Source organism: Ambystoma mexicanum, chromosome 9, assembly GCF_040938575.1.
Source record: "Ambystoma mexicanum isolate Mex_15411 chromosome 9, UKY_AmexF1_1, whole genome shotgun sequence".
Taxonomy (NCBI): Eukaryota; Metazoa; Chordata; class Amphibia; order Caudata; family Ambystomatidae; genus Ambystoma; species Ambystoma mexicanum.
This window is the reverse complement of record NC_090931.1, coordinates 774,790,413-774,934,591: the sequence shown is the minus strand read 5'-3', so window position 1 is coordinate 774,934,591 and position 144,179 is coordinate 774,790,413. Positions and strand designations below refer to the sequence as shown.

The window sequence follows — 144,179 nt, the reverse complement described above, 5'->3', positions numbered from 1 at the left end:
AGTGCCATCAAACTCCCCGTGTAATACAGCAATCTTCCCAATCAAAAAGCAAAAGGAGGGGCGTGGAGGATGATCCAAGATCTCCGCCCACTCAATGACATCTAAAAAGAACTCACGTTAGTGCCTAACCCGTCATCAATACTGTGCAGTATACCCAAAGAATCGACACGTTTTAATGTGGTTGACTTGAAGAATGCTTTCTTCTCTATACCACTTGATCCAGGATCACAGTACCTCACAGCATTCACACTGGGAAACAGACTCCCACAGGGGTACTGCGAAAGCCCCAGCATTTTTAACAGGGTACTACGTGAAGATATTGGGAACATAAATGTAGAAAGCACCTTATACAATACGTAGATGATCTACTTGTCTGCAGCAAAACAGAGGAAAAGTGCAGGGAAGACTCCATAACACTACTAAACGTGTTTGCTACAAAGGGGTATGCAGCATACACACATCCATTACTGCAAGCACTAAAAGAAGCGCAGAAGAACATAGCCCCAATAAAATGGACACATGACATGATGACCCAGTACTTTAGACTAAAAGACCTCATTGCAGATGCTCCAGTCCTCACGAACTCAGATTATGAGAGGGATTTTTTCCTGTTCTCACACTGCAATGGAACACTGATGACAGCAGTACTGACACAAAAAACATCATTAGGCCACAAACCATTGGCCTATTACAGTGGACCACTAGACACAGTGATGCAAGGTCACTTCGCGTGCGAACAGGCCCTCACAGCTGCGGCCTTCGCCATTGAAAAGAGTGCCACAATTGTGATGGGATGTTCAGTAACACTATATGCCGAGCATTCATTATTTGCAATTCTCGAGCAGTCAAAGCAGACACTGGCAACACAGAGCAACAGCATATGAAATAATAATTTATAGCCCCAATGTACATGCAGTTAGGTGTAAAACGGTGAACCCAGCAACGTTCATAACAGAGCCATGCACAATGGAGGACATGCAGGAACATGACTGTGCAACAATTGAGGGGGAGGGTGATGATATTCCCAAAGCAGGTGAAAACGCCCTGAAGAAAGGAGAAGTATACTTCATCGATGGCTCAGCATCAATAAATCTGGAAACAGGGGAAAAACATGTAGGGATGGCAGTAGTACGAATGGAAGAAGATGGCTATGAAACAATCGTCCAAAAGCGCCTCCGGTCCTATTACTCCGCACAAGCAGCGGAACTAACTGCATTAATTGAAGCATTACGCACAGCCAAAGGATGCACAGTGACGACATATTCAGATTCAGCATATGCAACTACCAGTGTTCATTCAGGACTATCGCGCTGGCGTAGGAGGGGGTTCAGATGAGCAGATGGCTTGCCAGTACAGCATGCTGCACTATTGAATGAATTGATAGATGCATTAGCGGAGCCATCAGTAGTGGCAGTGGTGAAATGCCAGGCCCATACCAACAACACAGGTGTGATCTCATTGGGGAACGCGTTAGCCGACGCAGCAGTGAAGGAGGCCTCGTATTTCAATACAACACCAGCAACAGAATGCATTGTAAAAGCAGCTACTACAGAACCACTAGAAGGAGCTTATAGTAACATATCCATAGCACAGCTAATAGAGCTACAAAGGAGAGCACCATCGGAGGAGCAAGAGTTGTGGAGCAAGCGGGTGCAAACAATCAGCCACAGAGCTCATATGGAGACAGGAGACAACGGGAAAAGTAGTGATGCCGGTAGAATTAATAGCATTCCAACAGCTGCACTTCTCAGCTCATGTGGCGAAACAACACATCGCAGCAGACATTCAGGAACGTTGGTTTGTCCCCAACTTACAGGAGCATTTGTCAAAGTTCGTCAGAGTGTACGACATGTCAAACATACAATTCAGGGATGACACTGAGGACATTGCGAGGTACTTTGCCACGACCAGTAGGGCCATTTAGAGAACTCCATATTGACTATGCCGACATGGGAGAGAGAAGTAACGGAGCAAGATATCCAATTGTGGTGGTGTGTCCCTTCTCAAAGTGGGTGGAGGCGGGACCATGTCCCCACCCAGACCCAAAGTGTGCGGCAAAGTTTCTAGTACAAGAAGTGTTTTCCCGGTGGGGAATATGCGATGTGATACGGTCAGACAATGGCACGCACTTTGTGAATGACCTCTTCAAGGAAGTGACAACACTCTTGGGGGTGAAGCACATACTGTGTTCCATTTATCATCCGATGGCCAATGGGAGGTGGAGAAGATAAACGTCCTGCTCAAGAGAAAATTATCAAAGTTGTGCAACACACTAAAAAAGTGCCTACCCCTAGCACTGTTCCAACTCAGAACGCAACCAGGCAAGGACCACTATCTGAGCCCCCATGAAATTGTGACTGGGCGGCGAATACACACACCACTCTCCCCGATTAGGAGAGCGTCAGACGCACACAAGGCTGCCACAGTGCTCGGGGAAGAATTTAGGGAATATTTAACTCCGCTGACGCACGCAGTTCGCAGAATAGCGCACCAAATAGCACCACCACTCACTGGGAAAGTGGCAACCGATACTACCACTCTCTCACACACAGCTAAGAAATATACATATTATGGTGACTTAACTTTGTATCGCCCCTCCAGGTGACAAATGGCCCAACGAAGTGGGGGAGTGGGGCTAATATGATACGAGAGGGTTCCACCCTAATATGGGCTGGAGTAAAGACAATGTGGGGAGAAACTAACATTGGTATTAACGGTACAAATGTAACGCAACCTTCAGAACACGCCATTGCAGGTCCAACAATTGTCTCATTGTTACATCCTGGCATAAATATGAGTAATGATTATGAATCAAGTGAATATGATGGCAACTATTATTGGCCGAAAGACTTAGCTAATACAAGTGCATATACACAGGCAGCTATAGAACCTACCTCATATTACGCTGCTACCACTAGTGAATATACACATGCCATGTATAACAGCAATGACACGACCTGGGCTGGAATGTTTCCAATACAAGAGGGAGAAGCCACAAGGAGGGAAGGAGAAGGAAAAGGGGGGCAGGAGGGAAAAGATACAACATTTATCATGACCTGGGGTTAGATGAAATAGAAGGCCCCCGCCACCCTGACCAATCTAACAAATGGTACTCGGACATGAGTGCTACGGCAAAGCAAGCAACAAATGAAAGCTGCTATGTCTGCTCACTCATTCCTCATGCATCAGGGACACCAAACATGTTGATACTGCAGGAAGTGCCCTTGTTGGAGGCTCAGTGTTTAATTAATTTGGTTCTGTGTAGGATTAAAAGCACCTTCCAGGCACACCGTCAGCCTAGAAAGAATGGAGAGTGAGAGAACATGCACAAGTCTGCGCAAAGGAGTGATATGCCTCAAAGAGCCATTTCTTGTCATAAAGGGACGAGGTAAGCGGAGAACAAAGGGCACGATGAAACTATTGAGTGCAGAGCAGAAGCACTCCGAGGGCTGGCTGAAGACGCATTCCAATTGTTAAAAGGAGTGTGCACGCCTATCTGGTCACAGCATGTTGCTAAACTAACATGGATTACAGCGCGGACAAGCCCATAAAAACACAAAAAAGAAATACCGCACAAACTATGCTTCTGTGGAGAAGAAAAGGTGAACATGGGGGAAGCAAGAAAATGCAACAATACAGTAATAATACCAGAAAGCCATATCCAAGGGGCAGAAGAGGATTCTGTCGACAAATCGGCAGCAGGGCAATCGGCTGGTCCATCGGCAGCGCCCCAACGAGAAAACACAGAACTTCCAGCTTATGAACTATTGTCAGAATACAAGCTCAAAACAAAGTTGTCACGAAGCAAAAGATCATCCAACTACATTTCATCCAAATCATCAAAACTCCTTGCTGAGATCCCGCAAAAATACAAGCTGTTCTCATCTGCAGAGACATTTTTTGCATCGCTCCTAACAGGGCTCCAAGCGTGAGCAAATGCCAAATGGTTGCAAATAGTACGCTGGGAGCTCATTCAATTAGCCAACGACACTGAAGAAGGATTCAACATTATAAAAATAGAGCTCCGTGCCCTGCGCCTAATGACTATGCAAAACAGATATGTTCTAGATCTCCTCACGGAGATGGACGGTGGTGTTTGCCGAAAAATCGGGCGCAGGGGGGGCCTGTTGCACATTCATGCCATCCAAAGATGCAGATAACCGGACACTCTCACATGTGATAACAGCAGTCCACAATCTAGGAGAGAAGATGAGAACAGAGGGTGGAGCGGAAGAAAGTACATGGTTTGACAACTTGTTCAGCTGGATACCATCATGGGTAAATGTGATGATGAAAATACTAGTTCCTATCATCGTCTGTGTGTTACTATTCTTCTGCGTGTGCCAACTGGGACTCCGGTGTTGTGCAAAAAGTATGCCTACCTCGACTATGATGATAGTAACAATGGGCCGACCGACAACGGTAGCAACTATGATAGACGCCCAAATACAAAAAGGGGAACATAACCCTCCAAAGTACAGGATGACTGCCATCTACAGGCAATATGGGGACAGGGTCGATAATTCATACCACACCACACCACAATCAAGGAACCAACAGAATTACAATGGTATAACGAGATATGGGTAGACTTGGACAGGGATGGTGGGATATACTTAACATGCACTCCAGATGAATATGCAAGAAGAGGGAATAGCTTGAGAAGTGTATACAGAGCATGGATGCCAATAAAGGGTACCCCAGCCTGGGAAGAAGCAGTCGCTGAAGCGGAGTACTACCGAAGGGAGAATGAAAAGAATAAAGTGTCATAATTCATTACTTTAGATGTAATGAAAAGGGAGGAATGTGTGGGAGCGATGGGCCATCAGGACCCTCGCGTCCTCTACTTCCTAGTACAAAACTCAGCCCAAGTGCCTCCAGTAGTGGGTTCGCCCCTTGCCCTTATGCGATGTTAACTTTGATTGACTTTCGCGTAGATGGGACCACTGAGCAGGACACGGGGCATCCATTTTTGTACCCCCTTTCGACTCCATCTTGGTGACTAGGCCTCACTGCGATAGTACAAAAACGCTTCTCTTCCCTTCTCTCACAGCAGCCCGGCCAGGTGCACAGGGCCCCCACCCCCGTTCTCACTCTGACTGAAAACTTCACACCTCCATTCTCACGCTGAAGCTGGAGATGCTTGCAACACAATAATAAACGTAACGCATCATTCTTCCTTTGAGATCACTGTCCTGCATGTGAACCAACATGAGCTAAGCACATAGCTCTTCCATCTCCACAAACGTGTTGTTGCCCCTCCCGCACCCTCACCAGTGGACACTTACTGCCATTGTGACCCTGTGTCCCTGCAAGATATTCTTTCATGTGCCAGACCACTCACCATGCCATGATGCCCACCTAGCAGATCCCCAACTAACATTAGACCCCTGCTGCAATATATTGTTGCCTACTACTAACAAATGCCACATACCAGAGATTCTTATGTGTACGGATCTTAACTTCAACCCGTGTATTATAGCAGTCAAGACCCTTAACATAAGACTTGTATAATCCTATGTTATTGATAGTATAGATATATGTGTGACATTTAGAGACATGATAAACTACTGAAGGTCTTTTGAACAATCATTTAGTGCATGCATGTTTTGAGAATATATTATGTTAGCTTAGATAGTGACCATCCTGCCTCCCAGCGACCTGACCTTCACCCATAAAGAGCACAGATGACTGACGTCAATCCTCCCGCCAACCAAGCGACCAACCCGGATGAAGAGATGCCACCCCACCTGAGACATCGAGTGAACTGACCAATCTGGGACCAACGTAGTATCCTATGTTAGTTGCGTCATTTACCCTATAAAACTTAATGTAATGATAACTTGTGCGGAGCGCTCTCAGATATCTCTTGAATATTATTCAACAGATAAAAACGTTTCTTGAACTCTTGCAGCCTTCTCTCTTTGCCTTATTCCCCGTCAGGGGTGTGTTGGTTTTATTCTTTTGCACGTCAAAGAATGGAAGGGCACAAACAGGATTCACAGGAGGAATTGCATGTCAGGGTTTCGATGAGTGGGGCGGAGAAATTAGGTTTGTAGAGGATTGCCACTCCGCCACCTCTGGAGGATCTGTTGTGGGTGATTAGCGAGTAGCAAGAGGGGAGGCCTTGTGTGCCACTTGCGCAAAATCAGAGAACCAGGTTTTGGTGCTAAAAATGAGGTCAGGCTTGTCAGAGGAAAGGAGGTCAAAGATGCTGGGTCCGTTTCTTGCTAAAGGATGCATGCTAATTCATGAGGGGAGGTGGATTTTGTGCGCTTATCACAGGGGGTTTTTGGTGGACATGGGTGCCGGACGATGACGGGGCTGTGGGAGGGTCATTCTGGGTGGTGGAGACTGGGAGAGGGGGTTTGGAGGGGGGGGGGACTGGATGCATGTGTACTTTGGGTTATGTGGGAGGGGAAGAGCAGGCAAGGGATGGTAGGTATGTGAGACAAGGAGGGGAGGATCAGGGGGGAAATTTAAGGGAGGTGAGTGAAGCATGTGAGGTGGGGTTTAGGCAGATTGCTTGTGGTTAGAGTCTGGTGGGCACTGGTGGACTAGGAGTGCTGGATGAGAAGTTAATGGCTAGGGGGTGGAGAGTGGGAGAGGTATGTGGGGAGGGACTGAAGGTAGTGGCGGGAAGGCTGGTAGGATGGTCCGATGGAGAAGGTGCAGAGGGGAAGGACCAATCACACTTTCAGCATTTTGAGGGTTTTGGCACCATTGGAGTGTGAGAGAGGATAGAGGGTTCGTGGGGGGGGGCAGATGAAGCAGTTCTGGAAAGGGCGAGGCAAGCTACTTCCAGAGAATGGAAGGGATATGAAGCAGGGGGTTTGTTGGCGGGAGAAAAGTAGGGATTCAGGGGGAGGGCATTGGAGGTAGGGTCAGAGGGTGAGGAGTTTCTTGATGGGTACAACGATGGCGTGGTAGTGGAGTTGGGAGGAGGTAGACTGGGAGGGTGAGGAGTTTCACTGTGGGCAGTGGGATGGCGCGGTATTGGAGTGGGACTTGTGATGTTTGGAGCGCTAGAAAGAAGCTCTGGTTTGAAAGTTTGACGCTGCGCTGGGTGTATGGCCAGGGAGTGGGGGGGGTTATCACTGGATGCACGAGGGATCATGGGTGGTGGTGTGTCTGGGCGGGTTTGTTTATTTTTATAGCACACCAAAGCCTAAGGTATCTGCGCGACTAATGCAGGTAAGTCACAATATATCTGTTATACAAATTGTTGCAGACAGTAAATACATATTTTTCAGCAAGGTGGATATCAGTTTAATAAAGTGTTTTGGGTTACTGTTTTTCTTCTGCGCCCTTATGGAAAGAAAACATGTATACCAAACTTTTTTCTTGATTTTGTAATAAATAGATATCTTTTATTCAAACATATTGTTATGTTTGTTGAATTGCCCTCTATGATAACACGTGTTTCGGCGAAACCATCGCCTTTTTCAAATCAGGGCTAATGTTTTAATTTGGATATTCATAATACTTGAAACGTTCATTACTGTGGACTCGAATAAGTCATGGGTTAAATCCCTTCAGCCGCGAATACTGTTTCAAATGGTCCTGATATCAGTTTAGTTTGAGCACAGATATACAATAGGACAACAGGGGCCAACCAAGTAGTCCAAAGGAAGGGACATTAGGATAATATGCATTGCGGGTCAGCCTAATTCGGTGTAGGGTCATTGAGCTGGCATGCGGCCGGAGTCCCTTTTGACTAGCCATCTTTTGGTGTCTTTTCTGAAGCTGTAGAACGACTGGTCTGATCTAAGATCAGTGGGGAGGGAGTTCGAACACTGGGCTCCCAAAACGGGAAAGCTGCTGCCTCCCGCTTTTTTTAGTTTGAATCTGGGTACTGTAAGGCAGAAGGAGTTTGCGTTCTTCATTGGGCGGGTGAGTTATTTTTTTAGCAATTTTATCCATTCGGTATGGGTGGGTGGGGGCAGCGTTGCTTAGACATTTGTGGGCGAGGGAAACCGTTTTTAGCAGAATTCTGTCCTTGATGGAGCCATTTGCACTTTCACCTAGCCTCCGAGATGGGTTGTATTTTGGGTGTATTCTTTTGAAGGTTCTGCAGTTTATTGGCAATGTAGTTGCTAGCACCTAAATATAGGGCATTGCAATAATAGAGTTTTGACAGGATTAAGGCTCTCGCTAAGGTGGTACAGCTCTGAGTGGATAGAAAAGGCTTGCAGGCCTGTATCAACTTACATGTGTATACTATGGCCGAGGAGGTGGCGTTAACTCTCTTGCCAAAGTTAAGAGTTCAGTCAAGGTAGAAGCCAAGGGTTTTAACCTCCTTGGCTACTTTAATGATGGTGCCGTCTGTGTTGAAGGAAGGGTATTGCTGCCGAGTTTGTTGAGGTTGGCTGTAGCTCCTAGGATCAGGAGCTCTGTTTTGTCATCATTCAGGCACAATCTGTGAGAGGCCACCAAGGCCTGAATGATTAGATTTATTTTGTTCACTAGGTACAGGTCAGTATCATAGTCTCCTGTAAGAGGTATGATGATCTGGATGTCATAAGCATAAATGGTATATGTGATCATCAGGATCATCCAACAGTGGCTTTGAGAATATATTGTACATAGTGGGGGATACGCAAGAGTCTTGCAGTACTCCACAGGTTATGGGTGTGGGGTCTGCCTAGGCGAATTCGCTCATGGACCTGTTATTCAAAAATGACTATCCAGACTGAAGCTTCTTGGGAGAAGTGGGCTGAAATGGACAGGTGATTGCACAGCACTTTATGTCCACTAGGTTGAAGGCAGCTGATAGATCTAGAAGGAGCAAAAGGGCAAGTTTCCTATCGACTTTGAGTTAGTCTTTTTGATTCTTCAGATCCATCAGAGCCGTTTCGGTACCATTTTGTGGTCTGAAACCAGATTGCCGAAGCCCCAGAAGTTGGTTGGTTTCCAGAAATGGTATCTGGATGTAGGCTGCTTTGTCTAATATTTGTAATCAAAATGGCTGTGGTAATCGGTCTATAGGTCGTTGGGATGGTCGGGTCTAATGATTTTTTTTTTTGTGTGAGTGGAAGGACCCAAGTATGCTTGAAGTTGGTGGGGACACTGCAAGTTCGGAAAGAGGCATTCATAAGTTTTGTAATGAACAGGGCTAGGTCTTTGGCCGCTTCTTTGATTACTTGGGGTGGGCAGAAGTCATCCTGGCATTCGGAAGGCTTGAGCGAGGCAATGATGTTTTCCACCTTAAGCGTCGTGACTTGGGCAAATTTGAAGCTTTGGCGGTATGAGAATGGAGTCTGTGATGGTAGCTAGTATTAGGAAGGCTCAGCTGCTTTTCAGATATTTTGTTTTGTAGGAGGAAGATTTTCTTAGCCAGTGCATTTTGGATATTGAAGCACCACATTTTATCCTTGATGCATGTATCGCTGGGGGTATAGGGGCTTCCATTTCTCTTAGGATAACAAAGAGTTCCTTGGTGCTGGAACTGGCATTATTTATCCTGTTGTAGGTTTCGGGTTTAGTTAGAAGAATGTCGGCTGTGTATTTGGCTGACATTTTCTGTAGGTTCTTTTTGGTCTCCTCGGTCGGAAGGATTTTCCAGAGGGCTTCCATTTTCCTTTTTTCTGATCACAGGGTTTTAGTTGGGGTGTAAACCACGGGTTTAGGTGGGTTTTAGATTTACTTTTGCGCATTTTGAGAGGGGGGGGATATGTAGTGCTTGTGTGATGCTAGAGTTATACAACAACTAGCATGGCAGGGTCAGAGGTGGCAGCCGGGGGTTTAAGATCAGGAGGAGATGTGGCATTAGCTTGTCCACAGTGATGTTCTTTTTATTCCTGGTGAGGAGGAGAGGGGCTAGAAGGTTGGGTCTAGTAGTAACTTTGCTTGTATGCTGAAAGTTAAATGGTCGGTCCATGAGGTTCAATGGAGGAGATTGTGGTATCACAATTGAGGTCGGCCTCCCAGTCAAGGTTTCTGCCTTTGGCATGCGTAGACTGATTACTCTATTTCAGTAAGGGTGTTTGATAAGGCCAGGGCATGTTGGTCATTACGGTCATTGAGACCCAAGTTAAAGTCACCCAGTACTAGTATTTGCGATGATGGTTGGGTATTAGCAGAAAGAATGGAAGTGATATCTTCCCCGAAGGAGCCGATGGGGCCAGGAGGCCTGTAGATAAGGTGAGCCGTTATGGTTTGGGAGTTGTATATGGGTAGTTTCACTGAGAGAAGTTCACAGGATGGGGACATGAGGTTGAAGGGCCACCCTGAGACCCAGGCTGATCTAAGCAATGAAGGCAAAGCCCCCGCCTCTGGAGTTTTCTCTTTCGCTTCTCACAGTAGTTTAGTTATCCAGTATTGCCAGAAGGAGAAGGTCCCGCAGCAGCATGGAGCCAGGTCTCGGTTATGGCCAAAAAGTCAAGTTTTTGGTCAGTGATCAGGTCAGCTATGTCTGTAGCATGTGCTACCATAGATCCTGCGTTGATTAAGGCACCTTTGAAGAACGGGGTGGTCTTGGAGCGGAGGAGGGTTACTCTTGCTAGCTTTGTTATTGGAGTTGTACTTGGGTTTTCAGTCAATGAAGGAGGGGGCGGGGCTGAGTTTGGTGATGGATCCAGTCAGTCTGGAATGGAATTTTACAAATCTTGAGCCCAGTATCATTTCGAATGTCTGTAGGGCAGGGTTGGTTAGGTACAGGTTGGGTGGAAAAGCGTGTGATCCATTGAGCGGGCGTTAAGATGGGGCTAAGTTACATGATTCGGAATCATCAGTTTTACGATGGGGGATGCCCTCGTTAAGCTGTGGGAGGAATTTGGTGGGTCTAATGGTAATGGGCATGGGGATAAGCGGAGGGGTGGCAGGAATAAGGTGGGCTTGATCCAGGGTGGAGCAGAGGTAAATAAGGTCATGGTAGTGGGTTGGCACTGTGTGAGGTGAAGTTATATCTGTAGCACAGTGGTGGTACCAAGGAGGGCAAATAGTAATACCGTCAGTGCGGTGGTGGTGTACAGATTTATAGGTACAGCTGGTGACTTGAGTTGGGCGGCTTCCTATGGAGTCTCGAGATGGGTAGGTGAGGTGCAGTGGAGTACAGCTATGTAGTGTGCCTGTGTTGATTAGAATGCACCTAGGTCATAGTGAGGAGTGGCACACGCGTAGATTTGCTGACAACTAGGCCAAAAGAGCATATTAAAGCTATGCCCAACACAGTATGCGCAGTGGCATGGCAGGGAACTGGTGTACACTCGAGTGGTAGGAAATACAGTGCAGTTTGGTGTTTAAAAACAAAACAATTCGGTGTATAACATCGTCATGGGTTGCATAGCAAAGAGAGGCTGCCAGATCATGTAGGTAGGTTGTTGCATCAACAGTAGTGCATGACAGAGTGCATCTTAGAAAGTTAGATGAGAATCAGCTGCTCTGAAAAAGTGCACAACATTTGCATGTTTCCTCAGTAAAAAGCATATGGAAATGACACTCACTGGGAGAGATCCGCAATAGAGAGTGCTGCCTTGTGGGATTTTAGAATGCCATAAGAAGCGATGAGCGTGAATACAAAACAGCAAGTTGGTCTTACGTGTCCAAACCATGGCCGGAATGGATCTGCATTGCACCTAAGCGGGCTCCACTTAGTAGTGAGGGAAGTGAAGAGGGCGCGTGGGAGACTGCGGCTTACCTAGAGATATTTTTGCAGCAGGCTTGGGCATGGAGAGAGGGTACGGCGGCGTGGACAGAGCACAGACAGGGCCTTTTTCTTAGTCCTTCCGAGTGCCGGCAGTAGGGATTGGTTTAAAACGGGGCTCAGTTGCTTAGCAACATAAAAACTGCCTTGCTATGGGCACATACAGCGCCAGCCATTTTGAAATCAGGCGGGTGGTGCAACTCAAGAGGAAACACGCACATAGCATGCAACATCAGGTGGATATAGGTACTGCTAGAGGGGAAGGAATAAGTTACTGTAACTTTTGTTCTCTAGCCTGGGTCTGCTCATGAATATTCCCCGTTGTCAGGCCGGGAATCCTCGGTAAAGAAAAAATCAGTATCAGTTTTGTTTCTGATCTGTCTTTCTCAGTAGTAACCAATCACTGGTCTCTGGGTCATACTGCCCACAGCCAATGACTGCCCTCTACCTAAGCCCCGCCTCTGGCAGCCATCTTCAGATTTGGTAGCAGGCAAAGTGGCAGTATGACCAAGTAAAGAGCCGCAGAGGGGTAGGAGGGAGGGTTCGCATGTGAATCCATGCCAGACCCATGCTGGAAAACAACAGTTACAGGTAAGTAACTTGTTCCTTCTCCAGCATGGGGTCTGGCATGGATTCACATGCTCATGAATATAAGAATACATAGCAGTACACACATGCACAACCAACGAGAGGTGGAAAAGGTACAACATTCAACATTACATCAAAAACTCAACATTAAGCAATTCTTACCTCCTCACCAGGCTCACCTTAGGCGAACAGGTTGCACCGCTTGACTGACCCTGGACTCCTCCCTGGAATCCCGGTCGACGCAGTAGAATCTCGTGAAGGTGTGCGTCGACCTCCACATAGCAGCCCTGCAGATGTCCAGCAGGGGCACACCAGACTAGAACACTGTGGTAGCAGCGATAGCTCTGGTCGAATGGGCTCTCGGACGGCCAGGCAACGGTCGGTTTGCCAACCGGTGGCAGGGCGTGATGCAGCCGGACAGCCATCTGGAAATGGAAGCCTTCGAGAGAGCCTTCCCTTGGTTCACAGGTCCAAAAGTTCACAAATAGCTGTGATGTCTTCCGAAAACTCTTTGTGCGGTCCACATAGAACTTCAGCGCTCTAGCCACATCCAGCGAGTGCAGAGTCCTCTCGGCCGGTGACGAAGGCGACGGGAAGAAAACAGGTAACACCAAAGGCTCGTTGAGGTGCAAGTCGGCGATGGGGTTCTTTATCCCTCCAAGATGAAAGGGCACCAGAAACATCCCTCGGGCGACGGCCCAATTCCACAGATCCTGGGCTTCCTTGGAGAGGGCTGGGGATCTGGTTCCTCCCTGCTTCCGGATGTAGAACATCGTGGTGGTGTCATCGGTGAATATTCTCACCACCTTGCCCTTGAGGGACGGGAGAAAGGACCCGAGGGCCCAGAACACTGCACGGAGCTCCAGGATGTGGATGTGGAGCGTCTTCTCCTCCGAGAGCCAAAGGCCTCTCGCTTGAAGTTCTCCGGTGTGCGCTCCCCACCCTTCCAGGGAGGCATCTGTCGTCACTGTTATCTGGTGGGATGGGGTCTGAAAGTCTGTGCCTGCCGTCAGATGAGCGCGGGTGCCCTACCACCTCGCTTGTCGGAAGGTCTCGTTGAGCGGGATCCTGTCCTTGAAGCTGCCCGTCGCTTGGATCCAGCGGGCGTCGAGGAACTCTTGCAGAGGGCGCATCCGAAGCCTGCACAGGCGCACAAGATATATGCAGGAGGACATCATCCTGAGGAGGGACTTGATGGACCTCACCATGGCCAGCAGACGCTGCACCTTGCCCAGGATGGCCTTCATCCTTTCCTCCGACCGCGAGGCCAGACGCGCCACTGTCGAGCTTGGTGCAAGTGTGACTTGCGACGGGACCAGGTGGGATTTGGGAAAGTTGATGGAGAATCCCAGGTCCGTGAGCAGCTGGACGGTCTTTGCTATGTAATCTACGGCGAGCTCCCTTATCCTTCCTCGGATGAGCCAGTCGTCCAGGTAGGAGTAGATGTGGATTCCCTGCAGGCGCAGCCGCGCCACCACCGGTGCGAGGCACTTGGTGAACATCCTGGGTGCCGACTTCAATCCGAACGGGAGGGCCTTGAATTGGAGTGCCGTCCTTGGACCACGAACCTGAGGAACTTTCGGTGTCCTTTCAGAATGGGGATGTGAAAGTATGCATCCTCCAAATCAGACGACGACAGGAAATCGCCCTCCTCCAGCTGTCCGAGGAAGTACATTGCGTATACTCCGGAGCCTCTTCGGGACAAGCTCGATGGCACCTTTTTTGAGCATCGCCCTTACCTCCAATAGCAGTTGAGGGACTTGATTTTCCTTCCTGGCCACGGGTGGAATGCGGGGGCACTTTCTTAGAAATTAGAGGGCGTGCCCCTGGGCCAGGGCGTCCAGCACCCAACGGTCGGTGGAGATGACTCCCACATGCTGACGAACTTCGCCAGCCGGCCTCCCACCGGGGTGCTGTCGGTTCAATCTTGCTTGGAGGAACTTGCCTCATCCTCTATAGGCTTCCTGTGACGAGGAGCGGGCCGCTCGGCGGTACGTAGAGGAGCCACCGCCAAATCCCTTGAAGGCACCCTGCTTGCCTCCGAAAGGACGGCCTTCGTTGCCGGAGAACGCCTAGGGCCTTAGCGGTCTCCCTGTCTGCCTTGATGGCTTGGAGGGACTCATCCACTGTTTTCCCAAACAGATTGTTCCCGTCGTACGGCATGTCCAAAACCTTGGCTTGTACGTCCTGGCGGAAATCCGTTACCTAGAGCCACTCTCGTCGTCCAAGGCAAACGCCGTTGCCTAATGGCGTGGTCTGACACCACTTCACCTTCTTGCAAGATCTCCAGGGCCTCGGCCCTCTTGTCATCCGGTAGGAAGTCCAACAGGGGGGGGGGGGGGCGATCTTGTACCATAACTCCGTCGTAGTGGGCCACGATCGCGAGGGCGTTGGCTGCCTTAATCGTTGTTGCCGCCGACGACGACGAGATAACTCATCATCCCATTGCGTCCAGTTTCTTTCCTTTCGCCGTCCGGCGGGGAAGTTGACGTTGAGGCCGATGCTCCCCCCCCCCCCGCTTTCTTCTTGGCCGCCGCTGAGATGACTGAGTGAGGGGTCGGTTGTCCCCTAAGGCACAAAGGGGCTGCGTCAGGGACCCGGTACTACTTCTTGTACCGATCCCTCTTGGCAGGCCTCGTAGACAGTTTCTTGAGAAGGGTGAGACCCTCGTCCCAGATGTCATCTAGTAGAGGCACGGCGAGGACTGTCTTCCTCTTGGCCTCGCGCCGTTGGTAAAGGAAATCTTCATTCCTTCTCTTTGGGGCAGAGCTGAAAAAGCTCGGATGCCCTGGCGATCATTGCATGGAAAGATCCGGTCTCGTCGGGCGGGGAGGCCCCGGGCTGGCGATTGGAGCTCCGTCCCGTCGTCGTTGGTACACGTTGTGGCCGTGTCCGTTCCCGTGTCATCCCCAGGGACGGGGGACGTGGGTAAAGACTGAGCCGGCCGCGAGGGCTGAAAAGGCAGGGCTGGATGGATCCGTCTCATTTTGTTTGGGGGGCTTCCCGCCGGGCCTGGATCCGGCTCTGGCTCCTCCGTCGAGCCTGGTTCCGGATCCTCCGTCGGTGTTAAGGGCAATCTCGTCCTCATCTCCGAACAGAAGGATTGTATTGCCAACAAAATGGCCGCCGAGTTATCTTGCGGCTCCGGAAGCGGCGGGCGACTAGGACCCTCGCCTGTGCCGCCGTCACTCTCGTCGTCACCTTCGTCGGGATCCCTCCCGTGGGGACGGGCCTCTTTGACGCCCTCGTCGAGGCCCTCTAAGACTTCTACCAACTGCTCCTCGGAAGCTGTGTCCGTGTCCACAATGGCCACCGCCCCCCCCTCTTTTTCCGCCGGGGTCTTCGGGGGTCTTTTCGATGGGTCCGAAAGAGGCTTCACTCCGCGGAGGCAGGGAGACTCTGGGCCCCAAGGTCGCCTCCACTGGCGTAGCCTGCACAGGCTGCGCCAGGGCTGCCGTGACTTCCTCAATAGAGGCCTTGGCTGGGTGAATCAAGGCCTTCACCACCATGGGCGTGCTTGAGGCCTTTACCTTGGGGGGAGGGTCACCACCTCGCTCCCCCTCGGCTGAATCCTTCGAGATCGACCGGGGCCTCTCCAGAAGCTTACCCGGGTTCTCGGATTTCCTCTTCCCCGAACCAGAGCGTTGGCTTGTGGTTGATGGTGCCGGGGAAGGCGCGCCCTGCCTGGCAGCCGAAGAGCCCGACCGTTCGGGGCTCCCGGTGCCCACGGACTCGCAGTGCTTTTACCTCTGTTGGGCCCCGTCGCCGGGGCGCCCTCACAGGACTTAGAAGACCGCTTGGACTACTTCTTCTCACCCGACGGGCTCTTTCTTTCCAGCCAGTTGGAGAGACGAAGGTGTCGGTCCCTGATGGTCCGTTCCGACATGTTCCTGCAAAACACACAGTCCTTCTCCACGTGCGTTTTGTCCTCATGAAGGCAGTAGAGACATTTCGAGTGCTCGTCCTCCTTGAACACATTCTGCAGCTGGCATCCAGGGCAAACCCTGAACAGCTTTCCGGGCGTCGAGCTTCCTTTCTCCTGGGCCATGTTAACTTCTGGAATCCTCCAAAAAGCGTAACTCGACGAAATCTTCACCCTTGAGGGGCATAGAAAGATCCGACACGGATCCCCGTTAATCGGATGTAGACACGGCTTGAGGCTCTATTTGACCGAAAAATGATAAATTCTCTTTAAAAAGTGCGAAAACGCAGCAAAAGCTCGGGAGCTAAACATGAGGACTCCCAACACTTGAGCGTCCGGTAAAAATCTGAAGATGGCTGCCAGAGGCGGGGCTTAGGGAGAGGGCAGTCATTGGCTGGGGGCAGTACGAACCAGAGACCAGTGATTGGTTACTACTGAGAAAGACAGATCAGAAACAAAACTGATACCGATTTTTTCTTTACCGAGGATTCCCGGCCTGACGGGGAATAGTCAAGAGCATGTGAATCCATGCCAGACCCCATACTGGAGAAATCTGTAGATTCAGCAGTGTGGCCTCACCATTTCATCACAGAGGCAGGTAGAATTCGCTGTGATGAGCGCAGTGATCACGAGGGAGGATGCTGGTTGCAGTGGTCGCACAGCGATCAGCAGGCAGCTAAGGCTAGCTGCTCCTGCAGCAGATGGCAGAGGGAGAAGGGCTCCTGCCCTCTCCACTTCAAGGTGTAGAAGAGTTCTGGTTATCCAGAGCGCAGACCGGGCCTTTTTCTTAGGCCTTCTTCTGTTGGCCAGATTCCGCCTGCCGGAGGTAGGGATTGGTTTAAAACAGGGCTCAGTTGCTTAGCAACATACAGACTCACTATGGACCCGAACGGTGCCAGCCATTTTGAAATCAGGTGGCCGGTGCACATCAGAGGAAACATGCACGTAGCATGTGAAATCAGGGGTGGACAAGTGCTGCTACAGGGGAAATAAAGGTAGATTCAGCAGTGTGGCCTCACCATTTTATCACAGAGGCAGGTAGAATTCGTTGTGATGTGCACAGTGATCACGAGGGAGAATGTTGGTCACACGGCGATCAGCAGGCAGCTAAGGCTGGTTGCTCCTGCAGCAGATGGCGCTTGTGAAGTAGGAAAACATTTTAGGACCAAGGGCCAAGTTTTAACTCCCATTAATGATAAATGCACAAGGGCTGAAATGATGTACAAACTCTTAAAATCGGAATCAAAGTTGCTCTACTTCAAAAGAAATAGGGTGGGCAGAAAAATAATAGATGGATCTGTGACTCTCATTGTGGAAAAAAAGGGCAAAAGAAATGATCATGTTCAAGACTTCCATTTACCTACCACAGTGTTAGGCAGAATTGCATGCAGTACCCTTTGGGAACACTATACACAATTAAGACTACAGGTGTAAGCACAATCTACAAAGTGGTAGAAGGGCTGAGCAGCCAGGCTCATCCCAAGAGGGATGTGAGCAGTACAAGGTGTTACACAAAGGACTTGCAATCACAGTGGTTCAAACACTTAATCAAGGTTTCTTGGTAAAACAATTTACACAGTCATTTGGAAAATAAGCCAGCAATAAGAAGCTCAATATCACACTATTATACACTCCAGTACTAAACCAATGTGTTTCTGAACAAGTTAGGCTCCCAGAAGTGGGAGAAAAATGGCACTGCAGTAACTTTAAATGGGAGTAAAAGACACAAGTTAAAAGAATTAAAACAAATAATTTCTTAGGCAGGGCAAATAGTTTCAGTTCACTACAAGAGGCAGTTCAATACAATAGGCCTGGGCTAAAGTCAATGGATCAGTGTCTTGGATAGGATAGCACAGTTCTGGTAGTAAACGGTTAAGTCTTTGCCAATGTTCTTAGAAGTAGTTTGCACGAAAAAGAGTTATATGTCGGATTAGGAGCAAACAAGACTCCAAAGTTGGGAAAGTCGTTTGCACAGTACCTTGGTAATGAAGAAAAGCTGTAGCTGAGGCAATTGTTCCTGGCAGTTCCTGCAGATCTCGCCGTTCCTGGGCCTCAGTCCTGGGGACAAGAGGGAGGACATCGGGAGTTTCCTGCACTGCATGGGGAAGGATCCACAAGCTTGGAAAAATGTTGGTTTAAGGTGCAAGTGCCTTAAAGTCCACAAACTGGTATCCTTCTCACTGGCTATCCGGTTTTCAAGAGCACTCTTAAGAAAATTCGACCCGTATTGAGATGGTTTCCAGGTGGCTTGCAAGTTGGTTGTTCCCACCAGCTCATGGGAAGAAGTCGTCCTTGAAGGGCTTCTCTGTCGAGGGAGTTTCAGGCTATTCGGACCTGCAGCAAGGCTTCACCGGGCAAACCTTGTCTGAAAGACATCCCTGTGTCACTGCACTGAGGGTGCTGTGTGATACACAAGAAAAGATGATGACTGGAGTTGTCTAAAACTCCCTATCCAAAGAAAAACACATCAAAATACATGAAAGAGTCGGGGAAAAAAGGCTCACACTCTTTCCAGGTTAAAAAAAAATCAAGTCCTCAAAATCCATCAAAGTTGCGGGGGGTCTCTAAAGTAAGGGAAATTAGCACATGATGAGAATTCTTCCTAACAGAATTTGTGAGTAGAAGGTTAACATGTCTTGTTAAAAGCTACTGATCATTAACAGATAAAGATCAAATTAAAGAACCCGCAGGACCATTTACACATTAAAACTTCAAATCCACCAAATCAGACGATTTCATTAGTTCCCTATTTAAGTCAAAGTTGCTTAGATCAGTTCTCTTGCTAATGTGCGACTGTCTGTCTATGGGCTCTGGACAAACAACCCAATTTGTTCTTCACATTGGATAGCCATGGCATTTTCAGTGACTTGTGGCAAATGATGATATCTTGGCAAGCAAATGCACGGATTATCCCATGTGACAAGCCACAATAAAAGGTGCCAGGATACATTTATCCTCGAGACATTGAAGTAATAGTTCCTTAGAAACAGCAAAGATGTGAGCAATGCATGGCAAGTCACGTATTTTGGCTGCAACATTTGGTCCCCAACACTTGGGTTGGTTGGTTCAAACTCCCAAATATCTAATCCACATACTTCCAGAGGCAAGGCTTCTGATTTGTAAAGGCTACATAAAATAACTATTGGTTGATTTTTCTGGTAGGCCATACATTTTGATATACCCCATATTGTTTGTATAAGAGACCAGGTTTGTTATTAATATGCTGAAAGCCCTTTAAATGAAACAAAAAGCAAAATGAAAGTAGGACGCCTTGATCAAAAGCCTAGTTTTCAAAGTTCTACATTTCTTTCTGGAGCAACTCATTACCATGGAACAAGAGCATCAAATTCATTTTTTAATTATCCATCTGCCATGACATTCAATAGTGGTCAATTAGCAATGGTGAGAAACTGGGTTCTGGCTGTAAGACACATCATTAGCATAGGCTAAGAGCAGAATTAGTTTAGAGCATGGGTCTACACCTAGGACTCTCCAGATGTTTTGGACCACAGTTCCCATCAGCTGTAGCCAACATAGTCAACGGTGAGGTTGCATGGCGGTCTTAGTCCAAAACATCTTGATAGTTGCCAGTTGCAGATCCCTCATCTAGAGCCAATGTGTTGCAATAGGCGGACCCTCTCATGGGGTAGGCAGGAACCACTGCCGACATGGGACAGCAGGGTAACTGGCGACAAGCCAGATCCAGCCCTGTTCTGGGGGTCGGGTGTGAGAGTTGAGTAGGCACCCAGTCTCTGTACCCACCCACTCTTCTACATCACCGATTAGAACTGCAAAGTACCACTTAATCACACAAACCTAGGAAGCACGCTTTAAAAAGAGAAAGGATGGTGGCGTACCTAGAGACCAGGTGGAGGAAGGTCAGTGGTGATGGGCATGGAGGAGACTGAAGGAGCAAGGAGTTAATGGCCATTAGAAAAATGGATACTTGTGTGCAAGAGTGGGTGTATGGTGACTGGAAGGTGTACATGTTGGAGAAAGAGTTGGCGTACATGATTGTGGGTGAGCAGTGAGTGAAAGTGGTGTGTATTTAAGTAGGTGGGGTGGAGAGCAGAGTGTAGATAAGACAGAGCAGAGGAGACTACCGGAGGGAGAGTGCAAAAGTCAGAGATTGGGCAGTTCGGTGATCAAAAGGACAAGAGGAGAAGCGGCATAGAAGGAACAGAAGGGGCAAGCTAATAGGAGGGGAAGGAAAAGGAAGGGACAGACAAATATGTGCAACTGCGGATTTGAAGAGGCACCAGGCCCCATTGTGAAAACCAGACATCTCTGGGAGATATTAAAATAGGTTCTACCTAAAATCCCTGGAAAAAGTTGGGGCCTTTAGGCCATCACTTGTTCGATGGAGGCAGATTCTTGGCTCCTCAGCCTTTACCATCAACGATGCAGACCTTATCCCTTAACCCACTGTCTTAGCGGTCTAGGTTTTCTGTCTGTACTGTCATGTGAGCGCTTTGAGGCCTGTGGGCGAGTTAGCGCTTTACACAAATTCTATAGAATAGAATCACTCAGTCAGCATTCTAGCCAGCAGGGGTTACTGATGTCTTGTTACCAAACAAGGGGATAGGGAAGCCAGAGCGGACTAGAGTCGGTCAGCCTTGGGATTGACCCTCTTCCCTCGCACACCAAACTACAGCCTCATTAGTGTTCTGTAAAATGAAAACCCTTCAATCCTTTTTCAAAGTAGTGCTATTCTTACGTTAATCTAACAGCATGGGAAATCGAGTTATGTCCGCCAATTCTTGATTGTACATATTCAAGTATAGTGGTCAAGGGGCCACCTTCATGTAGAGATTTGTGAGTTTCAAAAGGGTACCTTACAGTTACCAAGTCCATAGAATCCCTCCAAGGTCTCTACAATTTAAGTCAAGCAATGCCTTTTTGTGTATATTTTTCCATATGTTACCTGTTCAGCAAACCTTAGGCCTAATGCCTTTGTTAGACTATAAGGACAGCCACCACCCAGAGTGTGAATGGTGATGGGTGCGAATTGGCTGGGTTCCTTCACAAAAGGCATAGATCCTGAGGCTGAAGACAAGCTCACCCCTGGAACAGAAGAACCAACCAGGAAAGATGTCCACAGCCACTTCCAGACAACCAGAGATGCCTTCTGTGTAATCGCTGCTGTTCGACCCCTTCTTCCAAGTGTCGGGAGAACTCTAAAGAGGACGGCTTTCCCCTGGAGGAACCAATCAATCTAGAGACTACCAGCATTTCAAGCCATCCCACAACCACCTGTGACCTTCACGGGTTACAAATCACCTATACGCTGAGACCTATGACCACTGTGCAGTGCACAGTCTTCCAAAGATAGAATCCTCTCAAAACATTGGTGGACTTGTTCTGGACTTCTAGAGGCAAGAATCTACTCCTTAAAGTCACCTCACGTGAATGCTGGACAAAGATAGTGGGATAAATCGATCGGACACTAGTCTTTATTCAAATGGTGCTTCCCAAAAGGTGCCAAAATCACATAACCGAGTAAGAGTACGTTGCTGAGAGTCTCTTCACTCGACTTCGTAGAGATCCACTCCAGGGTCCCTTCTTTCATCTACCAGACCAAGAATCTGGTGACTGAGTCTGCTGCATCATCAGCCTCATCATCATCATGGCACGTCATGCTGCATCCTCGTCTTCACTGCTAAGTGTTAGGGAGAATTCTCATTTTATGGCTAATTTCCCTCACCTAGTGAGTCCCAGCAGCTTTGCTGGATTTCTGGAGTTAATTTTTTCACTTGGTAAGAGTGTGAGCCTTTTTCCCCACTCTTACATATGTTTTGCCATGTGTATTTCGACTGTTTGTGTGATCTTTTATGTGCGTTACACAGCACCTTCAGTGCAGTGACACAGGGTTCTCTTTTAGACTTCCCACTAACTCCATTTTTCTGGGTCTGACTGTCCCCCAACAGGTAAAGTTGCCATTTACTTTATGTAGTCATTTAAAACTACAGACTTAGTACACCCCATCTTACATGGAGTACTGGAAAGGGTTAATTCCTATCCCTTTTTGTCTGTGCCTATCTGAGCTTTGTTTTGCTCTTTTAACCTTTAGGCTTGGCTGGTGGCAGTGGCATCTACCCTACATTTTCTACCGCGATTAGATTATATAAACATGGTATTGTTCAATGTTATTATAGTAGCCTCGAACATAAACCCGCTTGACCAAATACTTTCTTTTGGCTCCGGTCAGGTTTATTCGGCATTTCTTTTTGTTAAAGTCCTTCTTGTGTTTTACTTCGCGCGGCAAACCAGGTTTGCCTTCTTTGTTCACCGTCTTTTGGCAGGCTTCTGCCAAGAAGCACTCCCCTTGGCGCCTGGGGCTCTAGGTGGGCTGAATGTGAGGGAGGGGTGTAGTCACCCCCTGCACAGGCTATCCTAGGAAACCCAAGTCGCACTTTGCCATGATTGGCTGAGGTGGTTGTCCGGCCCGGACAACCCCCCCCGCTGCGTGATTGACAGCAAGGCTGTGCGAATGGGGGATTTTTGCATAAAAGGCAGGACTCTTGGGCTGGAAGTCAGAGTCACCACTGGAACTGCAAGGAACCGAAGAGAAGCAGATAAGAAGACGGCTGCTGCAACTACCGAGTCCCGGTGGAGCCCTGCTGCAGTCCTGAGCTATCTACCCTTCAACGACAAGAGAAGATCCAGCCCAGAGTCTTCTTCCCTTGAGCCTCGTGGGATCAACCAGCTCATCTTCCAAAGGCAGAGGATCCTCTTCTTGGTCGACATCGCTGCACACTGCTGTAGTGGTCCAGATAGCCATCTGAAGAGCCTCTGTTTTTAAGGAGTGCACCTTTTATTCACCGTCGCTGCTGCTGGCCACATCCCTGGGTAGTGCAGCTCACTCCAGACGTCGTCCTTGTCCCCACGACTGAAGCTCCAGCAACTCAATCTGCAGGAAACTACCAGGAACAACTGCCGTGGCATCAGCTTCTTCAAGGAATAAGGTACTGTGTCCAACCTCGAGGAACTAGGGTGAACCCATTTCTCCTCATCCAAGGCTTGTCATTGTCTTCCTTCCCTCTTATAACTTTTGCTTCCTCCGTTGACAATATCCAAGTACTCCTGGCAAGGTTGAATCTTGAGCTATCTGACTGTGTTATCCTTGACAACAGTAACCCGGTTCCACTTAACATTGGCGAAGGACTATTGACTTTTATCTTCCTGTCAGCAAGTGTTCTCTGATTCTGTCTGCATTGACAAAAGTATTGCCTATGATGTTTGCCCCCAACTCTCTTTTGTTAATTCAGGTGTGCAAAGAAACCACCAGTGGGGAGGTTGGGGGGGGTGGGTAGGGGAGGGGGTGCCTGTACTTCCGCTCTCTATATGGTAGAGGGGAGGCACAGAGGACCCCTGCCAAGAGTCTATTACTGGTACGTGGTCGAGCAATCAAGGCCTAGCTTCTCGGAAGGTGATGCAGGCTGGTTCTTAAGTGTAGTCCCCAAGCACCCACAAAGGAATGTCCACACACTGTTACCGGTTACAACAGTCTTTATATAATTAATGTTTCAAGGGTATATACAATATCACGATAACTCACTTTGCACTCCGAAAATCAACATTGGTAAATATGACAATGCATTACTTACCGTAAAAGCATTTCTGATGGTTGTATCTGCTTAGATTCACATGCTGTGCATAGGTCCGACATCCAGTGGTCACTGCGGAGTATTGCATTTTGTTTTTCGTAGTCGAAAAGGGGACGTCGACAAGGCGTGTCTGTAACACTATCCCTATAGTGACGTGCGTTGTACCCACAATCCCTCACGCGTCGAGGTCCCTCTGTTTGTATTTTTCTGCCCTGAGGGAGCCTTCTAGACGTGAGTGAGTACAGAAAAGAGAGAAATATAGAAAGATGTCTATGTTCCTTCCATCCGAGCGGGGAGGAAGGGTGGGCGCATGTGAATCTAAGCAGATACAACCATCAGAAATGCTTTTACGGTAAGTAATGCATTGTCTTCTGATGTTTGTTAATCTGCTTAGAATCACATGCTGTGCATAGACTAGCGATCAGTACCCGGAGTTGGCGGTGGGTTATGAGAAGGAACAGTAGAGAAAAGATGTCTTAATACTGCCTGCCCAACCTGGGAATCAGATCTAGAGTGTGCATCTAGACAGTAGTGTTTTGTAAATGTGTGCACAGAACTCCAGGTTGCCGCTTTGCAGATGGACTCAAGGGGAACATTTGCAATGAATGCTATGGAAGCCCCCGTGCCTCGAGTGGAATGTGCTCTTGGCTTGAAGGGTAGTTCTCTCTTAGCAAGAGTGTAACAGAGAGTGATGCATTGTACAATCCATCTAGATATAGTGGACTTAGAGACTGCATCTCCTTCTCTTCCTGCTGCCACCGAGACAAAGAACTGATTAGTCTTTCTCAGTGATCTGGTTCTTTCCATGTAGAACATGACAGCTCTGCGTTCATCTAGTGTATGCAGACTTTTTTCTCCCAAGCTGGAAGGGTTTTGAAAGAACGTTGGTAGTTCTATAGATTGGTTTACGTGAAATTTTGAGATGAATTTTGGTGCAAACCTTGGGTGTGTGCGAAGAACCACCTTATCTTTGTGAACTGATACGAAGGGGTCTAGTACAGAAAGAGCCTGTAGTTCACTTACTCTCCTAATGGATGTGATAGCTATTAGGAAAGCAGTCTTAAAAGTGAGGTATTTAAGAGTTGCCTTGTGCATGGGTTCGAAAGGAGTGCCCATGAGTCTAGCAAGTACCACGTTTAAGTGCCATCCGGGAGCTGGGTTAGCTATCGGGGGGGTGTATTCTTTTTACCCCTTCCATAAAGGCTTTGATAACTGGTATCTTCCACCTCGACATTTTAAGTTGGGAAGTGGTGTATGCAGAAAGTGCCGCTAGGTGGACTTTAATGGAATTAAACACTAGACCTGAATCCAGTAAATGGGTCAAGTACAGAATAATGTCAGTGGCAGAGCAGTCAACCGTGTTGATGTTCTTACTTCTACACCAGATGACAAATCTTTTCCACTTGCTAGAGTAGCAGTGGCGAGTATTAGGTTTTCTGGCTTCCCTGAGGATGTCCATACATCTCTGTGGGAGTTGTAAATGTCCAAATTCTATGATCTCAGGAGCCAGGCTGCTAAGTTCATGGTCTGAGGGCATGGATGCAGTGTTCTGCCCTTGTCTTGTGACAGCATGTTGTACGGGCAGGGAAGTTTCACTGGGGGAGATAGGGACATCTCCATCAAGTGAGCGAACCATGGCTGCCGGGCCCACATTGGGGCCACTAGTATCATGGTAACCTGCTCCTGGTGCATCTTGTGCACCACTTTGTTGAGAAGGGGAGTCGAGGGAAAGGCGTAAACAAATTTCCCTGACCATTGAATCAACAGACCGTTCCCCTTGGACTGGTTCTGGGGGTACCTGGAGGCGTAACTTTGGCATTGTGAGTTCTCCAGGGTTGCGAACAGGTCTATTTCCGGGAATCCCCATTGCGTGAAGACGTCTAAGACGATGTCTTCGTGCAATTGCCATTCGTACTCTTCGGGCAGTGGGAAGTCTCTGCTGAGTTTGTCTGCTAGCAGATTGAGTTCCCCTGGTACATGTTGTGATAGTAGGAACATGTTGTGTTTGAGAGCCCACTTCCATATATTCTGGGACAGCTTGGACAGTCCTGGAGAGTGAGTGCCCCCTTGCTTGTTGAGGTAGTACATGGCTGTGGTGCTGACTGTGAGGACCATCACTGTCTTTCCTTGTAAGTGTTCCTGAAAGGCTTTCAGTGCTTTGAACACCGCTAGTAGTTCCAGCAGGTTTATATGCTTGGATGCTAAACTCCGAGTCCGCCGTCTGATGGGATAGGTGAGCCCCCCATCCTGTAAGGGATGCGTCTGTGGTTAGAGTGGCTTCCACTGCGGGTGTGGCAAAAGTTTTCCCTAATAACAGGTTTTCTTTTGTCCACCACCGTAGCGAGAGAACCAAGGCCTGCGAGACCACCACTAGATCGTCCCATTGTCCGCTGGCCTGACACCACTGGCTGTAGAGCCACTCTTGCATTGGGCGCATGCGCAGGCGCGCGTGAGGTACCAAATAAATACATGACGCCATCATCCCTAGCAAGCGCATTGCTTTGCGTACCGTCACCTCTCGGCCTACTACATAATGGGGAATTTGAAACAGCATGTTTTGGACCCTCTCGTTGGAGGGGAATACGAGGCCGTCCTTTGTTCGAATTAGAGCCCCTAGGAATTGTTTGGTTTGGCTGGGGTCTAAGCTGGACTTCTTTTCGTTGATGGAGAAGCCCAGTTGGGACAAAAGGTCTACGGTCTTTTGGGTATTGGAGAAGCATGTTTCGTAAGAATCCCCTGTTATGAGCCAGTCGTCGAGGTAAGGGTATACCGGGATGGATAACCTGCGTAGGTGGGCCGCTGCCACTGCCAGTACTTTCGTGAATACCCTTGGTGCAGATGCTATCCCGAAGGGTAGTACTCTGAACTGGTAGTGCTTGTTCTCTATCTTGAACCTGAGGTATTTTCTGTGCGCTGGCAACATTAAAATATGAAAGTATGCATCTTTCATGTCTAGTGTTGTCATGTAATCCCTTTGTGATAAAAGTGGGATTACTTCCTGCAAGGTCACCATACGAAACTTTTGGGGTTTGACAAACCTGTTCGCTGGGCGCAGATCTAATACAGGGCGCATGGTTAAGTCCTTTTTGGGTGCAAGGAAGTACACTGAATAAATACCTTCTGTTACCTGTGATAGGGGGACGGGCTCTATAGCTTCTTTCTTCAGTAGTTCTTCCACCTCTTGAAGAAGAATGGAGAGGTGTTGCGGTGTCATGCGTCGGTTCCGTGGGGGTTTGTACTTCGGGGAACCGTTGAACTCTATGCAGTATCCGTGGGCTATGGTGGATAATACCCAACGGTCTGACGTGATTCCCTCCCATGCTGAAAGGAACGATGTTAGCCGGCCCCCGACCGGTGATGCATGGGAGGGGACCCGAATTTTCGGGTCATTTGCTGGTATTGGGCGTGGAACCTCTGGGGCTGGAGCCACGACCTCTTCCTTTGCCACGGCGTTGGCCTCTTTGACTGAACTGGGTGTTACCCTGGTTAGTGGGCCAGTTGGAGCCAGAGTAATATTGTTGTTGTTGGTTCTGCTGCTGTCTTTGGCCACGAAAGGAGCGTTTATTACCATAGCCTCGCCTGTTAGGGGGCCTAGAAATTTGATCAAGAGTCTTGATGGTATCAAACTCTTTTTTAGCATGTTCTAGGGCCTCGTCTACTGCTTTCCCAAACAGATGCGTCTGTTCAATGGGTTTATTTATGAGGGAGGCTTGGGTTTCGGGCTTAAAACCTGAATTGCGTAGCCAAACGTGGCGCTTGAGAAGTATTCCCTGCACTAAGGAGCGGCCAGCCGTCTCAGCGGCATCTAGGGAGTTCTTAACGATGCCCTGGTTTACCATTGTGCCCTCTGATATTATAGCTAGCAGGCGAGAACGCAGAGGTTCAGGTGCTTCCTCTGCTTCGCTGCGCAGCTTGTTCCACTGTGCATCTGCGTAGCTAGCTAAAAGTGAGTTGTTATTAGCAATTCTAGTAGAGAAGGCGGCGGAGGTCGTGATTCTCTTCCCTAGTGCGTAGAGTTTTTTGCCTTCTTTGTCTGGAGGTGCTTCACTAGTGGATAGTGGCACCCCTGCTCTTTTTCTTGTGTTGGTAACCACAAGGGAGTCCGGAATAGAGTGTCCTTTGATGTATAAAGGGTCAGAGGATGAAGGGCTGAAGAGCTTTTCTATTCTAGGGTTGACCCCTCTTACTAAAGCTGGGTTTGTAAGGGAAGGAGAAATTCTTCTTTTAATAGAAGCCAGGAGTGGAATAGATTGGCTAACAGGGGCTTTTTCTTTGATGACTTTTTCTACAAAGTCAATGTCTGGAAGAGTTTCCCCTGTATCAATCTCAAAATGCGCTGCTGCCTTGCGCAATAGTGCATTGAGGGAAGGTTGGTCATCTATGGGAGAGGAGTTCCCATGTGAATCCTTGAGAGGAGAAGGTAGAAAGGCATCAGGGTCTGAATGTACTGATGGGGATTGCCAAGGCTGCGCTGACGGTGAATGCCAGGGCTGCGAGGTAGCTGTATCCTCTTCAGACCCTGTAGCAGTGGTGTAAGGATCTTCTTCGAACCCCTCTTCCTCAAGTTCTACCTCTTCTTCTCCCCCCAAACACTCATCTTCTTGGAGGTATTGCTCCTCCTCAGTGAGGTCAACCAGCCTAGGATTCTTGACTCTAGGGTCATCCTGTGCCCATTCTGTTTGTCTTTTGTGAGTGGGTGGGTCTTGGTTTCCTAGAAACCTTTCCATTTTCTCCATGCAAGAATGGAGTCTTTCAAGGGTCTCATGGGGTACCCCTGAATAGTCTAGAGGGGGGAAATTAGTGTTTTCGCCTTCGAATCGTTTCGAACGCTCCCACAACGTCGACGAGAGGTTCCCGTCTCCTTCTGAAAAGCCTTCAGGTAGTTCGGGGTAGTTCCTGGCTACTTTTATGTTTTTTCGACGCGGTATTCGACGTTTGTTTCGTCGTCCGCGTACGCTTGTCTTCGGCGACAATTCTCGCTAGGCTCTCGACCATAATTTTGTCCGTCGAGGGCTCTGTTGTCGACGTTGTGTGCGTTGCGCGTTGTACCTCGACGGTCGCTCTATGGAGCGCTGCGTCGGATGTTTTTGGGGTAGCGCCCGTGTTAGATGGAAGCCCAATCGCTGGTCGCGGCTGCGTTTGCGGGTGGGGCTTGTGACCTTTACGGTCTGCGGTAGACGCCGGAGTGCCCTGCGTCCCCTTCGGCGCTGATGGATCCTTCGTTCTCGACGAAGAAGAGCCGTGGGTAGTGTGTTTAGCCTTATGGTGTTTGTGTGCGTCCTTGTCGCCGGGGTGTTCATCCCCATAAGCAGGGCGTGAGCCGAGCCCGTCGGGGCCGGGGACGGACGACGAGGAGCGGGAGCGCTCCTTCTGGGGGTTCATGACTTCCGTAACGGACGTCGAGTTATCGCACTCCTCGTCACTTTCAGTAACAGCGGCAGCGGGTGAGGAAACTGACTTCGACATTGCGTAGTCCGCCCACCTCTTAACCCTACGTTCTTTAAGAGTCCTGGGTTTTAAGAGCTTGCAGGCTGCGCAGCTGTTCTCTATGTGATCGAGGGGTAAGCAACGATTACAGAGCTTGTGCTTATCTTTCCAAGTATATTTGCCCCTGCAGCGTGGGCAAAACTTAAATGGTGTCCTCTCCATAGCTGAGGCAATAATAGCTGGCGATAACAACCCCAAGGGAAAGAAAGGGGAGAAAGAAAGACATTCTCAAAGAGAAGAGACAAAGTTTTAACCCCCACTCTCCCTACTGTAAGTTGGCCGTCGAGGCCAGGCCACGTGTTCGGCAGCGCCCAAGGATCTCCTCCGCTCTTCCTCCCCGTCGAAAATCAGTTCGGCGGAGAAGCAGCTTCACAGCTAACGTCGAGGGGGAGGGATCGTTATCAGTATATTAAGTTATGACAAAAAGGACCGAGGTCCGTGGCAAGTATAGCAATGTCTCTCTAGGAGCTCCGCGAAAGGCGACCAGAAACTGGGCGGAAAAAAACAATCTGAGGGACCTCGACGCGTGAGGGATTGTGGGTACAACGCACGTCACTATAGGGATAGTGTTACAGACACGCCTTGTCGACGTCCCCTTTTCGACTACGAAAAACAAAATGCAATACTCCGCAGTGACCACTGGATGTCGGACCTATGCACAGCATGTGATTCTAAGCAGATTAACAAACATCAGAAATACAGTTCTAAAGTGGTACCACTAACGTTATCAGATCTCATTAAAGTGCATACGGTCAGAATGACACACAGATCAGGATAAAGAGGAAACCAGCAGTAGTGAGAGGAAGGAAAGCAAGATGGTTGAACAATTGGCAGAATACTGGCCCCTACCACTAGACAGTTCTGTGTGGAGATCCCCCCCACCTGGGCAACCTGTAAAGCAAAGATGTATTACAAGCCCAGTCCATATATTGTTCACACTAGACTTTCCAATAGTTCTGCAACCCCACAGTACCTTGGCATTGTAGCATTCCTCGTCGGTGGGAATCGACGGCCCTTCGAGTGTCCTCCCTTTCAGGCAGAAGTCACAGGTCATCGAATGTCAGACGGACAACAGGTCGAGCTACGACGTTGAAGTGGCCGTGTCGTTCCTAGCGGTGCTCGTTGACGGGGAAGCGTAAATGTCCTGCAAGGAAGAGGCGTGCGGGGCACCTCAGTGTCGATAGTTCTGGACCGCAAAGTGTTTGAAGAACTGTGGCCCAGCAAGGGCATCGAGTCGTCGGCGTCTCTGTGGTCTTTGGGTGGCGGGAAACCCACCGGTGGATGCTCTCGCCGCGTCGACGGTCAGGCCTTCTCCAGCAGGATACAGCAGCGACGATGCAGACAAGAGCGTCTTTGCATCAATGAAGTTCTTTAGGCTACGGCGGTCGACAGTGACGGACAATAGTCCGGGCGCTTCTCCTTGGAGTTCCGCAGCAATCCCTGTATCGGGTCGGCAGCCTGTCGAAGGTTTGTCTAACAGCGAGCTTAGGCAAAGATCAGCTGTGTACCATGGTCCCTCGTAGCTCGGGAAGAGGGCCCCTTACCAGGTCCTCTCTGGGCCAGTCCTCAGAGGCACAGCAGCTTTCAGATTGTGAAAGAGAGCCACAGCAATTCTTCTCGTCCAGCAGGGCTTCATAGTCAAGCTTCAGTTATTCCAGTTACTCGTAATGGACTTCAGCTTCTGAACACGATTCCTAACAGTGAGAGGTCCCCAGATATACTGTGGATCTCCCATTCATTCCGCTGGGTCATACTCAAGCATCCAATCACAACTAAGGGCATTCAGGCAGGCAGCCAATCAGGCACATAGTGCATTCAGGCGATTCACTTCCCTCCAGACACTCACAACAAGTTGTGTATTGGGACAAGTACCGAGCCATTCAACACTCCAAGCTGCATTCAAACCGGTTTCGGGCATGGCTGTCTCAACCATTGTGTCAACCACCAGATACTAGACACCCACAACATAGAATGCGTATTCGTCACACACTCCATTCACCCAGGTCCCACCCAAAACATACGGTTGTTGGGAAGGCTCCAGCCAGTCTGGTCAGCACTTCCCCCACACTGCCATGTATGGAACTTCCACCCAACAGCCAGTCAGGGGGAAGGGATAGAGTCATGGCTTCCCGAGACTTCGGGAAGATCAAGGTAAAAGGCGATGGAAGGCAAGAGGCCATGGGGGCAATTTTGTCTTCATAAGGAATCTACCAATTCCAATGACAGGGCCTGGGCATCCCAAAATGGAGGACGCTCAGGGCACCCGTCAATTGAGCACGGAGCTGCCATCCAGCCCATACTCTGCTCTGTGGGTCACACACAGGTGCCCAAAAACATACACTAGGGGCACAGGGTTGTACCCCTACCCATGGGTGCCATAAGGGTATCCCATGGGTCTGTTCACCAAAACAAAAAGAGCTGCACCGCCAGGAGTCCCACATGAACTCATGCACGGAAAACACAACAGAACACACAATAAAAAGCAGTAAAGGACAAGGATACTGAAGCCCTGTCCCTCCGATGAATTTCCAGCATCACAAGGTGCCAAGTGTGTTTTTATCGCAGTAAAATTTCTTTCCGTGGATACGCGTATCTTTATTAAGACCGAACTTTCATTACTGTCAAAATGTGATCGCATATGTATTCTCGGTAACGTCTTTTGTTTCACAACACCAGTCCGTCAAATCATAAGGTACTTACCTTGAGTTGTTCTGCACAAAGAGAATTGCTTGTGTGTAGTGTATTTTACGTGTGGTTTCAATTTAATAGAAGTAAAGTGTTTAGCAAACAGATGGTTTAGAAATACATGTACTTTCAACCAAAAACCTTGAGTCAGTGTTTGCTTGAGTAATAGCAATTGGGGTCCTGTGTGCAATATCTACTACTGCTCATTTGCTCTTGAGATAAGTCTGGCTGCCCCGCTACTGCTACCACTCTAACACTGTAGTACAGGCTTGTAGCAAAGGTGAACTTGTATTGCCACTTCTAGTCTTAATTGTGTGTAGTGGTCCCAAAGGGGACTGCACAGGATTCTGCCCAACACTAAGGTACTTTGAGACTCTTGGTAGAACTTACCTAGAGTTGCTTTGCTGCTCCCGTGTTGGCTGTGTGCCGATTCGTGTCTTTGGGAGTTTGCCGTTACCTAATGCTTGTGAGCCTACAGGAAGACTTTTGTAAAGTCCTCGACCCTTTTTCCAACAAAGATACGCATCTTCTACTGAAGACTTCCTCTGGAACTTTTGAATTTTCTACAGCTGTCTCTTGTCTGTTTTGCCTTCCAATCTGACTCCGAGTCGCTCATAACTACATGGGGATGGACTTTTAAAGTAGTTCGCCGCTGTGAAATTGTTGCAACGTATTTACTTAACTTATGTTGGTTTTGTTCAATTTATGCTACCTGAAACAGATCTGAAAAAAAGTGAATTTAAAAATAAAAAAACAAAAATTACTTGCCTTTGCATACTGCCATTCTAAAAGTATTACAAAGTGGTTTACTTACTATGTATTTTGTATTTGTAGGGCGCAGCCGAGCCCTGGGGCAACTGGGCACTAGTCTTACATGTTACACAGGCATGATATACACGGCATTATATATGTCATAGTAAAGGTACACAAATTATAAAAGTTATTTGCAAATAATACATATATGCAGGAGGCAGCTAGTACAGGATGTCAAAAGTAAAACATTCACAACAGGCATACAACCCTTAAAAAGAGAAAACAGTCTAGAGATTCTTACTGTGATTCAGTTTATAGAACAGATGGGTTGAGGTCCTGCTCAAAGAACCAATCTTTAACCTTGATACGAAATTGGGTGAAGTATGGTTCCTCTCATTGAGATAGGGAGTGAAATCCATTTGTTTGCATCAAGGACTGGGAAACCGACTCCACCTGCACGTTGTTGATTGAAATGTGGAATGGTAACCATGAGCCTGCGCAGTTCGAGTCGAGGTGTGACGTGAGAAAGTGTCAGCCAAATATGTAGGTGCTTGGTTATAGAGGCACTTGTGGGTGAGAGTGACTTCAGGTCTATTCTTGGTTTAATATTTAACCATTTTATGGTTTGTCTGGTTGCCGTGATGTGCGGTTTCTTGGGCATGTTACATGCCGATCCGATGGCATTATTTTGCATGACTTGCAATTTATTGATATTTTGTTGACGTGTCCAGATAGAGCGCATTGCAATAATCCAGTTTTGATAAGACTAATGCTCTTGCTACTGAGATGCAATTAGTTGCTGTCAGGTAGGGGCGGCAGCCGTAATGAGCTTGCACGCGTACGCTGTGGAGGATGCTAAGGCATTACTTCGTCTCGTTAGTATGAGTGCATAGTCAATATAGATTCCTAGTGTTTTCACATTGTTGGCAACTTTAATAATGGTACCATCGATATTGAATGGAGGACCCTAGTTTATTCAATTTAGTTGTTGAGCCAGGGAAGAGCAGTTCGGTCTTTTCATCATTAAGATATAACCCGTGCTTTGCCATCCATATTTGTATGGTGCTGTAGATGTCATTGAGGGTCTTACTGTCTGCAGTGTGGTCACCAGTGATTGGGAGGAGTATCTGGGTGTCATCCGCATAGTTGGTATACATGACACCCAGATAATACAGTACATCAAAGAGGCTTGGTGAACACATTGTAGAGAGTTGGGGAAACAGGATCCTTGTGGAACCCTACAGGTCACTGGCGTTGGTAAGGCTGATGCTGACAGTGCAAAGACCCTCATGGATCTGTTACCAAGGAATGATTCAATCGACGCATTTGAATGGTCCGAGAGGTGTGCAGCAGATGACAGGGGTTTGCATAATATATTATGGTTCACTAGGTCAAATGCTGCTGAAAGGTCAAGTAGTAGGATTAGGGCAGATTTACCCTTGTCTTTTAAGATTTGAATTTGAGTCTTCGGGTCACTAAATCCTGATTATCAAGTCCTAGCAGATTATTAGCTTTCAGGTAATGCTGCATCTGAAGGTAGGCTGTTCGGTCCAGGATTTTTTTTTAGCAAAAAAAATTAAAAAAAAAAAAAAGGACTGTAGTAATGGGTCTATAGTTTGATGGATTGTTGGGAGTCCAGGGAGGTTTTTTGTTGTTGTAATAACAGGAGTACCCAAGCATCTTTCAGATTATTGGGTACAGTGTTTGAATCAAATGAAGCATTAATGAAGGATGAAATGAAAGGGGCAAGTTCATTAGCCGCCTCATTGATACACGAGGCAGGACAGGTGTTGCAGTGGGATGGTTTGAGTTTCAATCTAATCGTCTCCACCTCTTTGATGGAGAGAGGATTAAAATTGAGTTGAGGTATGTTCCGTTTAGGGGGAGAAGGCAGGTCCTGTGGAATAATAGTATCAATAAGATTTTTCTTTGTTTCCATTTTATTTAGAAGAATCAAATGCTAGGTAATAGTGGATGTGGATAGTTTGATGGATAATTCCGCAGATATTAGATTTTGCCTGTTGATCATTTTTAGGTCTAGCGCTGTTTTGTGGATGAATGCAGTGCCTCCTTTCGAGTTATTGCCATCTCCATCCGATCATATGATAGAGTCATTGTATGGTAATGGCAGGGTTAGTGACGGGCCTGGTGCTGGATTCAGCCAGGTTTCCGTGATGGCAATGAAATCAAGGTCATGGAGTGTTATAATGTCAGCTATATCCAGAGCATGTGTCTGGAGTGATGAGGCCTGCTTTGATGATGGTAGTAGGACTACCAAGTGTGGGTGTCTGTGACTTTCGATTGTTAATAGGTCTGGTAGGTAACGTAGCTGTATTGTCAGTAGGTATGGTAACTGTAATAATATCTGTTATCCCATGTAGGGTATTGGCGTGATGATCTAGAGCAAAGTCTATAGCTTCTAAACAGTAATGGACAAGAGGTGGTAGTCCCTGGTGTGGGAGCTGAGTGCCGGTTGGAGTAACTGGGTGATGGTGTCACCTGCTGACACAGTAGCGTATGGTTTAGTTGTAGTAGCGTGCAATACTGTTTTCGGTTGATAGCCATTGTGATCAGTATTACAGATTAGTGACTAACGTCTGTGGATGGTGCAAGTCCGAATTGAGGCAGAGTGGCAGAAATTTCGATGGTGGGATGTGATGTGAAAAAGGGAGACTAGTTGACATAGTGAGACTAGAAATTAATGCACTATGACCCAGTGGGGTGCCCATGTGTTTTAGATGTGGACAGCTTATCGGGTGTGCTGATTTAGTAAGGCCCTAGGTGAGGAATAGGAGCACTAAATAAGATGGCAAAATGGTTGATAACAATAAAAGTAAAACATTAGGTAAGTAAACTTTATGAATTGGCATTGACTTGGTTGATGGTAAAGGAGGGGGGGTGTTGGTTGAGCAATTAGAGGAAGGTGCCTATAGCATAAAAAGGCATAAGAAATAGAAAGGCAATGATATAACAATAACATGGGCAGGGCTCGATGACTATTGGTATATCTCCCGGAGGGTGAGAAGGTGCAACACTGAGTTCAGCCAGTGTTCATGCAATCAGATGTAGCAACGTGCATGCAGATCACGTTACGTGACCTTATTAGTACATAAGTGGTTTAGTCAGGGAGAATGTGGCAGATTACTGGTTAACAAGAAGAGTGACTGTACTTGCAAGACGAGAGGCAGCATAAAAGTAGTTATTTTTCTAGTTTTAACTCATTCATCCTAGAGGTCAGAACAGAGGGAGCTATGAGCAGACAATGAGTATATGAAACATACAATGTGGGCGTATGGCCACACGAGGCGAGTTTAGATGACCACATGGAACTGTGCGAACATGCAATACAGGCTACAATGTGGGCATAGGGCCACGGCTGCAGAGCGAGTTTTAATTGTTCCTATGGTAAAACTGGTGATACGACATCCGGAGTGCGCCTTCGGTATGTGCGTTGCCTGTGATCATACTACATGGGAAGGCAAGACAGATCATATACTGGTGTACGTTATAAAAGTCTTTGAGGTTCCACTTGTGAAGGTGGATAGAGGGTGCGTAGGGTACAGTACAGCCACGAGTAGCAGTATAGAGCCAAAGTAGACGGTATACTCACAATGAGTGAACGGGAACAGGAAATTAGCACAGTGCATAGATAAGACAGTAGGAATAGTCTCACCCAGTAGTTGCCAATTAGACCCTGCATCGGAGATGGGTAGGCAAATGCTAAAGAGTAGTTGGCGAGGCACACTTGTGCACGGGAAGGCGATGTGAGGCACACAGACAAGGAATTCAGGCAACTTGCAGCGGGGCACGCTCAGTCAGCTCAGTCAGGTGTGCCTTTATTCCGTGCCTTCGTTCTGGGCCGGCGCTCACCAGTCCGGGTGTAGCTGCGATCATGTGCTCAGAAGCAGTAGGTGGAGGGCGTCGCAATGGGCAGGGCGGCCATCTTTGGATGGTGGACAGATATTGGAAGGCTCAGTCAGGTGTGAATAATGCATTGTTTTTTCTAAAGTTATTTATTGTGCGTTATAGTACTTACTTTTATCTTAGGGAATATGTAAAATAAACATTTATTTTTTATATACATTTTAGTGGGTCATTGTTCTTTGGCCTGTGTGTACACCAAGTTCTTTGTACCACCAACAGCCCTTTCTCCATCCCAAGATTAGCCTGACTGCTCATTTACTGCCACCAAAGAGATGGCGCCCTATCTCCCAAGCGCAAGTCTTCTAAAGCCCTACCTTTGGTGGACCTTTGTAAAACTGCCCAACAGTCTGCCTAAAAGCTCTGTTAGTACTTAGTCTGAGAGTAAAGGAGGCAAACTCGTTTCAGTGCAGGATCCAATGTGAAGTCGGAACATGGTTGTATTTAAGAATATAAAAGCAATCTATGTAAACAAAACCATTTAGTATTTGTGAATGTTTGGCAAACTATTTAAATATTTTGATAATCTAGATTTAGTTTGAGGTTAATAAACATGCTAAAAAGTTAATGCGCCATTTACACAAAAAGAGTAACAAAGACATTCCCTTTTCGTGGCCTTCCGTGGTCCTACCACACTGTATTTTGCATAAGAAAATCAGTGCATTTGATTTAAGGGATCCAGATTACAATCATATTTTGCTAAAACATTTTAGCATTCAGTGCTTGTCGGACGATTCACATGAACTCTACTTCTACAATGCAGGCCAGAGTTTGATCACATTACCAAGGAAAACTACTGCATGCTTAAATTCCACTTTACCATTTGGATATGGGTGGCGCTCGTTCGCTCAAAGCCCAAGAATATATCTGTCCAGAGTTAAAAGGAGTGGTTGCCCTTTTGTATGCTCATCCCACGGAAGATGTTAAGACAAATGGTCTGCTATCAGAATCTTTTGACCTGCGGAGGGGTACTAGGCAGTTATCACCACTACTGTTTGTCCTGGCCATTGAACCTCTTGCTATTGCTTTAAGGGGTGAATTGAATTTAAGAGCCGTTTCCTTTAACGGGGTTGAACAAAAAACATGGTTTTACGCAGACGATCTTTTATTAGTTTCACGGGATTAGGAATTATCATTACATTCACTGATGAGCACACTTAATCGGTTTCATGAGGTGGCCGGGTACAAAATAAAACTGGTCCAAGTCGGAAGTGATGGCAGTTACTGCACGTTGTGATAAGTCTTTGGTGATGACCTATGGATTTCAATGGTGCGAAAAAAACGGAAGTATTTGGGGGTTTGGTTAACTCAGACTATAAGTGGTATGGTTCATGAGAATATGGGGGAGACCTGCAGAGAACAAATTGAGCACCCAAAGGTGGTCGGTTTTACATCTCTCTCTCTGTGGGGCAAGGTGAATGCTCTAAAGATGAATGCCGCGCCAAAAATCAATATTATTTGGAGTATGCTTCCCCTGAAAATTGGTCAGTATTATTGGAGAGTGATTGGTAGCATTCTACAATCCTTCATTTGGGATGGGAAGCCTCCAAGACGTAAGCTTTGGAAACTCCAGCTTCCTGCTGTGAAAGGGGGGCTTAGGATCCCAAATTTTAAGGCGTACCATTTGGCGTTCTCATGCCAATTTTTCCTCCTTTTTTTGGGGGATTCTCCTGGAAAATGGGCGGTGGCGGAAGCAAGCATGACAGGCCGTCTTGCCCCAAGAGCAGTTTTTACAACTGAAAACAGACACAGTAAAAGATGTCCTTTGACCGAGTTCCTTAGAGACGTGTGGAAGGGTATCTATGATGTGTGGCTCGATGGCTCTGAAGTCGCCTGATGCCTCTATCTGGCTGAATAAAGCTATTACGGACAATGGCAAGACTTTGTTTTGGCCAGAGTGGTTTGTTAGTGTAATTCATTGGATTAGCAATGTTTATGAGAAACGGATTGAATTTGATGAGTTGTGCACAAATTTTGATGTTGATAATTTCTCTATCTCAAGACTACACGAAATTGAAGAGATGTATTGGTGAGGTTCACTGTTATGGGAGTGTGCTTTTGGAACTGTTCACTATAGGTAATCAATCACTTGCAAACAGGGTATATCATCAAATTGTTGCAAACTATAAAGAGAATCCTGATCTGTTGAATGAATGGAGTAGAAGACTGGGGTGTGATACCACTTCTGATATGCGGCTTGCGATGTGTGCAAATGTGAAGCTTTGCTCGATAAGTTTGAGTGAATGCTCGAGACAAATAACATTTTTCAATTAGGTTTATTGGAGCCCGGAAAGACTTAAAAAGAGAGGTATGTCAGACTCGGTTTGGTGGTGTTGCAAAAGTGAGAAGGGCAGTATGGAACATTTACTCTGGGATTGTGTGCAAGTCTGAGGCTTTTGGCAGGTGGTGTGCAATGTGTGTCTCCGGGTTTTGGATCAAAATATCGATTTGGATTTCAAAACAATGGTTTTGGGATGTAGTGCTTTACTTGAGGACCTTTCATTGTCAGAAAAGAAAGGTTTATTGAGGAGTGCTTCAATATACAAAAAATGATCTTGAGAAGTTGGAAATCCCAAATTTCACCAATCTGAGGACTGGATTACAGACATGAACTGCTTAGCGTGTATTGAAAAAGTTATCTACAGAAAGATGGGGAAGTTGAACTTACATGCGAAGGTCTGGGATACTTTCTTGAATATGTACTAGTTCTGCAACATTGATATAATGTTTTATTTTTTGTAAAAAAAAAAATTAAACATTTTTTTTCTTCCTTCCTTTCCTTTACTGTTTTTACTATATGCCAATGTATGTGTTGTCATGTGTTCATGTACTGTTTGGTAAAATGTAAATAAAGAATAAAAAATAAAAGGAGTGGCAGTCACAAGAGAAACAGTGATAATCACAAAGTACTCACTAATTTAAAGAGTTGGAAAAGCAGATCGCAAGTTCACCAAAATGTTGCCGACAAGTTCCAAAATCTTTTGTTAGGATGAAAATAGCAAGCGTTATAGATGGTACATACTCTTTTACAGCGAAGGTACGTTCGCCTTGTAGTTGCACAAGTACCAAAAAAGTGTACATTTACAAAGTAACTGACTTAGGGGAAACAAAAACCTAACAGAATAATATGTATATCATTAAGAGGAGATCAATGATGACACCTGTATTACATTTCTGAAAAATGTTGTACTGTCAAATGGTTTGCAGCAGTTCAGAGAAACTAGAAAGAATGAAACTCCATATTTCTGAACTCAATACCTAATGCAATATTAGTCTTGGTTCAAAAGAAACATTTAATACAAAAGTAATCAATATCACGCTTTAAAGGGAGATTACTTTATTGCCTTTTCATTCCCGAACATGTAGTACTGGTATGTCAGAATACAGCATTTGTAGGACAACCGAAGTGCAACTGCAGTTCAGAGAATCGTACAGCTTGCAAATATAAAATAAAGCCTTTTATCAAAAGTCAATAAATAAAATCCAACCTCTCCCATCTAAAATGTTTTAAATGCACATTCGCTACAGTGGAGGCAATTGACCCACAAGCCCACATCCCCATCTGTTTAACTTCTCCAGGAAAAATCACGCTTTTACAGATTCTCCTCATTCAACATCATCTTCTGATAAACTCTGTGCAGTAACAATTCTCTGTAAAAAAAAAAAATAGAAATGTTATGCGCACAACAATTACATGAACCTAAAAGATAGAAGACTGACAGGGAAAGTAAATACATCTTATTCCCTCCAGGTGCATCCTTGACTTTTTACATCCCCATCCACCCGTTTTGGCGCACGTTAGTTCAGATACCATGCAGAAGACCACTACTTTTCTGTAACGTTAGAATGCAACTACTGTTCGTTATGTAAAAAAATAAAAAAAAAAGAGGGCATGCAGTGGGTGATATCCGGGTACTCGCGTTGAATTCCTAATGTCTTACAGAAAAATTAAAAAAAAACACAATGTGGGTCATTTTTGAGTTGTGTATTTAACGCATCCGGGACCTCACACGTCCAATGGTGGCATACATGCTTCTATGCCACCCTTGTGTACACTGCTGTGCAAATCGAGTAAACGTGGTGGGTAGTGTTTGCAATTGATTCTGAGGAGTTCGCCAGCTTTGATGGTTTGCCCTACAGAATTAACCGGATGGAGCGTTGTCTGCTTCACATTTACTTTTTATTTTAACCAGCGTTTTGCAGAATGCTTCCTTGAAATCTTGCCAAATTATTTCCCCAGGTAGGTTACAGGTTTGATTCATATTAGGAAAATGAATGGTGGACAATGGAAGCCCCATAAAATATGGCCAAAATCTAAGAAAACCGTACCTGCTTGAATACTAGTTGCATCATCTGTATCCAGTACAGACATCGATTATCTCTGCCCGAGAGCAGCACCTCAGACAATAAAGGGGGAAAAAAAAAACATTCTTCCCCGAGATGCCCTACACTACTTATAATATTCTCCAGTTGTCTTAGAGTAGATTTCCATCTTTGTGTGAAATTCTCTCCACCCGCGAGTCCCCCAGCACTTTCTGCTGGATTTTTTTGACTGATTCTCTTGTGTAAGTGGGAACCATTTATCAGACTCACTCATTCTTTTACTCAGATCAGGGGAACTATTTTTAACCTAATTCCTTGTGGAGTCATGCTTTCCTCCAATTTTAAAAGGCATATAAAATGTACTAAAGCAGCACACAGCACTTCTGGTGCAGTGTTGCGCAGAGCTTCCCTGTGATTTCCAAGTAAAGTAAAAACAAACTCTTACCGTTACCAAGGCAGGGAGACAATATCCTACCTGCATTTTATTTTGCAAGATCAGCACACCCGACCTTATGTGGAGTGCTGAGGGGATCCACTGTATCCCTTTTCTCAACTCTTAAGTAACATTTTGGTAACTGTGACAGGGCTATCTGTTCAGGCTGGTGGTAGTGTCCCTTTTACACAACATTTTGTGAACTTTCATCGCAGGTTGTCTTTGCAGCTGCGGTAGGGGACCCAAGCGACATAATTCGTCCAAAATGTTCACACTACTTTTAGCCCTGAACAACATGGCCTGTCCTTTAGGTCTTCTGCATTGCTAGGTTGGGGAGGGGGGTCCACTTGTCCCTTTATCTTCGCTGGGCTTCCCTTAGAAAGCCCACAAGAACCCCTTCAGTGACTGGCAGGATCGGAAGTGGGGGGGGGCGGGTGGGAGGGGAGGTTGACCGAAAATCCCCTGTCCTTTGTATTGCAGTGTACCTGAGAGACATTTCAGACCGGGCGACTGGCTGTCCCCATTGGACAGTTATCCCCCAGTTTGAATGGTGCATGGGATACGGTTTGTGAACTCAGCCAGGTTTCAGCCCTAGAGCTGAACCCCAGAGTTGACCAATGGAACACAAGAATGGCACCAGCAATTTACAGCTACCGCCAGCACCTGCTGAGTAACCGCTGCAGTCCCGACCTCAACTTCTAAGTATGATCCTAAGAGGACATCTTGCTCCCTTGGATTGGTGGGCCTAATCAGTCCCAAGACTAACTGCATTTTGCGCCAACCCTTGAAGAGCTCCAACCTCCACAGGCTGCAATTTGCCAATACCTCAGGACCCCGAGTGCACGGTCTCCTGAAGCACAATTTTGTCTGAAATTCAGGGCATCCTTCTAAGCCTGCAGTGACCCGATCCAGCTCCCAAGAGTCCCCTCACCCGAGAAGAGGATCGAGAAACCGAGATGTCATCCGCCACGACAACTGCCTTTCTTCCGAGCCTGAAAAAGGAGACAATCCTTTGCTGTGAGTCCATCTGCAAAACAGCGGTCGCCAGATCCACTGACACCCCTTTCTTCTGTTGCCAAGCCAGATAAACAATTGACCGTCTGCTGTTGCCTCACTGCTGGAACCGTCTTCGAGCAACTGTTTCTTCAACCGAAGGTACTGTCCTACCCCTAGTACAATCTACCAGTGTGTTGCTTGCTTGATCCTGGAGGGGGTTGTAGATAGCTTTATCTGCACCCCCACCCCTCCAGATCACCTATTTTGGCACAACCCCGACTTGCTGCCACTTTTCAAGGCAGCAGAAGCCCAATACCCGGGGTATGCATGTATCTCGTTCTCTCGCTCTCCGGTGCACGAGCCCCGCTGACATCCTCCCTTTCGACACCAGGAACAAGAGTCTGTAGCATTGCATCCAGAAAGCATCCAGCTGGAACAACTTCATTTAAAAAGGTACTGTGCGGTTTGGGGGTACACTATGCTTTTGCTATTTGGGGTGCTTCCAACCTTTGGGAGTGTGATGTAACCCTACTAAGTTGAACTCAACTTACCTGCACTGGTCTTACAGCTTGTGCTTTCTAAAGGGGACTCATTTTGAGTTGCTGTGATTTCTATTTTGAACATGACTATTTAAGAACAATGTTCTAAGAAGAGCATCAGAACTTTGACTTTGTCCATTGACTTTGGCTGTCCTGGCTCCCTAAAGGCCTCCTTCTGATACTAATGGCTTTGGCAGTGCACAGGTTTTAAATGTTGCTGGTTTAATTTGCTGCCTGCACCCCTTTGGGAGAATCCAACTATTCTTATAACCTCTGTTCTGATCTAACCCTAACCTTTCCTTCCTTAAACAACTCAATATTGCAAAGGTGATACTATATAAATGCTATACTGACCTCATATGATATCCGGGTGCTGTAACATGAATGAATTACTCACCTGCTTTATCGTTCACTTTTTAAAATTGTAGCCTAACTTGGGATTAACGTTACAACCAATTGTTGCTTTTTAAAGAAAGCTTTAAATATCTGTGTGTATAAATAGTGTATCACAACTTTAAGTGTTTAAGTGTTTACATGGATACTTGTGTTAACTAATTTCATTGTACAGCGCTATAGCTCACATTACCCCTCTTAAGAGAAGCCTGGCTGGTCAGTCACACTACCTACTTGTATAGTAAAGGCCTATATTAGAAGGTGGGTTACCTAATTCCAAGAGATAAGTCTTGTGTAGTCCCACACCAGTTGGACTGCACCAATTCCAATTCTTACCTAGCAACTTAGATGCAGACAGAAATCCCACTCACCTTCCCGTTAGGAGGATTTATGCCAAATCCCCTGTACCTGTGAGACCGCCAGCACTTTTTGCTGCACTTCTGGACCTTTTTCCTGTTCTCCTGAATGAGGGGGGGGGGGGGCCTTTTTTCCCACTCATTTGAATGAACAGGGTTCCCATGGCCGGAACAAAATTGTTACGACCATGAGAACCCTGTTCATTCCGTTTTTACTTTGGTTTATGGAGTCTTGATTTCCTCCATACTTTAAGACATCTGTGTTTCACTTTTGGAGCACACACCTTTTTTATAGTGTTGCTTTGAGTCCTTTTATTTTCCTTAAGAACTAGTGTTCAAGGTTAGGGGGATACTTTTTCTTCCTCAGCTTTTCCTTTTGTGAGATCAGCGCACACACCACCCTATGTGGAGTGCTGCGGGGGTTACCTTGTATCCCTTTTTTTCTGCTCCTGCAACATTTCTCTTACAAATACATGCAAACGCTTATGGCTGGTGGCAGTGGCCGTGTCTCCACAGCTGCGGTTATGCACAGAAGGGTCACCATTGACCCAAATTGGTGGCTTCTTTCTTGTATCGCCATTTCTTTTGTGCTTGTCCTTTCTTGGTCTTTCTTCCATTTGTGGTGGGGGAGGTCCGTGTGGAATATTGTCTTTGGCCGGAACACTTTGTGTAGCCCGCCAAGGCTAGAGTGCCTGCGAGGACATGAAGCAAGGGAGGATCCCGGAACACTATCCTTTGCCTTCTGGTGTGCCTGGGAGAAACCAGTTCCCATTGGGGGTCTGGCTGTCCAGATTGTCCCTTTCTGTAAACTGCAGGCAGAGTTTGCAGAAGAGGAGTCTGACTTCCTGATAAAAGGTGAGGATCCTGAGGCAGAAGACAAGTCGACCACTAGAATAGAAGAACCAAAGCAGACTACCATAGATGCCTGCAACTCCTCTTAGCCGTTGCTGGAAGACCACTGCTGTCCTGACCCAGTTTTCAAGTCGACAGGAGCTCCTAAAAGGACTCCTCCTTCCCTTTGGCTAGTGGGAACAACTATCCATACTACAACCTAGACGAGCCATCCCATGACGTGCTGTGACCTTCCTGGGCTGCACACCACCAATACCCTGGGACCTCTGACCATATTGCAGTGCACTGCCTTCCCGTGAACGAATCCTCCCAGAACTTTGGTGGACTCCTGCTGGACCACACCAGAGGCAAGATCCCTTGCCTCAAAGTACCCTCACCAGAGTGCAGGACCAAAGAATCAAGGCGGATTGACCGGGTGGTAATTGTTTATCCTTGGTGCCTGTGAAAGCGTGCCAAAACCGCAGACCGACGGAGCACGAAGAATCCTTTGCTTGAGTCCTTTCTCTCGACTGCTGCTGTGACATCTCTTCCAGAGTCCCTCCTTTTGTCTCCACGACAAAGGAACAGGAGATCAGGTGCACCGCTGCTACACCGTGAAAGAACCCAGCTACACCTTCACAACTCTTAGATACTGTGGGATTCGTGGTAGTGCATACCATGAGCCATTCTGTTGCTCCTTTGTTGCTGGAGTGCTGATTCCGGCGTTTGGGTGTTCACCCAGATCCAATGCTTGTGCACATATAGGGAGCCTTCCCAAGGTCCCAAAAAACATTTTGTCTGACAAATTCTACATGTAATTGAAGAATCCTCTGGAACCTTGCCTTTTCTGCTGCTGTGCCTCCAATCTGACGGAAGAACTCTTACCTAGATAGGGACGAACTGCTAAAAGTATTTCCCTGCTATTGTTGGTGAGGTTTAACCTTTGTATTCCTCCAACAGAACATTTTCTGAGTTGCTCTAACCAAGGGTTTTAGTTACTTTGAACTGTGTTCATGAATGGTATAATGCTTTACATTGTGTCGATTAGTTAAAAATAGTACTTAACTGAATATACATGTACCATGTGTATGTAAAATGAATGACATGCATTACTTACAGCAATAGCATTTGTGAGGATTGTATCTGCTTGGATTCACATGCTGTGCATATAGTCCGACATCTAGTGGTAACCGCAGAGTATTACATCTCGTCTTTCGAGGATTGAAAAGGGACGTCGACATGGGCGTGCCTGTAAACCTATCCCTAACGTGACGTGCAGTGCACCCCAAAATCCCCCACGCGTCGATGTCACTCTGATTGTATTTTTCCTGCCATGAGGGAGCCTTATGACCATCATGAGTGAGTACAGAAAAGGGAGAGTAGCAAGATGTCTATGTTCCTTCCATCTGAGCGGTGAGGGAGGGTGGGCGCGCATGTGAATCTAAGCATATACAATCATCAGAAATGCTATTACGGTAAGTAATGCAGGTCTTCTGATGCTTGCTAATCTGTTTAGAATATCATGCTGTACATGGACTAGCGAGCAGTACCCAGAGTTGGAGGTGGGATGTGAGAAGTAACAGTAGTGAAAAGATGTATTAGTACTGCTTGTCCCACCAGAGAATCAGACCTAGAGTGAGTATCTAAGCAATAGTGTTTTGTAAAGGTGTGTCCAGAACTCCATGTTGCCGCTTTGCAAAAGGACTCAAGGGAAACATTTGCAAGTAATGCCATGGAAGCCCCAGTGCCCTGAGTAGAGTGTTCTAGGCTTGAAGGGCAGATCTCTCTTGGCAAGAAAGTAGCAGAGTGTGATGCAATGGACCATCCACCTTGAGATGGCCGACTTCGAGACAGGATCCCCTTCTCTACCAGCTGCCACTGAAACGAAAAACTGTTAGTCTTCCTTAGTAGTTTTTTTCAGGTAATACAGGACTGCCCTGCACACATCTAGTGTGTGTAGGCTTCTTTCTGCCACGTTAGTGGGGTTCTGGAAGAAAGTTGGCAGTTCTATGGACTGGTTCTCATGGAACTTTGAAATAAATTTGGGCGTAAACCGAGGGTCAGTGCGCAGAACCACCTTCTCAGTGAATCGTAACAAAAGGGCCTGTTCACAGAATCTCCTTATTGAAGTGACTGACACTAGGAAGGCGGTCTTGCAAGTAAGAGCTTTGAGAATTGCCTTAGGCATAGGCTCAAAAGGAGACCCCGTTTAATGTTAGAAATGGGGGGTGAATTCTTTTAACCCCTTCGATGAAAGCTTTGATAACTGGGATCTTCCACCACGACACCTTCTGTTGGGACGTGGTGTAGGCTGAGAGTGCAGCTAAGTGAACCTTCAGGGAATTAAAAAGAAGAGCATAGCAAGTGAGTCAGGTATAACACAATACGAGTAGGAGAGCAGTCAATAGGATGGATGCTCTTGGAATTGTACAAATGACGAAGCATTTCCAATTATTGGAGTAGCAATGTCTGGCGTTAGGGCTTTCTTGCTTCCCCAAGTATATCGAGGCATCTCTGAGGAAGTTAAGAGATGCCTGAACTCTATGACCTCAGGAGCCAGGCCGCTAATTTGTAAGTCTTCCCCATTGTCCCGAGATAGCATGTTGTATGGGCAAGGCAATTTCATTGGAGGCGAGAGATGCATCATCAAATGGGAGAACCAGGGTTGGCGTGCCCACATCGGGGCCACCAATATCATGGTGACTGGATCCTGGTGCATCTTGTGCACAATCTTGTTGAGTAGGGGAGCATGTTTTCCAGAGACCACTCTCCCTGGACAGGTTCTGAGGGTACCTAGAGGCGAAATCTGGGCATTGTGAGTTCTCCAGAGTTGCAACAAGTCGATCTCTGGGAAGCCACATTCTGGGAAAATGTTGGACAATGGGCCTCATTACGAGGCTGGCAGTAGCCGTGCCTGTAATACAAGCACGGCTGCTGCCGGTATTCATTTTTATCCGGCGCCCAGAAATGGGCAATTACCGGGTCATTACGGCCTTGCTGGACCCGGTATTTTCCCATCCCTGGGCGCCAGAAAAAAAAAAATTCTTACCCATTCCCATTTGAGCCCCATAGGGCTCAATGGGAATGGGGAAGCCGGATGCACAGGCACTGTTACCAACGCTGTGCTTGCGGGTGCCTTTCATTCAGTCTTGTCAGATCTGGCGGAATGAAAGGCACCTGCGAGCACAACTATGAGTTTGCCGGTACAGATACAACAGCACTGGCAAGCTTACCTGTACTGTTGTATCCGGACCGGCAAGCTCAGAATGAGGCCCAATGTCTTCGTTTAGTCGCTATTTGTACTGCAATGGAAACAGAAGTCTCTGCTGAGCACGTCTGACAGAAGATCGAGTTCCCCTAGAACATGTTGAGACAATAGAAACATCTTGTGTTTGAGAGGCCATTTCCAAATGTTCTGTGAACGTTTGCACAGCCCTAGAGAGCGAGTGCCCCCTTGCTTGTTCAGGTACATGGCCGTGGTGCTGTCTATGAGGATCAGTACAGTCTTTCCCTGCAACTGTGTCTGAAAGGCCTTCAGGGCTTTGAATACCGCTAACAGCTCCAACAGGTTCATGTGGTTGGATATTACTGCTGGGGACCAAGCACTGTCGTGGTGAGCACCCCCCCCCCCCAAACCCGCGAGATATGAGTCTCTCGTGAGAGTGGCTTCTACTGTGGGGATGGTGAATGTTTTCCCCTTCGAAGAAGTTTTCCTTCGACCACCACTGCAGAGAGAACGAGGGCTGCCGAGACAACCACTAGATCATCCCATTGTCTGCTTGCCTGACACCATAAGCTGTTGAGCCACTCTTGCATGGGGCGCATGCGCAAATGTGCGTGAGGAACCAAGTAAATGCAAGATGCCATCATCCCCAACAGTCACATGGCCTTGCGTACCATCACCTCTCGACTGGCTACATACTGAGGGATCTGAAACAGCAGGTTTTGAACCCTCTCGTTGGAGGGGAAGACAAGGCAGTCTTCTGTCCGAATGAGAGCCCCCAGAGAGAGATGTCTCTCTCCCTCTGTCTCTCTCCCTCTCCCTCTCCTCCCCCTCTCCCTCTCCCACTCCCCCTCCCCCCCACCAATGGCCTTGCCAAATAAGTTGGAGTCTTCCACAGGTTTGTGGACCAACAACGCTTGTGTCTCTGGTTTGAAACCCAACTTCTTTAACCCGGCGTGGTGTTTTTAAAAGGGTACCCAGGGCAATGGTTCTCCCTGCGGTCTCAGCAGCATCCAAGTGTTCTTGAGGATTTTGTGGTTTACCTGCTTACTCTCTGAAACAATTGAAAGCAGAGAACGCACTGGTTCAGGGACCTCTTGTAGGCCCTCCTGCATCAGGTTCCATTGGACATCCGAATAGCTGGCTAACAGCGTGGTGTTGGCTATGCAGAAAAAATGTGCTGTCGTAGTAGTGACTTTTCCCAAGAGCATAATACTTTACATTCTTTGTCCAGCGGAGCCTCGCCCGTGGACAAGGGGACCCCTGCCCTTTTTCTTGTAGTCACAACTACAAGAGAATTTGGGATGGCATGACCCCTAATACATAGAGGGTCAGAGAGAAACAGTTTTTCCACTCAAGGGTTCACAGCCCTAGTATGAGAGGGCATCAACAGGGAAGGGGCGAAACACCCTTTGATGGAATTGAGTAAAGGGATAGCCTGTCTGCCATGAAGTCTGAATCGAACACCGCCTCTTGCGTGGCTATTTGGTAGTGTTCTGTTGCCTTTTTCAGAATGGCGTTAAACACCATTTGGTCATCGACAGGTGAAGCCTGATGAGGAGGATGGATGGTATCGGGGTCCAGGATATGTGTGGGTGACAGCCAGGGTGGGTCATCCCCCTGCTGGTTGTTCCCCCCACCCCCCAATAATGAGTCTGTTCAGTTGTATCCATAAAAGGATCATCCTTCTGCAAGTAAGGATCAAGGGGCTCTTCTTGATCTATAAGGTCAAAAACCTCCCCATGAAGAGGGAAGGATGTCCTCTGAAATTTGGTCACTGCAGGATAAAAGTCGTTCTCCCTAGGTCTCCTCTCTGAGAAGTCCACAAATCTAGCAAACCTGTCCATACACCCTTCAAATCTTTCTCTGGTCCATGGAGAACAGCCAGATGGGTCGGGGGGAGGGGGGGGGGGGGTACTCCTCCTGGGGATCCCCTAGCCTAGAACGCTTAGATGTATCAAGGAGGGTCTTAAATAAGGACTGGGGGCTTTCTGAATAATCTTCCCAACCTTCTGGGCATTCAGATGTGTCTTTCGACTTGTCTTTTTGTTTACTGGCTGCCGAAACGATCTTAGCAAGATGTGTTTGGCGTTACAGGAAGGGGTTTAGGCCTTTTAGACTGTTTCGCTATAGATTTTGACGCAACCGGAGCATTAAGTGTCGATACGCTCTTAGGAGGCGTCTCGACAGCCTTGTGGGTTTTGGGGCTGGCGCCCTTAAGCGCAGAAAGCCCGGACACATGCCACTTACGCGGTTGTGGGGAGAACTGCCAATCACGCAAATCGGTGGGTATCATCGAGGAACTCCACGTACCCGTTGGCGATTTGGTCTGCTTTTACGGATCTGCTGAGGCAGTACCGGGGGTTAGTTGTTTAGTCTTATGGGAATAGTGTGCATCTCTGTCGCCGGGGTGTACCTTCCCCATAGCACATGTCTGGTGGGGACAGAGGTCAATGGCAGCCGGATCGGAGGAATGGCAGTCGCTTAGCTCCTCCTCACGCTCGGCGGCAGCTGCTGCAGCGGGGGAAGCTACCCTTGATCTGCGACATGGCATAGGCCGACCACCGCTTTAATCTACGCTCCTTGATTGTCTTAGGATGCAGGAGTAGGCAGTATTTACAGGACGCCTCGTCGTGATTGAGGGGAAGACACTTCTTGCACTGCCTGCGTTGTCTTTCCAATGGTATTTTCCCTTAAATGAAGGGCAAAATTGAAATGGTTTCCTGTCCATACCTCAAGTGTGTGAAAGCGACAGTAAGACCGAAAGGGCAAAGAGAAGGGAGAAGGAAAGACATTCTTGAAAAGAATAGAGACCCCCAGACACCACTCACCCTACTATATAGTCCGGCCAGAAGGCCCGGCCACGGGGTCGGCAGCACCGACTGGGGCACCAGTCAAAGGTTATTCTTTGCGGTCTTCGTCGGCGGTAAGGAAATAGTAGAAGGGGGGGGGGGCGAATAATCAAAAGGCTAAAGGTTGGGAAATAACAATTTTGCAATAAGTAGGAGCTCCGCATAAGGCAACCATCTAGCTGGGCAGAAAAAACTATCTGAGAGACCTCGACTCGTGAGGGATTTTGGGTACACTACATGTCACGTTAGGGATAGTGTTACAGGCACGCCCATGTCGACGTCCCCTTTCGATCCTCGAAAGACAAGATGAAATACTCTGCGGTTACCTCTAGATGTCGGACTATATGCACAGCATGTGAATCTAAGCATATTAACAAGCATCAGAAATCTATTTTACTATAACTACACATATGTAAAAGTTTCTTTGGGCCTATGTATTTACTGACTTCAGTGTACTTGCCTACAGTCCACATCTTCTTCCTAAGAGAAGCCTGGCTGCTCTGCCATACTAGCAAACCCTTGAGTAATACAGAACAAACTAGACGTTAGGGCCTGTATACCAAGCAATCATTTTATAAAATCTTACCATAGGTAGAATTCATGAAAATCGCAACACATTCCTCTTTACTTCTAGCAAAGCACTCCTCTGCCTTTGAATCAACCTAGTTCTTTCACAATATCTCAATCATCTCTTCACTCACACATCCGCAAGGCAGCCATAACCTTCGAGGCCATGCTTGCACCTCCCGGCAAACTCTCCATTCCCTTTTCCCTGCTAAGCAGATGGCTTTGCCAATTTAATCTAAAAAGTCCAAGATTCCAGACACCCATACCACCCTTTTCCTGTACTTGTCCTCCCAACAACTCCTTGTCTGCCCTTTCCTTCTCCCTTACTCCACTCCAAAATCAATGATTCCTATTCTCCGGACAACTAAAAACTCTGGCATCCCCATTAATCACTTTACACCCTAAATTATGAAGGAGCTAATCTTGCACTCAACTCTCCTCTCCCTATCTTATGGCATCTTCCCAGCTTGCTACAAAGTAGCCATTGTGCTTACTCTTCCAAAATAAGAACAAACATACGCACAACAACCCACCCAACCAAACAACAACCACCACCCAGTCTTTTGTCCCCCCCCCCCCCCCCAACTATTCCAAAATACATTGAAATTAATAACCCTGTTATCTGGAAACCCCTGGACTTCAACCCTCAACGGCAACTCCTGGAAAACACCCCACTCGTGTCAAATTCCTCGCCACTGTCCATCACTCCAAAGTCACCAATCCCAATTCTGCTCAGCCCCTTTGCCGCCTTGGACAAGATCAACCACTTGCATCTTCTTTCCACTTATGCCCACCTTAGCTTTCAGGGTAGTGCAATTATCTGGATTGCATCTTTCGAGTCCAGTCGCTCGTTCTCCAGATCAATGAATGGGATGTCATCGGGCATCCCTCATCGTTGGCTCCCCCCACCGTCTTAGCTGAGGGCACATCTTTTTCACATTTCCATCCGTCTCACTGGAGAGCTCCAAAATCATCAACAGCTTGATGTTACTTCGTTCCCATGTTTAGTTCAAAGACTGAGCTCCTCCTCCAACTCCTCCTCCCAGATCACTACATTGATTAGGTTGGGAAGACTGCCACCAAATATTCCAAGTTAGGCCTTATTGCTCAGGATGCAGGGTTCAAAAGGAGGGGAGCCGAGAGCTATTTAGATCCTTATAGCCAATAAGAGCCTGGTTAGCTGGACACCAACAGCTAACCCTAGGACAATTGATGCCAAACACACACATCCATTTAAATTAAACTCTGTGCATGTATACATAACCACTAGGACACATCTATAAAGACAATTAAAGCATAAGGGGTAACAAATAAATGGACAAAATGATACGTTTGCATCTTATGTGGAAGTTTGCTAAACTCAATATACGAGCTCCTAGTTCCCCCAGTGGTAGCTCCTGGTCACTGGTTCATGCTGGATACCCAGGAACTGCTTTTTGCTCCAGCTTGTCCAACCTTAATTTCGATCCGTGGGATACATTAACCAGAAAGATTTTGGTTAGACCAAAGTGGGAGAAGCCCTTTGAAGTCCACTAGGTTGGATTTCCAGAACCCCACACTAGTGTTGGTTCTGAAATACTCTCCCAAATAAAAAATAAAACGTTACCCTTCCACTCCCTGCACATTAACTTCCCTTCTGTTAGGTTACATTTTCATTCATATGCCAAATCACCTTCACATGCGAGACCCCCAGCACATGTTGCTGGACTTGTGGATTCTTTTTGTTCTGAGTGAGTGGGAACACCCCTCCTCCACTTTTTTTTAACGCGTCATTTTTCTGGCTCTCTATAGTTTATTTTTGAATCTATACTTTCCTATAACTTGGGCATCTACATGTTATTACTACATCACACATCACTTTCGGTACAGTGTTGCTGGGTTGCCCCTTGGGAATCCCCTTTTTATTTTCTCTCGACTTACCTTGCAGAACATGCTCAAGGGTAAAGCAGGATTTGTATCCCTTTTACATTTCATATTTTGAGACCAGTACACCCCACTTAAGGGTTATTCCCCCCCCCTTCTCACTGCTCCTGCAACATTTGTTACAGTGACAAACTTACTAGTATGGCTGGTACTTTACTGACATGTTATTTTTACTTGCAGGCTGTCGGACGAGCTGCAGTAATACACAGAATGGTGGCTTCTTTCTTTTCTCGCCATTATTAGCGTGCTTGTCCTTTCTTGGTCCTTCTGCCATTCTGGGTGGGGGAAGGTCCTGGTTGTTAGTTTGTCTTTGGCGGGAACCCTGTGTGTAGCCCGCCGAGGCTCCAGAGTGTCTGTGAAGGCAGGTAATGAGGGAAGATGTAATAAAAAATAAAAAAAAAATAAAAAATGCTCACCTGTGTTTTCTGGTGTGCCCGAGAGAATCCAGGTTGGCTGTCCTGGTTGGACAGCCAACCGCCCCTTTCTGTAAACTGCAGAGAGAGTTTGCGGAGGTTGTGTGTGGGTTGCTGTATATCTGGCCTGGGTCTGGAAGTTGAAGACAAGTTGACCACTGGAAGAAGGAGGAGGAGGAGACTGCTGTAGCTAGATACCTCTTGTGAAACAGCTGCCCGTGTTAACCCCTTCTTTGATGCGACCTAGGAGTCCTGAATACTACTCCAACCCTTAGACTGTTGGGAGCCATCAGTCATAAAACCACCTGCATTTCGAGCCATCCCACGACGCGCTGTCGACCTTCCTTGGCTGCAAACCGTGAGCAGTGCAATGTTTTCCAAAGAACTAATATCTCTGAAACTGGACCTCCAAGGAGTGGAATTGTGTCTCTGAAGTACCCTCACCAGAGTGCTGGATGGAGATAGCGAGGCTAATCCGATATGCAAAGGCCATCCTTCAACCTTCAAAAGGGTGCCATATATACAGAGCCACGAGTAGCACCAAAGCATCCTTTGTTGGGAGCCTTTTCTGTCCACTGCTGCTGCAAGTTCCACCCAGTGTCTGTTCTTTCGTCACCACAGGGGAGGAGAGGTGGGGAGAGCGTGCTGGCTTTGCGCTCCATGCCATTTCTTCTACCAGAAATAACAGGTTCAGATATTAATTTCAGGACACATTTAAAAAATGATTAAATAATCATTTTCCCTTACCTGACTGATGGTTGGTAGTTTTGTCAGGAGCATCTGGAATACTGGTGGTGGAAGTGTCTGCTGTAGAACTTGCAGTAATTGCTGGGGCTGCCCACAAACGGCAATGGCATTTGTAAGATGGTCAACACCTTTTTCATATTCACCTATACAGAGATAAACAAGTTAGCTTTTAAATCCAGAGGCATAGAACAACATCACATTGACAAAACATGTTACTTAACCTGTACAGTAGATCACAAAAATTAAAAACACAATCAAGTCTGGGAGATGCCTTCCAGTCAATCCTAACCATTTTTGTGAAAAAAATGATGGCAAATGAAAAGTGCTGGATGGTTAGCAGAGCTGCCAAGGCAAATTACAAGGTCAGCTCATCTGTTCTTTGATTCTGCAGTCCGAGATTTAGTGAATTTTTAATGGGCAAAACAAAACTAAAACTGCCATTATAAAGACTGAAACTTGAAAGAGCAACTTGCACATGACATGGACACTCTCGAAATAGTGTACGCAGTTCCTCACCATCGAGGATCACATATACAATTTGTACTTCAAATGCTAACAGCCAACTTCAGGAAAGGAAGGCAGGGACCAACTTGGGTACCGCACTATGCGGTTCCATGTGCGGCAGCACCATGCACACAATGGAAGAAATCAAAGATGTGAATTACAGCCCTTCCCATAAAGAACTGGAAAATGAACATTGGATGACCACACATGGGAACAGTTTCCTGATGCGCCAATATTTGCCTGCAGGAGTCATGGATCTTTTAAACAAATAGAGCTGAAAGATCTTCAATGCATGCACACTTTACATATAAGGAGTGGAGCAATCGGATGTTTGATTCACAAAGTAATAGCCTTTTTGTTTATAACGTGTAAAATAAGGCAGCTTTAAAATATGTATTCAAACATGTGCTCGGTTGCCTTCTAGCCAGGTTTGCAATTTACAACAACATAAACAGGATAGGTTTTGTACCTACAAAACATCTGACAGCTACTGTCAGTACATTGAAGGCCATTAGTACCCAACTCAAAGTAACATGATGTAGAATGCAGTCAACTATATTTTGAAGACTACAACCTTGTGCTAGCAATTCCTCTCCAAGCTGTATTTCTTCAAGAAAGAACTTCTGAACAGCCTCTGCATCCTTAAGATCCGGAAGCTGCAATGCAAAAAAAAAATTCAAAATGGTACAAGGTCATTTTACCAGGGTTTGAAATTGCGAGAAGCTGGGAACCATTTATCTCTCCCGCCTGTCGCATAAAAGAGCTGTGTTAGCTGGACACCAACAGCTACCATGTGTTACAGGTTCCCAAAGCCAAATGATGCATTAAAAACATATATGACGTTAACTCTGGGTGTTTGGGAAAGGTGCATTGAGACACATCTAAGAGGACATTGAAACCTGAACGCAGATGTCAAAATTTCAACCTACTATCCACGGATAAAAATGTATCCCCGCAATTCTCCACATGCAAACAGCACACCATTTCTCCCACTCTCCCCCAACGAGTCAATTGACAATCACGAATGGCAAGTGCAAATTTTGAAGCCTGCCTCATTAAGTCATAAAAAAGACAGCTATAGTTAACCTCTCAGGTGGGAAGTAAATTTGCAACTAGGTATGTACTAGCTCTTGGTCCCACTGACGTAGGTCCAGCTTGCTGGGTAATGGCAGATATCCAGGAGCTGCTTTTATATCATATTTTGACCAGTTGCATGTGTATTCATTAAGATAACTTTATTAAAGGATTAAAATAAATTGCAATTATGAAATCCATTTTACAGTTTTATTAATACAAAGAGGTAATACAAGAGAGGTGCGCTGTATTAAGGACTAGGCCTTTAAAGGCAGTACTATGGTTCATTTAGCATTGATAAATTAGCCATCTGTCCTCTTTTAGAAATACCAATTTTTCTGATAGGGATGTATGGTCCTTAACAATAAAACCCTGTGTCTAAATAAGGTCCCGTCAAATTCTTCAAAGAAAGTGTAATGCTATAATTATATTTTGTCTTTTGCGTGGGAGAGCAAGCCCTCACCGAGTTGTTGCCATTTGTCTTTTTTTCTATGCCATGCCAAATGTGGCATAGGCAAAGCCAAAAGCATATGAAATTGGTTAATGGGAGGCACACCCTACCAAGGAGGAGGAGATGGACCCTCAGCATCTGGGATAGTGAGGAGATGAGCAAGATCAAACATTGAAAACAGATGGAAACGTTGGCATCTGAACGGCTAACATGGAACTAAAATGTGGTGACATGGTTTTGAGCCATGTTGAAGAGGTAGACTCTTGAGGTAACAACAGTGTCGAGCGCTACAGAGAAGTCAAATGGCACTTCACTTCTCAGGTCATCCAAGACAGATAGGAGTCACACTGCCAGTTGGTAGACATCTTTACTATTTCTGACCTACAGAGGCTCTTTCAAAAGGTTTAGCTGGATAGTAACAATGGGTTGATTGTGTCCAGTGTATGCCTTTACAATAACCAGGTTACAAATGCTAGTTTAAAGTTGAAGGCCATACACCAAGCCTACAGGGGATATTAATGGTCCATTGCAGAACTATGATACGGCTGTTGTGCAGGCATTTGCTGCTGTTTAGACCTTAACTGTTGGTAACATTTGCTGCGGTCTAGAACTTTAGCTTTTAGTAACATTTGCCGTTTAGAACTTTGCTGTGCCAGTGACTACCCTGTGCTACCACTTCCTGCTTTCCCCACATCCTGCCTACCCCCCCACCTTCGCTCTGCACTCTTTCTCCCCCCTCCTCCACACATCTATGGCACGCTCCGTCTCCCATTTTCTCCATCTGTTTTTCCATTGACTATCCTACCCTTCTCACCAAGTCTGCCAGGAAGAAGTTCAATAAGGATATCTTGGCCTCTAACCCTGGTCTCCCTATCGCAGACACTACTGCAGCGCTTCCTCCAGACAGACCCTCACTGACATCCTCTTAGCGTTCCTTCGTCAGACCTTTGGACACCCCATATGGTCTCTGTGCTCTCCATCTCTTCCTCGCTCATTAATGGTGGCACCCGTTGGGAGGAACTCTTGGACCCCTTCCATTCATCTAAGGTCATCATCAAGGTCTTCTTCAATGGCACCGTCATGCTCCAAGGTCCTCAGGGCAAACTTCTCTTGGACAGATGCTTCCCTCGCCTCATCAATTGCCATTCTTCTCCTGCTGTCACATCTCTCCCTTCTGCTTCCTTGCCTCCCCCCTCCGACTCCTCCTTGGCTACCTTGCCCTCTCCTTCCTTTTCTGCCCCCCCCCACCCTCTCGGCCTCCTTCAAAACATCTGCAGGGCGTACCTCCGATTTGTTCACCTCCCTGGAAGTCCTTCAAAGATGGCACCCTCCTCCGTATTCAAAAAAACAATTGGTGGGATCCCCTACTTCACTGGTACTCAGGGGTAGAACAATTATACATTAAACAATAGTACCCAGTGGGACCTCGGAAGGATTGGGGAAAGAAACAAGAGCTGCGTCTTATTGATCATTATTTTATTTTCATTCTTTTGCATGTATAAATAAGTTACAAAATTGATTCAATAAAAAGTTCTCCATTCGTTCATATTCCATACATACCATTCATCTCCAATATTCTAAAACAATTTACGAAAGCTAGAATTTTTCATAAAACCTATTTCTATTTAATTTCAAATTTATCATCCTATTAGTGATAATACTTGTTGACATTGGAAACATTATCGACTATCTGATCCATCTAAATGTTAGTCCTCTTTTGATTCCGCTTTAAAAGGGGAAAGACTGCTACTTTTTCAGCTTGCCGATTCATTTACAAACGCGGGTTAAACACCGACATTCGTCAAAACGAAGGATGAGAACGGACACATGCCACAAAGGCGAGTACATACTAGGAGGTTCATTCAAAACCGGGGACCCGGCAGTGAATAACTATTGAAGTACTGCGCCAAAAGATTTAAACACAAGTACCTGGCAAATAGAATGCGAACTAAGGCACATATAGTCTATTGTGCTAACTTAAATTAGATAAATATATAAGAAAGACTATAAACCTCAATGTTTTCCTTTCCTTGCAGGAAATTAAACATTTAAACAACGCACGGGCAGAAAGGAAAACGAAAATTATTTAAAAAGATTAACCAGAAAAATACGTTAATAAAATACGTTTGAGACAGGTGGCACAATTTACAAGGTAAAGAACACTTTGTAGTAACCACAAGAACTAGCCACGATATAAAAGTGGTTATATAACAGAGATATTTCTATTATTTTTGCCTGATAGCGTTGGGAAAATAAAACGAGGAACAGACCGAGCCCCTTTCAACCTCTGTGATGCAAATGTTAAGGTAAACACCTTAAAGACAGTGTGCCGTGGGAAACGTAGACAGAGTTGCCTTTCGCTAGTAGGGACCAGATTAGAGTATATTGCTTAACGGAGCCAATGGTTTCTAATTTATTTTGGAGACACTGAAGCTTCTTTGCGGTTCCCCCCCTTCCCCCTTCTGTGTGAATTGACTAGAGAGGATTTGATGTAGCCCTGTAATAAGGGTAGATAGAAGGAGAAATAATAAATATAAAATAATAAATAATGAAAACAGGTTTGAGCACTGGACTGGAATTTGCTCTCTGATTTGGACGAATTAGATTTTTAAACAGTACGTTTTGTTTGTTTTTGTCCATTTTTAGAATTGAAAATTATAAATGTACACATTCTGAAAAAGACGAATACAATTATCTGGAAGATATTAACTAGATATTGTTCAGTGGAAACCATCTGTATGTTGGAAGTCCCATGAAAACTGGAGGGAAAAAAACTACGGGACACAGATAGTCGATAATGTTTACAATGTGTACAAGTATTATCCCTATTAGGATGATAAATATGAAATTAAATAGCAAGTTTATATGAAAAATGCTAGCATTCGTAAATTAATTGTTTTAGAATATTGGAGATGAAGGGTACGTATGGAATATGAACAAATGGAGAACTAGGTTTAATTAAATCAATTTTGTAACTTTTTCATATACATTAAAAAGAATGAAAATAATGATCAATTAGACGCAGCTCTCATTTCCCTCCTCGATCCTTCCGGGGTCCCACTGGGTACTATTGTTTAATGTAACCTCCTCCACGTTGCCACTCAATTCTCGCACACCTGTCAAACACTCCTCCGACAGCTGCCGCCACCTGAAGAACTTGACCTCTATGTCCTCTGTCTCACGGAGACATGGTTCACGGCCAGCTCTGTCACAAGCTCTGACACTGTCCTCCCTAATGGCTACAAGATCCTTTCCGCATGCAGACTAAACCGTTCCAGAGGTGGTGTAGCCTTGATCTTCCCAGAGTGGATTCCTGCCTCCGTTATGCGTATGCAGGCCTACTCCTCCTTTGAATGCCTTGTCTGTAGTCTCTCTCTGACCAATCGCTTACCATGGCTATCGGCCACGAGGTCCGATCTCCTCCTTCCTCCGAGTGGGCAACCCTCTTCTCCCTCCTGGCCTCGACCACTAACTCGACCACTAAACTCCTTCTTGGAGACTTCAACATACATCTGGATGCTTCCTGATCCGAACCCGGACTCGTTCGCGACGTCTACGACTCTCTGCCTTTCTATTCTCCCCTCTGGCCCGACTCATTCTGCAGGACACACTGGATCCTCTGATCTCCTTAGACCACCCCCCCTGTCCATCCCTCCGATCACTTCTCTCTCCTGGAATGATCACTCCCTCCTTTCCTCCAATCTCTCCCTCGCTCCCTCTCAGGCTTAGCCTATTCTTCCTTCTTAGTCATCCGACCCCATGAAGCATGTGTCCGTTGAGGCTTTCGCTACCACTTTCTCTCCCCCTCCTCGGGCTAACAAAGCCCTTTCCACACTCTACTCTATCTCTGATACTCTTGATGTTCTTGCCCCTGTCATGAGAATCCGTTTGAAGCCGAAAGCCAAGTGCAAATCTTGGTACGACTCTGAACTAGTCACCCTTAAACTCAAGTGAAGGGTAGCTGAGAGGAAATGGCTGGCCTCTTGTGCATCCTCTGACAAACTGGCCTGCCGCCGGCTCCAAAGGCAATAGTGGCACATTGTCTGCACTAAGAAAAGAGTCCACTAAGAAAAGAGTCCATAGCCAAGCCTGCGTCTCTTTGGCATTTAACAACTCGTCCAAACTCTTTAAAATCTGCAAGGAGCTGGCCAACCCTCCTGCAAACTCTCCTGTTGATTCCCAGGCCCCTGCACAGCCATGGCCTCATTTAATCCCAAAAACCCAGGACATCCTGTCCACCCTCTCGTCCTCTCCTCTTCCCACCCCTTCTCTCTCGGTTTCCTCTGGCACCCCTGCAGCCACCTCTCCTTCCTCCCTCATCTTTTCCTCCGTTCTCCCCCGATGAGATTTCCAGACAAGTCTGAAAAGGAGTCTCATCAAAACAGGTTCTTTCCCATTAGTCTAAAACCATCAAGGACCCCATTGACACCCTTGCTCTGACCCTTGCCGACTTCTGCAACCATTCGTTCACCTCTGGAGTCTTCCTCCCCCTCTCCTCTTAAGCGCTCTTTCTCAAACAACCCACATCCGACCCCTCATGCCCAGCTAACTATCACCCAATTTGGTGAGAGAGACCTCCTTTTGTGGAATACGTATTGGAGGGCAGATGGACATGTTCAGAAGGTCTGGGTACCACGTCTTCCTGGCCCAATCCGGAGAAATTAACATCATGGATTTCCTGAACCTCCTCAACCTCTTGAGGAATGACGGGGACTGGGAGGAACCGTGTACAGGAGTGGGAACTTCCAGTCCACCACGAAAGTGTCTCATGGAACACCCATTAGGGGAAATTCCCCTGAGGAGTACCGCTTCGCAAACAGGTCCACCTGGATGGGTTCCCAAAAAGGGTGAAGATCTATTGAAATACTTCCTGAGCTAGTTCCCACTAGTGGGAGACCCTGTTCTGCCTGCTCAGAGCGTCTGCTGCTCTATTCTCAACTCTGGCTAGGTGAACTGCTGATAGAGATTCCTTCTCGAATAGCCCAGTACCAGAGCTGTATTGCTTCTCTGCACAGTGTAGTGACTCTACACCACCTCTCTTTTTGGAGTTATAATACATAGCCACTTTGTTGTCCGTCGTCATGAGGACATTCTTTCCCCGCACAGAGGGCAGGAAGGCCTTAAGCACTAGTCTGATTGCCCTCAGATCCAGAAGGTTGATCTGTAGTTTGGACTCGATGGAGACCAATGATCGCCAGATCGTTGGTATGTGCTCCCCACCCAGTGAGTGAGGCGTCCGTTACTACCTTCTCCGACCATGGCTGCCAAAAAAGGTTCTCCCTTCAGAATGTTGTCCTCGCAGGTCCACCACTGGAGATCCTGAGCAACTCCATTTGGAAGATCTGACTTCTACCTGAGAATTGAGACCAATAAGTCCCGAGAGCCCACTGGAGAGATCTCATTCACAGGCACACCTCTGCCACCAGAAAAATGCAGGATGTCATGAGGCCGAGCAACCGCAAAGTCGAAGGCCGGGAGACACTGGGCACTTGGAATTTGGTGACCATCTGCAGAATGTCTCGAGCCCTTGCTTCCGGTGGGGAGGCTTTTCCCACAGATGCATCCAGGACTGCTCCAATGAATTGGAGCTTTTGAGATGGTATCATGTGGGACTTCCTGAAATTGAGGGAGAAGCCCAGTCTGTGTAGGGAGTGACAGGTGGAGCTGAGATGTTCCAGGGCCCGTTGCAACTGACCCTGATCAGCCAATCGTCCAGGTAGGGGTAGACGTGAATCCCCCAGCTCCCGAGACTCGTTGCCACCACCTCCATCAACTTAGTGAAAACCCTTGGGCGGAGGTCAGCCCAAATGACAGAACTCGAAACTGATGAGAACCGCCAAAAGGGAACCTCATGTACTGTCTGTGCCTGTGATGGATTGGCACATAACGTTAGCGCCCTAAAAGTCCAATGATACTATCTTGTCCTGAAGCTGGAGGGCCTGAAGGATCTGAGAAAGGGTAACCATTTTATAATTGTTCTCCGCAGGAATTTGTTTAAGTCTATTAAGTCCAAAATGGATCTCAATCCTCTGTCCTTTTTAGGAATTAGGAAGTATGGAAAGTACCAACCATTGTTCCTCTCCGCAGAGGTACTGGTTCTATAGCACCTTTCTTTAGCATGGTCAAGATTTCCTGCATAAGGAGCGGATATGGAACTTTGAAAGAGCTGTTTCCTGGTGGATGACTGAGGCTTTTTTTGAACGGGAAGACAGTAACCCATGGCAACCATTTCAAATGCCCGTGCATCTGAAGTAATGGTTCGCCATTCTTTCAGATGCAGTGAGTGTCTTCCCCCCACTGAGGTCTTGTGAACGAAGACCTCAAAGAGGTTTTGAGGCGGTTGGAGCAGTGTCCGATGGTAAAGTAGCTGTGCCTGGGCGGTCCAGGTACCTCTTCCCTGTCCACTACGGGGAAATCTTTTCTGGCCTCTTTGATTAGACAGTCCTCCCTCACTTCCAACTGAGAAGTACAAGCCAAAGGACCTACCACTCCAAGGTGTGCCAGTGGGGCGGTTTTGTGGCTGTCTAATAGCTGCACCAAGGGATTTTGCTGCTGCTTTGGAGGTCTGCAGATTCTCCAGGCTCTCATCAGCCTTGTTACCAAATAAATGTGTGCCATCAACAGGCATGTTAAGCAGTCTGAATTACACATGTGGAGCAAAAACAGACTTTAACCAGGCAAATCTGTCCATTATTGTACTAGCCGCCATGGCCCTGCTGATGCGGTCAGCAGTTTCGAAACCTTTGAGGGATTCGCACATTGCGTCCTTCCCATCCTGGACTAGATTTAAAATATCTGTCTCTTTCCTCTCCTTTGGGGATATGCTCAGACACCATTCCTACACATTCCCAAATAGTGGAGTTAATCTGGCCAACGTGCACGTAACATTTGCTGACTTTAGGGCCATACTTACAGCAGAGAAAACGTTTGTAACGCTGGTCATCTCTGTCTGGGGGAATAGTCGGGTATGCATCTTGTCTTGAGGTGGCAGCCTGTACCACTAAACTTTCAGGAGTGGGATGTTAGGTCAAATAACTGGGGTCACTACTGGATGCCCTGCATTTGGATGTTAGTTTATTATTCACTGCCAGAATTAATTCTGGAGTCTCCCAATTTGTATTTACTCTCCTTTGCAGTGCCACATTAAAAAGGAAGAATAGGATCCTCCTGGGGGTCCTTTATCTAGGATGTCAGTACAATCATCCTGTTCATATATTGGTGTGGGTCTTTTCCACCCCATGTATTCCACCACCCTGGACATTTATTGTCTGTAAGTAAGACCCTTCAGCATGGTCGGTAGGGTCAGGTCTCCCAAACCCTAATTCTGGAGGACGTATATAGTCAGCTTGCATTATGCAGTGACTCCTGTACATTGTTTTACCTTGATTCCTCTGAGATCAAGGGTTCAGGGACCCCAGGTATGAAGATCAAAAGGTTGTTAATCATCCAAAGGGATAAGACCAAAAAAATGAAAAACAAAAACATGACTTTCTTGGTAGTGGTGTGTACACCTTTTCTGTAATCCTAGATGGCAGTGCTGAAATCGACGAGGGATTTGGCGCTTTCGACGTTGAGGATTTGTCAGGGTCAGTCCAGGAGTCTGTAGGCGCGGATGACTTCTCGACTCGAGGGATCCTTCAACAACCGCTCAAGGAGATTTTTCTTTGCCTGTCGGGCCCGATGTCGCACAGGTTTTGCCGTTGGTCTTGTCCAATTTGTCAACATGGGCATGGCTTTCATAAGTCTTCAAGGTGGTCAAGGCCATATACTCGAATACTTGCATCATTTCAACTCTGAACTTCTCCCACTCCGCCAGAGGCTATTTTCATCAGGCATTTTACCCGTTCTGGGGAGGAACTAGATGACGAAGACAGCGACCTATGGTGCCTTTTCTTCTAACATCGTGAAGATGAGTGGTGAGAAACACTTTGTGATCTCAATCTGTTTTCGGCGAGGAGAAAGAAATATTTCTCGGCTCGTCAGAAGACTGTCTTTTCGGCTGGCTCGTTGAAGGGGATTTTGACTTACCTGCCGCTAATTTTCCTATGTGCTCTTTCAGGGCTTTCTCCATCATTGATCGGCAGGCCTTACAGTTAAAGGTAGCGTGAGAGGAGCCGAGGTACCACAGACACACCCGATGGGGGTCCGTTTGCCTCACAATCCTAGCACCTCTCGACCCCGATCAGAGTCGAAGACGATGATGATGCAATTTTTTAAAGTTTCACTCAAAGATTTGATAGGGAACCGAAGCACACGGTAGCCAAAGCGATAGCGATAGCGTTCGTGGAATATCAGAACTGAAGCCACCGGTCGCTACGTGCGCTTTATACCATCTATGATGTCGACATCGAGACGGAGGCCTTCGAGGGACGTCGAGTCGACAGACATCGACGTGCAGCGCCCTGTGCTGGAAAACATTTCGGAAGCAGCTAAAGCTGGATATGGAGAGAATAGAAAATTACGAACAAATCCAAGAATATTTGAAGGACCGCCTTTAAAAAGTTGAAGGCAGCTGGCACATTGGATTGTGCAAAGGGCATGACAAGACATTCATTCAAATGGATCACATTTAATTTTGAAAGCAGTTTTCCACTACTCGCCTTCAAACTCTAATCAAATGATATGCTCCTCGCAAATACAATTTCGTGAAGATTGTGGATCCTTGGATCTGATCCAGCATCACCAAAATTAGCAGAAGAGGGCACCGAACCTTAATTTTGATGGGCTTAAGAGCACGATAAACAATGCAAGTCGTTGTGTATATTCGGCTGCATGGAATCAGGGCCCCAATTTCCATATTTTGTCATCGCCCGGTCTATGAGGCGGTAAATCTCCCGCTTCCTTTTCAACTAGGTAAAACTACTGCCCCAAAACTGACGATAGAAGTTCCACATTTTTCTAACCAGAGAGCCTCACTAATCTCATCCCAAAGTCTGAATGTTGCTGCAACCCTTCCAATGTCATGGACAGCGGGAGACCCTGGAGAAAACACTGGGAATAACGTGTACCCTCTGCCTACTCATCCTAGTGAGTGGCCGGAAATGAAAAAGAATATCCTACTCGTCCCTGTGAATGATAAAAAGAATGAAAACTAGTATAAAATGTTATATTACTGAGGCGAGTAAGAACTGGATAAAAAGAGGTGGTTCTTGAAGCCAAATGTCTCAACTCCTTATGAAAGGACTACAAAAACACAGAACAAGAACCACATGAAGTGGGATTCAGAATCCCTACTCAGAGACACTTCAAGGGCATTGTACAAGAATTTCCAAAGACCATAACATGGAGGAGGAGCCTACAAAGAATGAATAGGCGAGCCAAAGATCTCACAATGGCCTACTAAGGCTGAGGAAGCGTAGCCAGGAGAAGGGAGTCATTCTCGTCTTTTGTTATTTTTGTCTTGGTGGTAGGGACAGAGCTGCTTAGGTTATGTGATTTGGCATTTATATAGCGCTCTATATATCATTGGTATGAACTCAAAGCGCCAGTAGGTTGAGCGCCCTCTGGGACCACAGTCCAGGTCAGTAGAGAGAGTTAGTGTTGTAGGGTGCATGTGCGCACCAGTTTTGTGTGCAGCTGATTTAATTGCATGATGGTAGCTGCATCCTAGCGTTAGGTGTGGTGGTGGTGGTGGTGATGATATCAGTTGAATGTGTGCAGTCTGGTGGGTGGACACCCAGGCTGGGTTCTGGCTGCATTAGGCCTGTAGGACGCTTATGTGTGCAGCTAGGCTGGTTTGTCATGTGATATAGCTGTGTTTTATTAGAGTGATGTGTTCATGGGGTAGTGTTCGTATGTGAGCAGCTAGGCCGAATTGATCAAGGGGTATAGCTGTACTCTAATTGTGTGATGTGTACAGTAGAGAGCAAGCGTAGTGACACGATAGTTAATCTACAACGCGCATAGGAACAGTGCTTCGAAAGTGCTAGGTTACAAGGGGGGGCGGAAAGACACCCCCACAGGCCAAGCGTAGCATTAATTTGAAGACTAGCTACTGTACTCGGTATGGAGAACCTAGACCGTGCATATGCTAAGGCACCGACAGGAGTGCATGCCAGGGAATGATTCAAGGGGACCGGAGGAGTTGGGTATATAGCAGCATTGCGTGGGGCCGGGGTAGAGGCAAACAGCAGGCATGAAGGGGCAAGAGGTATAGAGAGTCATCACGGGCAAAGAGGGGTTGCGGGTATACAGCAAAAGCAAGGGGACCACAGGGGCTGGGGCAGTCAGCAACTACATGAACACTAGAGGGAGTATATTACAATATCTTAGGGGACCAGGTGGGGAGTTAGGGCGCAAAGCAACACCGCAGGGAGCCAAGAGATTGGCATACAGTGGCATCATAGTGGACTGGCGGCTTGGGTGCAGTGATGAGATGGTCTGGGCAACATTGAAGCGGGGGGACTTAAAGGGGTTGTGGGTACGCACATCCTTGGGACTGCAGTCAGGTCAGTAGAGAGTAAGTGTTGTAGGGTGAGTGGGTGCACCAGATGTGTGCAGCTGATGGAATTGCCTGACGGTAGCTGCCTCCTAGCATTAGGTGTGGTGCTGAAGATATCAGTTGAATGTGGGTAGACATCCAGACAGGGTTCTGGCCGTGTTAGGCCTGTAGGACGTTTATGTGTGCAGCTGGCCGGTTTGTCATGGGATTTAGACGAGTTTTATTAAAGTGATGAGTAGTTGCTCTGTAAAGCGCTTTGGATTAAGGTGCTATTTAAATAACACATCATTATTATTAGTGTTCGTATGCGAGCAGCTGGGCCAAATTTATCGAGGGGTATAGCTGTACTCCAGTTGTGTGATGGTGCAGAGTAAGCGTAGTGATATGAAATATGATGGTTCATCCATAAAGCACCTAAGCATAATGCGATTTGAAAGCGCTCGATGACAAGGAAGGGGACGAGGGAGGATGTAGAGACACTCCCACAGGCCATGAGCTGCGCAAATGTGAAGACCAGCTACTGCACTCGATCTAGAGGCACCCACACTGTGCAAGTGCTAAGGCATGGACAGAAGGGCATGCCTGGGAACGGTACATGAGGATCGGAGGGGCTGCGTACACAGCAACATCGCAGGGGACCAGGGTAGAGGCAAACAACGAGCATGCAGGGGCCAGACGTACAGAGACATTACGGGAACAGAGCAGCTCGGGTATGGAGCAACATCAACGGGGATGGGAGGGGGCTGGGGCATGCAGGAACTACGTGGGACACGAGAGGGGCATGGGTATACAGCGATTTCTTAGGGGACCAGGTGGGAAGCTGGGAGCGCATAGCATCACTGCATGGAGGCAAGAGCTGTGCACACAGTAGCATCATAGTGGACCGGCGGTTTGGGGGCGCTGCAACAAGATGGCCAGGACAACAGTGAAACGTGGGGGCCTAGGGGGTTGTGGGTACACAGTGACGTACTTGAATGGTAGCTACAGAATCACAGAGGGTGTTTGAGAAAGTCTGTCATAACCAGAGGGGTCTGTAGACGAGTAGGAAGCTGTGGGAGAAAACAGGAGGTAGCAAGAGTTTAACTGGAAGGGATTCACATGATGGAATGCATGTGCATGTCCCAAATTCAAACGAGTGAGATGGAGAAATGAGTTTTGAAGCGGACAGCTACGCCGCCTCTTCTGAAAGGTCTGTTGTGCTAAGAGTGTGAGACAGGCAGAAGCAACACAGTAGTCTCTCGGGCACACTATCTGGATGCGAGATAGCCTCGAAGGGACAGCGACAATTTCTAAGCGTTTAGACTGGCAGAATACAACACAGTAATCGCTTGGGCACACTATCTAGATTCAAGATATGCTAACTGGAACAATTTCTAAGCATTTTAGACAGGCTGAAATATACAATTTTTTACACAGGTCAGTCTGAATTGTCCAATAAGGGGTGACGTAGGATAACATTTAATGAGATTGGATAGTTAAGGCGGTAGCCACCTTAGTCTTACTATGCTTGCTCGTTGGCCACTGGCTTCCCCTGCAGACACGAGCATGGGCTACCGGGCAAAGGGGCTGCCCTGGGAGGGTGAATCTTCCAATCAGGAGGAGCTACCCTGGAAGGATGAATCTGCCAATCAGGGGCGGTATGAGGGAGAGGAAACCAGGAAGGGAACACTGAGGGAATGCGGGCACTCAGACCTGGGGATTCAAAACTTTTAAACAAGATATTCTGGGCAAAATTGGAGATCCAAGAAGCGCTACACTCACCTGCTTCTTTTCTGATAAAAGGAAGCAGGCAGGGGGTGGGGGAGGGGAGGGGTGGGGAAGGGCGCAGGTCGCTCGACCCAAAACAATGAGTTGAATCTGCCAATTAGCTTTGGACAGAGGCCAGCCCATTAATTTGGACTTCACAACAGACGAGCACCTGGTATGGTTAGGCATGGAAATCCCTAGATTAGGGATAGTGAGGCCTTTTCAACTTAGTTTCAAGAATGCCAAAAAATGGTTTGTCCTGACCTACCACATACCCCCACAATTAGCTACATTTGTATTCTTTGTGTTTTTATATTTTTATTGAATAACCACCTCGTCAAACATTTGTTTTGCCACTGTAGTACACATTTTCAATTAAAATAATGTATAGTGTACACTTCCCATTTTACAAACCCATTACATACTTGAACAAGTTCAAAATTAACAACAAGATCTTAGAAACAAAAAGGTTAAAATCACAATGAAGAAACGTTGTAGACACTTCTCATTGGAGCAAGAAACAAGAACTCCTAGGCTAGGTGCAGTACATTTCATTTTAAGGCAAACCAAGTCCTTTTAAGGCCAGCTTTGTTAAATGTGTTCGCACTGTTGCCACCTGCGTGGTTTCTTGGCGTTCATGTTGTGCATTTGTTCCCCAAAAGTACCTCTGTCTTTAAATATACCATTCTGCCCTCAAGAATTATGTTCACTGGCTTAAAAAGTGGAAAATACCCTGCCCTCTTAAAACCTTTCGTAGACTAATTTTGGAGGGCATTCCGTTACAATAAAACCATTTAACTGATAAGGTTTTAAAAAAAGGAACACATTTAGTCTGGCTAATAAAAGTAGTATGAGAGGGATAGAGTGCTGTTTTACATTACTTCAGTTTCCGAGAGCAATTTCTAAAATGCTGTGGTAAACTTTGGAGCTTTTCACCCGTTGCACCTGAAATTCTGTCTTACTATCTGTAACGCAGTTTTCATGTGACCAGCCTCAGTAAATGAACCCAAAGGCTAGATACAAAGAGCCTTTGTCTAGCAATACATTAACTGGGGTCTTGTCACAGCAAGGTAACCTCATTGAGGATCAGTAGCATGACTTTAATACAGTATTAATATGATTGCTTTCTGGTCACCAGTTGGAATAAAAACAAGCATTGCCAAATCCAAGTATTTGGGTTTTTATACAAGCACGGTAAACATCGGTCAGTATTTGGGCAGGTCATGCAAATACCAAAGCCTTCGGTCAGATATTGCATCATGATATATGTCCAAGCACTTGGAAGTGCGCAAAAGGGTTAGCGAGAGTGCACATGAGCCATATTCCAAAACCGATCCAGTATTTCTGGTCACACATTTGTGAGTGGGCCTCACCTTGCAGAATGAGCCGATTCCCCCTACCATACTTCCAAACAGAATAAAAACTAGCTGGTCTGTTCTCGAGAACAACCTAGGAGAGTCTGACAGAGGGTGCGTCAGCACTCTATTGGTGGATTCTGGAACTCAGGAAAGACACGTCACCCTAGGACTGGAAGAATAACAGATTGTAAATACTTGTCTTGCTAGGCACCACGCTTAGTGATTCAGGGCATATTGGTTGAACCAGAAGATGAATTGCGAAGCGGTGAAGCAGATACTCCAAAGGGCTAGCGATATTTGACTCATGGCAAGTAAAACATGGCGTACTGTGGGTTTGTACAGAATTGAGGTGGAAAGTGACTTGTATGGTTGGCTAGTAGCTTGCAACCTCTGCTGTGGGCAGAAAAAAGTCAAATATAGGATTGCTGAAAGCTCAGGTGGATATTAAACCCACTGAGAGAGTTCTGTTACACCACAAGGGTGGCACCTTGACCACCAAGTTCATTAACGATTTTCAGCAATTACTGTTTTCATCGCCACAACAAAAAAATATCTGTGTCAAATCAACTATCCGAGCAAAAGTGGTTCCATGCACATACAAATTCTTTCCATCCAACAGTTAAAGGGTCTTACCTTGGACAGCCCTTCTCTCTCTTTGTCAAGTTTTTGGCGCCTTCTGCCTGTAGACAAAAAAAACAAAAAACAAAACAAAAACATTAAATTAAGGGCGTCATTCCGAGTGCAGACATCAAGCTTGAAGTTTTGTTTTTCTTATAGCACAAAGACTGTGGTTGTGACATGTACTATAAACCACTTTGACCTCATAGGAAAGTAGGAGGATACTGGGTGCATTTGTAGAAGAAATGAAGCTGCAATCATTAGATTGCAATGTGGCATAGGCTATTATACTTGCACTTAAAAAGGGAGGCCTTTAGGAGGGTTTAGAAAAGAAAATGTGCAGATTGTAATGAAATTGACGATGTCTCCCGTACAGCAAGCATCTCTCAGCCAACCTTTGCCTGTCTCACACTTCCACCATCACTATGCATCTGGTCTATCACACACCAGCTCCATTGTCATCCTTTGACGAGGATCCCGTGCACGTCGTCTCCACCAATATGAAGCCCACCTCCAAAACTTTTTGGCAAAATTAATCTAGGACTTATTGACCTTGATGACAGTCTCCTTAGTCAGCTCCCTTAGTGCCCTTGGCTTCACACAGCACATTCTGTATCCTACGCACGCGGTCACATTCTGGCCTAACTAGTCGACCTGAACTGCTATATATCTCACCTCAAGCCATCCCTGCCCTTAGACAGATCACAATATCACCCTCTTCACCATACCCACCTCCATCTCTAATGCTCACCCCCGCAACCCAAACCCAAGACCTTAGCCCGCAATCTGAAGATCACATCTTGCTGATGGCTGGTTGAACTGCAGACCTTTCTGACCCCACACAGCGATCCCAATAACACTGTTTAAACCCTTCTGATTGGCCAGAGTTACATAAATGGATCTCGGTCAACACAAGACAACTTAAAACAGCAACTCTAAAAATACAGTATACCCCTTCCCCTTCATATCAAATTTATAACTAAAAGGGAAAAATTGTTAAGGTTACCTGCTACCAAATGCAGAGGCCGTCACCCCAGGAGTCCAATAAACTGCAACTCTCCACAGAAGAGTGCCATATTTCCCCATTATTGCACTAATTAACCCAACCCCTGGTTATGCATTGATACGCTCACTTGATACTACAACACATTTACTGTAGGTATACAACTCATTCAGCATAAATCAGTTTAAAAAGCCTTTGTTTATTCATGTTTAATGCGCACCAGATCCAGGGGTATCAGGGCGTAGCAGATTACAACAGATGCAAAGCTTAAATTATCCTTTACAAAACAAAGTGAAGGAAAGAACATATGTACAAATTAAACAATATTACAGGATATAGACAAGAGTACAGCAAATGATCAGATTATACACAGAGAGAAATCTATATACAGCAGACTTTAGGTTAAGGATATTTGATTGACTATACATACCATAATACCGAGGAGTAGCCAGGCCTACATGTCGGTAGATTTGAGACAGTTGATGTAATTGCCTCTAAAATTCAGGTATGGTTGATCTTCCCTGAGTGGATGTGGCAGAGAGTTCCAGAGTTTGGCAGCTTTCACAGGAAAGCTATTGCCACCTACCTTAGTGAGTCTGAATCTGGGAATGGTGAGGCAGTTCATAAGTCTCAAAGGTCTGATGGATTTTCTCCTGTGCAATCTATCCATGAGATAGCTGGGGGCAGCATTGTTAAGTGCTTTATGGGTAACAGAAGCAGTTTTAGGAGAATTTTGTTTTGGGTCGAGAGCCAGTTATTTTGGCGACTAGTCACGGAGATATGTGATCTTCTGGTCACACCCAGTGCAGCTCTTAGGGAGTTATTTTGGAGGATTTGTATCCTCTAAATGATTAATTTATTAGCGCCAATGTAAAGGGCGTTGCAATAATCTAGCATAGAAAATATGGCTCTGGCTAAAACCATGCAATTGTTATTCGACAAAAAGGGTTTGCATGTCCTTTCAAATTGTTTTACAACAATCAATCCATGTGCACACCAAACGTGTGACCCTATTTCCCAAATCGGTACCCGAGATTCTGACACGCAACTAATCGACTCAAAAGATTGATGCAAATCTTCTCCAGGGCCAGGGATGCAAAACTTGTTACGCCGGAGGGCCGAATGTAACACACAAGTTCCATACAGTGGCCCGAACTATGCAAGGGGTACCCGTGTAAAATGTCTAGGGTTTTAAGAAGTACTTTTTTTTTTATTTATTATTATTACTTCTTTTTTTTTTACATATTACTTTTCTACTGTAACACGCGATACCCTGGATTTCAACGGCATTAACCATTTGATGCATTTGTATTAAGTGACTGAAATCATGTTTTTAAATTGATGTAAAAATGAATGCATCCTGATGCAATGACAAAAACTGGAACGCAGAGGCTACACACACACACACACACACACACACACACACAACATAGCATGACAGACTTGGTGACATTAGCTCAGGCAACACTTTAAACTCATGCGACTTGAAGGGCCATAAATAATGTTGTGTAGGACTACATGTTGTGCACCACTGGGTTAGGTGTACTTTACTTGTATGGGTAGCTGCAGCATTATATAAAGTCTACAGAGAAAATAAAACTTTTCTTTTTAATTAAGTGTACGTGGTTTATTACAAACCTTTCACCATCTACAAATTGATTGAAAAACAACAGACAAAGCAGAAACAGATGAAATCACAAATAATCAAATTGCACTGGAAAAAACTAACACTATTTTCACTAAATTAAAATCAAAGTTAAAAAGTATATCTAGCTGTCCTATATATGGTGGATTTTTTGACGGGTTTCCGATTTTCTAGGCAGTCCTACTTTCCATCAGCTTTTTCCAGAATCTTCCAACACCTTAAATGTTTGTTCCAAGAATTTGGTTGCCGCATAGTTTATTCTTGGGTTTCTGCAATCATATCAAATGCCACCATTTTTCTAAATCAAAGCCACATAAATCTACAATGTTACTCCTGAGATTTGTTTCTTGCTTCCCTCAGGTCTGGGCAGAATAATATCAAATGGCTTAGTGATTCTTCGTTTTGCTGGCACATTGTACATTTTATGCATATTAACTCCTTGCTATATCTTGCCATAGTTTGGTTAGGTAAAACATTCAGTCTAAACCGCAACAATAAATCTATTTATGATGGGGGGGGGGGGGGGGGGGGGGGGGGTACTCAGGTGTTGTCATCACACCCCAATTTGTTTTTAACAATGTATGGATTTTTGATGGCGCTTTTTTTGGTTCAGTTTTGAACCAATCATCAGCCCATATCGTTCTTTTAACCAGTTTTGGATTTTCTGGTAGAGTGTTTACATCAAGTCCCAAATCCTCAAGCGTCTGATCACACTCCTTTTTCCAATCCTCTACAGCCTTCTCTGTAAAACTGTTACTGTTCTCTCGCAGCACCTCAAATTGTGGTGGTACATTGCTGATCTCCGTCTTTCTATATAGCATAAGCTTGTTATGTAAAATGTGCGCATATAAGGCTGCCAGACCAAGTTCATGGCGGATCACAATCATCAGTATGGCAAGAGGGTTTTTGAAAATGGCCCTTGTAGGGTGTTCCAGAATTCTTCTTTGATATTCATGCAAGTTTCTCCACCGTATACCAATGATGGTATTACTTTATGTCTGTAGAATGCAATTACAGGTTGGAGAGAACATTTGCCATATCTTTTATTAATCATTTTGGCTTGGGCAATCAGTTGTTTTGCTTTGTTCTATAGCATCTTTTTCCATGGATCTTCATTCCTTCCCCAGTTTAGCTGTACTACACTGCATCTTATTTCACTGCTTAGCTCCATTTGTTCATTGTTCAGTTCCCATTTAACACATTTATTCCTTTTCCATCTTCTATCGCCAAATAACAGCAATAAATGCAGCAAAGTCAGAAATTCTAAGTCCTTGTCAGATAGTCACATTGATCCAATTTGTTATTGGTGTGTTATAATATAGTTCTTTTATGGCTTTTAGAAGATCCAAAGGACATCCTTTCGCTTCTAGTTTCGATTTATGCTATCGAATGCTTGACACAAATCGATGCTAGCCAAGTACAATTTATGCCCATTGGTAAAAGCTCTTGCTGCCCCCCCCCCCCCCCCCAATCAATGCTAGCAGCAAAAGATCTAGGCTACAACTTGCTTGTTTGGCGAAACCAGATTGGAGTTTATCAGACATGTGTGTTTCTGATCCATTTCTTTAGGCGAGTAGGGAGGCAAATATCTTGCTTATACAATACAGCAGAGCAATTGGTCGGGAATATGTCGGCTCCATGCGATTACCTTTTTTTAAAAATGGGGATGATAATAGCCGATTTCCATGATTTAGGAATTCTTCCAAAATAGACAATTTTTCTGGGTCTGTTTTCAGGACTGCATTAGATAAGCCATCTGGTCGGGAGCCCGTGAATTACTGGCCTTTTTAATCAAGATCTTTAGGTCTTCGTTGTCAAACTTGAGATTCTATGCTTCATCAGCCTGAACTTTGTTTTTTTACTTAGGTTTTTTCTTAATCATTGAACAATTTATCAAATGATTGATCCAGATGGTTTCTGAAATGGGATTTACAAGGCATGAATCTGTTTGCTTCTCATTCAATAGACCCCATACATTTCTACTGTTTGCACTTAAAGCTTTCTGCATATGTTCTGCTTCATGTTGCACTAATGACGCTATACGACGTTTGCCAATTTTGATATTTTTTTCTTTTCCGTGTAAGTTCTTTTTTCCTAGCTAATTCGATGTTTTTAATCGAATATAAATCTTTCTGCATTTGTTTTTTCTGGGTCATTACTTCCGTGTCATATATATGCATTTTCTTGAATTTGATTTTGTTGCTTTGCATGGTATTTCTTTAAAGCTATGTAAAGTCACATTGTATTCTACAGACATTACGGTTTCTACATCCTTGTGTTTTAGACTCAGACTATTCTGGCCTGTTTCTAGTTCGACCTTTGGAGACCACACCCGCTTTATCTTTTGCTTCCAACGCAGCGTTGTTGCAATAATTGGGTCATGCTGTGCGCTGCTGGAATTACGTTAAAGCTCAAGATCTTTAACAGGTTTTCTGAAACAAACATGTAATCTAATATTTGTCCCGTTTTACCATTTAACCAAGTACCAGCAGGCGGGATGTCCCCTTTCCTGTTTCCATTTAGTCTATGGAGTCTCCTAACTTCCGTTTCTTCATTCCAGTTTTGTCCATGTTTATTTTACTAGCCATTCCTGTCTGATTGTTCCATTTTTCCTCAAAGCAGTTAGCATTGAGGTCACCACAGATGATAATATCTACGTCCTGATAAATCTCTTTTGGAATCCAAACAATCTTTAATTAGGTCTATAAACTGTTTGCTTTCTTCAGAGGCTTCCAGTATACATTTAGTATTTGTAAAGTCTGATGCAATGTTTGTGTTGCTGACTCAAGTTGTACCATTGTTTACTGTATGTATAGGTTTAGGGACTCGATCACAGTCAATCCTGATCCATTTTTGATCATTGTCATTAGGCCTGCGATTGGCCTACCTCTCGGGCCTCCTTCAGCTGGATTGAATAAGACAGTATATCCATCGACTAAAGGGGGCACTTTTAACCAAGCATCTTGTAGACATAATTTCAAGATACTGATGTTTTGGTTGAAATAATTGGAGATGACGATAGCCTCTGGTATTCCAGCTGCCTATTTTCCATTCATCTGTGCTCTGAGTCAGCTACTTTTTTGTCTTCATTGCAAGAGAGCCAGCCAACCAATTCCAATATTTAGGATCGTCCTTTGATTTGTGCCTAGTTGCTGGTCTGTTCTGAGTGCTTTTGATGGTTATTGGAAATTTTATTTGCATGGTCCTTTTCATAACTCGTTATTTGGGTTTCTCTATTGTCGTTTTCTTGGGACGGCAATATGTTATTTTCTATAGTAGTCATTTCTGTTGCTGGGCACCTCATTTCCTTTATGGACATCTTGTACAGGCCAATTTTTTGCACTCTTGTCCGTCTTCTCTTAATGCAAATTTAGGATAATCCCTATCTCTCACATCCCCCCTAATTTTTGAGGGGTCGTCACCTTTTTCACTATTCCAAATCGAAGTCCAGAGACTTCAGCTAGCACTGATCTTCCCATTTTAAAGCCTAAAATGCTCAGTAGCCTTAGCATAAATCGAGGCAAGAATCACAGAACTAGTTACAATTTCAATCAAATCAACTCTTGATTCGTTTGGAAAACTTAGTCAGAATTTCCTCTGATTTTATGGTCTTTCCATTTTAGAATATACTGTAAGCTTTTCATTACAGCTGATCTATTCAGTATTAGGCCAATCAGAAGTTTTTGACAATCTTTCCAAGACAACAACGTTATTGGGTGCTGGTTTTTGCTTTCGTTTGCTTCAATGTTCTTTCTACTTTGTGGTTTTTGAGCATTACACTGTTTTAATCTTTTTGTTGTAAATTACTCAAAAGTGGAACAAGGGAATCGCTCAGTACCGAAGCTTACATTATTTCATTACTTGCTTCTGCGTATTTAAGCATACAATGCTTTCTTTTCTCACTTGTCAAAAATGTGGACGTCTCATTTTTTTTCTGTCGACTACATCCCTCCTCTGATTCATATGTATTAAAGTCTACAATCTCTCTTTCTTGGTTTTCATTTCCCAGCAACCCCTCAGACTCAAACAGAGATTCAGCAGCTCCTGGATACAAACATCATATTTGCTGGATTCATCAGAGGTTGGGTCCTGAGTCTTAATGGACACTGGTGGCAATCCGGTCATAGCTGTGGGTTTATTAAAAGAGGGGCAATGGAAGTGATTGGAATGGCTTCTTCAGTCTGTCTTTTAAGGTTTCTTAGAAAGCTTATTGAGTTGCAAATTGTTTTTGTATCCTGTTTCCTTATGTTTTTTGACATACACGTTCTTTTTAATCCTCTTTTTTGAACGGATTCCAGCTTTTTTACTTCCGGTTTATGTGAAACAGTTGGTCAAATATTGAAAATGGATTAGTCCAGGCTTGCTCTGAAATCTTTGCGAGTGTTCACTGTGTCGCTTCACAAGCCATTTTCCCCTTCTGTTTCGTTAATTGAAGATATTGAGATCGGAAGCATTGTAAAACATGTCTCTGGAGGCACTTGCCCATACGTCAAGGGTCCCCTTTCTTGGCTTTCACTGGAAATATCAACAGTATTTGCTGGATTTCTCAATTCAGGTGCTTCTGAGTCTTTCAATTTTAAAGATACACGTGTTACAATTTCACGAATGCCTTCTAGGAAGAGGTGCTTATCCGATTTAGCATCCTGCAACAGATCTATCAGCGTTTTTAGAACTACTTCATCAGTTTCTTTTTCACAGCTTTGCTTCTCCTGGATAGCCTCCATGACTGATTCAAAGTAGCTCATTTTGCTATTCATCAAAGCTATCATGGTGGACCGGTCTCGCTGATTGTCATTTAAATTCTCATATGGCTTAAGCAAAGGCGCCATGGTTATAGCTACTGCCGCAGTAATGTATTCTTGTAGCTCTTTAATCCATCATGATTCTGTTGCTGCTCCCTTTTGGATATAAGTCTGATATGTTTTTGAGGAAGTTCTTCTGTTTATTTTACTCTCATTTACACTGGATTAAGATGAAGAAGAGGTATGTATCACCTTGAAGTGAAAATCTCTCTTTGGAGTTGACATTTGTTTGTAATGACAATTTTGCATTTTGGGATTGTGATGATCTCATGTCTGATTTTCTATTAGAACTGGGACAGGATATCTCTCATCAGCAGACTGTATTGTATTCTGCATTTCTGAATAGGCAGAATCCAGATAGAAAATACATGCACCACAGCGCAGAGATCTATATCAGTTGAAATGCTCTTCCTGAGAGAATTTTAGGACTCCATCTGGGGGAAAGGTTATCCGTGGTCACTTGAGCCCGTACTCCAGTGTGAACTTTTAGATCTTGCCGTTCTAATGTATTATTTCTTCCATGTATTGTTTTAGCCAAGATTTCATCAGTAGGCACATCTTCCAATACTACTGTGTGAATATTTGTTGTTTCAGACATGGATTGATCGATATGTACATCTTCCAATTCTGGTGTGTGTGTTTGCAAGCAAATCTTCATCAGTTATCTCTGGAGTAGATTGTAATTCAGGTGGCTCACTTGGCTCATCTGGGGTTGTGTTTTCCAAGTACTTTGTCCTGTGAATTCACATGTAATATTGAGTGTGCATCATTAGAAAATAAGGTTGCCGCATTTGGTGTCGGTTTGCCTTTCAGGTGCCACTTTAACGTTCTTACATGGGAACTAGAGTGGCATTTATTTTAGGTTGTTTTTTCAAAGTCAATAGGTCAAACTTCCCTTGATCTCTAGGGCGTTTAAATATAGGCAAATTGGTGCTCTTTTCTAATTGGGCGTCACTTGGTCTTTGACGGTCTTTCAGTTTCGATTTCTCTTGCCATGCTAGGCATTCATTTTTCATGTGGCGCTGGCAAGGTGTTATGTAAATCGCTTGGATTTTCAAGAGGTTCAGAGCACGGGTCACTTAATCCGCCCATCGGAACCAACGAGTCCCTGTTACCTTCAGACTCAATGATTCCACCCAGACACAGTGGGCTCGCAAGCCGTAAGAGCCTCCCACGTGCTCCGGTCACAAAGAAAGCAACAATCATCACCGTACTCTGCAGAGTCCGGCAGTGCCGCGCCTAGTTCCTAATTCCCTGCAGCACACAAACAACCTGTGAACCCAGAGGCATCGTGAGCGGTGCCCACCGCATATACAGCATTGGACGAGCTCCCCGACAGCCCTACGGACGGCAATAACCGTGGTAACTTCATTTCAAAGCACAATAGGGGTCCCCGAGATCCACTGAGAATAGGTGGAGTATCAGGGGCAGGCGAAGAGCAATTTGTAACAAGGCTTTGAGGAACAGGCTTCTGGTTCGAGAGTTGGTTGCAGCAGGCTCCATTCGCTGAGCTTGCTCACACATAGGCGAACACTCGGCAAACAATCTGAGACGCTCCGCGTCCAGAAGTGTTTTTTTAAAGGCTGATGCTGGTAGACACTGACGATAGACCACACTGCAAAAATAATTCCCAGTCCAAGCAGGCAAGCAGAGGTGCTGCTCCTCCTTCCAAACACTCAGCAAATAAACCAAAAGATGGCCGAAGATCAGAAGAATGAGTCTACAATGCATACTTCTGCTTTACAAGAAGAGCCCTACGCGGTACTACTTCACATTAGTAATGACGACTATTTCTCAGAGCACTGGGCGCCATGCACATTTTGCAATCATTTTTTCTAGGGTTTATTATTAGAGAGATTTTATCATGTGTAGGGGCGCTAGAGACCCGAACACGATGGCCGCTCCCCTGTGAGCTCCCGCACAACCTTCTTAAAAATCCTTACCAATCCTAAAATTACCGGTGGTTTAACTCCTTAAAACCGCGTCCGACCCCCGGCAGGAAGGCGGAGAGGAAATCGGCCGGGGTGCCAGCTGATCCCGGAGGGCCAAGCAGCCTACATCCTGCATCGCGGCGCCCTTGAGTGGCGGAGAAGATCCGAAGGCCCAGCAACACCCGCCTGCCCCCCCCGGCCCTGTGGTGGAGCTTCTGCAACAGCTGTGTGACTCCAGCGGGCCAGCGAATGAGGGACGGCCAGCAGAATCCTCATCGGTTGCCGAGGCCACAGAAGCACCTCAGCCTCCCCACCCCCCAAACATCAAGAGCCATTCTCGGGTAACGCGGCCGGTCCCTGGGTGCGGCGTGCACCCCGGCCTAGCGCCTTAGGACCTATCGCCAGGGGGGCCAGCTGAATCCAGGGGCCTCTGGGGAGAAATAGAGCGCACAGTCCGGCACCCCCTTCCCCCTGAAAATAACTAGCACAGCAACGCTAGCCAGAGCGCCCAGGGGGAAAGGAGCCAGCAAAAACTGGCGGGCGGGCCGATCATCTTCACATCACAACCTGGGCCTGCTGCACAACACTCCGGCATCACAGTGGTACCCGGTGGCGGAGGGCACACGACTCCATGGAGGCCACAGTCTCTGCATACACCCTCCCAACTCATCCACCGATGAAACCCCGGGACCACAGCAGCAGCCAGCGGCAGGACAGCAACGGGGCAAGACCCAGACAGAGCCTCCAGGTACGGCGCATGCAGGGATGCAGGGGGCGTGGGGGGCTGAACGTTTACACAGCGAAAAACTGAGAACATTTTATGCCCAAAATCCAAGTGCAGGCCCCACCGACCCCCCCCACTCCCCCAGGTTGAGAGGAAACACCCTCCTTGGCTGGCCCCCATCAAACAGCCCATCATCTCCTGGTGAAGGTCTCTACTTCGACAACACATGGGCAGCAAGCAACAAAGCTAGAGGGAACGCACCACAGCCGGCACAAGCCAAGACACTTGCCACGGGAAATTTAAACGCACTCCCGCAATAAACGGCCGGTGGTCACACAAATCATACAACTGCCCCCACGCAAAGCGGAGAGTCACCAGTAAACGGTCTGGCTGATGGTACCCCACCACTCCTGGCATTACTTGGGATACCTGCTGGGAATGGAAAGCCGAGCACAAATCAGCATTACAGGTTGACAAAGTGACCTGAAAACACCCCGAGGGGCATGGGGACCCCAATAGCCAAGGCAGTCCCCCCCAAAATCACCATCCTGCATCAACCACCTTCAAGAACCCCCCCTCCTCCCCCCAACAACACTGTACACCCGATTCCACAATGGGGAAATCTGACAAGTTGCAACGTAAACTGAACTTTGAAGCCGGCACCTCAGCTAGGACACAACAGCGAACCCAATTCACCGTCACGCAAGTCAGGCCATGAAGAATGTGGCCCCCAATCGCTAGTCATCAAGGCACTTCTAGAATTGAAATCAGGTATCAACAACCTCGATAGCAAACTTGACGACCTCTCTTCCAAAGTTGACCAAGTGCAAGACCGGCTGGATACCCACAATGAGCGCTTGGACGAAGCAGAGCAACGAATCTCCAATCTCGAATATGGAGTAACATCCTTAACCACCAGGGTGTCGTCTCTCAAGGCCCAAATGAAAAACAGCCAATGCGCGAAACGAAGACCGCTATAGAAGGAATAATATCCGGATAGTAGGGGTAAGAGAGAAGCAACTTCAGGGCAAAATGGAGGACTACGTGGAAGAACTGTGCAAATCCCTCTTTGGACCAGAAACACTCTTGCACCTATTAGTCACTGAGAGAGCACACAGAATACCGACGTCAAAACCCGCTCCCGGAGTGTCACCCCGACCAATAATTGCAAAATTACTTCGCTATAAAGACAGACGCGATACTTTGAATGGCCACGGAGAACGGCGAACTACGACATGACGGCGACACTGTTCACTTTTACCCTGACTTCTCGCCGGCCATCCAGGCGCAGAGAAGGTCCTTTACACACATTAAACAAAGACTCCGCGCCAACCAGATTCCTTATTCGATACTGTTTCCAGCCCGACTGAGAGTACATCATCAGGGAAAGTCGCAGTTTTTCCAACCCCCCGAAGAAGCAACCATATACCTTGATCAAGCAGGCTGCCGCCCACCTGAGAACAACCAAGCTCGCGCTCAGAGAGAAAAGGCCCAGAGGAACCCGCCATAGGCAAACAGAGGCAACGGTACGCAGCCCAACATGAAAGAAAACACCACCAGAGTGCAAATTAGGGGTTAGAACACCCCGAGGCCACGCGACTTGGGAAGATCCAAGCGCCCCTAGCACAGCAATGTTTAAGTTCACAAGTTATACGTTAGAAGAAAGGGGAAACATGACAAGCAAGTTGGGGGTTGCTTGCGAGGGACAGGAGGGGATTCCACACAAGTTGGGATCAAGTTTTACCGAGCCCGTGGCTCACCACATGCGCCGCCCAGGAGAAGACCACTCCCTACCCAACGCCACCACGCCAAGACCCATTGCCTTGGCCTTCCAGCTGCTATCCGCAAGAAACCGCTCGCACGAATAAATAAAAAGACAGTGCCTTCACAGTTGCCACGTGGAACATGAAGGGGGAAAACCAGCCTGCGAAAGTGAGGAAAATGACAATACCTACGCTGACACAAAATCGACGTAGCGTTCATTCAAGAAACGCACTTACGGCCGACAACTGAACACCCCTGGGCGAAAGACTGGGGTTGCCACCGCTACTTCGCTTCCTTCTCGTCATACGTCAGAGGGGTTGCAATTTTAATCAATAAAGCAACTAACTTCAGACTGATCGCCCAAGAAAAGACACAGAAAGCTGATCGCTCCTGTTGCACGGAACACTTGAGGGGGAAGAAATTATCCTAGTGGAAGAAATTACCCTAGTGAACTCATCTATGCACGGCCATGTGATCCACAAATATATGGAGAGGAGACCTCAACACACCCCTTAACCAAAGATAAATCAAACAATACGACGACGGCCCCATCCAAAGCGAGCCTACAAATGATTGAAATCTGGAAGGCATATGATCTCGTCGACATCTGGAGGCACAAAAACCCGGACACCTGAGACTTCACTTTTCACTCCTGGGTTCATCAAACCAGCTCAAGAATCAACTATCTCCTTGTGTCCGCCCATAGTCGCCTGCAGTGGGGAGATTGCCGCATTCTACCGAGAGCCTTGTCGACCACTCCATGGTGTCCCTAGAATGCATCACTACACAAGCAATCAATTCAGGCACAAGATAATCAATTGGCTGCGCGCCAATGACACATAACTTACACCTAGCTTCCTACCTAGCTACGACCTACCCTTTGCCTGGACACCCCAAGACATGCCCTGCTTCTGGGTATATGTTTGTATATATTCTTGTATATATTTGCTCTTTGCCGTTGTGTTTTATATGCTTGTATATAGTCTCACATATATTTGCTTGTTTTTGCCATTGTGCTCTATATACTCATGCCAAATACTGTAACAAGCTTAAGTCTTCATGTAAACTGTTGCGCCCGGCTACCCATGGGTTTGGCGCGCATTAACAAATAAATAAACAAACAATCAAATCTAGGCCTCAATGGAGATTTAAACCCAGACCGTTGCAAGACATTGTCTTAGCGGAAGAACTCCGGAAAGAACTAGAATCGTTTCTGGACATCAACCAAGGGTCGGTGGCCTCAGCTGGGACACTGTGGGAGACATTGAAGTGCTTCACTGGGGGGTCTGCATCAATAAGGAATACAGAATCTTAAAACTAATACGCAGAGAATTGAACACCAGTGAAACCCGACTCAAAGACCTCAAAGGAGCTCTTTTAATAGACAATAACTCACAGTCACTTGCAGAAATCAAGAAGGAATTGGAGCTGTTCCGAAACGCAGCCGAAAGAGAAGTGAAATTCCTAGACAGAAACCGCAAAATCTGGCAGTATGGCGAGGGACAGAAAACCCACTTCAATCGACTCAGTGGTAGATCACACAGGGAATACCATTCACACGGCAAACAACATTGTCGTAGCATTTCGCAGCTTTTATCAAGATCTATATGACTCAGACTACTCCACCAACCCGGCGGAGCTGGAACGTTATCTAGACACAGTGGAACTATACTGGGTCGACTCAGAGCTCAGGGAACCTCTGAATGCCCCCATTACCACGGAGGAGATCCTCGAGGTCATTAAAAGAACTGCCTAATACAAAAGCGCCGGGACCGGATGGCCTTTCCGGCGAATTCTACAAGCACTATGCAGACCTCCTGGCCCCTCTGCTCTTGCAGGTGTACGACGTGTACGACGAGGACTTGACCAAATGACCAACTACCGCCTTCACTGTACATGGCCAACATAATTCTTCTGCACAAACCTGGCAAGGACCCGAGAGAATGCGGCTCATATAGACCAATATCACTGATAAATCTCGACAAGAAAATGTTCGCAAAAATCCTAACCAAAAGGCTTTTACCCCTTATGCCCGCCATGGTGCTAGCCGACCAGGCGGGTTTCGTTCCTGGAAGAAACACCTCTTATGGAATAAGAAGAATGTTTGGACCAATGGAGGCCCTCGAACCCGATTGTCAGGCAGTGGCAGTGCTACTGGACGCCGAGAAGGCCTTCAACTCAGTCGAATGGCCCTTCCTCTTCACAGTCCTGGAAAGGATGGGCCTAGGCAAACACGTTATACATCTAATTTCACTACTCTACAAAAAGCCAACATCCAACATCGTGTTGGGGGGGGGAACTGGGCGCGGGGGGGTGGGGGGGGGAAGATCCAGCTAAGAAGGGGAACCAGACAGGGCTGCCCACTCTTCGCACTTCTGTTCGCCTTAGTAAGGGAACCCCTAGCCTCCGACATGCGCATGCACCACCTTCACAGAGGCCTCCCATTTGGGCCCACACAAGATGATCATTTCACTCTACGCAGATGACATAGCCCTGTTCTTACAGAACGCAAGCGAAAATCTGAACCCGGCAATGAGAGCAGTAATACAGTTTGGGTGCTTCTTGGGTCCGAAGATCAACAACAGCAAATCAGTAATCTTTCCACTTACCGCTCCCACCACCAAATTCGCTGACGACTTTGGCTTCCAGTGGCAACACTCGCATGTCAGTTACCTCGGCATCTACATGTCCCGACTGAAGGAAGAGATCATACGCAACAACTATGAAACTACTGAAGACACCATCCAATCCAAAAATCGACAGGTGGAAATCCTTACCACTCACTCTCTGGGGAAGAGTATGGATAGTGAAAATTATCATTCTACCTAAACTACTGTATCTATTTTCAAACATTCCTTTGCGCCTCACAAAAAGATTCCTTCAACGCATCAAAAGCATGGTCCTCGACCTCCTCTGGGCTGGTAAAGTGGCGAGAGTTGCCTACACCACACTAACTCTGCCGACACGACAAGGAGGACTGGCACTCCCGGACCTAGAACGCTATTGGGCAGCCCAAGCCCAATATCTCAATCAATGGTACGCAACAGAGTTCATAAGACCCCATGTACAGATAGAGAGGGCGATGGCGACACTGCATCTCCTTCACTGCATAATCTTTGGCCAATTCCCAGTCACCCAATCATCCAGAAATCCCGTCGCCACCACATACTCAATTTGGAGAAAGATTGCTAAGGAAAGTCACGTCCAGATTCTCTCTGCTTCTCCCGATTAAACACATCCCTGGAATACCCATCACAACCGAAAAAACATTCCTGCTCTGTGCAGAAAAGTTAAATCTACACCCCATGAACGATCCCTTCCTGGAAGCCACATTCCTGACCCCGCAACAAGCACAAGAAAGAGGAAGCAATAATGCCCTCGATACCTTCATCTACGCCAGACTACGACACTCGCTACAGGCGGTAATCCCATCCTTGCCGCAACAAACACCAGTCTGGCAACTACTTCATAATACAATCCAAGCTCAGAGAGACAGGCGCCTAGTAACAAACATCTACAAGGCTCTCCTCATTGAACAGAACCCACCTTGCCTGAATGCTAAAAAGAGATGGGAAAGCACTAGAAAGCATAATCTCGGACGAAGAATGGGCCTACATTCTAAGACTTACTCAGAAAGTAGCGATCAATTCAAGGTTTAAGCGGATTCACTTCAACTTCCTCCATCAAACATACCAGCAAAAGTGCATGCCCAAAGAGACTCCATATCGGCAGAGTGCGCCAGATGCGGGGCACCTACAGTAGACTTTCTTCATCTGGCGTGGTCCTGCCCCCCCCCCCCTTCCTCCTGTGGCCTCCTTCTGGAAAACAATATTTGTTTGTTTGTTTATTCATTTAGTATGGCGCGCAAAACCCAGAGTTAACAGGGCGCAACAGAGAACAGGAAGATAAGAATGCATAAAAACTTAGTTACAAGGTAAGGCACAATTGAGTATAAGGTACAAACATTGCATTTCGTAGAATCTGGTGAAATGGCATATAAACATACAGTAGGTTACATTTCAGCTGGTCATTAAGGGAATGTACATATGTACAGTCAGGTTGGCTAAGGTCTGTTGGTGTGGGTCAGGTTGGCTAAGGTCTGTTGGTGTGGGAGTGCTCGGTTCAGTCATGGGGGTCGTTGGATCGTAACCAGGTGAGAGTATTTCATCTGAAGCTGTGGCAGGATTGGTCTGTTCTAATGTTGAGTGGGAGACCATTCCAATGTTGTGCTGCCATGACAGGAAGCTGCTACCGCCAGTTTTCTTTTGTTTGAATTTGGGTACCTGTAGGCAGTAAGAGTTAATGGATCTGGTGGGGCAGGTGGAGGTTCTTTTTACAATTCTGGTTGCGAGATAAGGGGGGCTGCGCTGTTTAGGCATTTGAAGGTGAGTGATGCCGTTTTATTACGCGGTCACAGATTTTGAGCCATTTGTGTTCTCTTCTTTTGTTAGAAATGTGTTCCTTTGAAGGTAGGTTAAGGGCTGTTCGAAGTGCATTGTTTTGCAGTGTTTGAAGTTTGTTGATTATGTAATTGTTGGCTCCTAGGTACATGGCACTACAATAATCAAAAGTCTGGAAAGTATTAGGGCATTGGCGATGATGATGCAGCTGGCTTGGGTGAGGAATCCTCTGCTTGCCCTGATCAGCTTACACGTGTAGGCGGTAGAGGATGCTAGTGAGTTTACTTAGTGACAAGGCTGAGTCAAGGTGGAAACCAAGAGTTTTCACAACTGCGATGGTGTTGCCATCAATGTTGAATGCCTTGTAGTCGGAGCTGAGTTTTTTTAGGTTGGCGTTAGAGCAGAATTTCGGTTTTCTCATCATTCAGGCATAGTCTGTGGGTGGCCATCCATGCCTGAATGACGAGGTATATTTTGTTTACCAGGGCCGTATCTTAATTGAAGTTGCCTGAAAGGGGTATGAGGATCTGGGTGTCGTCTGCATAGTTGGTGTATGTAACACCCAGTCTGTCCAACTTGTCAAACAGGGGCTTGGTAAAGATGTTGTCGAGGGTTGGGGAGATGCAGGAGCCCTGTGGTGCACCGCAGGTTATTTTGATGGGGTCTGCTGAGGCTAAAGAAGACTCTCATAGTTCGATTGTCCAAAAATTATTGGATCCAGGCTATGGCCTCTTTTGAAAAGTAGGCAGCTGAGGCCAGGTGTTCACACAGGACTGTGTGATCTACCAAGTGGAAGGCCGCCGATAGATCGAGGAAGAGTAGCATGGCGGTGTTTCCTTTGTCATTGATCTGGGTTTTAAGATCAATTAAGGCTGTCTCTGTGCCGTGCTGCGGTCTGAATCCGAATTGGCGGGCACCTAGGAGTTTGTGAGTTTCAAGATATTGCTGGATTTGTAGGTATGCTACTCTGTCTATTATCTTTAGCAGGAATGGCACCGTGGTGATGGGCCTGTAATTAGTGGGAATAGCGGGGTCTAGAGTTGCTTTTTCAGGAGAGGAAGAACCCAGGATTCTTTGAGATTTCTTGGTATGGTGTTGGAGGAGAAGGATGCGTTGATCAGTTTGGTTATAAGGGAGCTAAATCCCTGGCCGCGTCCTTTATTATCTTGGGCGGGCAGTTGTCGCCTTTGCAGTTGGAAGGTTTGAGTGAGGCGATAACCCTTTCTGTTTCTAGAATGGAGATTTTAGTAAATTTGAAGGGATTCGGGCCCAATGGGTTAGCATGGTTTCTAGGAGGTGAATCGTTGGTGGTTAGAGTCTTTTTTTAGGGCGATTTTAGTCTGGAGCGTTTTGATTTTGTTAGTTAGTGCGAGTTGGATGCTGGTGCACCATTGTTTGTCTTTAGTTATGGTATCTGGTGGGGGTATGGGGGATTCCAATTCCCTTAGGATGGTAAATAGTTCCCTGGTGTTTGAGCTGGATTTTTCGATTCTTTCTGGTGAGTAGGATTTCTTTTTTGTAGTTATTTGCGAAAAGTTTAAATTGTAGTTTGTTCTCTTCTGTGGGGGTATTACGCCATTGAGTTTCTAGTTTCCTTTTTTGCATTCTTAGATCTTTCAGATGGGGGGTGAACCAGGCGTTCAGGTGAGCTTGTTGTTTGCTTTTTTGCAATTTAAGAGGGGCAATGCTGTCTAGTCCTTTTGTCATAGCATTGTTATAGTTTTCTACCATGCACTCTGGATTTAGGTTGTCGGGGAGAGCATTAAGGGTTGGTAGCAGTAGTGGTAGGGGGTTGTCAGGAGTTGTATTTTTTTTTTTGCTCTAGTGGGCAATGGTGGAGCCATGGTTTTTTCTTTACTGACTTCTTTGTTGAGTGATAGAGTGAAGTCAATGAGGTAGTGGTCTGTCCAGTGTTGAGTAGTTTTGGTGATGGTGGTATCGCAGTTCAAGGTGGCGATCCAGTCCAGGGTCCTGCCTTTATTATGGGTAGGGGTAAGCACTTTTTGGGTTAGGCCGTGTTCAGCTAGCATGTTGGCTATAGCTAGTGCTGGTTTGTCACCAGGGTCGTTCAAGCCAAGATTCAGGTCGCCTAGTAAGAGTATTTGAGAGGTTTCTTTTGTATTTTTGGCTAGGAGGCTGGATAAGTCTGCCTCGAATGAACCAATGGGGCCAGGTGGCCTATAGATTAGGTAAATGGTTAAGGTGTGGCAGTTGGAGATAGGTAACTTGGTTGTGAGGAGTTACCTAAATTTGAGGGTTAATGGAGCCAATGGTCTTAGTTCGAGATTGGTCTTTGCTATGATGGCCATACCGCCTCCTCTGTTGTTGGTGCTGTCCATTCTGATTGATAGTTTTCAGGGATGTCTATTGAGAGAGCTGGGCCTGCTGCTTCGTACAGCCATGATTCGGTGATCGCCAGAAGGTCAAGGTTGTTGGTGGATAAGGTGTCTGCTATTTCCGCGGCGTGGGCCACTAGGGATCTAGCATTGATCAAGGCACCGGATAGGGCACCGGATAGAAGAGTTGTGTTTGGTGTATCCTGGAGTGTTATAGGGATACATTTAGGTTGGGTGGAGTTATTGTAGTGTTTAGTTAGGTTAGGGCATACTCTAGGGTGTCGTGAGGTAGATCTTAGGAGAGGGTAGGTGGGCTCGTAGAGACAGGGTAATCTGGCTCGAAGCCTGATGTTTCTTTCTGTGGTCAGAAAGGGTGCATTTTCTGCTGGGGGCATGGTTGATGCGGCCATAGAGATGGCGAGGTATAGTAGGGGTGCGAGGAGATACAGTAGGGTGGCTGTCTGACTCTTGCTAAGGCACATTGTATAATTTTGAGGTGGGCTGAGGTGGAGGATGGGTAGCTGGAGCGGCTGCTTGGTGTCTGGTGGTGGGCGTGTATACTACAAACGATATTCAGGTGATCAGGCAGATCAGGGCTGGTCTAGTATCAAGGTAGCAGGCAAACATATACTAGATGCGACCTTCCAGTTATAGTGCAAGTCTGGGCTAGTCCCACAATAGTGTAGTAGACAAGCATATACTAGATGCGACATTCAAATTATAGGGCAGATCAGGGCTAGTCCAGCAATAATGTATTAGGCAAGCATATGCTAGAAGCAACATTTGAGTTATAGGGCAAATCAGGCTCAGTATAGCAATAATGTAGTAGGCAAGCATATGCTAGAGGCAACATTCAAGTTGCTAACCCTTATGCTTCTACCTAACCCCTCCTTGAGCACCCTCACACCCCCTTGTAAAGCTTACCACTTCTCACCTGTATGAGTTCTCTGGTGGCTAGTAAGTTTACTCTTCACACTGAATCCTCTCCCACATTCAGAGCACAGATGAGGTTTCTCACCTGTATGTGTTCTCTGGTGGTAAATAAGGTGCCCCATCCTACTGAATCCTTTCCCACATTCAGTGCGGAGATGAGGGTTCTCACCTAACTTCCGCAATAATTCGAACAGATCTCGTTCCTCAGACAAAAATAGCAATACTGGGCCCGACTCAAACGCTACCGAATTGAGTAAGAAAACTAGCGGACCTACTGCTGGTCCTAGCACGAAGGAGAATCGCATACAACTGGGGCAGAGGACCCCCACCAAGTTCGCAGCTCTGGCTGAAAGACATAACATACTGCCAAGATGTAGAAACCGATTATATCAAGAATTTGCCACTGCACGCACGTCCGCCGGACATCTGGGGTCCGTAAATCGCATACTTGTTTTCAACAACAGACGCTTTGGACTCACAACATCCATCTCCATCAAGGGACTCAAACGCCGGCTCGATACACAACGCTGAAACCTCGAGGGCTGCATCACAGAGATAACGACTTTGGCGTAATGACACTATCTAGTATAAAGGGCGAGGAAGAGGGCGGCGGGAGGGCGTGGAGTATCATTTTTTACGGCCAGCGCATGGCCTTACTGCCTGTTTGTTTTGTTTAAAAAAAGCCAATAAAGAATGTTTTTAAAAAAAAGATGTCATCATGTGGGCCTACAAGGCCCTATGTTCCTACTATTATTCCGAGAACCAGTTACGATGACTGCCATGGATGAACTTGGGTTCCACTGGTTACATCCTCATGTACGGCACCCTATTGGTGTCCCTGCCAGTCTTTCGGCACTGCATACATGCTTGCAGCAGTTAGAGTGGGGCCTCGCAACTTATCCACCACCATTACAGCAATTACAGGGGGGTCATGATTTTCATCACACCCCGCTTGCCAGGGCCTATCCACCACCCTAGAGGTCAAAACACCCACTAGCGTGTGCAGCACAGAATAGCGGAATAGCCAATTTAAGGCTCTAGGGAAAGATGGATCTTTTGAGTTTATTGCAAGAGAAACCACTAAAGTTTGAGCACCCAAAAAATTTACTAGTGGAAAACAATACGGTCATGGGCTTTTCTCCCTAGAAAATCTAGGAACCAATTCTTATTACTTTTGTGTAAAATGATGAATATTTTATGTCATCAACACGAAGCCATGAATGTTACCATTAATGCAGGACCATAAAGAAAGCGACATAAAATATGGTACAGTAGTGCTGTGAGGATTGGCATGCCCACAGACCGAGGAGGTTATACCAACCACAGTAAGGTAAATTACCTATACAATCTAAAATAATGGAATAAAAATATATGTTAAAACAGTTTATCCACCTGCTGGAGTCCCATCTTCCAAACATGAGCCCATATGCGGGTAAGCTTATCGTGGTTGGAGGGCTGCAAGGTTGAGCAAAGGTTTTCACAAGCAGTGTGCCCAGAATTTCCACACATCAAAGTCAGCGTTTTTCCAAACACCAGAGTAGTAGGAATCTAACCTTAATACATTGTGGTCCCGACTGGCTGTACAAGACCACTAGCAAGATAAAAAATAAACCATACTTTCTCCGAAAATTAGAGTCAGCGGCAAAAACGTTTTGGCAAAATGCCAATTTTTAGACCCAGAACGCAAACGTAGTTGCATGTGTAAATACATTAGAACAGCAGCTTCTTTTTCTTAGCAAAGCCTATCAGGAGTCCTATCCAGCTCTGCAGTTTAGCTTAGCAAGCTAACTGCCGCCGGCAGGGAAATCTGCACACCAGGTATCTCTTGAAGTGGTGTGTCCTGCTCTTCTGTGGAGATGAACTCAGATGTTATAACCACCACCCATTTCCCCCAACAAACGGTGCTGAGCAAGGGTGTTAGGGCTGTTTTTCTGATGTCCATCGCTTAGTAAAACCATTCAACTGAGACAGTACAAGACTCCATACTGAGTACAAGGCTGTACCACCCGAGTATATGGTGGCGCAGACAGAGGAGAGCAGCCAGGCTTATCTTAGGAGGGAGAGAGGAACGTAGAATCCGTACAAAAAAATTGAAACAACTATGGTGCAAACAAACACTATGTATTGTAAAAACGAATGGTTGATTTAAATACAAGTAGGTCCAGATACATCTTTGGGGAAATAAGTAATATCACAGATCATATAGGCACATTGTAAATACACAAAACAGTGCTTTAAAGTACACAGGCCAAAACATAGACCTTAGGATAACACTAGTTATTCTAGGGGAGTTGACTTTGGGGTGTAATATACAATTATACTTTTCAGCTCAGTGTCTACGATCAGAAAGAACGTTTTACACTAATTGAGCCTCTGTGAAACCCTGGGTATCACGGACCAGGCACTAGCTTGGTTGACTTTTTTCCTTTCTAATAGACCCGGCCAGGTTCAAATGGGCTCTTTTCTCTCCTCTAGCTCACTCTTTACCTGCTACGTTCCCGGTGGATCTATCCTCTCGCCATGGCTTATCAACATTTACCTTGCTGTTCTAGCTCACATGTTCCCCACATTTCCAGTGTTATGCCGATGACACACAGCTTTCCTTTAAGCTTCCCTCCTCTCATTCGTGCCCGATATTCAGGTATGGTGAGCTGCTAAGGATCTTTGTCTTAATGCCAGTAAGACGGAGATCCTTCTCATTTAACTCCTGCGCCTCTGTTCCCTCCTAAACTATGGCTGCCCTCCTTGGGTCCTCTCCCGCTTGTGTAGCAAAAATAAAACCTGGGAGTCATCTACGACTTCTCTCCTTCTCACCTCACATCACAGACCTTGCCAAGAAGGCCCACTTTCAGCTCTACCTCCTCAGAGGCATTCTCCCTTTCCTCACCTTCCCCTGAAAACTCAATGCCCCAAGAGCTCTGGTTCTCGCCAGGCTGCAAGAGTGCAACAGCCCCTTCCTCAATCTCCCTCTTTCTTCCCTCCGTCCTCTCCAACTAATCCAGAATAGGACTGAAAGATTTATCCTTGGCCTCATGCCCGGGGACAGTATCTCTCCAGACCTAAAATCTCTCCACTGGCAACCGGTGGCTGAAAGGATCACATTCAAGGCCCTCTGCATCATCCACAAGGCATTCTGGGTCCACACTACATCCAACTATAACTCCCTGCTAGCTCTAACTCTCTGCAGGTGAAACGATTCTCCAAGCAGAGATCTATTTGGGGTTTCCTCAGCAGGAGCCTCCCTCTGGAATGACCTCCCTTCCCCTCTCAGACTTGAGATGGACATCCTAAAGTTCCAGAAACTCCTCAAGACTTTCCTCTCATGCTCCTCCTTCCCTCACCCCTGCTAATTGTTTACACATTGCAATTACTGGCTGCCTGGTCCTTTCTGTGTCCTATTGGGGCCAGACCATCGCCCCAACAGTTTTCCGCACTACCCCACTACTAGCACTTGGCTTCGGGTACCTCTCCCCAGCAAGCCTACCAAGTCTGGTCCACCCCCGCTCCTCGAACCTTTACCCGTACCCCAGCCTACCTGTGCACTGCCCTCCATGGGCTCCTCTAGCACTTACCCTGCCTCAACCATGGGGCCTCCTCTCCCCATTGTACTTTAATGACTGTACTTGAACGATATGAATGTCACAAGGCCTAGTAGAACCGTTTCTTGTTTAATCCTTCATTGTTCAATCTCCCCTTTTGTCTTGCGGCACCTGGAAACACTTTTTGATGTATAGGCACCATACAAATGTAAACTAAATCAAATACATATCCTGAAACGACCATTGCATATACACAGACAACGTATCTAGTCTCTGAAATCACAATACACCGGAGACAAAATTATACCTCCAGTTTAGAGACCTCCTCACACAACTTAAATTGAATAAAATAAGGATCTTTAGCCTGGAAATCGAAAGTTTATATGGAATCAGATTACTATTCTTCTCATCATACATACCACTGCAGATGACCATTCATCGCTTACAGTCCGATTGTGACATCAGCTTCCAGGACACACAAGACCAGACCCCACTATCTAAGTTAAGGACCATAAAACCAACACCCAGAAGGCAATTTGAGCCCAGACCCTAGGGTCTTCCTATTTCTCCTCACTCACCATTTAAAATCTATCAATATTACACCTCACACAATCTCCTTCAGACAACCTTAAACGTCTAATGTACTAAACAAACTCCTACCCTGTCTATCTTCTATCAACAATCCCACCATACCAATTGCTGCTTCCGCAATATAAGTGGCACCCGTATGGCCAGTCCACCCAAGTGAATAGCATAACCACGAGCAGGGGTACAGATCCTAGCTCAGAGGCCAAACTCATTGGCAGATGGGCCCCATATAAAAAGGCAACTTCCAAGATAAATAATGATTTTCCAGTGTATTGTTTCTTGATTATAAGAAAAATCTCCGTTGTTTTAGGCGTGCGATTGTTTTTTTCGGATTATTTACAAGCGAGCCATCTCGGATTGGATTTATTTTGGAGCACATGTCTTTTTCTAGCGATAGGGCAACCCAGTTAATCTTTGGCACACTTCGTGGGTAGGAGGGACCCTTTCGTCTACCTTAACAAGAGCATGGAATGTCACACTATGCACAGGAGAGAGTCGCACACCTAGGCAACCTTTCCGGTAGGAGAGATCAGTATTTTACAAAAAGTGCAAAAAAGCACTGTGGACAAGGGGAGTACATGCAAAGCTCAGGGAACCCTCGCCTAAAGTCTCGGCAAGTGTCGGGAGGGGAACGGATAATCCAGGTGTTAGAATAAGAGGTACTCACGTTCTCGCAGCCTGTGCTTAAAACCTGGGTCACTGCGCCTCTTCCTATCAAAGTAGATACAATATCCGAGCAGCAATGCCCCGCACACCCCTGCCGCGATGGCGCTTGTCCTCCCAGCCGCCATCATCGTTGCTCCCCACAGCCGAGCACGGGCGGAAGGAACAAGGCAGGAATTCACTGACCTCCAGCCTGGCGTCAACGTGTGTCAAAGGGAAAGGCGACGTCACGCGTCATACTGTGCGACGGAACTATGGCAACCGCGCATGCTTCCGACATACGCTCTAGGCTTGTTTACTTTTCTTTTGGTAATGCAGGTGGCGCCCATTCGAGGTTGCGAGGCTTGTGCTTGCTGGTGCACACATGAGCTGACGAATTGGAATGGGACGCTTGTGGATTCTACGTTAAGGGTGAAGGATACAGAGTCTGAGTTAAACGAATAACGCAGTAGGCATGGCAGAAGGAGGAACCGTGGAGGTACATTCAGGCAAATAGCCTACATAAAAGAATACCTAGAGTTAATTGGATAGAAAATAGAGCCAACTACGAATTTATAGAAGTATAGCCTGCTTGCATAGCTCTCAACTTTTTGACACCAAGTCGTGGGAAAACACCCGATTTTATTTTGGATGAGGGTGAGAGCCCATTGAAGGGAATGGGCGTATACGGGGCTTGGCAATGTTGTATATGGCCGCGAGGGCCCACGCACACATGCAGACACGTACCACACAAGAATACGCGGGACGCGATGCTGCTTGCTCCGCGTCCCGGCGGGAACTGCCGCACGGGCGCACTTTATTAAACTACGCATGCGCGGGACCGTAACGAGGCCCGCGCATGCGCACCAACACAACTGGGACGTCACATCCCTTTTTAACTTCAACCAAAACAACGTAAACAGTTCAACGCGCATCACCTTGCACGCCAGGTATTCCAGGCGGCCATATGACCACTTGAGTCTCACCATGCCTCATTCAGTTCAGTCACGTGAGTCCAGGACATAGTCCTTGAAATGCCCGGGCAACCGCCTTTCACGGCGGGTAGGGTACCTTGGTGAGGCGGGAGGCGGAGGAGAATCGTCAGGTTCCCGCCTCGATGTTTCCTTGTCTTGCCCCCTCTTCGGACCACCTGGCGGGCCCGCCTGCCCGCTCTCCAGATCTTCTGGCGGACCAGCCTGCCCTGCGTCTTCCTCTGCTGGTCCATTCTCTGCCGGTCTTTCAATGTGTTTGTAGAACGACCGGTTGCGCGTGACTGTCCCTCGGTCGCAGGCGGCCGTCACCATGGTGCCTTTGACGTGCGTTACCTTCCACGGGCGCGGCTCGAAGGGCAAGGACAACTTCCCCTCAGGGTGCCTGTTCCGGACCAACACTGCGTCACCCACTCGCACCTCCTTTTCTTGCAGGCCCCTCCTTTCACTTTCTTTATCATTGCGCCTGGCCCGTACGTCCCGGACACCATCATCGTCTATTACTCCGGGCAGCCGGCCATCCTCCTCTGGCAACATTCCCCTTGGGCATCGCCCAAATAGGGCCTCGGCTGGGGCCACTCTTGTGGACTGGTGGGGCGTCGTGCGGTATTCCCTCAGAAACTCCACAAGCTTCCTCTCCAGGTCTTCACCGCCGCAGGCGGAGATCCTCAGGACCTTGTTGAGAGTCCTCATCATTCTTTCGGCCTCCCCGTTGGCCCGCGGCCAGAGCGGGGACACCCTGCGATGCCGGATCCCCCTTTCACGGAGGTAGGTCGCGAATTGGCTGCCAGTGAAAGGTAGTCCATTGTCCGAGCACAGGAGGTCCGGGAATCCATGGGTGGCAAACATTTTGTCCAGTGCCTTCGTTGTAAACTCTGTCGCCGTCGAGTGTACCACCTCCACCTCGGGATACCTGGACCATTGGTCCACTGCCACCAGAAAGTACATTCCCCGACCAGTCGAGCCAAAATCCACATGGACGGTCTCCCTTATCGGCGGAGCTCTGTCACCCGGGGCCGCCGCTTGACATGCGATGCACCTCCTTACGAAACTCTCCACTCGCCCCTCCAGGTCCGGAAACCATACCTTGTTTCTCAGCCGAGCCTTCATTTTGACAATCCCCTGATGTCCAATGTGGGCAAGTTCGAGGATCCTTGACCGCAGTGCCCGCGGGATTACAATTTGCCACCCTCGAAGTATGAGTCCATCGTCCGCGACTGAGAGTTCATCCTTGACCTTCCAGAGCGCTCAAAGGTCATTCTGCGCCTCCGCTTGCCGGCGGGAGTTGTCCTGCAGCACTTCCCTCCACTCGCCGCTTCTCACGGCATTCTTGACTATGGTGAACACTTCGTCCTTGGAACATTCCGTTGCCATCTCTAGCCTTGATATTGCCATCGGAAGGGACCCTTCCACCACCTGACACAACAGCCCATGGCACTCATTCGCTCCGATGTCGGTGACGGCGCTCTCCTTGTTGGGATGGCGCGACAGGTAGTCGGCCGGGTTGTTCGTGCCTGGTCGGTATATGAGTTTCACCCCGTACTCCATCAGGGCTAGCATCCACCTCTCGATCCGGGGGGGGGGGGGTTTGGAGGCTCCCCCTGCCAGAATGGGCAGGAGTGGCTTGTGGTCCGTCACCACCACTACAGGTTTGCCCAGTATGTACAAACGGAAATGGCGACAGCCCCACAGGATGGCTAGCGCTTCCCGTTCAATCTGTGAGTATCTCGTTTCCGTGTCCGAAAAGGCCTTGCTCGCATACGCGATGGGGCGCATGTCTCCACGTGCGTCAGGTTGCATTAGCACCGCCCCCACTCCCACCGGACTAGCGTCAACCACCACCTCGGACTCTACTTTGGGGTTGAAGTAGGCCATGGTGTCTCCATCCGACAGGGCATTCTTCAGAGTTTGGAACGCCTCCTGCTCATTGGCCCCCCATTTCCACTCAGCGTCGTTCCTTGTCAGCACTCTGAGTGGCTCCGCCAGCGACGCCAGCCCCTTGATGAAGCGCCCGCAATAAGTTACCATCCCCAGGAAGCTCCTCACTTCCGTAGGTGACTGGGGGGCAGGGGCTTCCTTAATGTCCTTCACTTTGGCTGGGTCGGGCGACACACCAGCTGCGTGGAATATGAACCCGAAGAAACCAATGCGGTCCTTGAAGAACTCACATTTTTGCCGATGGAGGGTGAGCCCCAAGTTCTTCAACCTCCGGAGCGTGTCCTCCAACCTCTTCATGTGTTCCCGTTCCGAGTCCGCGAAGACTAAAATGTCGTCGCTCATGTTCAGCACCCCTTTGAGGCCAGCCAACGCTCCTCTAATGGTGTTCTGGAAAACTTCGGCAGCTGATGAGACGCCGAAGCTCAACCGTTTGAACTGGAAGAGGCCGTCATGCGTCGTAAACGTAGTTATGAACCTGGAGTCCGGGTGTAGTTCGAGCTGGTGGTAGCCCGCTCGCAGGTCTAACTTCGAGAACACTCTCGCCCCCTGAAGCTCTCCGATGATGTCATCCAGAGTGGGTGTAAGGTGCCTCTCCCTCTTAATAGCGGCGTTTGGGAGGCGCATGTCCACGCAGATTCTCACGGCCCCTGGCTGCTTTGGTTTGGGAGCTACCACTATCGGGGACACCCAGGGCGTTGGCCCCTCCACTCTCTCAATGATGTCCATCTCCACTAGTGATCGGAGCTCCTCCTCCACTTTCTCCCGCAGGTGAAACGGGATCCTGCGGTGCTTGAGGGCCGTCGGTCTGATCGACTCGTCGATGTGGAGGCGCACGGGGGGTGCTTTGAGTTTCCCAATGCCTTCGAAGATGCTCGCGAACCTGTCCAGCAGTGTCTCAATGTCTATCTGGTATACCCCATATGCAAAATGAACCAGGTTAAGGGCTTCCGACGCCGCGCAGCTGAGAAGTGAGTGGGGGCTCACGTCTGTAACAAAGAATTTGGCCTTGATGCTCCTGCCCCCTTTTGACACCGGTGACACGAACACACCCTTGAGTGGTAGCGGGGTGTTCCCTCCAAAAGTAAATATCTTCGCCGTGGACATGTCCAGTGGCGGCGGGCCTGGAAGTTTCTGATAGTCCTCCTCTGCCAGCACACACACCGAAGCGCCTGTATCTATCAGTATCTGGGTCGGCACACCCAATATGTCCACCACGCACCTGGGCTGCCTCCTCTTTTTGTTCCCCGAGGCAATGTTAGAGATGAAGAAAACCTCTTCTTCGTCCTCGTCCTCTTCTTCCTCTTCCTCCGCGAGCTGCAGTTTCCGTATCTCCTGTTCGAGGGCAGCAATGTTGCGCTGCCTTCTGAATCCGCCGCCTCTCGCTCTCGCGGGACCTCTCTGTGTGGGGACAGGGGCCGGTGTGCGGCACATTCGAGCATAGTGCCCCAGACCATTGCACCGCCCGCACGACCTCATCTTGGCGGGGCACTCCTCCACGTGAGGTACGTCATATCCGCAGTCCGGACAAATCGACCCTGGCACGGACGGATGCCTGGTCTCCGATGCCTTCGGGGCCCACTTCTCTTTCTGCTTCGATTTCTTGGACACGGCAAAGGCCTCCTCCCTCGCATTTGGCCTGACCGCTGCGTCCATGCTCGCACCTCTGGACTCTGCTAGCTCGTACGTTCTCCCACTGTCAAGTATCTGTTGCAGTGACCAACCTGGCTCCCTCAGTACTTGACGTCGCAATTTGCCCGAACTGCAGCCCTGGAGCACCTGGTTCCTTATCATCAGCTCGTCGTTGTCCCAGCGGCACGTGCTGGCAATCAATCTCAGTCTGGCGCAGAACTGATCGAGAGATTCTTCCTCCCTTTGCCTCTCCCTGCAGAACAGGAACCTTTCGTAGTCGACATTTGACTGTGGGATGAAATGGTTCTCCAGCGCGGTCTTGACCGTGTCATACGTGACCACCGGTAGGGCAAATGATTCATAGATTCGCATAATGTCCAGGCCAGCTGAATACAGAAGGGTCGCCCTTTTTGCGTCGTCATTCGACGTCGCAGTAAAGTACATTTCTAACTTTTTGACCCATAGGAGCCACCTGGGACCCAACTTGGACGGGGGGCCCGACATGTCGAACTCCTGCATGGGCAGCAGCGAACCCCGTTGTGTCCTCACCACTCTTGTCGCCACTTCTGCTTCATCGTCACTGCTTGACATTTTCACAGGTCGCACAGGCACCTCTCGGTGTAATAGAGGCCGCTAACCTGGTTGATGCGCTGTTCCACACACCTTCCGCTGTGTCCCGTCACTGGCCTCGTGTCCAGTTTTTTTTTTTTTTTTTTCTGATTGTCCCCAGGTTGCTGGGAACAACAAGAGTTCCAAAAATTGTTTTTTTTTTCCTTTTTCCGTGGCAGCGCACGAGCACCTGTGCAGGCCGCTACTGCCTCGAAGCAAACAAACGTTTTCGTCCTGTACTCTCGTGCCGGTGACTTGTGTCACATGCCCCCGTTCGTGGGGCGAGCGCCGTGGCGCGATCCCGCCTCGTCGCCAGTTGTTGTATATGGCAGCGAGGGCCCACGCGCACATGCAGACACGTACCACACAAGAATACGCGGGACGCGATGCTGCTTGCTCCGCGTCCCGGCGGGAACTGCCGCACGGGCGCTCTTTATTAAACTACGCATGCGCGGGACCATAACGAGGCCCGCGCATGCGCACCAACACAACTGGGACGTCACAGGCAAGTGACACAGCTGATTGTAAGGAGGGTGAGGTTTTTGTTACACATTAATCTCGTATTATATTTATAAACTAAAACATACTGTCTCACACAAGGCTAAATAAACACAGCATAGAAAGTGGAAGCTTATCAGTGCTGACTCGGTAGACTTGAGTCTCTGTGGCTGTTCCCTACATTTCCGTTTGGCTTTCTTCTGTATCTGCTGGCTCATTTAGTAAGACTGAGCCTGTGTGAGGTATGCACCAAAGTCTGGCTTCAAGGCGGGTGAAACAGATGAGCTGGTGGGTGGGCAGCTGTCTGGATGCTTTTGCCGGGTCACACCCACCAAAAGTGAGTGAGTTGAGAGCTAGGTCCTGGCCAAGTTTCCAAGTTCCACGCGTGACACGTCTAGCCAGTCCTGGTTTTTGCTTCAATTTGCATGCTGCAACTTTTCCCATGGCGAAGGTGGGCCTACAAGTCCCATCATACAATGTAAAAAAATACAGTACTGGCTCAAAGATTCCAAATGGAACAGGGAAACTTGGCAGCAATGGTGTAGGACAGGGCTCAGGTCGAGGGTGGATGGAGTCCCATACTTGCCAAAGTTCTGTGACCAAATAAAGATGTAGGTTTTTTCAAATGTCAAAAACAATAATTCCCATGACAATGACATCACAGGAAAATACAAAAAATACAACGACAACATGTAAAGGTGTTGAAATTTAAAAAATGTATCATTCTGAATGTTAACTTAACACCAAATTGTCGGCAGATGCTGTGGTGGTTTTCCCCGGCAAGAGTGCAGGACAGAATCAAGTAGCTGTCAGGTCAGTGGATTGGTCTGAGTCCAATCAAAGTAATCGGCTACCGGTCCACTCTATAGACAGACTAATTAATGTGTTGCATGCTTTGTATTTGTATTTATTTATTTGTATTGCGCACCTTGCCCAAGGGCTTGCGGGCGCATGTTTAGGTTACAGGGAAGCCTGGAGCCTACTTCCCACTATAAAAAGCAGTACTTAACCCCTGGTGTAGGGGCCAGAGGTTTAGTTCTAAGAGCCAAACATGAGCCAGCATAAAACCCACACTTCGCCTCCTGAACCCCTACCCACCGAAACATAAAACATGTACATTGGGTTTTTCTTCACTGCTCCCAGTACACACAACCGGTACCTATACATGCCAACATTATCCAGTCCATTTGGGAGATGATAGTCCAGTCCTGGTTTTCTAGGACTTGTAGTTCACCATTGGAAATCCAGCACTACAAGTTGCAAAATGCAGTTAAAGTCAGAACTGGACTAGCATCTCTCAAATGTAATGGATAGAATGGCATGCATGGTTATCAATACAACAAAATCCGTAGCCAACATTAGTTTGGAAAGATATTGCACAGTGAGATAAAATGAAAAATCTCAGGCTTTTTAAGAGCTGGAGATGGAATGTGAGCCCAGTCTGCACTTTAGAATACATGCCAACTGTTAATCTTAGGGCCTATCTCTGCACCGCATGCGCATTCCACCACAGTAGCCGAGGAGAGTGCTATCCGGTTGCCTGCTCGTGCTCTCTGAGAGTATGTAGCCAGCGCATGGCTTTATTATTCAGACATGGCTTTATTATTCAGACATTCGCTCCTTGAAACACTTCTGTATAGGCGTGTTATCAATGCCATATCATATCATGTCATCCACCATCCCGTCTTAAAGATACACACATTATAACATTCCTCCTTCATCATAACAATGAACAACAAAACAATTTAACTGAATGTACGTACAATCTCCACTAACAGCCAGACAACTTGTACTGAACCCTTGTAACTTGCATGCTAGTTGTCATCAAGAACATAGTCAGCTAGACGGACTTGATGATGCCGGGACATTCCCAAAGGATAGCAATGCTGGCTCCTTTCTTCAACTGGTCGATGCAGTGCTCTTTCTTCATCACCTGTGCCATCATTATACTGATTCACCAATGATACTCTGTTCTCATTGCCTTCTTTGGAGACTCTGGTGGTTAGACCCCCCACCACGACCATGTTCATGAATATCATGGTGGACTCTATTGTCTGTGCTTATTTTCTTGAAAAAGGTTGAGTTCCTTCTCACGGCAATCCGAGACCATCATCGTGGATCCGTTCTTGTCTGCAACACTAAACGGGTGTGGTTCATAGAGAAGACAATTTTTTAAAAATAATGGTGTATTTATGTTTTAGTGCAATACAGAACTTTTCATGACGTTAACATACAATAACGGCACATAAATAAAATCACAACGAAGTAAACGCAATACATACTTATGACAAATAACATTGTTACAAAATCAGGACAAACAATTAAGATCAGCGGACCTCGTGCAAAAATGCAATACTACACCTAATTATAGTTCAGCATGCAGTACATAGTGAATTTCATAATAGCCGTCCTTTTACTTACAAAATCATAAAAATCCTTACAATTCCCCAACTGTTCCTCAATTATTGTCCATACCTGATAAAGTGCCACGTGTGCAGATGTAGATTCTGTGTTTACGCAGTAATTCCAGAAGTCCATGGTTTTTATACTCTCATAGTCATGGACTTACTTTCCAAGAGAGGTCATATACAGGGGGACCAATTTGCGACAACCAGTAAAGACATGTCTAGCAGTGTCCATATTAGTTGGACATAGACATATCCGACAATACCTCTCACCTTCCTCTAGACCCCATCTCACTCCCCATACGGCTCGTAAGGGTAGTAAGTTACAGAGCATCTTAATGCGCATCTGACAAATTCCTGGGTGGGGGCACTGCACACCGTACCCCTGGGGCTTTTCAAAGGTGTGAGTTTCAGTATTCACAGCTATGTAGCCTTTTAGGTTCGCTAGGTGGGTGTATTTACAGCACCAAACCCATCTGTCGAGTTTTCTTCAAAACACCCCTTTTACTGTTTTAAAATCGGTGCAGCGGTTTAAGTCAGCGTGCCACTGCATTAGGTCGAATTGCTCATTGTTTACTTTCATGTAATTGGAGCCTCGCAGTAAAGGTTCTTTATGCAGGCTACTACCCAGTACTATTAAAAATGGGCACTGCAGACATAACAGAGACTTTATAATGTGCCTCTTCTTTTTAACGCCATGCCTGTCAGTAAAATCAAGCCTAATTCGAGGCGTATATATTCCATTGGCTTCAATCTTGCAAGCTCGAGTACACTATGCCAGAAATGTCCCTCTAATCTATTGAACCAACTTAAGTCCCGCATTGCTAGAGCTTCCAGTCGATATAGGACAGAAGGACAAAAGCATTGCTTATACAGAGCAACTATCACAGCCAGGGAATAGCACGTGTGCTGGTGGACAAATCGATTGCAGAGCGCACTTAGTTGCTTGGCTTTTCTGGTTTTCAAATCTATGATGTTAGCATAATTTGTCCGGTTAGATATGGTAATGCCCAGATATTTATAAGAGTCGACATATTGTATCTCTCGCAGAGTCATCATCATTAGAGGATGATTGATTTAGCTTGTTGAAAATAGCATGAACTTCGTCTTGCTTAAATTCACTCCCAACCCATTGGCATCAGCATATCTCCCCAGCTCATTCAGCATGGCCTTGAGCCCGTAAACGGTCTGGTCAAATATGACCAAATCGTCCACATTAAGCATGGCGGAGGCAGGTGGGGTTCCAATTTTAGAAGTGCATTGAGCTCGACTCTCTAGACCTTCTGGTTGGTCCGCCTGGTAACAGTTGAATACCAAGGGTGCCAGCACACACCCTTGCTTGATTCCCTTGTTAATACTCACTGGCCTGGTCAGACTACCATTATTCCCCAGGAAGATGTGCGTCGTATTATTACTGTGAAAACCAATAAGGAGTTCCACTAGCCACTCGGGACAGTTCCTTTCGCTTAATTTGCCCCACAGGCGGGCATGGTCAACCTGATCAAATGCTGCTCGGAAGTCTACATATGCCACATATAGCGGTGCACTCTGTTTTACACTGGATCTCATCACTAAGGCGTCTAAGAGTCTAAAGTTGTGCAGTATACTAAAGTCTGTCTGGAAGGGACCCAAAATGTTATTCCTCTCTACGCAGGATTGTAATTGGGACAGCACGCAGGAGGCAAAAAGTTCCTCGGTCACATCTAACATAGATAATAACTTATAGCTCTCTGTCTGTCACCTGCTTTATGTACTGGCAGAAGAGTAGCCTTTGTCCACGGTAGTGGAATCGCTTTTTCTTTGCAAGCGTTCTCGAATAGCTGCAATAACAGCGTTGCCTATCCTCTAGGATCTTTCTTCAATACCATGGCCGCCAGGCCATTTGGGCCAGGGGCTCTCTAGGTTTTAAGCGTTTATATCTATTCTTGTAGGTCTATAAGACTAAGAGTCATTGGCCCCTTTCTGTCTCGCTCTACAGAGGTTTTATTGTCTCTACCATGTGTCTCCCAGGAGAACATTTTCCCCTGTATGAACCACATCCAGTCTTGTTCCGCTATTGTATTGTATTCCTGGGCTGCTATTTTGCGCTTCTTGCTAATCATCATCATTTGCCACATTGTTCACATGTTTTTGCTACAGACGGCAACCATCATATTTTGCCAGTCCCTATTTAACCCATTGAATCTGTGGTGCTTAAGCCAATTCCTTTAGTGATTTTTAGCCTTTTTTATTTCTTTCAAGGTTATCACTATTGGAGCGTCTGTAGTTTTAATTTGACGCAATTGTTTTCTTAGGTCGGCTTTAGCCCTCCTAATCTCAGGGTCAAATCTGGGAGGTTTCGAGTTATAAATACAATACTTCAGATGTCCCTACACCACTACCACCTTGCACGTCATCCCGTATATCCATTCTTCTATGTCATCAGCCAATGCCCTATACAATGTGCACAGGACTACACTAACTACCCCTCTCAGGGCGGAGCAGTCTTTTTGGATGTTTAGGTAGGACCAGCTAATGCGGTTGCGTTCACTTCTTCCTCGGGGAATCACCAGCTGTCCTTCCGTTCAGGAATATTAATTCCCACTCTGTTATAAAGACAAGACACCGTCTTCATTTTGGGTTGCTCTTTTTATCTTGCATCACGTTACTTGAGGACACATGCTGGTGGGCATGAGCTGGGGGGCCTCCCTGTAATGGGCATTCAGATCTCCTCAAAGCAGAATGACCTCACCCTTAGACGAGGCTCCCCAAGTATCAATTATCTTATCAATATACTCAAAGACTTCCTCTGTTATATAACCACCTGCAGGATCATATATATTCAGCACTAACATTCGCTTGGCTGCCCCCCACCCATCAGTATACACACTTCTACTGCCAACACATTTCCTTTCTCATCGTGCAGGAAGACCTGGCTTGACTGCCATTCGACACAAACCCCGGTCATCAGGCCACCCCTAGGGCAGTCCCTAGTGCCCTTAGAAACTGGAGTTCGGAAAATGTTATATCCGTCTAAGTGAAATGGGGAACTTAACCAGGTTTCCTGCAATACAAACATTTTAAAACGTGTTAACAGTTCAGTAGATGGCCAAACTGCGTGTAACCTCTAGTGTTCCAACAGCCCAATTTCCAGCTTCATACTGGTGCTGGGCCCATACTTTGGAACACACTTCTCAACCATCGGAGACCAGCCTCGTTGTTGAACCCCCTGAGTTTGCTGTGCCACCAGGGGGGATGGAGGGGACACTGCTCTGCCACCATAGTTGTGGATTGGACCTTGCAGATGCACAAAGCTCCCGTTGCCGTCTAACAGATTTGTCTATCGAGTCCGAAGCCCGGATAGGCTAGACATGCCTTCTGGGCTCTTATCATTGCAGCACTTTCTAGGAGCATGCATTGCAGGCTAGTCGAAGTCCTTTTTTGGTCCCAGTGGTTGTACAAAGTCAAAGTCAGACGAGTTTAAAATTTGCAGAGAAGGTATCTTGGTGAACAGTTTCATGAGGGTCAAACGATTCAGATTCGGAGCTTTAGTGTGCCTTATTTTGCCAGTTATGGATAGTATATGTGGATCTAGGGGAGCCGTGACTGGGTCTGCTTGCTTAATAGGCACTTCTTGTGCCTCTGCCTCCTTCTTAATGTCTGCTACTTTCAATAGATCTCATACTGAGTTTTGTGACTCAGTCATGTTAAAATCGTGTCCCCCACCTTTGCTCCTTCTTCAGAAATGTCACCAGCTGTCGGGTTCCTGCTGCTTTTATCTTTAAGGAGCCAGCTAGTGAGTGTTCCCACTGACTGTTGGGGCTTTATTCTCCTAAGTATTTTTTTCCTCACACGCCGCGGCTGAGTTATAGAGACTATAGTTGAATTCAGCAGGGGGCTAGGTTGGGCCTGGGGAGCAGACTTTAGTGGGAGTGGTTGCTTGATTGGGTTTCACAGGTTTCCTCCTGGGCCTTTCCTTTCTAGCCGGGTAGGACAGTGGAAACATAGGCTGCAGATCTGAGATTTCCAGTTCAGGTGGGGAGGCAATCTCGTTAGGTGGTGGTTTCTGCTTGTCACACTCATTTACATATGGTTGCACTTGATCTGCCACTTCCTGCTCCGTGCTTTTTAGTAGTTGTGTAGTGCTTAATGTCTCTATAAGAGTGCCTTGTTTTAACAAGTTTTGGTGTATGTGACCACGCAACTTCAGCAGGACATCGTATAGGGATGGTTGATTTTGCCGATAGCTCTGAGAAATCCAAGTTCCATGTTGCTCCTTCAATGGGAGCAGAGCCTTCGTCTGGCTGAGGTGTGGGCTCAAAACACATTGGGAGAAGCAGAGAGTTATGGGGGATGGATTAAGGGGTGGGAAGAGGCGGACACAGTCACAACTTCAGCCAAACCCCTCCCTGGCATCACAACTTCCGCCTTCTCTCATAAGCTTTCTCGTGGGCATGTGGCATCACAAATAGAATAACATAATTCTTAAAGTGAATTGTTGTCAATGTCACCAAAGGATATGCTGTTATTATACTGCCCCTCGATTTCTGAAATGTTAGAAACCGCTGTCTGCGTCATTGCCACCATGCTTTTTGCTCATGCCTTCCTTCTTAACCCCTCCGGCTGGAAGTAGGTGGTAATTGTCTGGCTTCTCCCTGTGGGCCCCACGGCATTAGCTCTTCTGTCACACTCAGCATCTTGCGATGATCCAGTCGCTTCTGCCACTCTCACTGATACTCTTTTATAGCCGTTGCTTTTGCCATACAGCTTTGCTTTACACAGGTTGTATGTTCTTGTTTTTGCTGGTGCTTTTCAGGGCATAATTGCTCCCAGCCCAGCTTTTACCCTCAAGTGGGTGTAGGTGGGGTTCACAAAGCATAAGATTACCCTAAAGTGGGTGGAGTTGGGGTTCGCACAGTACACGATTAAACAAGCAGGGGCTGTTGGAGAAGAAAGAATGTGTGGACTAGTGTCACTAGTATGTTGACTTACTGCCAATTTTAACAGCTTTCAGCTCACGGCCCCACCGGACACTCGCCTGACCATGCTAGACCACTTTGCATCCTCTTGTCACCCGACTAATTTTTTCTTCCGGTCTCCCAGTTCTTACCAAGATAAAGTCACCAATCTGCAGCTCATGATCACATAGCCCACGCCAAGCACTTTTTTTTCCATTGGCTCAGGACCTCTATTCGCTGTGAGTCTGTTGTGGTGCAGTAGACAAATGGTGTGGAATGAGGCCACAAGGGCATCAACCAAACAGCGTCTCAGCCGGTGCAACCGTATTCGTCTAGTGTGGTGTCACTCAAATTTCAAACAAAACCGTTATAGTTCCTGCTCTTTGTTAGTGCCTTGGCTATATGTGATCCGTAACATTTTATTAAGAGTGTGCATAAAGTGTTTCACATCCCCATTAGCTCTTGGCAATAACGCAGTGATCTCCCTGTGATGAATGACCCTTTCTTCCACCAATCGACCAAAATTGTTCACCTTAGAATGGCGACCCATTATCCGAGCACAGCTCTCTGGGGAGCCCATGTGTAGCATATATCTTTTCCAGGGTTGGGAGCACATCCCCCGGCAGCTGTCGATTTGGCAAACTCAACCCCTGGATGCTTTGACCACTTGTACATCACTACCAGGACATGTTATCATGCATTTATTAACCCAAAATCTACACTAATTTTGTCCCATGGATTGTAGCTTCTAGGCATCGATTTGATAGGGGATGCCTTGATTTCTGGCAAGGCTGTCTGCCACGAGACACAATTCTTTATGTATCCTTCTACTCGCTCTTCAAGGCCTTGGAGCCACACTTTCAGCCTCAATCAAGCCTTCGTCTTGTCTTCTCCTTGGTGTCCTTGATGCGCAAAACCCATGACTTTCACTATCATTTTGCCGGGATCACTATCTGGGAGTCTCTAGGAAGGGCCCTCAGGTGCCATTGTCGGTTGTTGCAAGCTAGAAGAAGGATTTGGTCCAGAGGAAATACTTCCCAAGTAGCTTTATTTAACTTTAAAAAAAAGACTCACTGATCTTATTGGGGAGGAATGATAGCTCAGGGGCAACACGTTTGTCTTGGAAGCAAGACAACGCGGCGCAACGCAGGTACGAATCCCAATCCCATGCTTAGAAACCACTCACTGGTATTAAGCGTGTTTATAAATGAACAATAAAATAAATAATTATTGCTAACGGTACCCTTCCTGTTAAACTAAACTCAGGTGCTTGCCAATAGTCATAATGAAAATAGTCCTCTGTATGTATCCACTAAACGGGCCCTACCACTTAGATACAAATAAAAGAACATTAGGTGGAGTGCCTGCACTGAATCTTGGATGTTAGAATGTTCTCCAGGGCTTCCAGGAATCTCTCTCCTGGTTTCAGGATTTCTTCAAATTAACAGTTCTCCATATTTCACAGTTCCCCAGGTTTGCAAAGTTCCAAACAAAGTCTTAAGGTCTGAAAAAACCAAATGTCCAAAGTTACGTTTATGGAGAGATATTGTCCTGATTGCTCTACACTACTTGTGTTGCTCTCTCCCCACTAGATTCAGTGTCTGGGTGCCTTCAGGCTCCCCCTGTGTCTCTTCTTTGCTTTATTTATTTGGCATCTGCAGCACCTTTGGGTTTCTTTGTCCCAATACTTCTCTTAGCTCTCTCGGATCCTGGTAACCCCTCTCTTCTAATTGTCACCTTTTCAAATCTTGTGGGTTTTTGTGATCGTTCTGTTGCTTTCTTTCTTGGGCATCTCAGGCTCTCTTGGCTTTCTTTGTCCTAATACGTTACTTCGCTCTCTGGGATGTCTGTAACCCTGTTCTTCTACATGTGGTTCCCTTAGCTCTTGAGGGTTTTTGTAACCCTTCTGTACTTCGTTTTCTTTATTGGGCTTCTCTGGCTTCTTTGTCCCAAGATGTAACATGGCTCTTTGGGGTGTCTGTAACCTCTCCCTTCTACTTGTGGTTCTCCCAGGTCTTGTGGATTTTTGTGATCTTTCTGTTCTATGCTTTCTTTATTGGGCCTCTCTGGCTTTCTTGGATCTCTTTGTCCCAATACGTAACCTGGCGCTCTGGGGTATCTGGAACCCCTCTCTTCTATTTGTAGTTCTCCCAGCTATCGTGGGTTTTTGTGACCCTTCTGGAGGTTTATGCTCCTCGAGTGTCTCAGGCTCTTGGAACCCTTCTCTTTCTCTCTTTCAGTCTTTCGGGTCTTCTGTGATCCTGTACTTCCCTTAGCTCTCTATGTTCCCCCTCGACCTGTGCAACCCATGTACCCTCCGCATTGCAGGGTGCGTTCCAGGGACGGTGTATCTCTTTGACAGCAGCAACACTCTCTGCCATCTGGAAATCCGTGCAGGATGCGAGCACTCTCCGGACTCCACTCATTGTGGCATTCTCGCTCTCTCCTGCTTTCTCCTTTGGAGCAGAGGATGCACTCCTCCCTCAGCTCCTGGTTTCAGCTTTCGTTTGTGGGCTCCATGCCCTCGCCGTGGTCAAGCCTCCAGGTATGTTTCGCTTTGGTTTGTGTTGCCTTCTCAACCCCAGTATGCTTCTGCAGCTGGACGGTGGCCTTTTGCCTCAGCGTTTGCCTCTGTCCCTTCGGCGTTTGCCTTTCTCCGCTCCACCACTGGCTCCACTGTGCAACGTGGTTCCGCCACTTGCCGACATACTCTCATCAGATCCTCGCCTCTATGTGTGGTTTCTCCACCTCCATTCAAGGGCCATTGGCCCTGTATTCTCTCTCCTGTGATGAGAGAGGGCATAACGTTCACCACAGGTTGTCAAACAGGTGTAAAGTTCATCATTACCTTAAGCCAAGCACTTAGAGGTAGTAGCTGTATTACTGACTCCCATGTTGGCATATATTATCTGGCATATTCTCCCATGGGAATGGGAGTCCTTGTCCCATGGAGGGGGTGTTTTGCCTATCAGGCTGATCTCCCTAGTGTCAAAAAGGGAGGCTCCCCCTAGGGGAGAAGGCACGAATACCATGGATTTGTCACACAGTTCATGCTTCACTTTCCAGAGTTTTTCCAATGTAGTTTGTGCCTCTGCTGTCTTCCTCTGGAGCTGATTTAATACCACTTTCCAGTCTCCAGCGAGTAGGGCGCTCCCTGAGATTTGGAAACACCTATCTTCACTGGATGCAGCCGCAATTTCGTACATACACATTAATTTGGGTATGGCACACTCGGACAGTAGATCGAGGTGGTTCTCAGTTTCCATTTTCTGGTCAAACTCTCCCATTTCTTGGGCATTCGGGTGCTGTGACAAATAGTCAGCCAGAGTGTCACCTCTGGGTTTGTATGACAAAGTGAGATGGAGTCCTGCATTGCCAATAGCCACTTCTCAATCCATGCTGAGGTTCGTAATGCTTATGCAGCCAGGATGGGGATTAGTGGTTTATGATCGGTTATGACTGATATGGGCTTCCCATAGATGAAAAGATGGTAATGACGTCACCTCCCTCTGAAATTGAGAGTAACGTTACTACATGCTAGTGCTTTGATCGCATAGATTACTGGATGCATCGCCTCTCCCTTATTATCCTGTAGAAATACTGCCACTTATCCAAATGGGCTGACGTCCACCACCTGTTCTGAACATTGGCGTGGATCATAAAATGCCAGTGTCATCGCAGAAGTGTGCCGTTTTTATAACAGAAACCGATTTCTCTTCCAGCAGCGTCCACTGTCGCGGGACGCTTTTCTTCATTAGTTGCATGAGTGGATCAGAAAGGGTAGCCATGTTCTGTATGAATCAAATCAGACACAATGGGCCTCAATGAGTACCAATGTCGGTTGGGTGATATTGTATGTAAATATGTGCTCTGTAAAGCGCTTTGGATTAAGGCACTATATAAATAACACAGCGCAAATAGCGTTACCGCAACTTGCTCTGGCGCTATTAGCACTGGATCCGAAGTTGCAGTGGGGTGGTAAGTCCCCATTTATATTGGGTCCATTGGGGCATTTTTGGCGCACTTAGGGTGGTGCTAATACCGCTGCAGTAATTGTGCCGAAAATGGGCGAAAAGTTGACGTATTTAACCCCAGCTCAAAGCTGGAGGTGAATACCCAACTTTCCGACCAACTCATAGTTGGGCCGGAGCGGTAATGCAGCGGTAATAGCTTTGCTGCCACATTTTTACCGCTCTGCCCAACTTGTGATGAGGGCTAATATGTGGCCATGCCTAAAAAACGACACACTTCTGACACATTTGTGGAGTGCTGGTCTTACTGTGTGTCCTGCACCTTTTTCTGGTCTGCCAAAATGCTGCTTTCCTGAAAGTTATACCCAAAGAACTTCATCATTCTCTGCAGAAATACACATATTTCCTTATGGGGTGTACGCCCTGCTAACTGAATCCTGTCAAACACCTTTTCCAGCTTCTCAAGGTGCTCCACTTCTGCTTTTGCAAATACTAGAATGCCATTGCTGACATTGATAGTCCCAGGCAGACCCACCAAAACATTCCTAATGGTGTGTTGAAACACCTCAGTGGCTGAAGAGACACCAAAACGTAATTGTTTATACCAATACAGGCTTTTATTGGTGGAGAATGTTATGCATTTTCATGATGGATGCAGGCATTTTTGATAATAGCCGGCTCATATCTCTAGATTAGAGAAGAATGCTGCCACTTGTAGATCCAACATTATTTCATCAATGATTAGCGTTATGTACCGGTCCCTCCTGATGGCCTTTTTTGGGAGCCTCATGTCAACACAAATGCGTCCAGAGTCGAGCACTTTGATCTTTCGGGCCACTATGTTCGGTGACCATGGAGTGGTACCATTTACCCTTTCAATAATGTCCATCGCCACCAAGGTTCCCCTAATAATTTTTCTCTATGTGCTGGGCCGGTTGGCTGTTGTGCGCACATTATTTTCCATGTGCGCAGCTGACTAATGAAGTAAGCCACTTTGTGAGCTACCGTCGCAGAAGAGAGTTTGGAAAGGAATTTCCTCTTCCCAGCCACTGCAATTCTTTACAAATATTATAACACTTTTTCAAACACATAGGCTAAAATAAAATATGTCATGTGTGATTATACAGAAAACTCATCAACCAGTCCAATATCTGCCACAGTACCTTGCAAACGTACTTATGCGCAGAGAAAAAGGTCAGCCTCATTACGAGTTTGGCGGCAAGTGGTAAAGTTGGTGGTAACTCCATTACCGCCAACTTTACCACTACGCCATATTACGATTTCGGCCCAGGAAAATCCTCCAACTCAACTCTGAAATCGTCAGACTTTTCTGCTGCGGTAATTCCGCCAAAAAAGCCAATATGGACTCAATATGTACTTAATATGAATGGGGAATTACACCATCACCACCAGTTGTAATCTGGCAGAAATTCCTCTAGACCAAGTGGCGGTAACAGTAATTCGTTTTGTCGGTATTCTGGTGGATTTACCCCGGGATACTGCCCCAAGTTGTGCAGAATAACTGTTTTGTATTACAAAACACAAATATCTCTTGTCATAACTGATGTGGTTGTCAGGAACTCAGACCAAATACATTGGTCGATGGATTAATGGCAATTAAAATCAATGTGTCTGAAACATACCGAAAGAAGTTCAAGTGCCACTTTAATGACGTAATTCAAGGGCCAGGAGAACATGCTTCTAATAATCTTTTAAGGATGATAATTGCATCAGAGTAACTGCACCTTAGAATATGCTGATCCAAACTTCCTGTGCCTCTGTTTACTTTCCACATTACGTTGTCCCGTGGGTAGTGATAACACCAGCCTTAGAGGTAAGAGACATTTGCACCATATATTTTTACTCCCTAAAAAATGAAAATGTGTCTAACAAAAACGGGAAACGATGATTGTATCATTGCTTCAACCCACAAAGTTCCACTGATATTTTTTTGAATTAGTGACCAGTAGAGCAGTAAGTAGTATAGGAAGGAATTAATTCCTTATCTCAAAAGAAATTTTATGCGGAAAGAACATATTTTAATATGCAGAAAGTATCCTTATTGGCAAAGCTAATTACTTTTTTACTCCCTGAGAAATCATTTGACTCCAAGTAGGGAGCAAAATCTGATTAGAACCCTGCTTGTACTACTGACATAGGGAGTGAAATGACAGGGCACCTAATAAAGTGTATAATTTTGCCCACCCTTCCACACCACAGCATAGATAAAATCAACGAGAGCCTAACTGAGGTTTATCATGGAGCCTGTTGAAGAAAATGACGCGTATATGCCTTTTAAGTTAATTGCTACAATTGTTATCAGTTAAATAAAATGCAGGGAGATGCTAGAGACTGCACACACACAACACATGATTATATTGAACAGCCCTCAGCAGTTGGTCATTAAAAAAAAGAAGGTGTTGTAATTCCCTATCCTTTACACATTGCCTTCAGTATACTGCCAAAACGTCTGACTTGGTCTTTGAAAGGTGGTGCTTTGTTCATTACGCGCAAGGAGTGTTGCCTCCACCCATACCCTTCCCCGGCCCTTGTGCTTGCCTCCAATACTAGTTGATAGAGCACTGTAAAAAGTGAGGGATTGTAGCAGTAAACACTCACTGGGTTATTTGCAGAGCCACAATGCTTTTCAAGTAGGGCATATTTAAATGCCTCAACATATGATGTGCATTTTAAGAATGTCATGACTCTGCATGTACACAATTCTTTTGCAGTGCATACAAGATTTTTTGCAACATACCCCACCCTTATATCATTGTGTAGGATTATACAAGTGCTCAGTGAAACAGTTTTTGTATAGAAGCAAGTTACCATATAATGTGTGAAGACCTATGCCCAAAGGAACTCTGAACACTTGGAAACGATGCACATTGTGTGAAAAGCATTCTCCTGTCTGAATATCCGGTGCCCTGATACTATGGACGAGTAATCCCAGGCATAGTCCATACCCATTAACCCTTGTAGACTAAGCAAATGATATTGCAATGATGCTCTCTACTTACAGGGCGATGCCTAAGGGCTGTTTGCGCACTCTATAAATTTAAATAAATAAAAATGATGTTAGTAATGCTAAAGTAGGAGACGCTGAGCATCACATTTGTCATTTCTAAATCTTTAGAGGGAAAATTAATATTTGAGTCTTATACTGCGTTAACTTACGGGGAACGCTTCAAAGCACTTGCGTGACATATGTACAAAGAAGAGGAAGTATGGGATTTAGTTACACATCCAAGTAGCCTGCTTATTTACAGTCAGCATCCTATATTTGAGCTGATAGTTCAATTATTTAGTGTGGGTAGTGCTTTTGGTAAATCACAATGAGTAACAGAAATTCTGGCGTGTGAACGTTATTCATGTTACAACAAACATAAAACAAGTGGATGTAGTTACACGTCTGCTAACCTTTCACAGAGCCAAGAGAGGAAGAATCAAGGTTGTCTGGTATTATCGTAATGTACTCTGGAGCAGAAGTTAGAGTCGTAAGGTAAAAGTGTGGTAGAGTTAGGTTTAGGAGTCACGGGTGGGGAGGGAAATGTTTTGGTTAATGTGTGCAGGCATATATTGGTTAGATTCTTCTGTTCGTGGAGCCAGTTGTTCATATTAGTTTTTAACCTCTTGTGTTGTATTTTTGCTGTTAGGGATTCTAGGTGCATTGTAGTGTAATGCAAATTAGTAGAAATATCAAGACTAGTTTCTTATTTTAAGAGAAATAACATTTCAGGTAAATGCTGTGGCTTGTGCGTAGTGTTCATCTGAGATACTCTCACATCAGCCAGTTCGTGGGACCTTCCCAGTTCTAGGATTTGCTATAGACACATTCCGGGCTGTCTCAAAATCCGCTTGCATAACTTTACCAGCAGGCATTCTTGTATGTTCTGTGCATGGACCTCATCCTCCTCATTTTGTAAGACATGTGACTGCCATTTGACATAGTCATGCATGGAACGTATCCAGCGTCCCATTATCCTTTAGTTTGGCATTGCGCTGTAGGCATAATCCACATTGACCATTGCACTAAAGTAATTATTTAATGCCACAGTAACAGCAGCCTATGATTTGTCTGTCGGGTTGAGAGTCTTAAGTATTTTGTGCTTAGCGGTCCAGCAGAGTAGAGCAGCGTGGTTATCTTGACATTATCTTTCATTTCGCCAGTGACATCAAAGTATATTTTCAGCCGCTCTACCTATAGGGCCCATCGGGGACCCTGACTGTTGGGGCGCCCATTGTGTCAAATTTTGTCAATGGGGCAAGCAAACCCTGTTGCCTCAGCTTCATAGCTACTGCTGGCGCACTGCCTGCATCATTCTCTATTGAGGAACTGGAAGACCGTAACATTACGTCACACTATCGCAGTACCCTGCAGAGGGTGTATTTCTCTGCCACACAGTATTGATGACTTTATGCAGCAGGTACCTCCTCTGTTGGTCATCAAGGCCAAAGGTATCCCAGTGCATGGATATCAGTCAGGGAATTGTTTTCTCCAATTTCTTCACACACCCTCTTGGGAGCAAGATTCCTGTCCTTGTGCCACTCATAAGTGGCAGGGGTGCAAGTACTCGATTGGAGCAGCAACCTCGAGTTAGGACTTACGTCGCTGAACGCCGGTATGCAACACCGTGCTCTGACCTCTTGCTGGAACAGTTCTCCCACCATGGTGCATGTTGCGTGGCAGCGTCAGCACCAGGACAAACCCCGACCATGGGCGCACCCCTCAGGGACCTCACACAGCAACTGGGTTCGTTTGAAAAACATTCTCCGGAGTGGGACGCATCACCATGTCCCCTGTGTTATTCTGGGGGCCTATCAAGCCCGGGGCATCATCTGTGTTGGCCAAGGGTGTCATTGCATCATACCTGCAATGACCATATGAGCTGGGGAGAGTGTTATCCGGCTGCCCGCTCACGCTCTCTTGAAAGTACGTAGCCAGCACACTCGTTTAGTATTCAGACGTGGTGACATCACCCCATCCCAATTTAAAGGCACATACTTCATAACGCCTACTTTATCCATTTCATTTGGGAGAGGTTACTCTAGTGCTGGTTTTAACTTTGCATTCTGGGACTTTTAATGTGGACATCGCCATTATAAAATGATGACTACAAGTTCCAGAATGCAAAGTTAAAACCAGGACTGGACTAGGGTCTCCGGGATGCAATGGACATTGTTGGCATCTATGCTTTAGACACATGACCACATATCCCCTCTAGATCAGAACTTAAGTCAAGGTAACATGTGAGTGGATAGCGTCTGCCAACTTTTTCATATTCCGGATACCACCTCTTATGGATGTGGGAGGGATAAAAAAAATGCTTGCTCTTGATCTGAATGACACCTGGCCTAGTAAGATCGCTGTCTGTCGTCCCTTTTTTGTTCCCCTCCCTTGCCTCGTCGCGCCTTGAAACACTTGTGTATAGCCGTGTTATAAATGTCATATCCTATCATATCGTCCATTAGTTTAGTATGTTCAGCCAACTTCAAACACTGCTAAAGCCAGGATTTTAACCAAGATCTTCTGGATTAGGGGTGAGATACTTGCCCAACCTACACCATGAAGGTCAGTCTTGATACCTTTGAATCATCTCATTAGGATTTTGCCGATTTGTTTGGTCTAGAATGAATGCACCTTTTGTACTTTGACAGCAACATTGTAGTAAATGCTTCTGTGGTGTTATTTGTTTAGGTGTTCACAATTAATCTTGTGGGACACAAATGTGTATTTCTCATGTGCACTTTGTTCAATTGGAAAAACAATGTAATTGTACATTTCACTTTTACATCAGTTCACTTCCTTTGATGTCAATTGTCATATGTTAATGAGTTTTTATAGGACTCGTGCCCTGTTCTTGATGATACAAATATGTGTTTTTGTTTTCATAGAGATGAGCTGAAAGGGCACATATTGCATTCTGAAGAAATGTGACATATTTATAAAGCAGTATTTTATCAAATGCGCTATGATTGTAGCTTTATTTTCACCATTGTGAATGGATCACTACAATTACCAGAATGAAAAATAAGCTCACCCTAAAAGAATCTCCTTGTGGAATTACAGTTGTGTTTTCAAGATTTAAAAGACACACAACAACAAATAAAACTGTGTGAAAGCTCAACCTGCTGGGGCATTATCTCATTCCCAGAGAACAGTAAGCAAGAAGTACCTGCTAATATATCCTGTTGGAGGATATAGCTGAGGCACTGACAGGCGCCAGATACTAGAAGGCAGAGTCTGTTGACGTGCAAGCCAAGGAGGGCAATCCTTGATTTGCCAGTGACAATAACTCAAGTCTGATAATTACCCAGCATGGGAAAGACATCTTGCATATGACAGTAAGATTAGTAACCTTGGAGGGGTCATACAAATTCCTGCTGTTAAGGGATCACCTAAGGCAAAGATGAATAAGAGTACTGGCTGGTACTGTGTCTACACCAGTTAATTAGGTAAGTAACACGTGGTTGGAGGGTGACAATAACTGAGCCAGGAAGTCACCAAGAGAGGAATCCAAAGTCGTGCTGGGCTCTGTATTGCTGGAACTGTGAATGAGCCATGAAACGTGCTGGGCACTGTATTCCTCAGATGAGGAGTGAACCAAGAGTTGCACTGGGTCTTCTCCCTGGAATAGAGTACAATTGACTACGGAAACGTAAGCTTGGGAATTGGGTCCTTCTTGAGAGCAGGCACTTGAACAAATTTAGTTCTCCCTCCTTGCATCTTCAGTATAGTTGCCTTTTATTTTTTTATAGTTGTAAAACCTTCCCTCCAGATCCTTTGGTACTCACCCCTTCCCTTACTTCATTAGAACTAAAAGCCATAGACCAGATTGGGGAGAGGTACAATGTTTTTAGAAGCCTAGACCTTGTCCCTTGGATGACCCAGTTAGACCAGAGTACTATTTTAGTCAAAACGTTGTGTTCAACCCTGTGACAGAACCACAATTTGCACTGCTCCATGCTGAAAAGTATAGTGAGCACGTGTCCTCTTCCGTGCTTTGACTACTGACACCCAAGCAGCTGCAAATTGTCTTGGCCACATGCCAGATACAGAGTAACATCTACCTTCATAAAACAATCGGCTGGAATCAAATTAATCCCAACATCCCTGGGCTGCCTTTACAACTACTGACACCATAGTCTCTTCCCGAGGTAGGACTTGGAGAAGCCAATCTGGAGTAACAGCACGGTCACCACCTGATTTTAACTTCACCCCTCCCTTGGTGGTAAAATAGCTAAACAGTTAGGCTGCACTAAGAGGGGTAGTGTTGAATATTACAGTTCACACTTACAAAGGTGATAAATAAAAGACTTTCCAGAGGTGAGTACAACCATGCTCACATTAAGTGCACTAGCCCAACAAGAAAACTTTTTAATTTAGGCTAAGTTAAAATATTCTTTACATGTATATAACAGGTTGGTAACCCACAATGGCTTGCTCACTACTTTATGATTTTACACAGATATCACAAAAAAGGTAACTGCTAAAGTTTGCAAATCTGTTAGACAATCAATACATAGACCTTTCTATTATAAGGCAGCACAAAACACGGTGTAGCTAACTTCAAAATTCCACCTCTAAATGGTAAAAGGTCTCACTAGGCCCAGCCCAGCCCTTCTGTAAGGGACATTGCGACATTCAAACTTGGAGGGGAATGTCCAATAGTGTGCAACCAGCCTCACAGAATCAGCCTGGCCACAGTCATGCACCTGGAGAAATGTGGATAAAGGGCAGACAGACTCTACATAATTTTCTCTTCACAGCTGACACACAGTGGTCATGCTTTCCAGGCTGCATATGCCTTTGCATCAGTATAAAAGGTAAAACGTGATCAACTGCCACCAGCCTGTTCAAGAGAGGTATGGAAAGTAACAAAGTGTTACTTCTGACAAAGTATAGCTTGTTCTGCACAGCAAAAAATACACATCATAAAAAGGGGGTGACATCCCTGCATTGGTAAGCACATGGTCTCCTCAGCAAACCTCAGATTACATAGGAAAGGGGTCTGTATGAGCACCTGGCAGCATGTCACATAGGGTGGGGCTTGCTGAAATAACTTAATCAGAGATGCCAGAGCTAAAGGAGAGGGCTCCCAGCACTTGTAACCTAGAAAAAGGTGAACCATTGTTCTCAAAATAAAAATGAATGCAGTAGGGGATCGGTGTCAGGCTGAGAGGATTCCTGTGTCCGCGGAAGCTGCTGAACTCCCGACAATCCCCCTGAAGTGTAATTCTCAGAACTAAAACACAACTCAGCTCTGTTAACTACACCCCTAAGGGAAAGGGGGAAGTGGATAACATACAAACACCAGGTTGGTAACTTCAAGACGATGCTGAACCTGCAGTGAATACATAAACAGACACAAATCCTCTCATTACTTAACATCGGGGTTTATAAAGACTTTAAATCCATAACTAAAGTGTAAAGAATCATACCTGCTTCTTCTCCTAAAATTTCTTAGAGAAGATTGCAGAAGTTGCTGAAAATCTTTCTACCTCATACTTGAGTCTCTTGAAGTCAGCAGCAACTTCTATATTTTTTAGAAAACCGGGGAAGCCTTGACCTTTGCCTTTTTAATAAATTGAAAATAGTTCCAGAAAAGGTTGGCTTTAATGAATTCTGTTCCTCATTCTTTTCTTTTAGTTCCAAACAAGTTCACAATGCATAGGGTACGTGGATTCTTGAGGAAACGCGCACAAAAGGAACTTGCGCACTGAAGAACACCCGCGCTGAAAAACACCCGCGCTGAAGAACACCCGCGCTGAAGAACACCCGCACTGAAGATCCCATGCGCTGAAGATCCCATGCGCTGAAGATCCCACGCGCTGAAGAACACCCGCGCTGAAGATTCCACGCACCAGGACAAACCCCGACCATGGGCGCGCCCCTCAGGGACCTCACACAGAAGCTGGGTTCATTTGACAAACATTCTCCGAGAGTTCACGTGCAGAGGAGTTCACGCGCTTGAAAACACACGCGCTGGAAAACACACGTGCTGAAGATTATACGCTCAGAAGAGTTCACGCGCTTAAAGACGCACTCGAAAACACACACGCTGGAAAATTCACACGTTTAAGCACACACGCGCTCACAAAATACACGCGTTAAATAAAACCCTTGCGCTGAAGATTCCGTAGCAATTCCTGACCTGTGCTGACGAAAACTCGTAGCAGTTGAAGAGTTTTTGCACGCGCAGGAGTTCAACCATACGTCAAAGGCAAACACGTCACACGTGTAACGAACGAGGCGCTCACACGTCAAACCTTGCGCTTACTTTCAAAATGAACGCCAAAGTTCACGCACTCAAACAGTTCAAAGTTACAAGTACAAATCTCAAATTTTACGATTTCTCACTTAAAATGAATTCAAGATAAAAGCTGAGCAGTGGTTTAAAATCCAAATGAAAGTCACTTATCTTCACAATGGTTTTCAAAGAACTTCAGGCTTTCAAGTCTTTACAACTTTTTCCTGACAATCAAGGATCTTCTCCTGAAATCCCTGAAGAGTAGCCGCTCGACTGCTAGAGCCTGAAGGATTAAATCCACCAGGCCCAAGACTTCAGCAGGAGCAGCTACTACACACGTCCTCTCAGCTGGGGCTTAGATGATGAAAGGCAAAGAGTGACAGTTTAGAATGTTCATTGTTGTTCTGCTGTGCTCTCTAGCCAATCAGAGCTGTCACTGAGAAACTCCATCTTGCCTTGGGCCAGAACCAGGATTCTGTATTAAGAAGTTAAGGCCTAACCAACCACAATAGAAAACTTCCTACCCACACAAGACTAAACTATAAATCTCCAATAAAGGTGTAATAATAAAGGAAACCTGACAATCGAAGTTGGAAAACCTCACTCCCTTTCAAAGTAAATTGAAATTCAGATGTTCCAGCAGCAGTGCTTGGGGGGGCTCAAAGGAAGCAAGATGAAGACCTGCAAACAGAAATATCCCCCTAGCAGTGCCTAAAATTCAAACTACTGTTGGGATGGAAATGTGTCTAACCCACCACCAGGCGCTTTAAGGTGAGGCAAATCCTGTACGAAATCGTGTAGTGTACAAGGGGGGAGAGAACTATGCTAAGAAACTCGGCACGGAAATAATATAGCGTGGATAGTTACATAAACCCAGTGTGTGCGTATAGAAAGAACGCCATTTTGTAGTTATGGTAGATGCAGATCTTGCATGGCCGCACAGCATAACTCTAACTCCATGAAAGAACTCGACTAGGCCCAGATCATTCAGACGGGATGAGCCCGCACAGCCGGTTCTCACCGAAGCTTCCCCTTGTCCCTCCATTGTTGCAACTATTCAGTATCACTGGGAGGAATTCACAATACAAGGCTGTGAGACAACATCAGGCTTTTCGCAGTGGCCATTCATCAGAGCCAAACAACCAGCAGACCTCTAACCCCCACCCAGCCTACCCAGAGCCATGGCCCCACACCACTGACCCAGACCAAGAACCCCTGAAATACATCCTTTGTAAAACGAGAGGTACAGGGAGGGATACATTATAGATGAAAACGATGGTGGAGGGTTTGGGTACTAGGGGTGCGATATCAACAAAGTGCAGAATGTGTGGGTCAGTGTGACTGTATTTCTCCCCCCCTTCCCCATTGCACCAGTTCCCTAGCCTCCCAGGTGCATGCCACAGTGATATAGTAGTAAACTTAGTGTATCATAGCAGTTCTGATATTGTAACTTATGAGGAACCTGACCATCACTCCTCGCAGAGATGAGCCCAGCGGACCCACGTGGGAACTGACAAACGGCGGAAACATGAACCAATCGTAGCCTGGCATCCCGTATGGAGCAGGCCCTTGTATATGGTCTCACCAACCGGCCGTGCAGGTTTCTGCTGTATATGATGATGACACTGATGATGCTGTGTACCTTCTTAATGTGCTGCTCATGTAGATTTTGCCAGAACTTTCTCGAGCAGCAGAGATCTTTGCTGATATTCTTGAATTCTGTACAATTGAACCTTGTTATCTCTGCAAGCTATCTCTTTGCTTATTTCCCTAGAGGGTTGATTTCATTCTGGCGTGAGTGTAAACAGGGACTTGTCTTCATTTGGTGACGCTGCCGACGTGATCCCAGCGCCCCGTACCTCTCCCGAAAGACTATGTCCACCTACAGCGACCAGTCCTAAAACACGTACCCCTGAGTGGCCTTGTGGGAGCCGTCATTGCAGAATCTCGCCTGCTCTTAGGAGGGGGTGCAGTCCCAAGGAGAGGTGCAGGCCGATTTTGAAACCCTGTGAACGGAGGAGTTCGGGCAAACACGCGCACGTGAGTATGGCCTGCAAGGGATAACAAAGTAGGGGTGAATGTATAGAGCAGGGTGAATAGTGTGAACACACAGTGATTGAAATTGAGAGTGTGGCATATTTGGGGAGTGTGTTGATTTTTTTTGGTCTTTTATGAATCTTTTAAGGATAGAGAGACTCCCTGCCCCCGAGTGAGGGGAGAAGATGGCGCCATGTGCACTGTTGTGCCCAGTGCGAGAAAAATATAAGGATAAATATAGGAGCTCTGTATAATTGGAGAGCTCGGGAATACTAGTGGTTGTTGTTTTAGCTTATTTTAGTTTGTTTTGTTGGTGTATTTAATTGTGTAAGGAGGAGGCCCAGGAGGGGCGTAGACGTGGGGTGTGTGCGGGCGTGAAAGGAGAGTGTGAGGTTTGCATGTAAAAAGCTCTAACTGGGGATAAGGGGATGGGGGAATTGAACTGATGATTTTCTTGGGGTTTATTGAAGTTGCAGTGAAGACAGTAAGTTGCATTTTTGACAAAAACTGACTGCATATCGCTTGAACAAATTACTGTATAACTGTGGCGCAGAAGCATAGGCATAGCCCCACTACCAGACACAAAGGAGACACGACTATGGGGGTAGAAAAGGCCCTAGACCACATATGCAGGTCCCTGCTCCTGTATTGTGAAAAGATTACGAAGTATTACAACCAGTGGGTGACTGAGACTAGAGGAGGGGGAATGCCCCGCTCCTGACCAGATCAGGGCTTTTTTGACAGAAGCATGTTGGAACATATGTCTACCTTCCTGACAGCAAAATATAAGGGGAGACCGTTTCAGAATAGAAGGGAAGTATTGAACCTCTGGAAAATGTTTTAGGAAACAGAGGATCCTAAGGGGGAAGGGACAACACACAATACATGACAGTAGCAAAAAGACCGGCGCGGGGGAAAATGGGAAGAATGTGGAGGGGAAAAAAGGAATATATCCATTAGCAACTTGCTCAGTGAAAGGGTACACCAATTCAACATATGTATCGGCGGGAATGATGGCAGCAGCACCGGCCATGGCCACACCGCCCCTTGTGTCTCACCTGCAGAGGTCACTGCACACACCGTGGTGAGCGCAAGAGACGTAGATGTAGCACTGGCATCGACACGGACAGAGTTAGCCAGGCTAAGGGCATAATGTGATGTAAACATGGCAGACACTCTGTGCCACCTATGAGGACACTGGCGCAACCACCAGTAGACAAGTGGAAGTCAGGAGATTTCTTATTCAGAATTGACAGCACACCCATAAGAACCATTCACATAGAGTGGAACGGGGAGACAGACACCTTGGGGTATGAGAATGTAGAGTCGCAAAGAGGGGATGAGGAATACTGGGGTGATTTTGATGAGACCAAGGACGAAGGGGAAGGGGATGCAGAGCAAGCTCCCCAGCCCACACCAAGGTTAGAAAGTTTGTGGGACAGAAGGTTGAGGGAGAGGTTTGGCAGGATAGCATTAGCAAGGAAAATGGGAAGTGCAACTAAAGACGGAAAAGGCAAAATGAAAATGCTAATGCCACTGATACACAAGGGAGCAGGGAGGCCTCACTATGTACCTTGAGCACAGATGGGCAAGAGGAACCTCTTTAAGGCACTCCCACCACTCACGGCAGGGGCAAGGAAATGGATCTATGCTTTTGAAAAGAACACAGCAGGGGTGCCCTTAGCAATAGGAGATATTAAGAGCCTGTTATTGGCCTCAGTTGGGGACCAAGCTGGAAATGTGTGGGTGAAAGCGGGATACCCGGGAGTTATGCTGAGCAATGATGCCCATGATGGAGCCTCATTTAACAAGGGCTAGAGTGTGGGATGCATTACGACGGACATTCACAGACACTCAAGACCTACAATCCACCATGCAGTCTACGATGGGGGATGATGAAGATGCTGCCCAGTTTATTCTCAGGGTCCAAGAGATGTGTAGGGCAGAAACAGGCAACGCCTGGGACCAATCAAGAGCACTTTTGTATTTCATAGTGAAAAAAGGGCCTACTCATAGAAGTGCAGAAAGCACTCAACAAAATACTGTGGATAGAAGCAAAAGGATGGCCTGAAATTCAAACATTATAGTTCACCATTGTAGAAGGATAAAAGAGCGTGAGAAAGAAATTATTCAAAGACAACAGGCTGCAGAAGTAAAACTGGTCCAAAGTAAGTTAGTGAAAGTAGCTGTGGTAGCAACAGGGCCAACAGAAAAACAGGCGTAAAAGGGAGGGGACGCCCCTAACGCGGCGAATGCAAGAATAGCAGTAGTGTGGGCTGAAGGAGGCCAACGACAGTGGACCAGCAACCCACAATTTCCAGGGCCACAGTGGCATGGGATGCCACTACTGCAATGCTTCCTGTCTATTTCCTATTTCTCTGGGGGTACAATCTGTCAGTGGATGTACTTTGTGTTTCCATAGTACTAAGTTAGTGCTTTATCATGTCCTCTACTGTCCAGTAGCGATACTCTGTCCTGAAGAAGGTGGCTAGAAATCATCAATCCCGCCAAAACGCCACTGTTTCTGATTACGTTTTGGTCTACACTCCTTCCTTCCAGTTTCTTTTTGTGGCATATGGCGTTGATGCTAACTATCACAATTCATTCTCCTTGATTTTGAATATTGCCCATTGTGGTACTACGTGGTTACTAACTTGATTCAGACCACTGTGAATGTATTGACTGAAGTTAGTGACAGTCAGGTACTATGATCCAGTGATGCATTCACTTTGAATATCCCGTTGGGAATACATTTAGTTTTGTTTTTCACTACATTTTTGTCTCTGTATGTACACCCCTTATTTATCTGTTAACATTTGTATACAGGTTTCTTTATTGTATTTTTATACATTTACGATTTTTGGTTTCTCATTTACTCATTGATACATTTAAACTAAAACTTTGCTATTTTCCATTTATTAATTGTTTGATGGTCTATCTTACCTAGTCTTCAACAAATTTCATGCATATCTCAAATAATGTGATTGATTGATTCTCATGTACTTTGATTCTCATGCACTTGTTGATGCTGAGTTTACTGTGACCACTTTTACAAATCATGTCCAATGGGAATACCCCTCCTTGTGTGCATGTACAGTGACAAGGGGGGCAGCAATGAGGGCGAGGTGGGTTCCGAGGGTCGAGGGGAGGTGGATTTGGAGGTCCGGGACCACGAGGAGGGGGTCCAGGGCAGTGCTGGACATACAGGAGGTGGGGAAATCTTTCAAGAGAATGCTCAAGCAGACAAGTTATGGGGTACAACTACAACCCGCAGAATTATGGTCCTCAACCCCCCGAGAATCCCCAGGGGCCACCTTCCAGAATTACATCAATCCCTTATGAGATCCACCAAGCATCCACACAGCTACCCCTGCTGGCTCCTGGCTCAAGCCAGCCACAACAACCGCAACAGATAGTTCAACACTACCAACCTCGCACTAACATGCAGCAAGCAGAGACCAGGAATGCCTTTGGCAGCACCCCTAATGGTACAGTTGCACCGTTTCAATGCACCACATTAGTAGGAGGAAACCCTTTTTCGTTCCCGGAGACAGACACATATGCCAACTAGGACAGCCCACAGAGAGCACTTGCATGTCCAGTCCTGGCAATGACACTGAATCCAGAAGAGGAATCATTGGTGGGGGCAGCGATAGGGAACAAACAATTCATATTTATGGTGGACTCAGGAGCCAAGAATTTGTGCATTAATGAAGGTGACTGCCTGCTATCAGGAAAACTCTCGATAGGCAGGGATTCTCTGGGGCTGTTTTAGCGGTTCCATACACAGAAGACTTGGATGTAAAGGTGGGAGGGTAGGTTGTAAGGGCCCCCCTCTTATACTCTGAGAGCTCTCCTGTCAACCTGCTCGGTAGGGATCTCCTAAGCAAGCTGAACATGATGATCTTGTTCAGAGACAGAGGTATTCTGCGCCACACTCGCCATGTGTTCAATAAGGGCAAAGTTTGTGATACATGCCATGGGATTTGATTTAGTGGCACGAGGTATCCCTGTCAACCCCGACATGTTCATTTATGGCATTACAGTACTCGCACAAGCCGTCCCCCAGATTACCAGAACTTGCTGGAGAGTACCCACTGATTTCATTTTTCGGCCCATGTTCTCCCCAGAGTTGGTTGCAGGTATAATACTCTCCCTACACCTAGAGGGTCTGCTAGTGTCGGCCAAAAGAATTCTAGTTCTAGGTACTGACCCCCACCGATGCCAGTGACGCACCGTCTTATGCATCAATCCTACTGTGCTCCTTAAAGAATTGACTGATGCAGAACTTTGTGAGGTTGACAACAATAATGGGAAATCATACTTGAAATTTGCAAACCCTGTGAAATTATGGTTCAGTACCGAAGGGTTCAAAGCCCCCTCATGGCTGCAGTCGCACCACCCCCATTTGGCCAGGCAGACTTACAACAGGCCCTGACACATTTATGGACCACCAACCCACATGATATAGGGATGTTGAAGGAAGTGACCCCAGTAAAAATCATCCTAAAGGCCGGGGCAGTGTTCCCCCGTGTGAAGCAATATCCATTGGTGAGGGAGGCAGAAAAGGGGATCAGGGAAACAATAGAGGCTTTACTCCACCAAGGGATCATAGTATCCTCCACTTCACCATGCAACACAGCTATATATATACCATTAAAAAGGCAACAGAGGGAATTTGAAGAATGATCCAGGATCTCTGCCCCCTTAAAGACGCAGTTCAAAAAGAGGTTCCACTTGTCCCCAACCTGGCCTCCATCCTGTACAGTATCCCCAAAGAAGCAACCCATTTTACTGTAGTTGACTTAAAGAATACCTTATTGTCTGTGCCCCTGCACCCAGACTTGCAGTACCTCCTGGCATTTACTTTGGGTAGAATCTGCCCCAGGGGTACTGCCAAAGCCCAAGCATATTCAATAGGATACTTCACAGAGACTTGGGTAACATTCAGATACCCAGCACCATAATTCAGTACATAGAGGATTTAATGGTATGCAGGGACAGTGAGCAGAACTGCCACAGAGACTCCATTGCACTATTGCAACTCTTAGCACGTAAAGGGAATAAGGTAGACCAGGCAAAGCCAACAGGAAGTACTCTACATAGGGCAACTTATGAAGGCAAGCGTCCCCAGCCAGCACGATCCTCCCCGCAATGAGAGACAATGACGGACTCTCCCAAGTCGGGAATAAAGCCAAGACAGAGTGCGGGTGAGCTTAAATGGGAGTTTATCAATCAGAATAGGGCATGCAAAGAACTCTGCAAACTCCGAGAGCGCTCTGTCTGACAATAGCAAAGACAGGTGTATATATTTGCAAAAAACGTCATCAGTGCCTACATATTATAAGGGGCACAAGTTCAATGGGATTGGGTGGCGATGACTAACTATAGGTGCTGCTGCGATGTGGTTGGCCTTGGCTGGAGGACGTCACTGGTCAGCCTCGTGGTTTGGGCTGGGCCTGGCAGGTCAGCTGAGTTCATCCGGGCGGTGTTGTTGTGCCATTGTGGCCAGTGTCAGAGATGAATGTCTTTTCCTGACTTATTTGCCCTATGCCATGCACACCGCAGTCATTCAGTCATTGCAATGTTATCTTCTTTAGTAAATCTATCAATAGGTTATTCTACAGGTTAATGCAACACAGGAGGAATGCACCTTGTGAGGGGTTTGATGGTGATTTATCTGTGCATGGTTACCAGTGTCCTGTTTGACCGGTACCATAGGTCGTGGGGCTAAGTCTCCGGGCATGGGACGGACGGTACATGTCTTTCTGTCTCGTTAGAAGTTATTATGAACGGGCTGTTGTGTGTTGCCACAGTATTGGGTGTCTTCGTTGCACCGGGTCATAAGTCTGAGGTGTTCCGGGGGGTTGTGGGGTTTACGAGGGGGTGCCTTGGATTTGTGTATTCAAGCGGAGGTTTACTGCTGGGCTGTAAATAATGCAGGTGGCAGGCCGTGGCCTTGGGTGCTGTAGCGGGGACTACAAATCTTTGAAGCGGCTCCAGCCTAGTTGGGGGAGGTGGAGCAGCGTGGCGCAGGCCTTAGCTCTCTTATTTGTCAGACTTTGCAGGGTGGGGAGGGGGAAATGGCTTTGCACATATTCACAAAGGTATTTTTCTCGTGTGTTGCCGACTTTTGGTGAGAACATCATAAACATTTGAACATTCTTATAATACTCATTTGGATCACTTGAAAACATACATTTCAACTCACTACATGTCTCTCGAATATAGCCAGTCTGAGCACCTTACTAGTACATTATGTTTTAACAACTACAGCATTTAGTAATATGCATATATTTTTGCGTTACGTGAGGTAGTAGTGTGGTTGGTGGAGCATAGAGAACGAGACCCGCCATTGTACGCGGCAGTAATGGCATATGGCGTGGGACCGCGGGGTGTACAGTTTTCAATGATACATATAGAGAATAATCCCCCGGAATGCTTTTTATCATTTGCACACCCCTGCAGGGGTGTGGGTCCTTCATTGCTGGTGTCATGTAAACATGCGTTTCTTACAATAATTACACAATTTTACAGGTTTCTTTAGTAGAAGTAGTTTTATGGAAAGGATACACGTATTACAAGTAGTTTTTGACATTCGTATTTGGGTATTTTTCTGCTTTCATCGGATGACCATTCTACAGTTCTCCCCATCACCCAGGCCTCGCTGACCGGGTCATGCTGGGAGCAGTGATACACTGTGGACGATGAAATGTTACAGTGTTAGTATCTTATGCTAGCTCATGTCCGTCTTGTTCGTGGGAATGGGCTCACAGCGGATCTGCCAGAGTGCTGCGGCGACAGGGATAATTGAAACTCTCCGAGGGTGGGGGCCGTGCTACAGTGCGCTGAGCTCACACCATCTTTGATAGACATAATGGTTTCTGGGCCTAGCTAAATTCAATACGTGTGGGCAATGTCTTCAGCAGGTGAACCCTCCACCACCTGGGCCCGGGTGGTCTGAGGGGACGCCCAATGAGCCATGGCCCTCACCTGGGGAGGGGATGTAGGCAAGGGGGGGGTCTTTTGGACCACTCCTCCCCTACATTTCCCCCTTTCGTTACTTAAGTAACGAATTCTTTAACTCATTCAATCTCCTACACTCTTCTTCGTCCATAATTGCCTCATCCCATGCTGGTGTGCCTTTTATCGGCATCCAGGCTCTGCACACCCCCCTTAAGCTCTCACCCCTCCTAGCATATTCATCTGGGGTACAGGTTAGGTATATACATCCGCTCTCTCCTTCCAAGTCTACCCACACCTCCTGATACCATTCTAGTATACAGGGCTCTCTGATGGTGGTGTGCCATAATTTGTCTATGATATCCTTGTCATGATACCTAGGCACTAGCTGATACCTGGGTGTATCATCAGTTCCGGTTTGTACCTGCACTTCCTGCATAGTTTGCATTGTCCCACGGGTGTTGCCCATTGTCACCATCATCATTGCACCATTAGGTACTGCGTTAGTACAACATCGAAGACCCACCTGGCACATGCAAAAAATTAAAACCACAGCTGGCATCAAAAATTTCACAGTCGTTCCAAGCCATGAGGGGACCCAGGAGATGATGTTATCGAACCACGTACTGTCTTCTGCTCCACCTTCCATTTTCATTTTTTCTCCTAGGTTGTGTACTGCTTCGATCACATGGGACAGGGAGCCGTTTTCTGCGTCTTCGGAAGGTACGAAAGTGCAGCAGGCACTTCCAATTTTTCGGCAAACACCTCCATCCATCGCCGTCAACAGGTCCAAGACATACCTGTTTTGCATTGTCATCAGCCGTAAAGCCCTTAGTTCCACTTTTATTACGTTGAACCCTTCTTCAGTGTCATTTCCCAGCTGAATCAATTCCCAGCGTGTTATCTGGAGCCATTTTGCGTTTGCCCTTGCTTGGACACTTGAGATGAGGAAGGCAAAGAATGTTTCTGCTGAGCTGAATAATCGATATCTGTCTGGGATCTGAGCCAACAGTTCTGATGATGCCTTTGATATGTAGTTTGATGCTCGTCTGTTACGGGTCAGCACCTCTTCCTTGCTCCCGGAAGACAGGACATACATTTGTGACTCTGCAGTCGGCTGGGCTGCACTCTGTTGTATGCGTTCCTGTGTCTTTTTGCTCCCATCGATGTGGCTTTCTGGTATTACCATTAGGGCTGAGTGCAGAGTGGCCATTGAGCAGCTGCCACTCCATGACGGGGGAAGGTGCAGGTATGCCTGGTTGCCGCATACCCAGTACGTGTCCATCAGGGCCGCTGTCCCTTTTCTCAGATCTGGGATGGTGAGGGTCTTGTTACAGTTCTTGTTTGTCCCCATGGAGGTTCTCCCCTCTCCTTTAAAACATAATTCATAGTCTATTTCGTTCTGTAGTTTGAACGGTTTTTCAATGGCGGTTACCCAAGTTAGTTCTGAAATGTGTTCCTTCCATACTGGTGTGCATGTTTCTTCTATCCATCGCAATTTCTCTGGTGCCACACCTCTCAGTGCTTCAGCTTTACATATTACTTCTTCATCCTTCCACTTGTTGTCCGAAAAAAGTGTCCCTTGTATTACAAAAAATGGTTCCTCCAGACATACCACCCCTGCCGTCTTTGGATAGCAAGTTTTCTCGTTCTGCAGCATTCTAAAAGTAACTCCATGTGCCTGGAAGGTGTTCTTAATCCTGCATAACGTAAGATGAAGGAGACATTGGGCATCTATAATTGGCAACTCTTTGGGTAGCAATACTTTGGGTGTACCTGAAGCATGGGGAATGAGGGAGCAGACATAGCAGCTCTCATTTGTTGTTTGTTTAGCTGTTGCACTCATATCCGCATACCATTTATTCGTCTGGTGGGGGTGTCGTGGGTCTTCCATTCTATCTAATCCTAACCCATAGTACTCATCATACTTCCTCCTTTCCGCTCCCCTTTTTCTTCTGTTATTTCTTTTCCTAATGTACTTCCCGGCTTCGAGGGTGATAGACACAGTAGACCCCCTTTCTCCTTCCCGCCCCCCTTCACCCAATCATCATATAATATTTCATGTGTTGCTTTCATTCTTCCATTTTCTTCCATTCTATTATTTAACAATGTGTCTATAGCTATGGGGGCAGGTTGGCTGGTAGGGGTGTTATACAACCAGGATATGGCGGAGGGGTTTCGGTCGTTTAGACTGTGAGCATTGTAATTAGATATCTTTGGCGGGGACACTGTGTTATTTTGCATTTCACCCTGTAGCTCTTCGTTTTTTATCATGACAGCATTGGATGGTGTTGTATAATAACCCCATACAAGTTTCGTCCCGTCCCATACCAAGAAGTCACCTTCCTTAGTATTTACACTCGTGGTTGCATTACTTACAGTAGTGCTGTTAGTCCCTCCCCCCTCGTTTATCTCGATAGAGATGAACGCTATTAACCAGTATGTGACCAGGCCAAACATTAGTGTAAAAAAACAATGTAATACACACTGATAGTCCACATTCATACCAATATCTGCATTTCTCAGTTAACCACTCTCTAACTCTAGTAAATGTATCCTTTGCAGGCTGCCCGTTAGATGCCATGGTAGTTCCTGTTCGAGATATAAAAGTGCATTAAGTGCATGAATGTAAACATTTTGTGGGCACTACCAGTGCCAGTTATATATTGACGGGGAATGGAAGCGGGTAGGGTTGCAGGGAAGGGTATTCACAGACAAGGGTGTAAACATGTCATAATTTGATCACTTCATTAATTACATATAAGTCCACAAGATAAAAAGAAAAAAACATTTTTTTTTTTCTTTTGAGCCTACAAAGAATGCAAGTATACTTATCAGTCATTTTCCCATTCAGGTCCATTACTGTCACACATACACAAGTTAATATTCAGACATTCTGCTCAGCTGCATCGTTTGCTGTTGTCTGTGCTTCCTCATCTACCTCCCCCTGCACATTACTATATGCTTTTCGTACATCTGTCAAGTGTACCCAGTATTTTAGGCCCTTTACTTTTACTGCCGTGGGCGTGCAGAACACTACCTCGTATGAGCCATGGAACCGTGGTGCATTCCATCGACGCACAAAACTCCTGACATAAATGAATTCGCCCGGCATCAGCTGTAGCTGTTGCTCAGGCTCCGTGACAGACCCTGTTATGTTTCCCTCCTCTCTCGTGGAGGGTGGAGAGAGCTGTTTTGATATTGCGCGCGCTGCCCTTGTCAATTTCTTCAAATAGTCTGTGAACTCTTCTCCCAATATCGCGGCGCTCCTGTGTGCATCTGAGTGTTCGCGCAGTGGGGAGTGTGCTGTGTACATTCGTCTCCCAGTCACGATCTCGTGCGGGGACAAATGGTGGTCTTTGCTTGGCTGATTTCTGAGCTCAAGTAGCGCAAGGGGCAGACAGTAAATCCAATTCTTTTTCAATGAAAAGCATAGTTTTGATAACCTGCCTTTTAACAGTCCGTTCATCTTTTCCACTACGCCATTACTTTGAGGATGATAAATCGAACACAATTTATGTTTTATTCCCAATAATGTAGTAACTTCCTTGAAAAGCTCATTTACAAAGTGAGTGCCATTATCTGAGCGAATAACGTCACAAATTCCCCAGCGCGGGAACACTTCCCTCACTAGGAACTTTGCAGCGCCTTTGGCATCAGGTCGTGCACATGGTCCTGCTTCTACCCACCATGAGAATGGGCATACAACCACGATCATGTACCGTGCTCCATTACACCTTTCCCCCATGTCCGCGTAATCAATATGTAGCTCTCTGAATGGGCCAATGGGTTTTGGAATTGTTCCCCGGAGTGTGAGTAATGTCATTCCTGAATTGTATATTTGACATGTTGTGGATTCCATCGCTAATCGAGATACGTGCTCCTGGAGACAGGGCACAAACCATTCTTCCTGTATTTCTGCTGCTATGTGCTGTTTGGTATTGTGTGCAGGGAAGTGTAGTTGTTGAAACGCAATTTCCAATAACTTGATTGGCATTACCACTTTCCCTGAGTTGTTTTGCCGCCACAGTAAGTCTGTCGCCGACTTGCTGCACCCTCGTTTTGTCCACATTAATTTTTCGTCTGCACTAGCTCCTTCCTGTAATTCTAGTATTTGTGATACAGGCATCATGTTGTACCCTTCTGGGAGCTCTTCGTTTGTCTTGTGCTGCAGCATGTACTCACCTGCTTCATATTTCTGAAAATAGGAAGCCTCCTTGGCGGCAGCGTCCGCTGCCGCGTTTCCCAAGGACACAACGTCTGTGTTGGATGTATGGGCTTGGCACTTCACTATTGCTACCGCAGTAGGGTTTTGTAGGGCCTCAATTAACTCTTTCAACAATTCTGCATGCTGTACTGGTGTTCCGTCTGCCCGTCGAAATCCCCTCCGCCCCCATCTCGCTAGACCTCCTTGTACTGTCGTCGTCATGTAAACTGAGTCTGTATATATTGTCACTGCGCAACCCTTTGCTGCATGTAGTGCTTCTATGAGCGCAATCAGTTCTGCTGCTTGTGCGGAGTAATGTGATGGGAGGCGGTACTGTACTAGTGTTTCATACTCACCGTCTTCTAACCTCGCCACTGCCATACCAACATGTTTTTCTCCCGTGTCCACATCAATCGATGCAGACCCATCCACGAAGTACACTTCCCCCTCACTCAGAGCGTTCTCACACACCACTGTGTCCTCCCCTCGTTCTCCTGTGTAGGTTGCACAATCGTGGTCCTGCATGTCCTCTAGTGTGCATGCTTCTGCAATGAATGTTGCAGGGTTCACTGTCTTGCATCTCACCACATGGATATTGGCGCTAGACAATATGATCTCATAGGCTGTTGCCCGCTGTGTCGTCAGTGTGCTTTTTGACCTCTCAAGTATTGCAAATAGTGAATGTTCCACAAACAATGTCACAGGGCATCCCATTACTATTGTGGCACTTTTCTCAATCGCGAACGCGGCTGCAGCGAGTGATTGCTCGCACGCGAAATGGCCTTGCATCACGGCATCTAAAGTACCACTATAGTAAGCCAAAGGCTTGTGACCTAGGGACGTCTTTTGTGTCAGAACAGCTGTCATGAGTGTTCCCTTGCAGTGTGAGAATAGGTAAAATTTGCGTCCATAATCAGGATTTGCTAGCACTGGAGCGCTTGAAATTAACTCTTTTAATGATTTGAAATGACGCGCTAATTTCTTCTGACCATTCTATTTTTTTATTTTCCTGTTGTGCTTCTTTGAGTGCTTGTAGTAGGGGTCTTGTGTATGCTCCATAGTCTAATATCCATGCTCGGCAATAGTTGCACATTCCCAAGAATGTCATCATGTTTTTCACTGTTGTGGGTTCTCCTACTGATCTTATCGCTTCTACCCTGTTGGGGATTATTCTTTTTCCATCTTTTGATATCAGCTGTCCCAAGTATAAGACCTCTGTCAGGCAGTACAGTAGCTTTTCCTTGTCTACCTTGTACCCCTTATTGGCCAATAGAGTCAGGAGCGTTGTAGAATCCTTTCTACATGTTTCTTCGTCTTGTGCACACACTAGTAAATCGTCTACGTACTGAATGATCGTACTCTCAACTGATAGGTTTCCCAAGTCTTCATGCAATATGCGGTTGAATATGCTTGGGCTCTCACAGTATCCCTGCGGTAATCTGCAGTGTTCATATCTCTTTCCCCCCAGTGTGAATGCTGTCAGGTATCTACTCTCTTCATCCAGGGGATTGAGAAAAATGTGTTTTTCAAGTCGACTACTTTGAAGTGTGATGCCGTTCTTGGGATGCTGCATAATATTGATGCAGGGTTCGGGACCAAAGGGAACTCTTTCTGAATTACATCATTTAGGGGGCATAAATCCTGTATCATTCTCCAAGACCCTCCCTTTGCTTTTTTGATTGGATAAATACATGTGTTACATGGGGAGTTTGAAGGCACTATTATCCCTTGTACTAGTAGTGCATCTATTGTCTCTTTTATCCCTTGTTCAGCTTCACGGGACAATGGATACTGTTTCACTCGGGGTAGAATTGCTCCTTGCTTTAGTTTTATTATCACAGGTTGTACTCCATGCAACAGCCCTACATCATGGGGGCCTGTTGTCCACAAATTATTTGGTACGAGTCTCATGTCATCATCAAAGAATGACGGCGGTGCTCCTACCACTGCCATCAGTTGAGCGGGGATTTCCCTAGCTTGAATCAAAATGTCACAGGGCATCGCTATTTCCATTACAATTTCACCATCCCCCTCTGCATCTGAAAAGAGATCCTCATCTGTTAAGTTTCTTAGGGCGATGTTGGCATTCGTGCACAGTACTGTACGCCACTCACATCCTTCCATATCTATTCCAATCACCGCAATCCTTTTCGCTGATACCTGTACAGCGTGCAAGTCTAATGATACCACTGACCCTGGTGCTGTGTCGGGGCACATTATGGGGCGGAAGAGGAACTCCGCTGGAATCCTGGAAACCATCTTCCTCAGCTCTGGAATTATGAGGGCCAATGTCTTTAGCCCTTCAATAAACATTTCCTCGTTTTCCGGCAAACCTCATACTTCTTGTGTGGTCGTGTGGGCTTGTACTACCAACATTGCACGCAATGGGCATATTCCGGGTGTTGAACACACTATACCTCTCTCAGTGAATGATATGGTCATGTTGAGTTTACTCAGGAGATCCCTCCCTAATAAATTTATTGGTGAGTGTTCATAATACAGTAAGGGTGTCTTTACAGTCTTACCCCCCACTGTTACGTCCAATGCTTCTGTGTAAGGAACTTCAATTACAGCCCCAGAGAACCCCTGCGTCTCTAACTTCCGGTTAGATAACGGGAACCGGCCCTCCCTGATACATGATTTCTCCAGCATGGGGTCTGGCATGGATTCACATGCTCATGAATATTCCCCGTCGTCAGGCTGGGAATCCTCAGTAAAGAAAAAAACCAGTATCAGTTTCGTTTCTGATCTGTCTTACGTAGTAGTAACCAATCACTGGTCTCTGCGTCATACTGACCACAGCCAATGACTGCCCTCTACCTAAGCACCGCCTCTGGCAGCCATCTTCAGATTTTTACCGCACGTTCATGTGTTGGGATCCTCGTGCTATTGCTCTCGAGCGTTAGTGCTATTTTTTTCACGTTTTGTCTCAAAAACTTCGTTTTTTCGGTCAAAAGAGCCTCAAGCTCCACCGACTCTCCATCCGATCAACGGGGACCCGTGTCGGATTCGTCTGCGCCCCTCAAGGGTGAAGATTTCGTCGAGCTACGCTTTTGGAGGATTCCAGAATTTTCTCAGGCCCGGACATGGCCCAGGAGAAGGGAAGCTCGACGCCCGGAAAGCTGTTCAGGATCTGCCCTGGATGCCAGCTCCAGAACGTCTTTAAGGAGGACGAACACTCCTTTTGTCTCTACTGCTTACATGAGGACAAGACGCAAGTGGAGAAGGACTGTGCGTTTTGCGGCAACATGTCGGAGCGGACCATGAAGGACCGCCATCAACGTCTCGCCAACTGGCTGGAAGGGAAGAGCCCGTCCGGCGAGAAGAAGAGGAAGAAATCCGAGCGGTCTTCTAAGACCTTTGAGGACGCCCCGGCGACGGGGGTCCAACATAAGGCCAAGCACCGCGAGTCCGCTGGCACCGGGAGCGCCGAACGGTCGGGCTCTACGGGCGCCAGGCTGGGCGCACCCTCCCCGGCACCATCAACCACGAGCCAACGCTCTGGGTCGGGTAAGAGGAAGGCCGAGCACCCGGCGAGGCTCCTGGAGAGGCCCCGGTCGAGCTCGAAGGTGGAGGGGGAGCGAGGCACTGTCCCCCCCCCCCTCAAGGATAAGGCGGTGAGCGCACCTAAGGTGGTGAAGGCCTTAATCCATCCGGCCAAGCCCTCTATCGAGTCTGTCGCGGCGGCCCTGGCTCAGCCTGTGGAGGCTACGCCAGTGGTGGCGACCTCGGGGCTCAGAGTCTCCCTGCCACCTCGGAGGGAGTCCTCTTTTGTGCCCATCGATAGGACCCCCGTGAAATCCCCCGTGGGGAAGAAAAAGGGGGGGCAGGGCGTTGTCGTAGATTCGGCCTCAACCTCGGAGGAGGAGCTGGTCGAAGTCTTAAGCCACGGCCTCGGCGTGGAAGAAGACCGGCCCGTCGGGATGGATCCCGACGCAGGGGACGACGACATCGTCGAGGGTACCGACAGGGCCCCTGATCGCCCGTCGGATTCCCCTCTGCCAGCGCCGCGAGACAGCTCGGCGGCCATTTTGTTGGCTATACAGTCCCTATGCTCAGAGATAAGGACGAGACTACCGTTGCCGACGGAACCTCTCCCGTCGGGGGACCCAGAACCGGGACCTTCTGGGGTTCCCCCTACCAAGAAAAGGAGGATCCACCCTCCTCCTCCTTTTCAGCCGTCGCGCCCCTTCCAGCCCTCCTCCCCGTCCACCCGAGGGGATGATACGGGGACTGACACGGCAGCGACGGGTACGGACGACGAGGTATACGACGAGGATCTACCGTCGTCGCCTCCCACCAGGGCTTCTCCGCCCGACGAGATTGGATCGTTCCACTCCATGATCGCCAGGGCATCCGAGCTTTTCCAACTCTGCCCTGAGGAGAAGAAGAAGGAAGGTTTCCTTTATCAGCGGCGCGAGGCCAAGAGGAAGACGGTCCTCGCGGTGCCTCTATTGGACGACATTTGGGATGAGGGCCTCACCCTCCTCAAGAACCCTTCCACGACGCCAGCTAGAAGAGACCGGTACGAGAAAAAGTACCGGGTCCCGGACACGGCCCCCCTGTGCCTCCGGGCGCAGCCTACCCCTGACTCCGTTGTCTCCGCGGCGGCCAGGAAGAAAGCGGGGGGGGGTGCGGCCTCCACTTCGACTTCCCCACCGGACGGCGAGGGAAAGAAATTGGATGTTATGGGACGCAGAGTCATCTCGTCTGCAGCGACGACGATTAAAGCTGCCAACGCCTTGGCTATCGTGGCCCGATACGACAGGGAGCTCTGGTACAAACTGGTGTCTTGATATGGGCAAAATCTTCCTCGGGGCCAGCCCTTTGAGAGCAAAAATACCCAATTCAGCCCAAAATACAGGTTCTATTGTGCTGAGCAGTGATCTCATGCTAGTGACAAATGACACCCTCAAAGTTTTAGCATATTTATTCTAAGCAGTGAATTTCATATACATTTGGGATTCAAGTTAAAGAATATTACAAAGCATAAACTTAGAACAATGCAAAATATAGTGAAACATGGAACTTAGATAAACATAGAGAAACATAGAGAAATATAGAGAAACATAGAGAAACACAGTCTTACGTCCCTTTAATCAGCACTGGGAGACCTTGGCTTTTCATAAGCTAGCTGTAAAAACAAGCCCCGCTCAGAAAAACAAATGCTGGAGGACACCGTGAGAGCCAATTCCGGGCACTTGACCGTGCATGAATCAAGTCCACAGGACGATCTCCCACCGAGTCATGTGTGCATGGATATTTTATAATCTCGTGCTGTCAGTCACCATGACGCACAGTTCCAGAACTTTCCCTGTGCAACTGGCTCATGGAAAAAACCCAACTCTCTCTGAGAGGCACCCTGCTCGCTCCTACCCCTCCCTGGTTCCCATCTGCGCTGGCTGAGGAATGTCTTATCAGTACCTTCCCAGAGAAAAGGAAGATTAGCTTGGAGCCAGGGCTACCGTTAGTGAGGCTGAATATTCTAAGGGAAGCAGGGATGTATTAACCCCATCTGCAAGCTCTAAAAGGCATGCACTCATAGCTTAGTGTTTATAGCGCTTAAGACTGGCTATCTAAGAGCTATATAGGTGCCATGATGTTCCAAACACTCCAAAAATACCTATTAGCTACAGAGCTAGGGGCCCTCTCCCTGCCTGTCTATCAACAATGCATAATGTGACCTATTTCATACTAGGCCTGCATATTCCTTGTAGCTCACTACTGCATAATGGAAGTGCTACAACAGACTACTGTCAGCATTTTTAGCACATACTTTGAATACACTATTGGCTTTCAGCGGCTAATGCTGTCATCTAAAGCCCTGATTGGCAAGGCTGCAATTTCGTGTATCACTACAACTGGCTCCCCTGCTGGACTTCTTGCCGGACGACAAGAGGGCAGAGGCCCTGGAGATCCTGCAGGAAGGTGAGGTGGCTTCGGACCACGCCATTACCGTTGCGACGGACATCGCCAACACTGGGTTCCGCCAGTTGGGCAACGGCGTTTGCCTTAGGCGGCGTGGATGGCTCAAGGCTACGGACTTCCGTCAAGACGTTCAGACCAGAGTCCTGGACATGCCCTTCGATGGGAACAACCTGTTTGGGAAGACAGTGGACGATTCCCTTCAGGCCATTAAAGCGGACACCGAGACGGCCCGGGCCCTTGGAGTTCTGCAACAACGACGGACGCCCTTTCGGAGCAGCGGAGGCAAGGGCGCCTCCAAAGGTTCCGGCGGCGGTTTCTCCTCCTACCGTCAAGCGGCCCGCTCGTCGTCTCAGGAGGCCTACAGAGGACGAGGCAAGTCTGGCGGACCCCGCCGTCGTCGCCAAGGACAAGGCGGCAAGGCCTCGTCGATGCAGGATTGAACCGGCCGTGGGGTCGGGCCCCCACCGAAGCACCCCGGTGGGAGGCCGGCTGGCGAGCTTCGTCAGCGTGTGGGAGTCCATCTCCACCGACCGTTGGGTGCTGGACGCCTTGGCCCGGGGCCACGCGCTCGAGTTTCAAAGAAAGTGTCCGCGCGTCCCCCCCGTGGCCAGGAAAGAACTTCACGTCCCTCAACTTCTCCTGGAGGTAAAGGCGATGCTCAGGAAGGGCGTCATCGATCCCGTCCCAAAGAGGCTTCGGGGCTCCGGAGTTTACTCGAGATACTTCCTCGTGAGGAAGAAGACGGGGGGATGGCGCCCCATCCTGGACCTGCGACGTCTGAACAAGTTCATCAAGGCGCAAAAGTTCCGGATGGTCACCCTCCAGCACGTCCTGGGTCAGCTGGAGGAAGGAGACTTCCTGTCGTCGTTGGATTTGGAGGATGCCTACTTCCATATTCCCATCCTGAAGGGGCACCGAAAATTCCTCAGGTTTGTGGTCCAAGGGCGTCATTACCAGTTCAAAGCCCTCCCCTTCGGACTACGGTCGGCACCCAGGGTGTTCACCAAGTGCCTCGCACCGGTGGCGGCGCAGCTGCGCCGCGAAGGGATCCACGTCTACCCCTACCTGGACGACAGGCTCATCCGAGCCAAGACAAGGGAGCTCGCCGTGGTTCACACGGCAAGGACCGTCCAACTTCTCACGGACCTGGGATTCTCCGTGAACTATGCCAAATCCCACCTGGTACCCGCGCAAGACGCTCTGTTTCTGGGAGCGAGGCTCAACACAGTGTCCCTTCTGGCCTCCCCGTCGGAGGAGAGGGCCAGGACCATCCTGGGCAAGGTGCAGCGGATGTTGGTGGCCGACGCGGCCAAGGTGAGGTCCATCAAGTCCCTCCTCGGAATGATGTCTTCCTGCATCTACCTCATTCCCATGTGCAGGCTCCGGATGCGCCCGTTGCAGGAGTTCCTGGACGCGCGCTGGATCCAAACGACGGGCAGCTTCGAGGAAAGGATCACACTCGACGAGAGTTTCCGACGAGCGATCCGGTGGTGGGGCACCCGCGCGCATCTGACGGCGGGCATGGACTTCCAGACCCCAGCCCACCAGGAGACAGTGACCACGGATGCCTCCCTGGAAGGGTGGGGAGCGCACACCGAAAATCTGCACGCAAGAGACCTTTGGCTCCCGACGGAGAAATCCTTACATATCAACGTCCTGGAGCTCCGTGCAGTGTTTTGGGCCCTCAGGTCCTTCCTTCCGACCCTCAAGGGTAAGGTGGTGAGGATCTTCACCGACAACACCACCACCATGTTTTACATCAGGAAACAGGGCGGAACCAGGTCCCCAGCACTGTCCAAGGAGGCGCAGGACCTGTGGCATTGGGCAGTCGCCCAAGGGATGTTTCTGGTGCCGTTTCATCTGGCAGGGATAAAGAACACCATCGCCGACTCACTCAGCAGGGAGCTGCGCTCGTGCCACGAGTGGGAACTACGGCAGGATCTAGTGGATCGCCTCTTCCGACGGTGGGGCACACCCCAGATCGACCTGTTCGCGACGGCGACGAACTCCAAGTGCCGGAGGTTCGCCAGCAGGTTTCCCCAGGCGAGGAGCATGGGCGATGCTTTCTCGTTCTCCTGGGAGGGCCTGTTCCTCTACGCGTTCCCTCCTTTGCCACTGCTAATCCGGCTCGTCAACCAGCTCAAGAGGTCACGGTGCAGGATGATCCTCGTCGCACCTGCGTGGCCGAGGCAGATATGGTTCCCGGACCTCCTGGACTTGTCAGCGTCCCCGCCAATCAAGCTGCCGGTGGACGCGGATCTGCTCTCCAGGGAAGGAGGCGCCATCCTCCACCACGACCCGAAATCGCTGAACTTGCAGGCCTGGCTCCTGCAGCGCTAGAGTTTGGAGGATACGACATACCGGCCGACTGCAGAGAGGTTCTTGCAAAGGCCAGGGCGTCCTCGACTCTTAAATGCTACGGACACAAATGGAAGAGGTTCTCTGTCTGGTGCCACGCACAGAAGATTAACCCTCTACGGATTACGGCTCCCCAAGTACTGCCGTACCTGCTGACGCTGGCCAAAGCTGGACTGGCACATGCGTCCATCAAGATTCATCTTGCTGCGATCTCCCGATACACCAGAACCACGGGGCAGACGTCCTTGTGGTCTCATCGTCTGGTGAAAGAGTTCATGAAGGGACTGTTCAGATCGTTCCCGCCGGTGAAGGCTCCAGCCCCGGCGTGGGAGCTCAACGTGGTGCTGACCAAGCTCATGGGACCTCCGTTCGAGCCTCTGCACTCGGCCCCGTTGAAGTTTTTGTCGTGGAAAACAGCGTTTCTTGTGGCCATCACCTCCGCACGACGGGTGGGAGAGATCCAGGCCCTTTCCTGCAAGGCCCCGTACTTGACTTTTCACGACACCAGGGTAGTGCTCAGGACGCACCCCTCCTTCATGCCCAAGGTACCGTCGGACTTCCACCTCAACGAACCCTTGGTGTTGCCTGTATTCTTCCCGTCGCCTTCGTCGCCAGCTGAGAGAACTTTGCACTCGCTGGATGTGGCTAGAGCGCTGAAGTTCTACGTGGACCGCACGAAGTGTTTTCGGAAGACGTCACAACTCTTTGTGAACTTTGGACCTGTCAATCAGGGGAAGGCTCTCTCGAAGGCTTCCATTTCCAGATGGCTCTCCGGCTGTATCATGTACTGTCATCGGTTGGCAAACCGACCGCTGCCTGGCCGTCCGAGAGCCCATTCCACCAGAGCGATCGCAGCTACCACGGCGTTCCTTTCTGGTGTGCCCCTGCTGGACATATGCAGGGCTGCTACGTGGAGGTCGACGCACACCTTCACGAAATTCTACTGCGTCGATCGGGATTCCAGGGAGGAGTCCAGGGTCGGCCAAGCAGTGCTGCGCAACCTGTTCGCCTGAGGTGAGCCTGGTGAGGAGGTAAGATGCTTAATGTTGAGTTTGATGTAATGCTTAATGTTGAGCCTTTGCCACCTCCCGTGGTTGTGCATGTGTGTACTGCTATGTATTCTTTATTCATGAGCATGTGAATCCATGCCAGACCCCATGCTGGAGAAGGAACAAGTTACTTACCTGTAACTGTTGTTCTCCAGCATGGGTCTGGCATGGATTCACATGCGAACCCTCCCGCCTACCCCTCTGCGGCTCTTCACTTGGTCATACTGCCACTTCACGTGCTTCCAAATCTGAAGATGGCTGCCAGAGGCGGTGCTTAGGTAGAGGGCAGTCATTGGCTGTGGTCAGTATGACGCAGAGACCAGTGATTGGTTGCTACTACGAAAGACAGATCAGAAACGAAACTGATACTGGTTTTTTTCTTTACCGAGGATTCCCAGCCTGACGACGGGGAATATTCATGAGCATGTGAATCCATGCCAAACCCATGCTGGAGAACAACAGTTACAGGTAAGTAACTTGTTCCTTCTCCGCTCCCGAATCCACCATGAATATGAACTGCTTGTCTCCTATCTGCGCCCCTACCAATGGTTCCTCTGCTGCATCGTAGGTGGTAGATAGAACTGGACACGCAAGTGTTCTCTGTGGGCTGTCCTATGCAGGGTGTCTCATCGCCCCCCCTTCATTAAAGACACTTCCTGAAACTACTGACACTCCGTTGTAAGGTGCTGGTGCGGGGGCCCCGTTTGC

At 47.0% G+C, this 144,179-nt stretch overlaps 1 protein-coding gene across 1 annotated transcript; it reads right to left on the bottom strand.

Annotated features, from left to right (window-relative positions):
* Positions 1-39,927: 39,927 nt before the first annotated feature.
* On the bottom strand, positions 39,928-95,197 carry TOMM20 (translocase of outer mitochondrial membrane 20). The gene is made up of 5 exons (XM_069615691.1): positions 94,728-95,197; positions 70,411-70,457; positions 55,282-55,363; positions 54,204-54,346; positions 39,928-40,258 (listed from the first exon to the last, which is right to left on the bottom strand). Exons 1-5 carry the CDS (start codon positions 94,852-94,854, stop codon positions 40,214-40,216), a joined length of 444 nt encoding a protein of 147 aa, XP_069471792.1. The 5' UTR covers positions 94,855-95,197; the 3' UTR covers positions 39,928-40,213.
* Positions 95,198-144,179: the final 48,982 nt, after the last annotated feature.

What these genes read in the sequence shown, in the direction of transcription:
- TOMM20 (XM_069615691.1), bottom strand. Translation starts at nt 94,854, where the DNA reads ATGATGGCGGCTGGGAGGACAAGCGCCATCGCGGCAGGGGTGTGCGGG. An exon ending in TAAGCACAGGCTGCGAGAAC is followed by an intron (nt 70,458 to 94,727) that starts GTGAGTACCTCT and finishes TTTTGTCTACAG; the next exon opens with GCAGAAGGCGCCAAAAACTT. An exon ending in AGAGAGAAGGGCTGTCCAAG is followed by an intron (nt 55,364 to 70,410) that starts GTAAGACCCTTT and finishes TTTGCATTGCAG; the next exon opens with CTTCCGGATCTTAAGGATGC.